At 40.2% G+C, this 113,076-nt stretch overlaps 4 protein-coding genes across 12 annotated transcripts; 3 read left to right on the top strand and 1 right to left on the bottom strand.

The window, feature by feature from the left end:
* The first annotated feature begins 20,119 nt into the window (after nucleotides 1-20,119).
* On the top strand, nucleotides 20,120-24,850 carry LOC105029467 (piggyBac transposable element-derived protein 4-like). 2 transcript variants are annotated; one of them, XM_010902840.3, is made up of 4 exons: nucleotides 20,120-20,245; nucleotides 20,452-20,520; nucleotides 21,075-21,180; nucleotides 22,578-24,850. In XM_010902840.3, exons 1-4 carry the CDS (start codon nucleotides 20,239-20,241, stop codon nucleotides 24,349-24,351), a joined length of 1,956 nt encoding a protein of 651 aa, XP_010901142.2. In that variant the 5' UTR covers nucleotides 20,120-20,238; the 3' UTR covers nucleotides 24,352-24,850. The 2 variants fall into 2 exon arrangements, with proteins under 2 accessions (XP_010901142.2, XP_019907966.2); XM_020052407.2 differs by having other exon boundaries at nucleotides 20,446-20,520.
* A 464-nt stretch (nucleotides 24,851-25,314) lies between these two features.
* On the top strand, nucleotides 25,315-34,592 carry LOC105029465 (cytochrome b ascorbate-dependent protein 3). 7 transcript variants are annotated; one of them, XM_010902836.4, is made up of 7 exons: nucleotides 25,318-25,469; nucleotides 25,841-25,978; nucleotides 26,316-26,523; nucleotides 28,075-28,283; nucleotides 32,122-32,276; nucleotides 32,593-32,758; nucleotides 34,341-34,592. In XM_010902836.4, the coding sequence occupies exons 2-7, from the start codon at nucleotides 25,841-25,843 to the stop codon at nucleotides 34,362-34,364; spliced, it is 900 nt and encodes a 299-aa protein (XP_010901138.2). In that variant the 5' UTR covers nucleotides 25,318-25,469; the 3' UTR covers nucleotides 34,365-34,592. The 7 variants fall into 7 exon arrangements, with proteins under 7 accessions (XP_010901140.2, XP_010901138.2, XP_019908349.2 ...); XM_020052790.2 differs by having other exon boundaries at nucleotides 25,318-25,478; XM_010902835.4 differs by having other exon boundaries at nucleotides 25,318-25,492.
* A 1,580-nt stretch (nucleotides 34,593-36,172) lies between these two features.
* loxl2b (lysyl oxidase-like 2b) lies at nucleotides 36,173-71,593 on the top strand. 2 transcript variants are annotated; one of them, XM_010902834.4, is made up of 14 exons: nucleotides 36,173-36,366; nucleotides 38,973-39,341; nucleotides 39,745-39,920; nucleotides 56,791-57,002; nucleotides 60,423-60,624; nucleotides 63,147-63,330; nucleotides 64,935-65,086; nucleotides 65,743-65,910; nucleotides 67,286-67,451; nucleotides 67,752-67,992; nucleotides 68,608-68,723; nucleotides 69,046-69,182; nucleotides 69,297-69,408; nucleotides 70,214-71,593. In XM_010902834.4, the coding sequence occupies exons 1-14, from the start codon at nucleotides 36,351-36,353 to the stop codon at nucleotides 70,282-70,284; spliced, it is 2,322 nt and encodes a 773-aa protein (XP_010901136.1). In that variant the 5' UTR covers nucleotides 36,173-36,350; the 3' UTR covers nucleotides 70,285-71,593. The 2 variants fall into 2 exon arrangements, with proteins under 2 accessions (XP_010901136.1, XP_010901135.1); XM_010902833.4 differs by having other exon boundaries at nucleotides 36,206-36,366; nucleotides 60,408-60,624.
* A 12,103-nt stretch (nucleotides 71,594-83,696) lies between these two features.
* LOC105029462 (golgin subfamily A member 7) lies at nucleotides 83,697-112,254 on the bottom strand. Its single transcript, XM_010902832.3, has 6 exons — nucleotides 111,989-112,254; nucleotides 102,731-102,856; nucleotides 90,991-91,143; nucleotides 89,291-89,392; nucleotides 86,942-86,999; nucleotides 83,697-85,416 (listed from the first exon to the last, which is right to left on the bottom strand). The coding sequence occupies exons 1-5, from the start codon at nucleotides 111,995-111,997 to the stop codon at nucleotides 86,958-86,960; spliced, it is 432 nt and encodes a 143-aa protein (XP_010901134.1). The 5' UTR covers nucleotides 111,998-112,254; the 3' UTR covers nucleotides 83,697-85,416; nucleotides 86,942-86,957.
* Nucleotides 112,255-113,076: the final 822 nt, after the last annotated feature.

The raw sequence follows: 113,076 nt of genomic DNA, 5'->3' as shown, positions 1-113,076 counted from the left end.
GTCGTCGGTAACAGTGTTGTACTCTCCATCAGAAAACCTTGAGTTGTTTCAGATTGAACAGACGTAGCTGGTTCACCTGTGAAAATTGTCAGCTTTTGGATGGTTGTGGAACTGGGCCTATAGTCGTCTCCTTTCTCAAGTTCATGTACCTCGGTCAATGTTGGATATCTTGTGGATAAATGTTCTGCATTTCCTGTTGTCCTTTCTGAAAATGTAGTGGAAGGTGTTGTTTTCACTGCCTCCAATTCAATTTCTTCTGTTGCCAGAGGTTTTGAAAATGGTTCTTCAACAGTTTCTGGCCTCTCAGATCCAACAGACATCCCAGTAAACTTTTCTGTAGTTGTTGGATAATTTATATTGTCCTCATCATGTTCTGTTTTAATTTCAGTTGCTTTTTCTTCTGATGTATTTGTTTCATCACATTCAGTCGTCGGTAACAGTGTTGTACTCTCCATCAGAAAACCTTGTGTTGTTTCAGATTGAAAAGAAGTAGCAGAGCCGCCAGATGAAATTGTCAGCTTTTGGATGGTTGTGGAACTGGTCGTATAGTCTTCTTCTTCTTCATAAAGTTTGTGCACCTCTGTCAATGTTGCATGTCTTGTGGATAGATGCTCTGCATTTCCTGTTGTCCTTTCTGAAAATGTAGTGGAAGATGTTGTTTCCTCTGCCTCCAATTCAATTTCTTCTGTTGCCAGAGGTTTTGAAAATGGTTCTTCAACAGTTTCTGGCCTCTCAGATCCAACAGACATCCCAGTAAACTTTTCTGTAGTTGTTGGATAATTTATATTGTCCTCATCATGTTCTGTTTTAATTTCAGTTGTTTTTTCTTCTGATGTATTTGTTTCATCACATTCAGTCGTCGGTAACATCAGAAAACCTTGAGTTGTTTCAGATTGAACAGACGTAGCTGGTTCACCTGAAAAAATTGTCAGCTTTTGGATGGTTGTGGAACTGGGCCTATAGTCGTCTCCTTTCTCAAGTTGATGTACCTCGGTCAATGTTGGATATCTTGTGGATACATGTTCTGCATTTCCTGTTGTCCTTTCTGCAAATGCAGTGGAAGGTGTTGTTTTCACTGCCTCCAATTCAATTTCTTCTGTTGCCAGAGGTTTTGAAAATGGTTCTTCAACAGTTTCTGGCCTCTCAGATCCAACAGAAATCCCAGTAAACTTTTCTGTATTTGTTGGATAATTTATATTGTCCTCATCATGTTCTGTTTTAATTTCAGTTGCTTTTTCTACTGGTGTATTTGTTTCATCACATTCAGTCGTCGGTAACAGTGTTGTACTCTCCATCAGAAAACCTTGAGTTGTTTCAGATTGAACAGACGTAGCTGGTTCACCTGTGAAAATTGTCAGCTTTTGGATGGTTGTGGAACTGGGCCTATAGTCGTCTCCTTTCTCAAGTTCATGTACCTCGGTCAATGTTGGATATCTTGTGGATAAATGTTCTGCATTTCCTGTTGTCCTTTCTGAAAATGTAGTGGAAGGTGTTGTTTTCACTGCCTCCAATTCAATTTCTTCTGTTGCCAGAGGTTTTGAAAATGGTTCTTCAACAGTTTCTGGCCTCTCAGATCCAACAGACATCCCAGTAAACTTTTCTGTAGTTGTTGGATAATTTATATTGTCCTCATCATGTTCTGTTTTAATTTCAGTTGCTTTTTCTTCTGATGTATTTGTTTCATCACATTCAGTCGTCGGTAACAGTGTTGTACTCTCCATCAGAAAACCTTGAGTTGTTTCAGATTGAACAGACGTAGCTGGTTCACCTGTGAAAATTGTCAGCTTTTGGATGGTTGTGGAACTGGGCCTATAGTCGTCTCCTTTCTCAAGTTCATGTACCTCGGTCAATGTTGGATATCTTGTGGATAAATGTTCTGCATTTCCTGTTGTCCTTTCTGCAAATGTAGTGGAAGGTGTTGTTTTCACTGCCTCCAATTCAATTTCTTCTGTTGCCAGAGGTTTTGAAAATGGTTCTTCAACAGTTTCTGGCCTCTCAGATCCAACAGACATCCCAGTAAACTTTTCTGTAGTTGTTGGATAATTTATATTGTCCTCATCATGTTCTGTTTTAATTTCAGTTGCTTTTTCTTCTGATGTATTTGTTTCATCACATTCAGTCGTCGGTAACAGTGTTGTACTCTCCATCAGAAAACCTTGTGTTGTTTCAGATTGAAAAGAAGTAGCAGAGCCGCCAGATGAAATTGTCAGCTTTTGGATGGTTGTGGAACTGGTCGTATAGTCTTCTTCTTCTTCATAAAGTTTGTGCACCTCTGTCAATGTTGCATGTCTTGTGGATAGATGCTCTGCATTTCCTGTTGTCCTTTCTGAAAATGTAGTGGAAGATGTTGTTTCCTCTGCCTCCAATTCAATTTCTTCTGTTGCCAGAGGTTTTGAAAATGGTTCTTCAACAGTTTCTGGCCTCTCAGATCCAACAGACATCCCAGTAAACTTTTCTGTAGTTGTTGGATAATTTATATTGTCCTCATCATGTTCTGTTTTAATTTCAGTTGTTTTTTCTTCTGATGTATTTGTTTCATCACATTCAGTCGTCGGTAACATCAGAAAACCTTGAGTTGTTTCAGATTGAACAGACGTAGCTGGTTCACCTGAAAAAATTGTCAGCTTTTGGATGGTTGTGGAACTGGGCCTATAGTCGTCTCCTTTCTCAAGTTGATGTACCTCGGTCAATGTTGGATATCTTGTGGATACATGTTCTGCATTTCCTGTTGTCCTTTCTGCAAATGCAGTGGAAGGTGTTGTTTTCACTGCCTCCAATTCAATTTCTTCTGTTGCCAGAGGTTTTGAAAATGGTTCTTCAACAGTTTCTGGCCTCTCAGATCCAACAGAAATCCCAGTAAACTTTTCTGTATTTGTTGGATAATTTATATTGTCCTCATCATGTTCTGTTTTAATTTCAGTTGCTTTTTCTACTGGTGTATTTGTTTCATCACATTCAGTCGTCGGTAACAGTGTTGTACTCTCCATCAGAAAACCTTGAGTTGTTTCAGATTGAACAGACGTAGCTGGTTCACCTGTGAAAATTGTCAGCTTTTGGATGGTTGTGGAACTGGGCCTATAGTCGTCTCCTTTCTCAAGTTCATGTACCTCGGTCAATGTTGGATATCTTGTGGATAAATGTTCTGCATTTCCTGTTGTCCTTTCTGAAAATGTAGTGGAAGGTGTTGTTTTCACTGCCTCCAATTCAATTTCTTCTGTTGCCAGAGGTTTTGAAAATGGTTCTTCAACAGTTTCTGGCCTCTCAGATCCAACAGACATCCCAGTAAACTTTTCTGTAGTTGTTGGATAATTTATATTGTCCTCATCATGTTCTGTTTTAATTTCAGTTGCTTTTTCTTCTGATGTATTTGTTTCATCACATTCAGTCGTCGGTAACAGTGTTGTACTCTCCATCAGAAAACCTTGTGTTGTTTCAGATTGAAAAGAAGTAGCAGAGCCGCCAGATGAAATTGTCAGCTTTTGGATGGTTGTGGAACTGGTCGTATAGTCTTCTTCTTCTTCATAAAGTTTGTGCACCTCTGTCAATGTTGCATGTCTTGTGGATAGATGCTCTGCATTTCCTGTTGTCCTTTCTGAAAATGTAGTGGAAGATGTTGTTTCCTCTGCCTCCAATTCAATTTCTTCTGTTGCCAGAGGTTTTGAAAATGGTTCTTCAACAGTTTCTGGCCTCTCAGATCCAACAGACATCCCAGTAAACTTTTCTGTAGTTGTTGGATGATCTAGATTTTCCTCATCATGTTCTGTTTTAATTTCAGTTGCTTTTTCTACTGGTGTATTTGTTTCATCACATTCAGTCGTCGGTAACATCAGAAAACCTTGAGTTGTTTCAGATTGAACAGACGTAGCTGGTTCACCTGAAAAAATTGTCAGCTTTTGGATGGTTGTGGAACTGGGCCTATAGTCGTCTCCTTTCTCAAGTTCATGTACCTCGGTCAATGTTGGATATCTTGTGGATACATGTTCTGCATTTCCTGTTGTCCTTTCTGCAAATGCAGTGGAAGGTGTTGTTTTCACTGCCTCCAATTCAATTTCTTCTGTTGCCAGAGGTTTTAAAAGTGGTTCTTCAACAGTTTCTGGCCTCTCAGATCCAACAGAAATCCCAGTAAACTTTTCTGTAGTTGTTGGATAATTTATATTGTCCTCATCATGTTCTGTTTTAATTTCAGTTGCTTTTTCTACTGGTGTATTTGTTAAATCACATTCAGTCGTCGGTAACAGTGTTGTACTCTCCATCAGAAAACCTTGAGTTGTTTCAGATTGAACAGACGTAGCTGGTTCACCTGAGAAAATTGTCAGCTTTTGGATGGTTGTGGAACTGGGCCTATAGTCGTCTCCTTTCTCAAGTTCATGTACCTCGGTCAATGTTGGATATCTTGTGGATACATGTTCTGCATTTCCTGTTGTCCTTTCTGCAAATGCAGTGGAAGGTTTTGTTTTCACTGGCTCCAATTCAATTTCTTCTGTTGCCAGAGGTTTTGAAAATGGTTCATCAACAGTTTCTGGCCTCTCAGATCCAACAGAAATCCCAGTAAACTTTTCTGTAGTTGTTGGATAATTTATATTGTCCTCATCATCTTCTGTTTTAATTTCAGTTGTTTTTTCTACTGGTGTATTTGTTTCATCACATTCAGTCGTCGGTAACAGTGTTGTACTCTCCATCAGAAAACCTTGAGTTGTTTCAGATTGAACAGACGTAGCTGGTTCACCTGAGAAAATTGTCAGCTTTTGGATGGTTGTGGAACTGGGCCTATAGTCGTCTCCTTTCTCAAGTTCATGTACCTCGGTCAATGTTGGATATCTTGTGGATACATGTTCTGCATTTCCTGTTGTCCTTTCTGCAAATGCAGTGGAAGGTGTTGTTTTCACTGCCTCCAATTCAATTTCTTCTGTTGCCAGAGGTTTTGAAAATGGTTCTTCAACAGTTTCTGGCCTCTCAGATCCAACAGAAATCCCAGTAAACTTTTCTGTAGTTGTTGGATAATTTATATTGTCCTCATCATGTTCTGTTTTAATTTCAGTTGCTTTTTCTACTGGTGTATTTGTTAAATCACATTCAGTCGTCGGTAACAGTGTTGTACTCTCCATCAGAAAACCTTGAGTTGTTTCAGATTGAACAGACGTAGCTGGTTCACCTGAGAAAATTGTCAGCTTTTGGATGGTTGTGGAACTGGGCCTATAGTCGTCTCCTTTCTCAAGTTCATGTACCTCGGTCAATGTTGGATATCTTGTGGATACATGTTCTGCATTTCCTGTTGTCCTTTCTGCAAATGCAGTGGAAGGTTTTGTTTTCACTGGCTCCAATTCAATTTCTTCTGTTGCCAGAGGTTTTGAAAATGGTTCATCAACAGTTTCTGGCCTCTCAGATCCAACAGAAATCCCAGTAAACTTTTCTGTAGTTGTTGGATAATTTATATTGTCCTCATCATGTTCTGTTTTAATTTCAGTTGTTTTTTCTACTGGTGTATTTGTTTCATCACATTCAGTCGTCGGTAACAGTGTTGTACTCTCCATCAGAAAACCTTGAGTTGTTTCAGATTGAAAAGAAGTAGCTGGTTCACCTGAGAAAATTGTCAGCTTTTGGATGGTTGTGGAACTGGGCCTATAGTCGTCTCCTTTCTCAAGTTCATGTACCTCGGTCAATGTTGGATATCTTGTGGATACATGTTCTGCATTTCCTGTTGTCCTTTCTGCAAATGTAGTGGAAGGTGTTGTTTTCACTGCCTCCAATTCAATTTCTTCTGTTGCCAGAGGTTTTGAAAATGGTTCTTCAACAGTTTCTGGCCTCTCAGATCCAACAGAAATCCCAGTAAACTTTTCTGTAGTTGTTGGATAATTTATATTGTCCTCATCATGTTCTGTTTTAATTTCAGTTGCTTTTTCTTCTGATGTATTTGTTTCATCACATTCAGTCGTCGGTAACAGTGTTGTACTCTCCATCAGAAAACCTTGTGTTGTTTCAGATTGAAAAGAAGCAGCTGAGCCGCCAGATGAAATTGTCAGCTTTTGGATGGTTGTGGAACTGGTCATATAGTCTTCTTCTTCTTTATAAAGTTTGTGCACCTCTGTCAATGTTGCATGTCTTGTGGATAGATGCTCTGCATTTCCTGTTGTCCTTTCTGAAAATGTAGTGGAAGATGTTGTTTCCTCTGCCTCCAATTCAATTTCTTCTGTTGCCAGAGGTTTTGAAAATGGTTCTTCAACAGTTTCTGGCCTCTCAGATCCAACAGACATCCCAGTAAACTTTTCTGTAGTTGTTGGATGATCTAGATTTTCCTCATCATGTTCTGTTTTAATTTCAGTTGCTTTTTCTACTGGTGTATTTGTTTCATCACATTCAGTCGTCGGTAACAGTGTTGTACTCTCCATCAGAAAACCTTGAGTTGTTTCAGATTGAACAGATGTAGCTGGTTCACCTGAGAAAATTGTCAGCTTTTGGATGGTTGTGGAACTGGGCCTATAGTCGTCTCCTTTCTCAAGTTCATGTACCTCGGTCAATGTTGGATATCTTGTGGATACATGTTCTGCATTTCCTGTTGTCCTTTCTGCAAATGCAGTGGAAGGTGTTGTTTTCACTGCCTCCAATTCAATTTCTTCTGTTGCCAGAGGTTTTGAAAATGGTTCTTCAACAGTTTCTGGCCTCTCAGATCCAACAGAAATCCCAGTAAACTTTTCTGTAGTTGTTGGATAATTTATATTGTCCTCATCTTGTTCTGTTTTAATTTCAGCTGATTTCAGTTTAATTGTCTTTTCTGCAAATGGGGTGGATGTTGTTGTTTCCTGTGCCTCCAATTTAATTTCTTGTTTTACCAGTGATTTTGAAAAAAGTTTTTGATTTGTATGTGGATTTTCAAATCCAATAGAAATCCCAATCATCTTTCCAACATGTGTTGGAAATAATGTACTTTCAGTTGCTTGTGCTACTGATGTATTTGTTTCATCACATTTAGTGGCCTGTACCAGTGTTGTACTCTCCATGTTCTGAACATCTGTTCTCTCTGATTGAACAGAAGTCACTGGTTCTCCAGAGAAAATATTCTCCTTTTGGATGGTTGTGGCACTGTTCTCATAGGCTGCTCCTTCCTCTGTCTTTCTTGATGTCTTTTCCCTAAATGTGGTAGAACTTGTTGTTACAGTCACGTCCCACGTGTTTTCAACAGTTTTGTAACGTCTTTCAAAATCATCAAGTACTTTGTTTTCCCCATTGAACATTATATGTTCATTTTTTTCTTTCATGACATTGTACTCATTCTTCTCGTCTTTAGTTTGGTGTTTTTCAGATGTTTCAGTTTTCCTTAAATCATTGTTCATTGTACAGGTGTATATCACTTCTTTTCTAATTTTGTATTTCCTGAAAGTTTTCATACATAGCTTTTTTGACAATGTGCTGATCGTAATCTCATAAGTTGTGCATATATATACCTCCTGATGTTTAATGGATTTTTTGACAGATTTTCTACTTTTATTTTTTGTCTCAGTTTCAATTTTACTTGCTTTCATTTTTTGATTGCTGTTTTTGTCAGTTGGCACTTCTGAGCAGTGAAATGTCAAATTGAAGCCGTTTTTTAACTCACTTGATTGTGTATGTTTCACACATTTGAATTTTTGAATTGTTTGTTTTTTATTACCGGAATTAGCTGTCAGAATCTTTTCTCTCTTTTTATTCTTACTGAACTTGTTTGAGATTTGTCTTGTTTTTTGATTCTCTGAAATAAATGTATTAACCAATTTCATATGTGCATCCCTTTCCGATTTAGATGTAACATATTTTGTCTCTGAATCTGTCACCCTAAAATCCAAATTTACTGCTTTCTTCTTCCTCTGTTTGACACTTTGTTCTTGTATTCTATATCCATCTTTTTGTTTTACTGAATCTTTTTCAAATTCCCCAGGACTAGAGTATTCCATTTGTAGAGGCAAATCCAACACCAAATCATGCTGCCTTGAATGGCTTACTTGCACCTTTTTTTTGTGTTTTAGTGGATTTACTAACTTTTTCTGTTGATTTTCTGCAACTTTGTTAACTTTCCTGTTGTTAATCTTTCTCTCTAAGATCACAGACAGAAGTGTATTTATTTTAGTTTTTGGTCTTGTCAAATGTTTCATATACAGTTTCTCTGCAATTTGTACATCAGTACCATTTAAAGTACTTTTCATTACTCTTCTTTGATTTTGCTTCTTTTTGTAATCTGATCCTGAGCAGTATTGCTGACTAAAGATCTTTTCAGGATTTCCAGTCATGAAGACGTCGGCAACTACCTTTTCAAGTTCATCGATGGTCATAGAAGTCCAATTTGCAGTCCAACCTTTCTTGACAATCACTCCTTGATATGTTTTGTGGGTATCATTGTAATGGTATGCATTCCACAGCACACTGAGCTCATTAGTTGTATTGTAGCTGGTCCACTCCCTTCCATCCATAGGTGTAACACCAGTCACTATGTAAATTATGGATTGTAGGTGTTTGCCAGATACTTTCCAAAGACTCCTTCTGTTTAAACTTGGATCAGTTTTATTCCTTAAGATAGTGGTCATAACCTTAAAATACATATAAATCTTGTTAGTAGTTATTTTTCAATGTAACTCTTCTGTCACAGAAAGTGCTTCTGTCACAGAAGTGTTACACTTAATGTAAGGTTTGTGCAAATAAAATATACACATTGTTCATGAAGTCATTTTCACTATAAAACCCTATATATGTAAGACTGCTAGGCTACTTATTGTTGAAGTGTTGTTATTAACATTTAAATTCAATTTAGAATGCCATTTAGAATTATTAAGTCAAAATACTAACTTACCATTGGATGAACATACAAGCTGGAAATCTTATTTTGCAAATCATTGACTGAGATGTCTTTGAACCACTCTTCTTCAATTCTGTAAGCCCAGAATATGGGGATGTTTTTATTATCAACTGCCACATAAAAGCAGATGGATTCTAAGCATTGGCAAATATATTCAATTTGAACTTGTGAATGATCAAGAAAACAAGGTTTCTGTCCATTGAAGAAAACACCACTGCAATCATCCTGATCAAATAAGCCATTTGTCCCATTTATATCCTTCCCATAGAGTTGTAATGGAATAAAGGTAGCCATACAAACCAGTAGATACTGGAGTCTCATTGCACCATAAGCAAGTATTTGACTGTGTCTGGTTAACAGACACTTATCTCCTTTCTCTGGCTCTCAATGATCCAACTCTTCTCTACTTTGAATAGAAAAATCTGATTAAGACTCATGCAGAATCATTACTATGTAAAGGAGACAAAGTGCTGCTTTACTTCTGCTTAACAAAGGTTTCTCTTGACACACTTTGTGTGGTTCTGTGTTGATACAGCCTGGTAGTGTTTGGCATAGCAAAAATACTTTTTAACTAACCAACATTTGTTGTGTATAACAAAAGGGCATGTCGCCATCTTGCCTCCTCCAAACATTCTTCATCTATTTATAATGTCATGTTGACACTAGAAATCTGTTTCAATTGCAATATGTTACTTAAGCAAAAATGTGTTTTACTTAGACCCCACAATGAGATTTCCTATGCCGGCAACAGAACAAACTTTGAAGCAGGCCAGCCCTCTCTAGAATGAGAATACCCCATTTTCTTACCCCTTGTTTTACATCATCCAGATAACTATTAATATGTGCTCAACTTAATGTTTTGATGTTCTGTGTTGAGTGCGCATGCAGTACTAGAAATACACAGCAAATTTGTTTGAGAGAGCTTGTAATTCATGGATTGAAACACTGCAACTTGGTCAGTATTTTAAACTAACGAATTTAAACAGGCTCATTTCTGTTTTGTCGGAATTCCACCAGGGCTTGGAAATACGCTGTCATTAAAGTGATTAAAACAACATTGCCTTCATGTCATTAGAATTATGTGGACAAATGGTAGTGTTGGTGAGCACTAGCGAAACTAAAGTTAGCTTGCTCAAGTCGATGGACTCCCAAGCAATCTTAACTTAGTCAACTAACATCTTATTATGATAGGTGCTTGACTAGTGAGATGCACAAATTTTTAGTAGCTAGTCTTCCTTAAATTAATTCAAGAAAGACCTGCTGGCCCAGTAGCTTGCAATAGCTCAGACTAAATTTGCTTATGTAGTTAGAAAATAGGGCATTTTTCTTTCTCGATCTGAAGTCACGGAAAGTGTTATTTCATGGAGCTCCGCCCTCTAGAGGGCTTAGTTCCTAGCCAGAAAACACACACACGTCTCACTGATGTCGCCCAATATACAGTGGATATAAAATGCCAAGTTCTTGTGATGTAAAAGTGTGGCGCAGCATGACAGGTGGGCCTCGTTTCCAGGGCAGTTCACGGAGTAGTCCCAGTAAGAGGGCTTTCTCCTGCGAGCAAACGTCCCTAAAACACAGAAAATAATACATGGACAAACATCTCATTACAGGCTGCTATTCTCCCCCCCCACCCCCCAACACCTACAGTGGATATAAAAAATATCCACTGTGAAAATGCCATGTTTTTGTGATGTAAAAGAACGAGCCAAAGATAAATCATGTCAGAACTTTTTCCACTTTTAATGTGCCCTATAATGTGAACAATTCAACTGAAAAACAAACTCTTCGAGGGGGAAAAATGAAATAACCTGGTTGTATAAGTGTGCAAACCCTTAAATTAATACTTTGTTGAAGCATCTTTTGATTTAAAAAAAGAGGTGTACAGAACAGAGGTAAAGGAAGACAGAAAGACAGATCTCTTGCTCATATGGATAGTGAGTTATTAAAAATATATTGCATAGATGGATATACATTTGTTTTTAGAGGTACATGTCATCTGGATAGGAACCTATTGTAAAACACATCTATATGTTAAGAGTTAAGAGAGTAATAAGGTAAACATTTTTACAAAAAATTAACATAAATAACTAAATTTGACTACAACACGATGTATATGGATGTCTCTTTAACAAGGACAAACTCAAATAACTTTTTGGAGACATGGCTATTCATCCTAATATCAGCATATCAGCCTATTCTGCCCTTTATGGGGAACAGGGGAAATCCAAACACTACAGATAAATGTCCACAATATCATGCATTTAGTTGCACTCCAGTTTGGATTGCTCAGTGTTTGCTCACACCTCTTCAGGTGAGCTCAGGAGGGTGGGGCTCATGGCCCACACTTGGTGTTCCAGATCTTTAGAGATGCAAATATTTCCCAGGACACTGATTGATATCACCAAGGGTTTGTTGGAGACTAGGTGGGGCCAGGTGTGACTCTTTGTCAAATACACTTCCACTCTTCCTCAACAGACATTTCTCATTACACTACAATAATCCCCAAGTCCAAGCTCAAAGCTTTTGGTGACAGGGCATCCTCAAGTGTTGCTCCTAGGCTCTGGAACTCTACCCCTAAATCCATCTGTGCCTCTGAGCCAATCCCCATCTTCCAGCAACGCTTCAAGATTCAACTGTTCAAAATCGCCTACCCCTAGCCATGCCCAATCATATTCTCTCATTTTTCTCATGGTACTTTTTTTGTTTGTTTCTGTTCCATGATCATTTTGTAAAGGGTATTTGGTTCCTTGCAAAGGGCTATATACACCAATCAGCCATAACATTATGACCACTGACAGTTGAAGAAAATAACACTGAAAATCTCGTTTTCATGGCACCTGTCAGTGGGTGGAATATATTAGGCAGCAAGTGACCATTCTGTCCTCAAAGTTGCTGTGTTAGAAGCAGGAAAAATGGGCAAGCGTGAGCGACTTTGACAAGGGCCAAATTTTGATGGCTAAACGACTGGGTCCAAGCATCTTCCAAAGTGCAGCCCTTGTGGGGTGTTCCCCGTCTGCAGTGGTCGGTACCTATCAAAAGCGGTCCAAGGAAGGAAGAGCGGTGAACCAACAACAGGGTCATGGACGGCCAAGGCTCATTGATGCACATGTGGAGCGAAGGCTTGCCCGTGTGGTCCAACAGATGAGCTACTGTAGTTTAAATTGCTGAAAAAGTGAATGCCGGTACTGATAGAAAGGTGTCAGAATACACAATGCATCGCAGTTTGTTCCATATGGGGCTGCATAGCCACAGAACAGTCAGGGTGCCCATGCTGAATCCCTGTCCACTGCCGAAAGTACCTACAATAGGCATGTGAGCAACAGAACTGGACCACAGCGCAATGGAAGAAGGTGGCCGGGTCTGATAAATCATGTTTTCTTTTGCCCGGGTGCGTGTGCATTGTTTACCTGGAGAAAACATAGCACCAGGATGCACAATGGGAAGAAGGCAAGCCGGTGGAGGCAGTGTGATGCTTTGGGCAATGTTCTGCTGGGAAACCTTGGGTCCTGCCATTCATGTGGATGTTACTTTGACACGTACCACCTACCTGAGCATTGTTGCAGAACATGTGGACCCTTTCATGGCAACGGTATTCCCTGATGGCATTGGCCTCTATCAGTAAGATAATGTGCCCTGCCCCAAAGCAAACATTGTTCAGGAATGGTTTGAGGAACACAACAACGAGTTCAAGGTGTTGACTTGGCCTCCAAATTCCCCAAATCTCAATCCAATCAAGGATCTGTGGGATGTGCCAAACTAACAGGTCCAATCCATGGAGGCCCCATCTCGCAACTTACAAGACTTAAAGGATCGGCTGCAAACGTCTTGGTGCCAGATACCACAGCACACCTTCAGAGGTCTAGTAGAGTCCATGGCTCGACGGGTCAGAGCTGTTTTGGCGGCAAAAGGGGGACCTACACAATAGTAGGCAGACGGTCATAATGTTATAGCTGATCAGTGTAAATATAACGCATTATTAGACCGAGGGAGATTGACCGTCATCACTCCAGGACCTTGAGATGCTTCTTACGGAGCCACTCCTTAGTTGCCCTGGCTGTGTGTTTCGGGTCATTGTCATGCTGGAAGACCCAGCCACGACCCATCTTCAATGCTCTTACTGAGGGAAGGAGGTTGTCTCGCGATACATGGCCCCATCCATCCCCCCCTCAATACGGTGCAGTCGTCCTGTCCACTTTGCAGAAAAGCATCCCCAAAGAATGATGTTTCCACCTCCATGCTACACGGTTGGAATGGTGTTCTAGGGGTTGTACTCATCCTTCTTCTTCCTCCAAACACGGCGAGTGGAGTTCAGAGCAAAAAGCTCTATTTTTGTCTCATCAGACCACATGACCTTCTCCCATTCCTCCTCTGGATCACCCAGATGGTCATTGGCAAACTTCAGACGGGCCTGGACATGTGCTGGCTTGAGCAGGGGGACCTTGCATGCGCTGCAGGATTTTACTCCATGACGGCGTAGTGTGTTACTAATGGTTTTCTTTGAGACTGTGGTTCCAGCTCTTTTCAGGTCATTGACCAGGTCCTGCTGTGTAGTTTTGGGCTGATCCCTCACCTTCCTCATGATCATTGATGCCCCACGAGGTGAGATCTTGCATGGAGTCCCAGACCGAGGGAGATTGACCATCATCTTGAACTACTTCCATTTTCTAATAATTGCACCAACAGTTGTTGCCTTCTCACAAAGCTGCTTGCCTATTGTCCTGTAGCCCATCCCAGCCTTGTGCAGGTCTACAATTTTATCCCTGATGTCCTTACACAGCTCTCTGGTCTTGGCCATTGTGGAGAGGTTGGAGTCTATTTGATTGAGCATGTGGACAGGTGTCTTTTATACAGGTAACAAGTTCAGACAGGTGCAGTTAATACAGGTAATGAGTGGAGAACAGGAGGGCTTCTTAAAGAAAAACTAACAGGTCTGTGAGAGCTGGAATTCTTACTTGAAATAGGAAAGGATCAGTGAGGACACTAATCTGAAATAGGAAAGGATCAGTCAGGACACTAAACTGAAATAAGAAAGGATCAGTCATGGACACTAATCTGAAATAGGAAAGGATCAGTCATGGACACTAATCTGAAATAGGAAAGGATCAGTCATGGACACTAATCTGAAATAGGAAAGGATCAGTCATGGACACTAATCTGAAATAAGAAAGGATCAGTCATGGACACTAAACTGAAATAAAAAAAGGTTTTACCTGTTGCCTTGTGGAGCAGCCACCTCATGAAGAGATGTGGAAATCTGAAACACAATATCTCTATTACATTTGAATTGTCTGACCAGCAAACACTGAAACAGCAGTTCCGTGGATAGAATTTACGTGACACAAGATTTATCAAAACAACCATTAATTAAACATTTAATCTGGCATCAATATAAAAAATCAGCCAATCTATGGACTTGAAGTGGTTTTGATTGGTAAAAATTTAATATAGGTGATGTCCATATTCCCAAACTGAGGCTTGGACTATATTTTCTGGTAGCAACAGGTGGAGATTAAGAGTACATCTTGCCTATAACGTCAGTGTATTTAGTTATTTACTTGTTGAGTCAGGGCTCTCCAACTACATTCCTAGAGAGCTACCATTCTGAAAGAAGTTAATCATAATTCAGCATACCAGATCCTACTAAATAGATGTTTGATAACATGAACCTGGTTAGTTAGAACTGGAGTTGAAGGAAAACCTAGAGGAGGGTATCTCCTCAAGAATGGGTTTGGACCGGGCTACTTACAATACTTTAGAAGCAATCAAAATACATCACATTAACTCACTGTAGTTGACATCTTTTATGAGGATCAGCCACTTACCCAAACCAGCCATCAGCAATATCAGTTCCTCAGCACCATTTGGGGTGCGGAGATCTGCTCCTGGCCTAGGCGAGGGATAAAACAAGGTTTACAGTTTTTTGGCTAATACCTTTGCATTGGCCAGCTGCAAATCTCTTTTTTCCCTGTGGTTGATCATGCCTAAAAAGTGTAAGAAATTACCTGGACATAAAGATGATTAAAAAAATTTCAATAACATGGATTAACATTCACACACAAAACATTCACATTGTAATGTCCTGCCCAGCAGTCTTTGTTAACTGGTGTTGAGGTTTGGGGATGGATTGAGGCTTGTGGATGGGTTGAGGTTTGGGGATGGGTTCAGGCTTGTGTATGGGTTGAGATTTGGGGATGGGTTCAGGCTTGGGGATGGGTTGAGGTTTGGGGATGGGTTCAGGCTTGGGGATGGGTTGAGGTTTGGGGATGGGTTCAGGCTTGGGGATGGGTTGAGGTTTGGGGATGGGTTCAGACTTGGGGATGAGTTGAGGTTTGGGGATGGGTTCAGGCTTGGGGATGGATTGAGGCTCGTGGATGGGTTGAGGTTTGGGGATGGATTGAGGCTCGTGGATGGGTTGAGGTTTGGGGATGGGTTGAGGTTTGGGGATGAGTTGAGGTTTGGGGATGGGTTCAGGCTTGGGGATGGATTGAGGCTTGTGGATGGGTCGAGGTTTGGAGATGGGTTCAGGTTTGGGGATGGGTTCAGGCTTGGGGATGGATTGAGGCTCGTGGATGGGTTGAGGTTTGGGGATGGATTGAGGTTTTGGGGATGGCTGACTGCTCCTCTCGGGTTAATAGAGAAAGGAGGTTTTGAACAGGCAGACTCAATGGCATCAAGTGCCTTAAGAAAACACATAAATTAGGATAATCAAGGAAATGAACATCTGCTGTTTCAAGAGTTGAATACATTTAGCATACTAGGAAGTTTAACATGTTAGTTTCATGTGTAACAAGATCACAGACAAAGCTATTGCCATGGGTGTAATCAAAACTCTGAACTGCTATGAACCAGGTGCCCCTAATTGAGTATTTTTAATTAGTAGTGTGATTGGCTCCCTGCCCTTTCATAATCCTTTTATCATTGGTTTCAGGTTGAGTTGAAGGTAAGATTAACAAATATTAATGTTGGAAAAATTTGCACCACAACCTTTATTATTGTTGAATCTTGTGATCTGGACCAGACAAGTGAGGCATTTTAGTATGAAATAAAATGTGCAAACTATAGTTGTATTACATCCAAATACGCTAGTAATTGTGTTAGTTAGACACAGTAGAACATTTATAATGGCAAATGTGGTTGATGTTAGCCAAATCAACTCTGAGATAAAGCTTGCAAAAATCACATCCCATTTTCAATCCACTCCATATGGTAATTGTAGTTAGGTAGTAAACTAGGCAGGGTAGAACGTTTTCTATCCAAGCCCGTGGTAATAGCTACATTTGACTTGGTGTACAGTAATCTTAGTACGGTTTTCATTCAATCCACACTGTTATTTAAATAGGGTTGGTATAATATAATCTGATTACGTGTCTAAAACAATCCATGTGGATTGCTTTTTTGGTAGTGTTGGTACTGTATTATATTTAAGTAGCCTACATTTTCGATCCACTGCATGTGATAATTGTAGTTACATTGTTAGCTAGGGTTGGTATCATAACTTTTTGTTAACTACCTCTGGCATGCAGTAACATAAAATTAGCTGGTTAGCTCATCTCAGCCTTTTTATTTATTATTTTTAATTGTTAGGCTAATAGTTGTTCATGTAGATTGGTATAGATTCCGTTAATTCTGTGACTTGGCAGAGTAGACAGACGGGCAATACACAATTTGGTAGCTGGGTAATTGAAAGTTTAAACTCATTTGACCAAGTTCACTTCATCAAAGTAAATTTTCGTCTTTATTGTTTCAAAATAAAGGTCCACACAATGCTGTGAGCTGTAGATATCAACAACATACAGGCTAAAATGCTGATTTCTAAACTGTGTAAACATAAATCATATTTATAATCCAACACTTTATTTATACAAGTAATTATGAGCTTTGTTATCTTGAAAGTACGTTTTAAACACACATGGTTTCTGAAGACTAAGTATTAACCAGAAGTAAGGAGGTCCTAGAAAACACAATACTGCGAAATACATTAGACACAGTTGCACCACTAAAAACTAAAGAAATACGCAACAAGAAACTTGCTCCCTGGTACACAGACAATACTAGAGCACTTAAGCAAGCCTCCAGAAAATTAGAGCGAAAGTGGCGCTCCACCAAGTTGGAAGTATTTAGACTAGCCTGGATAGACAGTACACTACAATACCGAAAATCACTCACGTCTGCTCGATCAGCTTATTTCTCCAACCTGATTGAGGCGAACAAAAACAATCCAAAATTTCTCTTTGATACAGTTGCAAAGTTTACAAAAAAGCAAAGCTTAGCAAGTGAACTGGGTCTTCACTTTAGTTGTAATGAATACATGAACTACTTTGATGAAAATATCGTCACCATTAGAAAACAAATAACTGACTCCTTAAATAGTTATGGTCCTCAAAATCTCAGTTGTCCAAAACATTTCCTGAACTTCTCTGACCAGGTGTCAATGGGGACACTTGAACTTTTTTGATACCGTATCGCTCGACACATTTACAAAATGTGTAATGAGTTCTAAACCCACAAACTCTCAGCAAGACCCGATTCCTACAAAATTACTTAAGGAGTTATTTCCTGTGCTAGGTCAGCCAATGCTGAACATTGCTCCCTTTCCTCCGGATGCGTACAAAACTCACACAAAATTGCGGAAATTAATCTAATCTAGATCCCGACATATTAAACAATTATAGGCCAATATCGAACCTCCCGTTCCTCTCATAAATCTTAGAAAAATGTGTTTCCCAACAACTGAATGCCTTCCTAAAGACAAAAAACATTTCTGAAATACTCCAGTCCGGTTTTAGATCCCATCATAGTACTGAGACTGCACTCGTGAAGGTAACAAATGACCTTCTAATGGCCTCAGACAAAGGTTCCGCATCCGTCCTTGCTTTTTGATCTTAGTGCTGCTTTTGACACTATTGATCACTCCCTTCTCTTAGAGAGACTGGAAACCCATATTGGGCTACGTGGACATGTTCTAGCCTGGTTTAAATCTTATTTATCTGAAAGATATCAGTTCGTTAGTGTGGATGGCATATCCTCTGACAAGTCAAAGGTATGCTTTGGAGTTCCTCAAGGCTCGGTTCTGGGTCCATTATTGTTCTCACTATATATGCTCCCTCTGGGCGATGTAATCCGAAATCACAATATTAACTTTCACTGTTATGCTGATGACACACAGTTATATGTTTCAATGAAGCATGGAGAAGCCCCTAAATTAGCTATTTTGGAAGCGTTTCAGATATTAGGAAGTGGATGACAGAGAATTTCTTGCTCTTAAACTCAAATAAAATAGAAATGCTCCTTTTAGGACCCAAAAAACAAAGAGCGTTGTTAGCAGATCTCACTGTGAACCTCGACGGCTGCATGGTCGTATCCCAAAAAACTGTAAAAAACCTTGGCGTTACCCTTGACCCTGACCTCTCCTTTGAAGAACATATAAAATATGTCTCAAGAGTTGCTTATTTTCATCTTCGAAACATTGCAAAAATTAGAAACTTTCTATCAAAAACTGATGCAAATTAATCCATGCTTTCGTTACTTCTAGATTAGATTACTGCAATGCTCTTCTCTCTGGTTATCCAGACAAATTAATAAATAAACTTCAATTAGTGCTGCACACGGCTGCTAGAATCCTAACTAGAACAAAAAAAATTTGAACACATTACCCCTGTCCTGGCGTCCTTACATTGGCTGCCTGTTAGGGTTAGGGCTGATTTTAAGGTTTTACTCTTAACCTATAAATCAATACATGGACTTGCTCCTACTTACCTTGCTGAAATGATCCAGCCATACATACCTACACGTAACTTTAGATCGCAAGATGCAGGCCTTTTAATTGTACCTAGAATTTCTAAACAAACAGTTGGCGGCAGGGCCTTTTCTCATAGAGCTCCACTCCTGTGGAATGATCTGCCAATTAAGGTTAGAAATGCAAACTCAGTGCAAACTTTCAAGTGTCTACTAAAAACTCATCTCTACAGCACGGTTTATAATTAGGTGTAGCCTGGCCCGGGGGCGTGAAGGTGACCAGTAGGCTTGATACTGTCCACCCTTGCTGTCTTGCCAGGTGGGCTCTCGTCGCCACTGGGATGCCCTCCCTCCATTGCCTTTCGGGGGAAGAGTCACTGGCTTGTTGTTGACTCTCTGTTGCGCACTTGTGCAATTGGGCTGTACGCTGCTAGCAATACTCGGCCCTCATTCAGGGGGGTTGCGGTTGGTGGGTGTCCCTTTGGTTGATGCCTGGCAATGTGGTTGGATTGATTTCCTGCCTGTTGGGCCCTGTCCGGGGCCTCCCCCGGGTAGGGCCACAGTGTCACCGGACCCCCCCGTCTCAGTTCCAAGGTGTTACGCTGCTATATTATTGTGCTGGGGGATATGAGGGATGTACTACTAACTTTTCTCAATCTCCTCCAGTTTTACATTTTAGGAGGAGATGAGGTCCTGGTCCACACCTGCGGATTATCTGGTTTGGGGGGCCCGTTGCTGTCCCTGTCCTTGTCCACCTGGTCATACTTCTGACCTAGTCTAAAATCAAATAGACTCTGGATTTAGCCCTGAGAAATGTATTTATTATTCCGAATGGACTCTTAATATCTCACCCAGCACAGCCAGAAGAGGACTGGTCACCCCTCTGAGCCTGGGTCCTCTCTAGGTTTCTTCCTAAAATTCAACCTTCTTAGGGAGTTTTTCCTAGCCACTGAAATTCAACACTACTGTTGTTTGCTCCTTGGGGTTTAAGCCGGGTGTCTCTGTAAAGCACTTTGTGACAACTGCTGTTGTAAAAAGGGCTTTATAAATAAATTTGATTGATTGATTGGTTACATTTATTTCCTAATCCTACTTAGTTTGTGTTAACAATTAATTATTTGTTTTGGGATTTTGACATTTGTTTGTGAAACTTTATGCACATATTTGTTGACTGTGATTTATATTTGACAGTTGCATTATATATTTGTGACTCGCTACTTACAAGTTTACAACATTTTGATTTACATCTCCATATTTGTTGTCCCCCAAAAAGAGGCGGGAACGTGTTGGGAACCAAAGTTTCCGGTTGAGCGGATCTGATGTATGAACAGGGGCGCCGGACGTTAGGACGATTGTAAGGACTCGTGATTCAATGGCCCTAAAAACTTAATAGAACATTAAGTTAAAAGGATCGACATTAAATAATTAACCTATCCACATATCCTAATTTCTTATTTTTTTGACAAAAAGTAAACATCCAGAGAGCCTCTGTATTACGCATTACCCCCCCCAGCCCCCCCCCCCACATGAAATGGTTTGGTCCAGTCCCTACACCTGGAGCGAACAGCACTTGCTAACAAAGAATTGCGATTGAGGGGTCCGGGCGGAATATCAAAGATGCTTCAGCTTACTAAAGAAAACGTGGTTTCCTAAAACAAAAATAAATAAAAGTTAGACTTTTCAAAATGCAAGGTGGGTGTAGTCCGTGAGTGGTGGAAATTAACTTGTTAGCGTAGTCCATAATGAAATAGGCTCCTTTTGTTTTGTTCCCATAGCATTAGTTACTTCATATCTTCACAGACAGTGTTTACATTTCAACGCAGGCGAACGTTTAGCAAACAATCTTTACTAAATCAACTGTCTCTGTTCCTTCCTGGTCCCGGACCCAACAGATGCAGCTTCTGGCTCAGCAGTCCTGCCTGCCCTTCCCCATAACCCTGGACCAGCCGTACTCCCCACTGAAGAAGGTGAGCAGCATTTTGTTAAAACATGTCAGTTGGGATAATTGCAAGGGGTCCGTGGGAATTATCTTTTTTTATAATTAAAAACATTCATTTTCAATTATAAGAATTCAAACACGAAAGGGGGCAAACTAAGACCCGCTTGCCGAATTCGGTCTGCAAATCCGGCCCACGTAAAAAAGTTTTTTGAATCTGAATTGTAATTATTTAGACGTTATAATGAACCAACCGTATTAATGTTTCAATTAGTTTAGATTTAACTTTGTCATTAAACTGTTCAATACAGTACGGGTACAGTCAGCATTTCCTTTTCTGGCCTAAACATAATTTATCAGTAACAAATGTCACCCTCTGTTTAATTTCAAAATCCTGATGTGGCCCCCGAGCAAAATGTTTGCCCTCCATTGTGAGATTTTAATGGGGTCCATAATCCTTGCCGGTGCCCCTGAGGTTGAGTTATCTAGTGTATATTGCAACAGCTATTATTATTATTATTAGTAGTAGTAGTAGTATTAGAATTAGCATTTTAGCAAAGTGGTAAAAAGTTACATTTTCTGCAGCTGACGATTTGGAGAGAACTTTGGAAAGCGACAATGAGCTATCTGGAGCAGAAAGCTTTTTAACTGAAGAGCTTGATGAGGATTGGCACGATCGATTTGAGGACTGGTATGTAACTTTAAATAACCTATTTATCATAAAATAATGCCATACAAATTTGATCAATAGTTATTGTCTGTTTTCTGAATATGTATTTCTCATGTATGTGTGATTTATTGCAGGATTTAATCTCAGACATGTCATGTATTGGATTTTTGAGTCAGAGAAAGATTGAGATTGGAATGTTTGTTCTAGTGGAGTTGGGGGGGGGGGGGGGGGGGGGGGGGGAAATAAGAGCATTTTGTAATTACTCAGTGGTCAGAAAGGGATTCTGCACCAATGCCTAATAGAGAATGACGGTAGGAGGAGGAGCAGCAGGAGGAGGAGGAAAAATAGAATTACCTGTTCCAAATAACAGCGCTAACTCAGAGTTAGACATTGGTCTTATCCTTGCTAATATTAGCCTAGGGTTCCTGGTTGCTAGTTATGGAGACCTAGTTTGTCTTTTTAGCAATTACTTTTAGCAAATACATCGTATAACTGCTGGCTCTGGACATGTTTCTATGGTGTTAGTATGCGTGAAATACCATTGCGTTTTGATCAAATGGTTTTATCAACATTGATTGTTTGCACATTCTGTGTGTACCAGTAATTGGGTATTTTCCTCAATTAACTGTCTCACCTTATACACATTGACTCAGTGAAGTGTTAGGTATAAAAAAGGCTCCGGTAAAATGCTAAACAATGATTTTTCCAAAAACAGAGCCGGAAACGGTTGTATTCAAATTACATGCATTATAATATAGCAATAGATTACTACAAAAAAATATATAGCCAACTATATACAAAAATATCAGCTAAATGTGTAACTATATACAAAAAAACATTAAAACTATTAATATTGGCTCACAGCTTGACCTATAACCTGGACATCAATGACACACAGCCCTGCTGTGCAGACCTGAGTTGTTAGTCTTATTGGTGCCGCCGACTGGGTGGAAGATTGCTCGGTCAGCCATGCAACTAGTCTGGTTAACCGTTTATTAGCAAATCCAGTTGATAAAAACGCATTAAGTGGCATTTCACGCATACTAACACCCTAGCAACATGTCCACAGACAAGTTGGATAGTACTGTGTGTATGATATTTTATGAGACACAAATATACAGAATTGCTAAAATAAACAGTAACTACAGATTTCACTTACTGTTGAGACCAAGTGCTGCCATCTTTGATTCCGAACTCTGGCCCAGTGGGGTTCTTGCGACTATTCCAAACTTGAGGGGGCGTTACAGCTGAAACTTCTGACTTGGAACTTGGAAGTACAACTGGAATGCCTCATTTGTTCTTGTGGAGTCACCTCCCCTTTCACAGTAACCTGAGTTCATAGGGGAGTTTTCTCCCTTAAAATGTGACACTGAAAGATGCTTGCAGTTTCATTGTGTAATTGCTCTCTCCTTTTACAGTTTTTTCAGTGATGATAGTGATGACAGTGATGACTCTGCCTATACACAGTGCCAGTCAAGCACATGTTCTACACCGCCAGCAGCACCTCAACTTCCACTGAGGAGAGAATCTACACCTAGGAGAACACATACCAGGGGGCGCAGACAATCTATAGGGAGCATTCAGAGCTCCCCACTGTGCCGCTCCAGATCACGCTCCCTACACCACACAACACCTGAACAGCACTGGAAAACAGAAAGTGATCCAGATGTCCCACCAGTTCTCCCCGGATTTGCCCCTGCTAGGCCCCCGGGGGTGCAACTGGATAAATCAGCCGTACACAGTCCACTTGAATTGTTCCAGCTGTTTTTCTCCACCAGTGTTGTCAGAAAACTATGTAGCAACACCAACAAGCAAGCTACAAAGAGGATAATACAGGGACTTCAGTTCAAATGGACTGATGTCACCCCCCAAGAGTTACTAAAATATATTTCACTGGTTATTTTCATGGGGCTTCTAAAGCTAGGATCGATCAAATCCTACTGGAGACAGAAAAACATTTTCTCAGTGCCGTTTCCGGGAACAGTGATGGCAAGGGACAGGTGGCTCTTGATTTCCTCAAACTTGCGCATGAGTGATCCGGCCGAGGATGCTGTAAATGACAGCAAAAAGGGCTCATCAGAATACGACCCGCTGTTCCGTCTCAAGCCTCTGATGACCAAAATCAATGCAGCGTGCAAGTCTTTTTACCAACCAAGGAAAAATCTGGCAATTGATGAGAGGATGGTGGCAACGGAGGCGAAAACAGGGATGACACAGTATATGAAACACAAACCAGCAAAGTGTAGGTTCAAACTGTTTATACTGGCTGACTCTTCCAATGGATACACATCAAACTTTATTGTGTACACAGGGAAGTCCAAATTCCACACAGGCTTTGGACGTCCTTATGATGCAGTTGTGGGCCTCCTGGACAAACTGTTTTTGGGAAATGGTTATCACATCTACTGTGATCACGTTTATACAAGCCCTCAGCTATTCAGACACCTGTCTTCTCTGCAATTTAGAGCCTGCGGTACATATCGAGCCGGGGGGATGGGAGCCCCTACATCCCAGCTGAATGCCCTGACCAAAAAGTCCCCAAGAGGCTCGATCAGGTGGATTCGAGATGGCGACCTGCTCTTTGTCAAGTGGATGGACTCAAGCGAGGTGTCCATCTACTCAACAATCCATCAAGCCTACACGTCAGATGCAGTGATGAGAAGACTTAAGACAAAAGATGGAACCTGGAAGAAAATCAGTGTTCCCATACCCACTCCAATAGTGGAGTATAACAAGCACATGGGAGGTGTGGACTTGTCGGATCATCTGATCCAATGCACCACTTCTCACCACAAAGCGACGAGGTTGTATAAGACCATGTTCTTGCACTTTTTGGACATAGCCGCATGCAACAGCTACATTCTACATAAAGAACTATGTACAGAACAAAAGACTAATCCCCTGACACACAGAGCTTTTATGGAGGAGCTCACAGCTCAACTTGCTGGGGCGACTCCGGAAGCAGAGGCTGCAGAAAGGAGGACAAACCACACACCTGTGCCCTTTGCCCCTTTCGACCCAGCAAAACCTGAAAACAGGCCTACAGATGTAAGGAAATACTGTGACCTCTGCAAGGGTAACAAAGCCTACAACAAGACCTCCTGGCAGTGTGGGGCATGCCTGGTGCCCCTCTGCAACCAACTAGATAGGACTTGCTTTACTCGCTGGCATGATGGAATGATGGATTTATGAGGGATAATGTGTGTAAAAACGTATTAGACTGCTTGCACAGAAGTTTCATTAATTCATTGTTCCATTCACATTTTAAAACGAGATTCTTCATTAGGCCGGGTTACAAGCCACCAATCTGAGAGCTATCCATTCTCTTGCTGTTTTGGACCTACTCTTTGGATTGACATACTTTTGCATTTTGAAGGGGAATTATGTTTTTGTTTTGTGTTGGAGTTTGGACTCTGGTATAAACTATTGAGTGTTTTGTTGGTTTGGGAACTGCTGTTTGGATTTAATTGAACTGAATCAACTTCGTTGTGAAGAAGGTTGACATGTTCATTTGCACATGTGTATATTTAACTATGTTGTAATGCATGAATAATGTATGTACACAGTCTGGCTGGTTATCTGTACACACAGGAACAGTCTCTTTTGAACTTGCTTTAGTTTAGCAGGTAGTGATCCAAGCCAATTGTTACGCTGCTGGGACATGGTTATTTTAAAGCTGTACAAATATTAAAGTTTATACAAATAAGCTTTTCTGTTTGTAATTTTTTAAAATGTAGAATTGAATTGATGACAGAATTTTTTTTCTTCTAATTATTTGTAAACATCCATCTTTCCTTTCAGTTATGACTCTATAACTTGTAAAAAAAACCTAAATATATATATATATCTCTCAGAACAGGGGCGCAATGACAACGGATCGACCACTGTTTTTGGGTGCTCGTCACAGAAGTTACAATTCCAGATTCCAATAGGTCATGAATAAAATGTATAGATAGTGTTTAAACCAGGCACTGTAGCGCTACAGTTATTGGCAGGTGAACAAAGACCGACGTGTGCAGCCAGATGTGAATTGACAAGTTAAAAACTGTGGGCGCCGGATGTGAATAGAGAAGTTCAAAATTGTGTGCGCAGTAATGATTTTAACTTTAGGTGTGTTTACCGGTGTTTACAGCTTTTATGCCATCAGACCGAACAGTCCACCCTTGCAGCTGACGTGAGCGGGGAACTGTCCCGTCATGCCTCGCGAAGTCAAATAAGAAACGTCATTGTAAACAACAGTGCGTTTCGAAAGTAATTTACATCTACACGCTTCCTCACTCGATATTGGCATGAGCTGATCTGAGCACATTGTAAGTTAGGTAATGTTGAATAGGTACGTTAATTAGTGGGAAACTAGTTTGTTTCAGTTAGCAGCTCCCTTCTACCAGGCATATCATTTTTGGCTAGCTAAGCTAACTTTACAACCCACCCAAGCTAACCAATTGTTTTACAATGTGAAATGTAGAGTTAAATATTTGATTGAATTAGCTTGGCAAGCTACTTATTGTTTATTAAGATAAACGCAAGATAACGTTTTCAATTTGTTCAATTTGTTGGCTATTTCCCCTTTGGCATCTTTCTTAATTATTAGTGTGCATTCTGACTTCTCCGTCTCTATGTTATGTATGTCCCTTCCTTGCATGATAAGAGTGTCTGATTTCTATTGTTAACACCTGACCAGATGCATGATTATCCCCCAACCCCCAAATGCTCTACACTGAGTGAATGCTTGCCCCTGAGCCAGTGGAATGAGACAGGGGAACTTGGAAGCGAGATGGCAGTTAACACAATGAAACAGGAACTGAAATCAAAGAGCTCTGTGAGTAGGTGGCTTGCTGAGACAAATCAGATTGGCTATTTAAATACAAAAGCTTTTTGCGAGAGACCATTTGGGGATGTTTTAGAGGCAATACAGACTGGTGGAATTGAAAAGTATAACGATAGACATCTACTGTAGTTATCTTTCATCGGTAACATCTCGTGCTGTATTGACAGCTGGTCAAAATGTAAGTTTTTATTGACAATTTCACGTGCTTCACATTTCAGTGAAGAAGTTTGTTTCTACTGGAAATTGTTTTTAATGTGTTTATTTTAATTTTGGACATAGCAATGCAGTTCCAGTAAATTACATCATATTGTTAATCTTTTCCAACTAGCTTGCAGATTGTTCCTCCAGGATGAGATCCATAGTGTCTTTCTATTTCTGCTACCTGCTGTGCCTGTGCCTTGGGATTGCCTGCATAGTGTTGGTGACTACCTGGAACTCCAAGTGGCGTGGTGGTTTTGCCTGGGATGGCTCGTCTCTTCAGTTCAACTGGCACCCTGTCCTGATGGTCACAGGTCTGGTCGTGCTGTATGGCAATGGTGAGTGGAACAAGAATTTCTTTCACTTCCAGTTTTTGGTGCAGGTGGATGTGTTTATGACATTTGTGAAAGATTACATTTTTTTATTTTTTTATTATTGTCCTCCTGTTTGTGTGGTTTTATGTCAGTTTGTGGGTAGGTGTGTTCCATGAAGCAGAATGGCTTTAGTAAATTGTCATAAAATAAGTCCCTTCTCCCCCCCCGGTTGATGCAGGTGAAATAGAAATTAATCAGGACTCCAAACTGCATATTGCAGTGAGTCACAGCTTTTGGTTTGACTAGGTTTTAAGTCCATTAGGAAATGATGTATAGATGTTTCTGCACATGGAGAGCTATGTAAAGCTACTTCAGTGTGAACCTGCTCTCATCTGTGAAGAGAACGAGGTAACAATGGCGGACTTGCCAATTCTGGTGTTCTCTAGGGAATGCCAGTCAAGCTGCACGGTGCTGGGCTGTGAGCACAGGTCCCACTAGAGGATGTTGGGGCAACCCCCTGGGAGTCTGTTTCTGACAGTTTGGTTAGAGAAATGCACACCAGTTGCCCGCTGGAGGTCATTATGTACGGCTCTGGCAGTGCTCCTCCAGTTCCTCCTCGCACAAAGGAGCAGATACCGGCCCTGCTGCTGGGTTGATGCCCTTCTATGGCCCTGTCCAGCTTTCCTCATGCTAGCAGTAGTAGCATGAGGCAGTATGCCTTTTTGTGCTGTGATTTTCCCCTTATTTTTTTTGTGCAGTGTATTTTGGAAAGGACTATTCTCCTGTAGGCTTACATCAAGAATTGTAATCTAACCCTAATTTTAGTCATTTAGTTTATGTTCTCCAGAGTGACATACTTGTGAAATTGGTGCCATTTTCTTTGCCTTAGGGATCAACAATGGATTGTTCGCCTAGCTGGATTTGGGATTTGAACAGTGACTTTTTGGTTGTTGGTCCAACTCTTTAACCATTAGGCTTTATTTGTCGCTGCTGCAACCCAAGGTCAAATTCCTTTCTTTGCCATATTGGTTGTAATTGGAAGTCCTAAGCAGGGGAAGGTTTACAGATGGATAACTCAAAATTGGTATTAAATGGCATTCCATGTGCCATTAAACATATCTTAAATGTATTAAATTCCACTTGATGGAACCTGCAGTTCTCTGTAAATAGCAAAACATTGGATTTTACCCCTATTTGAGATTGAGTTTGACCATATGGAAGTTCAAACAGAGCTGCTTCTGCTTTTTCACCATGTTTTGTGAAAATTTTGCTGTCATACAATGTATTCTTTAGAATTTAGCCATATATTTAATGAGTACCATATACCCATTATTGATTGTTTAAAAGTATATTTTTTAAAACAATTGTTGATGGTGAATGTATACAATCTATGTGAAATCTAATGCAACCCAACATCAGCAGGTAGGCTATAGCCATATAACTTGATTCTGGGACCTTTAAAAATGTTGTCTTTAAAATTACAGATTTTAGTTTCGCATGCATTTAGTGTACATAGTAAAAATTGTCTCAACATCAATCTGTTAACACGCTGATCTGTACCTGTTTAACCTCTAGGAGCAGTGCTATACCGTGTTCCCCTCACCTGGGGGCAGAATAAGCTGCCGTGGAAGCTGTTGCATGCTGGGGTCATGCTCCTGGCTCTGATCTGCTCTGTCCTAGGCCTCTGTGCTGTGTTTGATTTCCACAACGCTAACAAGACTCAGAATCTCTACTCCTTGCACAGTTGGATTGGCATTTGCACTACAGCACTCTTCACCCTCCAGGTGTAGTAAACATCACCAGTCAAACTTTTTGACATACCTACTCAATCAATGGTATTTTTTATTTTTGCCGGACTGCGTAAGCGGATCTGGCCTTGAAGAGCGAATGTCTCTAATGTGAGTGACTGAGTCCGTCCATCCCTGACTGACTGGCTGACTACCCCTTGTCAAATAGTGTAGGGGTTAGAGATGTGGGCTACGCCACAACAGGTCCCGCGTTTGACTCCCGTAACAGTTTAAACACATTATGCCTGAGGTTCAGGACAGACAAACTTGTGTAGCTACATAATAGGAAGCCTAAAATCAAACAGTTCTGGTGGATATTAGGATTTGTTCAGGATAGACAAACACTTTGCTGCCTACATGATTCTCTTGTCTTTTCACTTTACAAAAGTCAGCTGTCGTCACCTATATTGATAATGTCATTCATTAATGGCTAATTAGCTGTTGAAACAGCCAGTGGTCAAAGAGGATTTGTTCAGAATAGACAAACCTGGCTGGCTCAAACCTTCTGTAGCTACGGGAAGCATAAAATGAAATGTTTACTGTAGTGATGGCCAAACAAGGCTTCATTAGCTTTATTTTAGCAGCAGGGTATTATGCTGGAAGCACTCAGATTTTCATTATCACAATTAAAGCCCTAATTGAAATGTATAAGGCCATATAGTTGACAATCTAGTATGTAAAAAAACAACTGCCGAACGAACATCAAACATAAAATGACAGACTTGATTAACTATATCTCCTTATATAGTTCAATGATGGCTTTTATTTTGAAAAAGAAAATCTGAAGTAGCGATGCTAGCATAATATCCTGCTGCTAGAAGAACGACCATCACTAGTTTACTGTTATATTGTGACTATTTCTGGTGGATTTTCAAATTCTTAGCCTTTCTTCAGGATAGTCAAACACTTCACTGGCTACACGATTCTCGTCTTTTCACTTGACGTTAAAGTCTGTTATCGTCACATTGATACAGTAGTTATTGTATCAATGTCATTCACGATTGGCTAATAAGTAGTTAAAATGGCCAGTGGCAAAAGCCATAAAGGTAAAAGATGCTATTGGTGGTGGTGCTAAAATGAATAAGAAACATTACAAAATTTAACACAATGCCTAATGGCGTCTAGCGACATTTTACTGGCTAATAAGCTTTTAAGACGGCCAGTGGCAAGAGTCATGCAGTTCATAGATACTTTTTGTGGTGGAGGTAAACTTAATAAGAAACGTTACAAAGTTTAACAAGATGGTTAATGGTGTCTAATGAAATATTCAAACTTGACGATGTTAATGCCTGACAACATTATATAATGTCAATATGCTATACTGACACCCGGTAAATGGTCAGCTCTGTGGTGTTGTGGTTAAAGACACAGCCTTCCACGTGGGCGACCTGAGTTGGAATCTTGAGAGGGCAGCCACCATCAACACTTCCTATTTTGGGCGGCTGAACTAGGCTTGCCTGGTTTCTTATTTCTAATGACATTGTAGATGAATAATGAAGACATCGGAACTATGAAATAAGAGATACTGAATTATTTAGTCATCAAAAAAGTGTTAAACAAATCAATATATTGTTATTCTTCAAAGTAGCCATCCTTTGCCTTGATAACAGCTTTGCACACTGTTGGGATTCACATAACAGCTTCATGAGGTAGTCCCCTAAAATGCTTTTCCAACAGTCTTGAAGGAGTTCCCACATATCCAAAGCACTTGTTGGCTGCTTTTCCTTAACTCTGCGGTTTCACTTATTTCGACCCATCTCATTTGGGTTGAGGTCAGGTGATGCAGAACCATCACTCTCCTTTTTGGTCAGATAGCTTTTAAAGAACCCTGGAGGTGTGTTTTGGGTCATTTTCCTGGTGAAAAACGAATTATAGTCCCGTTAAGTGCAAACCAAATGGGATGGCCTATCGCTGCAGAATGCTGGCGTTTCTGTATTTTGAGTGTGCCTTGAATTCTAGATAAATCACAGACTTGGAATTACACATGCAGTGATCACCCATTCACCCACGCTGTCTCTCACAAAGACGTGACGATTGGAACCAAAAATCTCACATTTGGACTCTAGTCCAAAGGACACAAAATCCCACTGGTTTAATTTCCATTCCTTGATTTCTTTGGCCTGAGCGCTTCATGGTATTTGCGACTGCACTTGAAGAAACGTTCAAAGTTCTTAAAATTGTCCGGATTGACTGACCTTCATGTCTTAAAGTAATGATACTGTAGTTTTCTCTTTGCTTATTTTAGCTGTTCTTGCCATAATGTGGACTACTACAGTACAGACATGATGCTCTTTTGTATACCCAAACCACTTTGTTAACCTCTGTAAACCCCCCCCAAATGTATTAAGAAAGAAAGCAATGCCACAAATGAACTTCTAACCGCTGTTCATTGAAATTCATTCCAGGTGCAGTGGCGTCAGACTGGGGTGGGAAGGGTACTGAGTTTATAGGGCCCTAATGTGTAGAGGGGCCCTAATGTGTAGAGGGGCCCTAATGTGTAGAGGGGCCCTAATGTGTAGAGGGGCCCTAATGTGTAGAGGGGCCCTAATGTGTAGAGGGGCCCTAATGTGTAGAGGGGCCCTAATGTGTAGAGGGGCCCTAATGTGTAGAGGGGCCCTAATGTGTAGAGGGGCCCTAATGTGTAGAGGGGCCTTTGAAAATGTTTGAATCTTGAATAAAGAGGGGAGGGGCCTTCAGAGACCACCTATGTACAGGGCCCAGAATTTTGTGCTACACCCCTGTCCGGGTGACTACCTAATGAGCTGTTTGAGAGAATGCAAAGTGTGTTAAGCTGACATCAAGGGTGGCTACTTTAAAGAATATACATTATGAAATGTATTTTGATCTGTTTACCTCTTTTTGGTTACTACATTATTCCGTGTGTCATTTCATAGTTTTGACATCTTCAATATTATTATATAATGTGGAATATAGAAAAAATGAAGAAATACCCTTGAATGAGTAGGTGTGTCCTAAGGTTCCAACTCAATGCAAACATGAAAGCTGTATAATTAAAAGAAAGATATAGCCAAACACGTATTTGTTTCATTACTTCACTGCTGATACAGTCGACTGTATCAGCAATCATATTTTCAGTATATTTAACTTTTTATAATACAGAAATAATTCCACAACTGTGGACTAATGAAACAAATCTTGAAGTCCCGGCATTGGTTACCTGTTTGTTTTAGAATTGATTTGAAAATAATTTTTCAATGTACATTTGGTGATTTTTGGCCACTGGTTGTAAAAGTTGCACAGTTAAGCCAAAATGGTCCCAGAAAATGTAATTTATGTGCTGCTGTGCCCCATGTCTAAATCACGTGTTTTCAAAGTTAGAATGTAATTTTTAACTTAAGTATGGTAGTTATTATTGTGATTCTATTTTATGCACATCGAAACAACAAATTACACATCCGGACCATAATGGGACGTTTAGAATAAAGTCTCAGACTACATGTTTAAGACTGGTGAAGCACTTCACGTGGCCTTGCATAGTTGTGTTCACGCAACCTAGTAACTTAACCTATTAATTAGTGCTTACCTGGGGGCATATTAACTACTGCACATACAGACTTGAAATCGTTTCCCCACTGTAAGCCCCACCTATACCCAGTTGTGGTTTGTCCAAATCATCAGTTGACCAAAAGCATTAACTACTGCTTGTAAAAAAGCAAGGGTGCTCTTAAACATACCATGTGTTTACTATATATCTACTTAATTGTTTTATAGTTTTTGGTGCACTTTTATTTTTGTTTCAGTATTTATTTAATCACTTTGAAATGCATAACAAATGCATGCATTGGATTTGGCTGAGCCTATGTTTTATTTTCAGTGGGTGCTGGGCCTGGCTGGTTTCCTCCTGCCCTGCTCACCCATGTCATTCCGCAAGCTGCTGAAACCTGCTCATGTGTGGATGGGAGGCAGCATACTGATACTCAGCGTAGTGTCCTGCATCTCAGGGATTAATGAGAAACTCTTCTTTGCACTGTAAGAGACTCCATTAACTTTGTGGTTTTGTATACTCATAGTGTCTTAGACTGTGTTGATCTGTTATCTATGACCAAAGGTGTCAATTAATAATAATAATTCATAATAATATTTCCCAATGTTTTTTTATTTTTTTATCACAAGTTGCGTTTTATAATATCATGACCTATTTCATAATTTTATGGCATATTTTGTAATTTAATGATGTTCTTCATTTAATGCAGTGTTTCATAATTTAATGGCATATTATATTAGCCTATGTTGACTATATTCACACAAATATTTAAGGATTGTTTTATTATTATTTTCTTATCAGAAAAGGAACCACCAATGGGACACAGCCATATGCCAACCTGCCACCTGAGGCCTTGGTAGCTAACTCATTCGGAGTTTTGATCGTACTTTTTGGATTGGTGATCCTGAAGATTCTGTCGAATCCGCATTGGCAGCGACAAGAAGCTAGTGAGGACGTGAGTTACAGTGTGAGTGCAACCAATCTTCTCATGTCATAGGGTCAAGCCTGTTTTTGTGACAGAGTGCCCCACTAAATGTGATGTGTAACTGCTAGATCACATTTTACTTACACTATATGGCCAAAAGTATGTGGACACCCAACCATCACACCTACAGTATATGAGCTTGTTGGACGTCCCATTTCAAAACCATGGGCATTAATATGGAGTTGGCCCCCCCTTGGCCGCCACTCTTCTGGGATGGATTTCCACAAGTTTTTGCAGTGTCTATTCAGCCAAAAGAGCATTTGTGAGGTCAGGCACTGATGTTGGACGAGAAGGCCTGGCTCAAAATTGCTGTTCCAATTCATCCCAAAGGTGTTCAATAGGGTTGAGATCAGGGCTCTGTGCAGGCCACTCAAGTTTCTCCACACAAACCTTGTCGAACCATATCTATATGGACTCCGCTTTGGCATTGCGCATGTTGGTGTGAGGCCTGCATACAGCTGCTCGGTAGTGATGTTACAGATGAGACCATAGCTCAGAAATGTGTTTCGAGTATCTAGGGCAATTTCTGCCGAACCCTCGTGCCTAGACTTGTATCGTTTTCAGAGAATTACGTCATCGATGACAAACGAGGCCTTGGTTTCTGTAGGACCATGTGATTAGCTCGTTGCGCGTTTCGGTAGTTGATAAAAGGAAGCAAAACTTCCCTTCATGAGTTGTCGTTGTTGTGAAGTTACAGGAGCAATCTCAGTCCCCTGTTAAAGAAGCACTTTTATTCCCCATTTGAACCACACAAATGTCACACCTCTTTATTTCAATCTTCCTGTTTTCTCTCATTTCTAGACAACGCAGTTACTCAAAAATGAATAGGTTTATTCTTCTTTTTCAGCAATGCATTTAAAAAAAAAATCTCTGGAAAATATTGCAACACACTGGTCCCAATGATACCTGTAACTTTAGTTTTTGATTAAATTACATGAGAAAACCGTTGTTTCTTCACTACGTCAGGTTACACCAACTATTGTTTTGGGTGTGCAAAAATATATTTACCAGCAGGTGTCACTAGTGTGCACTGAGTTGCATGAGGCCTTGAGTAATGTGCATACATTACTTCACGCAGCCTCATCTCGCCATCACTACTGCTCGGCCATGGTAGCCCATTTCGTGAAGCTCCCTAGTAGGGCAGACATTTTACAAACTGACTTGTGGCTAAGGTGGCATCCTATGACAGTGCCATGTTGAAAGTTATTGAGCACTTCAGTATGGCCCATTGTACTGCCCATATTTGTTTATGGAGATTTCATGGCTAAGTGTTGGATTTTATGCACCTGTTAGCAATAGGTGTGGCTGAAACACCTGAACTGAATAATTAGTAGGGGTGACCACATACTTTTGGCCATTTAGTGTATGTGGGAAAATGTTTTGTAGTTTTATATTTTCAGGTTTGTGTATCATGTTTTTAGCATCCTAATTTGATCTAAAACATTATTTGAATATATTTTTTCAAGTATTGCTGTTATACATTCATACTAGGTGAACACCTTATTCACAGATTATTTGCAAGTATTTTGTTAGTTTAAACACGCTTTAATGTTTCCACATGCAGCCACTGCTTCAAGACGACAACTAATAGAAGAAAGGGAGGAGGCTTCAATCCTGCGTTCAGCCGCTAAACACTCTACAAGCTATCCATCCCTGTTAGCAGCCTTTGAGTTCAATGTTGCCTTAATCAAATGCTGAGATTGTACAAGCCACGGTTTTAAAAATCTTAAGCAATAATACAGTATATGTCTTGACAAGATGTACATATTTATTAAAGTGTAGTTTTGACATTTCTGCGTAATAAACCAAAGATTTCGGGTTATTATTTGTGAATGCCATTCCTTTGGTGCTAGTCTCAAACTTTTATAGGTACAATTTATCTTGGGAGTATTTGAATTCTTTACATTGACCATTCCATGCATAGCAATACAAAAAATGAATAAGTTGGGAAGAGAAATTTGCAGCTACAGTAGGACTACTCAGGAAGAAGGATTCTTTGACATGAGGGATACTGTAAAACATCAATTAAACGCAAGCGTCATATCGTCGCCTGTCTTTTTATTAGCTGTGAATCAGCACACATTTCAGCAAATGGACACCTGTTTTAAATAAATGCAGATCGATCTTTGGTGAGTACTGTTGAGTTTGCACAGAGGATGATCAAGGACATTAATATCAAAAACTGCTGTAAGCCCAGTGGTTGGAGAATTGGGCTGGTAACTGAAAGTTTGCCGGTTTGAATACCAAAACCAGCTTTGAGTTCTTAAAACTGATGTGTCCTTGAGCAAGGCGTTTAGCCGTAATTGCTACTTGTAAGTCGCTTTGGATAAAGGCATTATCCAAATGACGAAAATGTAAAAGATGTTTTATGAGATGTGTCATTTGATATGGTCCTCTCAATTAGGGAAGAGTTTCAAAACATTAGGTCCTTTATAGTCCAGTGAATGCAGGTGGTATTATTCTACAATAAAAATGTAAGGATGGGGCCATTGTGTGGCATGGTGATCGAAGACACTGCCTTTCAGTGCAGCTGCCCTCATTGCTTCCAGATCTTTGAATCCTTGTTGCAGCATACCAACAGTGCCAGAGTGCCTGTACAGGGTGTGGAAACTGACTAAGCACTGCCTGGAGTGGATATTGGAGAAAGCTGCCTTGTCTTGTAATACTCCAGTGAGACCTTGGGGTAGGTCTGGCTCAAACCTGGTTGTTGACCAGGGATGGTGCTCTCCAGTGTGTATGTCGTTTTGGGCAAGCAGTGTGTTAGGCAGAATATCTTGCCGAGATGTGTGGAGGACTGTTTGGAACCTACTGTTGAGTTTAATTGACGTAACATCTTTACATTCCTTCAGAATATTTCCACGGCGTTGGTGTGCTGCTAAACACAACTTTGCTTCCTCCACCATACGATTATCCCACCAGGGGTGCGAAATAGGGATCCTCTACTTCACAACATACACGACCACACTCAGTCTTGTAAGGGTTTAACCTGCAAAGGGCACAATTTGAATGGTGTTATTAGCTACATTACAGTCAGCGCAAACAAGCCTGCCTCAATAGATATGCAGTGAAGCAAATGAACGACCAGGTTATTATTTAGAAGGTTCTAATATCCTTTGCATGTGGTGGCAGAGTCAGAATAAATTGTTGTCGTACGTAATGTGTGGATATTGGACCATAACTTTCTGTTGACATACATTGATAATGATTCGTTTTTTGGGGGGCTCTAGGCGCGGAAGTGACCTATGTGGCACACAAGCAAAAGGTTCAACTGCAACCTGGCTGTTAATATCACGTTGCTGTCCTACGATGCTGTAATTTCTCCAGTGTCGCTCTGAATCCCCAGGAATCCCGTGTATTTCACTTTCAGCGCACAGGCCACGGGTGAGGTCATTTCATCAGTGGGCGGAACTGGGCAGTTCCACAACTTGGTCGGAAGCCGCAATGAAATTGCTAAGGGACTAAAACTTTAGCGGAGAAAACCATCCGAGAGGCACGTAGCCATTTTTGCGGAGGGAAAAGACAAATTTGAAACTTGTACATCATCGGGCAGTCATCTATGCATCAGTAGGATCTTATGAAGACCGTCTGTGGTGAGAGCTTTTTGTTTCATTGTTAAAGAGGTTATAACTCAAAGTGGGCTTTTGAAAGAATATTGAAGCATATCAGTGGAAAAATATTTGATATTTGTTAGTGCTCATTAAATTAAGCAAATTTGGCTACGTATAAGTATGCCACGTATAACCAAAACCACTCTGATGTTATGATGAGGATTATATATGCTTGTTTTTTGTTTAACTGACGGATTCTGTATTTTCCGAGTATTTGCACTCTAGATGGTATTGTCTGTACTGAGAATTCAGGCTGATATCGGAGTTTTGCTAGTTGTGAATTTGTGGGGTTTATAAGTTGTGGGTGCCATGTGTGCACAACATTTTCAGCTGTACGGTTATAATGCAGTTTTGAGATGAGATAAAAAAAAATCGTAATGACATGTCCCAGTGGTTTACGGGCTTGATTATAGTTCTTGTCCTGGAAAGAACAGGGATTATTTTCAAGTTGGTTTGGTAACACTTTCTATGAGCTGCCTGTATAAAATGCATTAGAGAGTCGTCTGTCACAATCCCTTCGAGAATTAGGATATTAGCTCTACAAAGACCAACTCTTTACTCGGACCTGACCTGTTGACCCTGCAACCTCCCCCTTAAGACCCTGTTGACCTGGGCCAGAATCGGTGGACATGAGATGACTAGCTTGTGGAAACGTGAAAAAACATGTGCCCCATTCCTCAATGTGTTAGTGTGTCTTTAATGGTCTTTGTTATTTCATATTTTGGACTTGTAGGGGGTTTATGGATGCTGCCCTGTTGACCTTCTTGGTCTGGATCTTGACACATTACTTTGATTGACTGGCTGTTGCTAGGAGACTTGTTTGATTCAGCCAACCATTTAAGGGAGTGGAGTCGGACCATCTTATAAGATGGTCTTTCTCATTATGACATCTTATGCAGTATTCTGTCAACTAGCTAGTTAACCCTGTCAATATCACACTTCACTTTTTGCTGTGGCTGGGAGCCCCTATTTTCCTGCATGCCCTGCCCTGATTTTTGTGCCTCACAAGAAAGTGCCTTGCCAAATTATTTACATAACAGCCTATGTTCAATGCAAAGTTATTTGACGTACAAACTCGAATAGATTAATACATTTTTCCAACTGTATATGCCACGTTACACTGAGGACAAATAGAAAGATACTGGAAAATTAAAAAAATCCGGCATTCGATGCCAGACGTAAAGTACATAACCTATGATTTTAATAGTTTGAAGAAATTGGTTTACGTAATTTGTATTATTATATAGTTCGGTCCTTGTGAAATGTTGCTGCAGTCTTGAAAATAATGATACTGCTTATATAAAATTTCAAGCGAAGGTGAATCTCTGTGAAGGCAGGTTGACTAGTTGCTAGAGCATCTTACCAGTAACCCAAAGGTTTAGAATCCCTGAGCTGGCAAAGTGAGAACTTACAAAGCCACTTAACCCCACTTCCTCTCTGGGAGCGCTCATCCAGGAATTTTCCAGCACCTATCCAATTTCCAGGGTATGGCAAATCACAGTTGTGTGCAAACTGACAATTTTTTTTTTTCTCTTTCATTAATGCAATGACACCATGACTTGATTGCAACAGGAAAAACATCATAATATTGAGAGAAAAAAAATATATATATTATATTGTACAATGTAATCTTACATCCGACCCTACCTGGAGGCTTTTTCAAGCTACTGTTCATCCCCTTCTTCTTGTTGCTTGCTCTTTGGGCTTTTAGGCTCAGTGTTTAAGCACTTTGTGACAATTGCTGATGTAAAAGGGGCTTTATACAATGCATTTTATTGATTTCACAAATGTTCATCGTGACCAGATTCTTGAGCGTTCACCAAATTTTGCATTCTTTTTTGGCGCCACCACAATAGATTTGAAATCAAACAACCGAGAAACAATTGAAGTACAGACATTCAGTTTTAATTCAAGGGGTTGAACAAAAATCGCCGTTGCAGAATATTCCACTTTTTTGCCTTAAAAACTCTGATTCTCCAAAATAATTTCACATTTTGATTTGTTAGACCAGAGTACTGTTTTCCACAGTCCCAACTTTTACAATAAATAAATCTGTTGCCAGTTGACTTAATTAGCATTACACAGCTTTTCCAGTCTTTTGTTGCCTCTGTCCTAACTTTTTTGAAATGTGTTGCTGGCATCAAATTCAAAGTGGGCAATTTTTTTTCAAGAAACAATAACATGTCTCTGTTTCAACATTTGACATGTTGTCTTTGTACTATTTTCTATTGAATATAGGGTTTAAATGATTTGCACATCATTGCATTCTGTTTTTATTTACATTTTACACAGCGTCCCAACTTTTTTTGGAAACAGGGTTGTCCAATACAAAGATTACATGGGTGATTTAAAATTGTTAGACAAAAAACACAAAAACAGATGGTCACGAAAAGGTTTTTACAGTAATGAATGCATGGGTAACATTATCTGCCCTCTGCTTTGATCCTGAAAACCAAACCCCCATTCCTTGTCTGTGTGAAAAACAATATGACAAAGTAGCCCATGGAATTTTAAATGGCTGATGTTATTTTCCTACTCCCTTTCTGCCCTGCCACAAATAACCTCTGCTGTCTTCATTGTTTTGACAGACACCACCATGCTGGCTGTCAGATTACTCCCCTGCTGTTTCACCATCCTGTTGGGCCTGTTAGAGCTCTGCAAGGCCCAGTACGAACACCAAGGCTACCCACAAGGCTATCCACAGGGCTACCCAGAGCCTGAGCAGGAGCAGTACTCTGCCCCAGTGCTGCCAGCTGACACCCCGAGGATACAGCTGCGTTTGGCGGGCGACAAGCGCAAGCACAACGAGGGTCGCGTGGAGGTTTTCTATAATGGCGAGTGGGGCACAGTCTGTGACGATGACTTCTCCATACACTCTGCCCAGGTGGTGTGCAGAGAGTTGGGCTACCTGGAGGCTGTGTCCTGGTCTCCCTCCTCAAAATATGGAAAAGGAGAGGGTGAGATTTTTGTTATTACACTCCAACACATTATGTATATGTGCATTGATAGGGAAAAGTTATTTTCCTATGAGATTGTTTTTATTAGCCGTGAAGCTTTTACAGTGCATTTGTGTGTTAGTGGATTTCTATTTATTCAGACTTGTATTTCACTAAAAGGTTGCCATTTTCATGAATAAATTACAGATTTATTGTGTTACTGTTTATTTAAACAAAATAAAAAATACATTATAGGGATAACGTAGTTTGAGTGAAATCTCCACAGGAGATTTGCTGTCAGTGTTCACTTTTCCAAAGTTGCTTAGAAGTTTGGTCTTGCTAACTATAACTGGGCAGGTGAAAGAGCTTTCCTATATCTATCTTGTTGATGTATCCACAATGTGCTGAAAATGCTGTTTTTCAGGGCGCATCTGGTTTGACAATGTCCAGTGCACTGGGAAAGAGAAGACCCTGGCACTGTGCACATCTAACGGAATCGGTGTGTCTGACTGCAAACACACGGAGGACGTGGGCGTGGTGTGCAGCGACAAAAGGATCCCAGGATTCAAATTTATCAACACCATAGCCAATAATATGGAGGTAAACACTGCTTACTTATGAATCCTATTGCAGACAGGCAATTGTGTCCAGGTAACGTCCTCAAACACACTTAGGTTTTTGTGCTTTGGGTGAAAATGCTCATTTTTTTGCTGGATTGGGCTAGAACATTTGATTCTTGACTCACTGTGAGAGAAGGCCTTCAAAGCTGATCTTTTTGTTTTTTATCTTTCCTCTGGCGAGTGCAGACTTACATTTTGACAGCAAGTTGTGCCGTAAAAAAGAGTTATAAGACAAGCCAAAACCGCAGTTTTAGCCTGATGATGATTAACTGACTAGCACAGCTGAGATTTATTTTTTTGAGAAAGTATCTCTGGTGTGTTGTAACCATAACTGTCAGTGTTATCCTGCTTGGCTTGTAGCCCTTCACACTCACAGCCTATCATCCTCATTACAGATTGGAATTAACATACTGCTCTGGAAAAAATTAAGAGACCAATGCACCTTTTTCTTTCCTTTCCAAAACAGTCGAAAAGGAAGGTTTTGTGTGAGGAACAGAAGAGTTAAAATTAAGAGACCAAATTGCAAATTGAACACTCCAATTTTCCTCACTCAAAACTTTCCTTTTCAACTTTTTTGGAAAGGAACGAAAAAGGTGCAGTGGTCTCTTAATCTTTTCCGGAGCTGTATATGGTAACTTTATAAAGGCCTGAATTGGAATGCATATGCTGGAAAGCAGGATTCAATTTAGGGTATGACGTAACAGCTCAGCCAGAAAATGAGCAAATATCCAATAGTTAACGTTTCCAGGGGGAAATGGAAATAGATGAGATCCATTTCCTGGGGACTCCGCAGAGAGTGGTTTCAACTTTCAACTGACTGCCTTCAAATGAGTGTACCACAGTCAAGAAGGTGACCCCATGTCATCAATTTCATTGTGAAATGATACCAAGAGAATGCAGAGAGGGGTCAAAATGTTCTGAAAGACAATACTTTTATTTTAATAAATACAGCTTTGATGAATGTGAACACACCCTAGCTGAACGTTCAGGAAGTACTTCGGTTAGCTTTTAAGAAAAGTGATTATACACAGTTTACTAATTTGTGTCAGAAACCAATGCTATTCAGCCCTGCAATGGGATTAAGGCAAAAACCCACCATTTCACTTCCTCTGATGTGGGGTAGAAACAAGGTACAGACTGTAATGCTCCAGAGAGCAGCTCTGTGGAAGTCTGGATGTCTGGGGTTTGCCCTCAGATGTTTTTGATGTCTCCATCTGGGATTTTCTCTGAGAGAAACTGACTCAGCTTTTCCATTCCGTAGGAGGCAAGCTCTGTAAAATACGTCCAGGCAAATGGCACCTTATTCCTTATGTAGTGCAAAACTTCTAACCAGTGCTCACAGGGATCTCATCAAGATAGTGCACTTAGTGAAGAAGGGAATATAACCGTTTAGCGGCAATGTGTGGGCATCAGAGACTTGAGAGATGACCACGACAATCCTGTCTTCCCCATTGAATGTATCCTACATTTACTTAAGTATTACTTACAAAGAAAATAAATGTTCTTAAGCGCAGTGCTATTATATCATTTCTTGAACAGTTGCTTAGATTACATTTAGATTTAGACCTAGGTCTCTTTCACAAATAAGCCCTGTATTACAACATTAAAAACACTAGACAATTGACAATAACAATCATTTATATAGATGTTAGAGCTACCGATTGCTGAATTAAGTTGGAAGTGTTTTTTGAATTCCTTTCCGCTTGCAATGCAGGTATTGTTAATGAATTTGGATAGTGCTAATAATGCTAATTACAGGCTGGGACAGAGGTGAATAATGGCTTGTTGTACCTTGACTCCATGTGCCTTCACCCTAATATGAATCTATTACAAACTATACCTTTAATGCAGTCTACATCCTTATCTGGAAATAGTCATCTGATGGTGTTGTCTCAGTGTGTCACCCAATTTACCGTGGGTCTGGTCAACCAGATAATACAACTTTGAAACGTATCCTTAAGTTTCTTATGTTAAATTTTAGGTAGAATTGTTTAGTCTAATCTTTGTAAGATTATCAGTTAACTACAAACATTTGGTATCCTTACAAGGATTTTATGTGATCTGTGTAATCTATCATAATGTGGTGCTTTTGGGGACCGATTATCACAAGTGTCTAAATATCTCTGGCCCTCTGTGTGGCCTGTTCAAACGTGAAATACAGTGCTAAAAATATTAAGGGAACATGTCATCATCACAGTATAACACCAAGTCAGTTAAACTTCAGGGATATCAATCTGTCCAGTTAGGTTGCATAAGCGATTGTGAATCAATGTCACTTGTTTTGGTGCAAATGAAAGTGACAACAGTTGCACTGGAGAGGCAACAGCAAGACAACCCCCAAAATTGGAAGGGTTTTGCAGGTGGTGGCCACATACAATTGCTCTCCTTATCCTTCCTGACTGATTCTTGTCTAGTTTTGCATTTTGCTAGTGTCCGCATTAGGCGGTACCTGCAGCCCATTCCGGTTCCACAGGTAATCCAGCTCCTTCAAGATGGCACAACCATACATGCCGTCGCAAGAAGCTTTGATGTGTCTCCCAGTACAGTCTTGAACATTGCGGAGATACCAGGAGAATGGCCGTTACATGAGGAGAGCTAGACAGGGTCATAGAAGGGCATCAACCCAGCAGCAGGGCCGGTATCTGCTCCTTTGTGTGAGGAGGAACAGGAGGAGCACTGCCAGGACCCTACAAAATGACCTCCAGCGGACTACTGGTGTCCGTGTTTCTGACCAAAGTGTCAGAAACCGATTCCATGAGGGGAGCGTGAAGGCTCGACGTCCTCTAGTGGGACCTGTGCTCCAAGCCCAACACCGTGCAGCTCGATTGGCAATCGCCAGTGAACACCAGAATTGGCAGGTCCACCATTGGTGCCCCGTTCTATTCACAGATGAGAGCAGGTTCACACAGAGCACATGTGACAGACGTGAAAGTGACGCCGTGGTGAACGTTATCCTGCCTGCAATATCATCCAGCATGAGCAGTCTGGCGGTAGGTCAGTGATGGTCTGGGGAGGCATATCTTTGGAGGGTCGCACAGACCTCCACGTTCTAGCCAACAGTACCCTGACTGCTGTTAGATGCGGGGATTAAATCCTCAGACCGTACGCTGGTGCAGTGCACCCTGGGTTCCTCCTGGTGCAGGACAATGCCCGGCATCATGTGGCCAGGGTGTGTAGACAGTTCCTGGATGACGAAGACATTGACTGGCCCTCACGTTCCCCAGACCTGAATCTAATTGAGAACCTCTGGGATGTTATGTATTGGTGCATCCAAAGCCGCCAAGTAGCGGCACAGACTGTCTAGGAGCTCGTAGCCCTGATCCAGGTCTGGGAGCAGATCCCCCAGGACACCATCCGCCATCTCATCAGGAGCATGCCCAGATGTTGTCGGGAGTGCTTACAGGCCATACACACTACAGAGTCACATTATCAGTTGCTGTGAAGATATTTACGCAAGTTAGAACAGCCTTTGATTACAATGGTTTACTTTGATTTACGGTGTGAGTTTGAATCCAGCCCTCAATCGGTTGATGATTTTGGTTTTCACTGACTGTTGTTACTTCATTTTGTTCTCAACGAATTACACAATGTACAGTAAAGATTTTGGTCTTTAATATACTTCATCGAGACCCCAATTAATTTTTGGAGCAGTGTATATGATGTCTATACAGTGTGGGAAAACATTATTTGATCCCCTGCTGATTTTGTGTGTTTGCCCACTGACAAAGAAATGATCAGTCTATAAGTTTATTTGAACAGTGAGAGACAGAATAACAAAAAAGAATCCAGAGCAACGCATGTCAAAATATGTTATACATTTATTTGCATTTTAATGAGTGAAATAAGTATTTGACCCCTCTGCAAAACATGACTTAGTACTTGGTGGCAAAACCCTTGTCGGCAATCACAGAGGTCAGACGTTTCTTGTAGTTGGCCACTAGGTTTGCACACATCTCAGGAGGGATTTTGCCCCACTCCTCTTTGCAAGTCATTAAGGTTTCAAGGCTGACATTTGGCAATGCTGAACCTTCAGCTTCCTCTTCAGAATTTCTATGGGATTAAGGTCTGGAGACTGCCTAGGTGACTCCAGGACCTTAATGTGCTTCTTCTTGAGCCACTCCTTTGTTGCCTTGGCCGTGTGTTCTGGGTCATTGTCATGCTGGAATTCCCATCCACGACCCATTTTCAGTGCCCTGGCTGAGGGGAGGAGGTTCTTACCCAAGATTTGAAGGTACATGGCCCGCATCCATTGTCCCTTTGTTTCGGTGAAGTTGTCCTGTCCCCTTAGCAGAAAAACACCCCCAAAGCATAATGTTTCCACCTCCATGTTCATGGCGAGTTGAGTTGATGCCAAAGAGCATCTGACCACAACACTTTCACTCAGTTCTCCTCTGAATCATTCAGGTGTTCATTGGCAAACTTCAGATGGGCCTGTACATGTGCTTACTTAAGCAGGGGGACCTTGCAGGATCAAATACTTATTTCACTAATTAAAATGCAAATCAATGTATACAATTTTTTCTTGTTTTTTTTTTAAAGTAAATGTTATTGTTATTGTTTGTGCTAAAACCCTCATATTACACTCATACTATATGTGACTTTCAGTAATATTGGTCAATTATTCTTGGGCTGCGCACTGATTTTAGAACTTAGAGACACTGTTGTCCTTTCATTGAAGATGCGAAGACATATGCAGTAAGAACAAAAGCTGGTTGAGTTGATGCCAAAGAGCATCTGACCACAACACTTTCACTCAGTTCTCCTCTGAATCATTCAGGAGTTCATTGGCAAACTTCAGATGGGCCTGTACATGTGCTTACTTGAGCAGGGGGACTTTGCAGGATCAAATACTTATTTCACTAATTAAAATGCAAATCAATGTATACAATTTTTTCTTGTTTTTTTTTTAAAGTAAATGTTATTGTTATTGTTTGTGCTAAAACCCTCATATTACACTCATACTATATGTGACTTTCAGTAATATTGGTCAATTATTCTTGGGCTGCGCACTGATTTTAGAACTTAGAGACACTGTTGTCCTTTCATTGAAGATGCGAAGACATATGCAGTAAGAACAAAAGCTGGCCCGTTAGCTACAAAAGCATCAACACCTTTTTTAAAGGAATTAGTTGAGAGAGATGAAACCTAAAACTTGCATGCGTGTCTCACCAAACTTTCACTTCTTATGATATTTTTTGACAGATTAATCTGTGAACACCTTTGTTTGTATCAATGTTGAAATAATAGCTTCAACATAGTAATAAGAGCTCAAAGCTCAGATTTGCAGTAAACTCTGGAAAAATACCAATAGCATGTGATGCTCAATTACTTTATTTCTCTGGGAGCATATGGGTATTTATATATCAATATATATCATATGGGTATTTATAGGTTGTTGTAATGGCATTATGACTCTCAGTCAACTGAACGATTAAAAAGAGTATAGGGAATTCAGTGCTTCTCCGAGACGTTACTGCTAGTTTTTAATTGCTGACAAGACATTTGTCAGCAATTTGTGTAAATCTTTATGAAATACTGTGTGGGAAATATTGTAAAACTTTGAAAGTGCTTTAAAACACCAAAACTTCTTCTGAACTGTCACCAATTTAATGGAGATTAAACCTTAATTTTCCTGGTGTCAATTTCTGCTCTCACAGAAACAGGGTATCCTTTATTCTGTTATATGTAACACTTTCTGTGCATCACAACACTTTGGTTTACATTTAAACACCAGATTCCAGAGTGGGTGCACGACTTTTCATGGGTTGATTTGACCAGAGGTGTCAAACCAGTTCCATGGAGGGCCGAGTGTTTGCAGGTTTTCGCCCTCAACTTGTACTTGATTGATTGATTAATTAGGTCACTAATTTGGTTCATTTCTACCCTCACCTGGTTGTTTAGGCCTGAACTGGGAACCAGTTTATAGGAAAAACGAAAAACCTGCAGACACTCGGCCCTCCGTGGAACCGGTTTGACCCCCCCTGACCTAGACAATCATTATGTTTTGAGTTCATTTATATTTATCATTTATATATTTATTTTCATAGAGGTCGTCAGGTTCTTTCCAGGAGAATCTAAGATTTTTCTGTTTTTCTTAGTCTTATTCCAGTGTTAGGAAATACTCCTGGCCCCCTCTAAACGTTTTAGGAATGTACCTCTATAGCCTTTCCGTTTTTACTGTGGAGGTGGGTGTAGATGATTTAGAGGTGAGGTTTGTTTGGATATCTGACCCGTGATCACGCACATTCTGATCCAACCAGATTCAACATTGAACATGTGTTTATGAAAAGTCATTTTTGGCTATGCACATTTCCTAGCTGGCTAACCAGCAAGCCGCATTTATCAATGCAGACCTTATGTAAACCCCAATGTGTTCAGTGGCACAACAAATTAAAACAGAAATATCTGAGATATATTTATGTCCGTCCTCTGCATCCATCGAGGAACAGATATCATACAGTGGACTTCTAGAAGAAAAACAGATTGGTCCAAGTTTATTCCTGGTTTTTTAAATGCTTGGCCTCAATTCAACATCAACACTTTAAACATCCCTGGCATCATCATTTAGGTTATTGAATGAGGCGACATTAAATAATGATAGGTGTAATGGGTGGGGGGGGGTTCAATTATTTATATAATAAAATAACTTGAACTGAACTAAACCTTTAATATACCTCCATTAGTATTTGCTTCTTGAGTTTGGAGGAATCTCGATTCATGCTGTGACATGAGCTGGAGTTGGGTAGCTGGGAGGCTAGGGGGAGACAGGGGTACTGTGCCAAACCAGTTACAATCTCATCTATGTGAGTTGAGATTTCATATTTTTTCCCCTTTTAGTTGTCTCTTTCTCTCTTCTTGTGTCTGCCCATTTTTCAGTTTTACACATACACAAACACACAAACCAGTGTGTACAAAGAAACTGTTTCTCCGAAAGCAATAGTTTAAGGCCATCTTCCTCTTAGATTCTCCCCTCAGGCTTAAGGTTAAAACCTCTGCTTTCCCCTCAGTACATCTGTCATTATTATAGGCATCTGTGAAGTGCCATGTCAAGCCTAATAGGAATGTTTGCATGAACTTGACTGATGGGTAGAAAACTTGATTTGAATTTCTGAGTGAATTTAAACAATTTAATGAACTTCTCACTTATGTAATAGTTTGTTCTCTGGCCATGTAACAGTAAAGTTCACACTCTGGGGCACTGCCATTCAACTAAATGGAATAGGCTGTTTACCCTCTTAAAATACCATTCTAAAATTTCATGGGGCAGACGTGGTTTTTACAGTTGCTGTGTGAGTTTGGGACATTGTGGTCTTTCTTTGAGCCAAAGAAGTATAACAATAGTTTTTCAGGATTTGTAATTGGGTTTTTTTAATCATCTGTTTCCACTTTTTCAACAAAGGCCCCTTTTTGGCTTCTAAGAAGCAGGAACAAGTGAAACAGACGTGATGTACATGGCATGCACAGACACACTATAAACACTGTTTCAGGAAAGAGATAATCATCCATTTGTGTTGTGGCTCTGAGAATAATAAAGTCAGCATAGCACATGATCTCGAAATATGCAGCAAACTCAGAGAGGGAGTGGTCACTCGCTGGGAAACATTTTGTCAACAAACAACTTAGCAAACCTTTGCCCAAGACGTCAATTTAGCAATATACTGTTGCAATGTTCTAAACAAATGTTTGGTTCAGTTATACACAGTATTCATATTTTATTAACAGTCACCCTCAAAATTATTGCCAACCTTGATAAAGATGAGCAGAAATGTAAGTAAACCACACTGTTAAAGAGCTATACTTTATCTTAAATAACTTCGACATGAATAAAACATTAATTCAATTGCATTTTTTTTTTTATTTGTAATATATTTTTTCTCAAGATGATAGGTGTTCAAATTATTGGCACCGGCAAGGATTCTTATAATTAAAATCTAAATTAAGTTTGGGTTAACATTCTTCTTTAAGTGCATGGTCAAGTATTATGTCCTTCCAGGTTTTCCTGTTTCTCTGGGGTATGAAAGTGAGAGAAAACACATGTGAAATCCATTTGCGATCCCTCACCATGAGAAAAAAGGTTTTTTGATTGTTGACCATCATCATTGTTGACCATAAATCAGGCAATGCGTAAAGAAACAATTTATTACTTTTGACAAGGCATACATCTCCAAGCTCCAACAGACACTATATAAAATGCACCAAGTGATGCTTGCTAGGCCAGAGGACTAGAAGCCTAGACAAATACTGTAGAATTTTTTCTAAAACTTTTCCATGAAGAGCAGAAAAGGACCAGAGAAACATTCTAATATTTAATTGTTAACAAACCACAGACCAAATCAGAAATGATAACATTAATTAGAGCTGTTTGGACCAGTCAGCATTCTCAGAGAGGGGTCACAGGCTATGTGTGAAGTTCTGTGGTGGAGCAGAACAGATGACAAAATTCCAAAGGTCATTAGAAGAAGCATTTGCCTGCTGTAGTTTAGAGTTCACAGTTACAAGTTATCGCAGGGGTCAAACCAACATGAATGCAGTAGTCTTATTTTGAAACACCAGTCATTTTGTTACTGCCACAGAGTTGACAGAAAACACACAAGTTAGGGATGGGTCTTCTCTGTCAATTTGTAACCTAGTTTCAATGGGATCTTTGGTGATTTCTGCTACAATTAAATCTGGTTTAGGGTTTCTATTGGAACCATATGTTGCAGGCTTCATTGGTGTTGTTACTGCTGGCATTAATAGTATGTTCTGGTGGAGGCTGGAGGTCACATTCTGGCCTGAGATTATGAGTTCCGTGTTCATTAAAGTCCACAAACAAATGTATACCATTTTAAAAAGCTGTAATTTCATAAAGAGTAATTTATGGAATTGGTAATTGCAGTCTGTAAATACAGAGGAGTAACAACTAATGCTTGTTACAAATGTCGAATTTTCATATTTTACTTACTTTTTCACAGATGTTTCTCCCCAAATGTGTGATATCCAGTTTGTTGAAGCACACCCTGTGTAGATGTACGCACCGTGGAGAACACATTATCTGGTCTTCTACAGGGATTTTGTTCTGTGGCACCCAAAAAAGACACAAAGAGTTGCCAGAAAATCATATTTGGGTACTAATCCCACAAACCTGGGCCGTGCTGGTCAATTTCGGCATCTATTAAATGAATGGATGCAGAGAAATGCTAAAACAACTGTCAGTTAAATGTATTAGTCTGTGGTGTGGCTAAAGGCATGGCATTTTGACAACTTTTGATCAACTAGCTTACAATAGCTGTGAAAATGTCATTTTAGATTTATTTTTTACATTATAAAAATTCAATTTCAACAACCCATTGGTTGTTTTCTCTCTTGAACAGAAGATGAGGGAGCTGTGTTACATTTTAGAAACCAGAAACTGAAGGTGCTTCTTTTCCATTTGCTAATAGAAGCTGATATCCCAGCCTCTATTGAAATAAATGACTTACTACCAGCTACATGTATCGTAGTTCTCGCAGGGTAGCTGTGTTCCTACAATAAACTGTGATATTCAGAATTCTGCATTTGTCTTCTTGGTTCCAGCTCGTTTTAATATTTATATTTCAGTTATTTCTCAAGCATTACTCCATTTGGATGGGAAATCTTTAAATGCCCTGTATAATAAACCTCACCCAAAGAAATGTGACTGTTAGCCCCTGTGGGAAAATGTTTGCTTTCCAACTGGAGCTTGGCCAGTTCTTTGTTTTGATGTGTAAGATATCTCTAAATCATTGGAGGACAAAGAAAATGAGTTGACTTATGTTAATTTGTTTACAATAATTAATATTTCGATAATTCCCAGTAATATGGAGCAATCCATAAAATGCTAAGTTAACAATGTTCACCATCAGTGTTCATTATGTATCTGGGACTGTGTGGACTAGATGTGTGTAGATGTATGTCAGTGTGTGTGCCGAGTGAGATGAGACCATGCATATCAATGATGCACGAGCAACAGTGGGTTTTGTGTGGGAATCCGTAAAGGCGCTTTATGGTGCTGATAAACAGTAAACTTATTTTGAGCCTTTTTGTCCTGGATATGATGCCCCTGAACCGTCTCTGACTGCTAGATGATTGCAGCGCTATAAGCCCCAAAAAGTGACACTCCGGTGGTGGGCTGGTTGTCTTCATCACTCTCTAAAGAGCCATATGATTACGACCGTTACAGTTGTCATACGAGGCACTGATGCGGCATATGTGTTTTTCCTCTGTAGTGTGCCTGTGGACGTTTGAGGTGGTCCTCAGGGACATGCCAGATGCTGTTATCTGCCTGATAATGTAGAGCATCTGTTAGGGGGTTTTTACCACAGTGTCGGTATGGTAGTACAATGTTAGAGCTTTGCACATTTAGAAACAATCATTTTAGCCTCTGTAGAGACCATGCTTTCTCTTTTGTCTCCTGAAGTCCATGATTCCCTCCTTTCTTTTTAATGTTGAGGGAGTTGTTTGTCATGCATCTCTGTCTATGGTTGTATGTAGTGGGCTGTGGGTTATCAGGAATGCCACGAGGGTCAGCGCATTGTAGGTGAGATTACCTTCCCTCTGCATCTGGGTCTGTCGGGAAGTCAAAGATCCAGTTGCACAGGGCTGAGTTCAGACACAGGTCTCTTAGTTCCCTTTTAAGCTGTGAATCACTATGGTTTAGATGTCATTTTCATATAAGTGTTACTGCTGTCCATGCGGGTGGGGATAGAGGGTAGGTCCAATGGGTCATTTCTGGGGTTTTTGGAGCGCTATGTGAAATGCGTTGGGTGGCTGGTGTTCTGGTGGAGGTGGTCTGGTCCGACACTAGCATCTCAAGCACTTAATGACCAGAGTGAAAATGGTCTGGGTTCTGACAATGTTGAGGTGATTTTAAAACAGGTGGGGACAACCGACAGAAGAGGTTGAATATGATTGTGAACACTACAGCCATCTGGCGATGGCCTGAGGACGTAGGTAGGAATGCCATAAGGCAGCAACTATTACGAGGGTTGACATGTTTGAAAGTCCTACTCACATTTTCCACAGATACTGTGAGCGCACTGCAGGGGCTTTAACTGGTGGCAGTGTTTGGTTTTCTTTTAAACGAGCAAAGGTGTTGAGCTAGTTTTGGTGTGATGCTTCAGTGTCCCTGATCCAGCTAGATTTCCCTTTCTATTCAGTTTTTGTCTAAAGACCCTGACACATTCCTTTCATCTCTGACCCATTAATTTATACTCACTATTTAGATTAGATTCAACTTTTTAGGTTGTTGTCAGCGCACCATGCAGCCAGGTATATTACCTTTTCCCTGTAGGCTGACTCATCATTGTCACTGATCAGGCCTACCACCGCGGTGTCGTCTGCGAACTTGAGGTGAACTTGAGGGGTCTGTTGGTTAGGAATTCCAAAATGAGAGGAACTGAGATCCCCAGGTTATGGAGTTTGTTGACCAGCTTAGAGGGGTTGTACATTTATGAATGGGCCAGAACTAGTCTTTCAAAGCACTTCATGATCGTGGGGGTGAGTGCGACAGGTCTGAAGTCATTCAGGCTAGACGCGGTCGACTGCTTCGACTCTGGCACAATGGTTGTGGTCAAGCACGTTGGGACAACCGCCTGGGCCAGTGACATGTTGAAATTGTCAGTAAAGACCTCGGCCAGCTGCCCAGCACATGCTCTGAGCACACGCCCAGGGACGCCATCAGGACCAGCAGCCTTTCGTGCATTCACCCTGTTCAGTGCAGACGACACTTCTGTGGTGGATAGTGTGGAGGGAGGACATCTGGGGGGTGCTCAGCTCTAATGGCTGGCTATTTGTTGACCCTGTCGAAGCGTGCATAGAACCTGTGAAGCAGACATTGTGCATAGAACTCATGGTGAAGGAGACGTCGTTGGCTGTGGGGGTAGGGTTCTTTGGCCGGTAGTCTGTGATGGCTCTTTGATTGCTTTGTAAAGTTCATGACTGCTTTGTTTGAGTGATTTTGTCTCCTGTTGCCTTTCAGTTTTGCAAAGATGTTGCCATTAACCTGCATTTTCTGATTTGGATACAGTCTTAGATTCGATTCGATTCAACTTTGTCATTGAACAAGTACAAGAACAGTACAATGAAATACAGTAAGCATCTAACCAGAAGTGCAAAACAGAAGAGGGCAGAACATTTACAAGTATTTACAAGTAATAAGTATGTATATATTGCAAGTGGAATGTATAGATGTGCAATGAAGGCAAATGCAGTACAAATGGCAATACTAAATGTGCAATTAAGACAAATGGTGGAGGGCCAAAAATGTGCAAGTATTAAGTATAGTCGATGTTAATAGTGGGATAATATTTGTTTGGGTACAAATGGCAATTCTAAATGGCATTCTCGATGTGCAGTCAAAGCAAATTGAAGTAAAAAGGTAGCATGTGCAACTGAGATGCAGAGACAGCAGCAATGAGATCCCGAGACAGACATGCATATATTTGTAACGGTAAAAATGCAAGTACAATGGCAGTTCTAAACAGACCTGCATATTATGATAATCACACCATGGTTTCCTTTTTTAACTTCTTATTCCTATTGCAGTATTTCTCTTCCTGTCTGCACGTTACACATAATACTAATAGAAACATACATAAAAACTAGACTGTTATGTTGGTTAGGAGCCAGAAACAGTGAGGTCATTTAAGGAGGCATCATCTTGGTTCTGAATAAATAATTGTCAGTATGGGGTCCTATGTAGCTCACTTGGTAGAACCAGTGCTTAGAGCAGTGTTTCTCAACCCTGCTCCTGGACACCCCCCTGCCCTGCATATTTTAGATCTAGCACTGCCCTAACATACCTGATGTAGCTTATGATCATTTGAATCAGGTATATCAGAGCAGGGAGAGATCTAAAGCATGTAGGGCAGGGGGGCAGGGTTGAGAAACACTGGCTTAGAGGGTTGTGGGCTCAATTGATGCTGGGGACCAGTGCAGAAATAATAGGAATATATACACTCACCTAAAGGATTATTAGGAACACCTGTTGGCAGTGGCTTCAATGCATTTAGGGGTGTGGTCCTGGTCAAGACAATCTCCTGAACACGGGCTGGTCTAAGTATTTCACAATCTGCTCAGTTACTGGGATTTTCACGCACAACCATTTCTAGGGTTGTAGCCCATCCTTGAGGCGGATGGGCTACAACAGCAGAAGACCCCACCGGGTACTACTCATCTCCACTACAAATAGGAAAAAGAGGCTACAATTTGCACGAGCTCACCAAAATTGGACAGTTGAAGACTGGAAGAATGTTGCCTGGTCTGATGAGTCTCGATTTCTGTTGAGACTTTCAGATGGTAGAGTCAAAATTTGGCGTAAACAGAATGAGAACATGGATCCATCATGCCTTGTTACCACTGTGCAGGCTGGTGGTGGTGGTGTAATGGTGTGGGGGATGTTTTCTTGGCACACTTTAGGCCCCTTAGTGCCAATTGGGCATCGTTTAAATGCCATGGCCTACCTGAGCATTGTTTCTGACCATGTCCATCCCTTTATGACCACCATGTACCCATTCTCTGATGGCTACTTCCAGCAGGATAATGGACCATGTCACAAAGCTCGAATCATTTCAAATTGGTTTCTTGAACATGACAATGAGTTCACTGTACTGAAATGGCCCCCACAGTCACCAGATCTCAACCCAATAGAGCATTTTTGGGATGTGGTGGAACAGAAGCTTCGTGCCCTGGATGTGCATCCCACAAATCTCCATCAACTGCAAGATGCTATCCTATCAATATGGGCCAACATATCTAAAGAATGCTTTCATTCTTGTTGAATCAATGCCACGTAGAATTAAGGCAGTTCTGAAGGCGAAAGGGGGTCAAACACAGTATTAGTATGGTGTTCCTAATAATCATTTAGGTGAACTAACTGCTGTAAGTCAGTCTGGATAAGAGCATCTGCTAAGTAACTTAAATGTATGCAGCCATAATCGATGACCTAATTAGGTTCATAGCAACAATGACATACTTAACAATGTTCCATTAACATAGTCTAGGAAGGTATTCGTTTACCACTAGTACCTATGACTCCTTCTGGAGTCGTCTCAGAGTGATTCAAGACTTAGTAGGGACAGACGTAGGTCTCAACTTCCTGTCCTCCGCTTCTTTCTCTAAATCCTCAGAAAGATGCATCCGACTAATGGTTTTTCCATCTGTAGCACCTTCCTGTGCAGCCAATTTTTTGGAAATCCCTTCCTCAGAGTGCAAAGAAACAAGCCACATGTTAGAAAAATGTCACTGGCTGCTGCTGTTTTCTGCTGTGCTCTCTATCACACACTGCCGCAATCTTGAGGCATTTTTCTGTTGCTAGTAGAACCAGGCACAGAGGCACGTGCAGTCCTGAAATTTAAACAGGAAATCAGTCATTTAGAGGTTTTGGATGACCTCTTACAAGGAGGCAAGTGGGCGGTTGTGAGACGTTTGAGCCAGTTTCCTCGTTTAGATCTAAACTAAATGAATGATATTTTGTTTACGAATTGCTTCTGTGTAAACTGGTAGGTTTAAGTAAAACTGAAAGACTGCTTCATACCGTATGTAAATCATGTGGGAATTGCAGGAATTTTCCTTGGTCAGTGTACTGTAAGTCTCTAGGGAAGAGAGGGGGTCTTATGTTCTTTAAAGCCCTGTCATCTGAGATTGTGACTATTATTTATCTCTGTGCTAATGTTTAGGACACAATGTTCATTTCAACAACTGTTTACTCCCAAAGTTTCTTGTGAGGTTTATAACATAGCAAGTAAGAAACGTCTCGTTATCCCTGAAGATCCTACTTTCAGTTCCTTATGTGTCTTGGTTGAAAGCAGTGCATTACATTAGAAATTGGGATGCAACCTAGGTCTTTTTTTTAAATCACTTTCTTCAAAGCTACAGTACCAGAGAACTTAAATACAGACATGGTCACTGAACCCGCAGCTATATTTTCATCCTCAATGTGATGTATTTCTTCCATCCACCTGCTGGTTAATGTGGTCATCTGTGAAATGTTTTTTCCCCCCTGGGAAGGAGTATGCTGTTAATTTATAGTTTGTCCATGGTTTGGTGGTGTCTGAACATGCCTGTGGCATGATGTGAATGACATTTCAGGAGCAATTAACTTTTTCTGATTAAAGGTTGTAACTTGGCCCTAAATGGCAGCCTATTCCCTACTGCAACACTTCTGACCACGTGGCTTTGGGTCGGAGAGCTGCCGAGGAGAGACACCCATCACACAGTTGTGCTCTCCTCTCTTTGACAAGGCCTTCACAGTCACGTAATGCTGGAATGTGGGTTGGGTTTTTGGAAGAGAGGCAGTTAATTCAAAGGCCAACAGTCATCACATATGGTCTCCATGTAGCTTTTTGAAAAAGACAGATGTGTTGGCTGATATACAGCCAGTAGCCAGTTTAGTAACCTACTGTGTTAACTAAAATGTATTGCTCCTAAAGACAGTCATGTTGCTGTGGTTTGGTGTATAAAGAGATGCCCATCTGCCTGCGTGTGACATATTGTCTGTTGGGGAGATCCATTTGGTTGAAGGTGTGGTGTATCTAGTAAACTAGCTACAGGGAGTACATTGCCTTTGATCTAATGCCCAACGCTTCCAGGAGAAGTATGTTACTCTCACCACTTCTGCCTTAAATTATATAAGTTAAATTATATTCTTATTGTATTTATTTTGATACTACAGTGTACTCAATGAATACTCTGAGTGAGAGCCACCAATGGATTTAAAACCAGTGAAAATGCTTTGTGGGGAATTTTTGCAAAATTCATGTGCCAACTGGTATAATGATCCTAAAGAGTTTATTAGGCCAGTGTTACAATACCCACACTGAGTCTGTCACCTTCTTGCATATTTCCAAAGACACTTTTAAAACGTGTTATTTTAGATGGCACTGTCACTGCTTTGAATCCTAACTTTGTTCAAAAGCCGAGAATTTGCTGCACAGCTTCTTCTGTGCTGTGATTAATGAGGTGATGGTATTGTAAAACTGTTTTGGTGAACTTCAGAGGCTTTACAAGGATGTGCAGTCGGAGCATTTTCCTGGAATTGGTACCAGGGGGGTCGTTGCTAAAAGCTTTCAGTAAAACTAGCAAGGGAAGCTACCTAATACAGATACATGAGGAGTAAATTCATTTGTATTGATCATACCTCATTATATCATATCACACATGGTATAATTTGTACCTGAAAGTTTATTTTGGTGATAAAACCCCTGAACTGCCAGTGGAGCCTATGAGATTGGATGTGTCTTATTGTAAGTGTGACTGTCAGATTCACCTTCTGGTTAGAATAATGTTATTCCTGCTCATCATGTTTAGCAGTACACTGCAATCATAAATATGGTACACTGCAATCATAAATATGCATAAATTCGTTCATAGAATGATTTGGATCATATTATCATATTGATTACATGTTGTATTAAAGTTGAAATGACTCCAACATGGCTATATACAGGAGAACATAAATATTTGTTAGCCCCAATGAAGATACAAAACTGTCATTGTTCACCCTTAACATGTGATACAAGAGAACCGATTAACAGGAAATACATTAACAAGTGGCCTAAGTGAAATGTATCTGAAAGTTATACCGTAAGTAAGCTACATTAAGACGTTTAAGGTTGCTCCAGGAATCTTGCAACTCACCAAAGGTGCAAAGATCAACCATTAATTAGCAATGGTTACTTGAGGAGTGTTCAATCTCGGCTGTTCTTTCAGAGATCGCTTTTTGGGGTTTAAGATGGAAACCTACAGGTGGAACCCTATTTTTCTAACTGTAACCAATTTTTCTCCCTGAACCTATACATTTTATTCCCTGCAGATCTCCTTTGCCTAAATAGGTGTGTTTATTTGGTTTACAGAGTTTAAACATCCAGGTGGAGGATGTGCGTATTCGGGCCATTCTGTCATCGTACCGCAAACGCATCCCTGTGACAGAGGGCTATGTGGAGGTGAAAGACGGGGGGAAGTGGAAGCAGATCTGTGACATGGAGTGGACCAAGCACAACAGCAGAGTCATCTGTGGCATGTTCGGCTTCCCCGGAGAGAGAAAGTACAACGCCAGAGTCTACAAGTGAGTGAGGGACAGGACTTGACTTGTACCTAATGAGACCTCTTTATGCCTACAATAAGCTCACTCCATTCATCTCTTTCCCTTTTGCTTTTACCTTGACCTCGTGTTTGTTTTGTCGGGGGAAAAGATGGGCCCTAGGCAGCGACAGACCCGTAACCTATCGCAGTCAAGATTTGGCTCTTAACTCACTCCATTCTGTCATGTGTTTAGGTAACATATTACCGTAGCCATTCAGTGCTTTCTAAGACTTCCAAAAGCAATTTACAATTTGGTGATACAGTGGGAGAGATTTTCTTATTGTTGCCTTTCTGTTTGTAGTATGAATCAAAGAAGAAATGTAGTAGTTGAGTACTGAAATGTTATACTACCTTTATTCAGTATACTGAACTCTATTATTTTGTACTGTGCTGTGAAGCAGAAACTTGTGAAAAATAGACAAATTATTGGTTGATTTGGTCAACCAGATTTGGCCTTCTTTGAGAGTGCAGCTCACTGAGATAATAGCCAATATGTAGAATAATGAAGAGATTGCATTCATATCTGTTGAAATGTTGCAATGTTGAGGGTTACCCATGTGACAACCAAACCCGGACTTCCTACTCTGCTAGCAGCTTTCAAGCTAGCTGGCAAAAAAATCTATAACAAGCTAGACTTTTAGCTTCATACATCCGCCTCATATATAATCATTCCTGCTGTCCTAGAACTTAAATTACCCCCTTTGTATACATATTCAGGATTAGTGAATTCCTTAAAGTAGCCGTAATGGTGAAATGACTGGGCTGGAGAATATTTGAGTCTTATTTACATGTGGAAACCTGCAGAGGAATATCCAACAGTTATTAATCACTCAAACATTAGCCCTCACCTCAACCACTGAAACTGACCTTGGATTTACTGTCAGGGAAGAGTAGGGGAAGAGTGGGAGAGAAGTTTCCTCTGGTTAGGTAACCACAGTACAGCAGCTCCCTACTTTCCATCTACGTGTCTGCCGACATGCACCCGGTTGAAACCCATGAAACGTGCAGACTGTGTTTTTATAGTCTGGAGTTCGGTCCAGGCAGCGGCAGACAGCCAAGTTCTACAGATCATAATCTTAACTTTACCTCTGTTGAAATGCCTCTGTATGCCCTCTAGTTTCACCTAGCATTTTAAGAACTATTTTGAGAGCATGGATAAAAGTAAAAATATTTAACTTTCCCAAAACAACAATGCTCTTGTTGTTTCTGTCTTATTTCATGATGTGATTTTTGTAATGATGTGGATGAACACTGGATTGCAGATGTAATCTTGACCATTGGGGGCCCTTGAAACTACTGGTCAGCTATCTTGGCACTCCATGTTGGAGTAGTCCTTCAAAGGAATTAATGGAACTCCACCGTATTTCAGTTAAAGGTTTTAAGGACAGAGTAATGTGTCTAGGATCAATATGCATTTTTCAAGAAGACCATAGACTTTCTACACGACTATGTTCACCATTTCAGTGTCTTCTTGCAGAGGCTTGATACATTGCCGTTGGGTTCCAGGCGAGGCAACATTCTTTTAACCAGATCTTGAATGGAAAACAATCTGTCTCCGTTGCTCTTTAATGTCCTTTGATGTACAACTTTTAGACATGTGATATAAAGACAGGAAGAGGACATGCTGTTCTGTTTTAAATGTCCATTTAAGACATTAGTTGGCTCACCATTAAAAAAGTGAGGGAATAGATTAAAATCTCTGCAGGCCTGGAAGATATAAATGAATCTCACGTGTTGTTCACATCCTAGACTTAACAGTAACCTCATTATTAACTAAATGAGTATTGATGCAGGATCAAGCATCTCACAGGGTTACTAAACAGGCACATCTGTCGCCTCAACTCTTTGTTGTTATAGCTGCCTTGTTATTTAACTACTACAAATGGTTTATGTTTATTGTAGTACAGTGTATATAAAAAGTCTACACACCCCTGTTAAAATGCCCCTGTGTGATGTCAAAGAATGAGACATAAATAAATCATGTCAGACCTTTTTCCACTTTTAATGTGACCTATAATGTGAAAAATTCAATTGAAAAACAGACTGAAATATTCAAGGGGTAAAAATGAAAAATAAAAACCTTACAATAAACCTTACCAGCCTCTTATAACCGGGGATGTGGCTGTGTCCAGAATTAACCAATCACATTCAAACTCATGTTAAATAGAAGTCACTAAACACCTGCCATCATTTAAAGTGACTCTGATTAATCACAAATAAAGTTCAGCTGTAGGATTTTCCTGACATTTTCTTAGTTGCATCTCAGAGCAAAAGCCATGGTCCGCAAAGAGCTTTCAAAGCATCAGAGGGATCTCATTGTTTAAAGATATCAGTCAGGAGAAGGCTACAAAAGAAGAAAACTAGTCAGGGAGGCTTCCAAGAGAGGCCTACAGTAACATTAAAATAACTGCAGAAATGTCTGGCAAGTACTGCTACATGTGACAATCTCCCATATTCTACATATGAATGGGGTAGGGTGACAAGAGGAAGCCTTTTATTGCAAAGCCCGGCTGAAATTTGCAAAAACAAACCTCAAATCCTCCAAAAGCACGTGGGAAAATGTGTTATGGTCTGATGAAACCAAGGTTGAACTTTTTGGCCATAATTCCAAAAGGCGCAAAACAACACTGCACATCACCCAAAGAACACCATACCCACAGTGAAGCATGGTGGTGGCTGCATCCTGCTTTGGGGCTGTTTTTCTTCAGCTGGAACCTGGGCCTTAGTCAGGGTGGAGGGAATTATGAGCAGTTCCAAATACCAGGCAATTTTGGCACAAAACCTTAAGGTGTCTGTTATAGAGAAGAAGATGAAGAGGAAGTTCACCTTTCAGCACAACAATGACCCAAAGCACACATCCAAATCCACAAAAGCATGGCTTCACCAGAAGAAGATTAACGTTTTGAAATGGCCCAGCCAGAGCCCAGACCTGAATCCAATTGAACATCTGTGGGGTGATCTGAAGTGGGCACAGGAGATGTCCTTGCAATCTGACAGATTTGGAGTGCTGGGCAAATATTGCCACATCAAGATGTTCCATGCTAATAGACTCCTACCCAAAAAGACTGAGTGCTGTAATAAAATCCAAAGATGCTTCAACAAAGTATTAGTTTAAGGGTATGCACACTTATGCAACCAGGTTGAGTTTTTTTTTTTTTTCTCTCAAAGTTTCAGTTTATTTTCAATTGAATTGTTCATGTTATAGGTCACATTTAAGGTGGGAAAAGTTCTGACATGATTTATCTTTGTCTCATTCTTTCACATCACAAGAACCTGGCATTTTAACAGGGTTGTGTAGACCTTTTTAATCCACTGTAGGTGTTGGGGGGGGGGGAATAGCGGCCTGTAATGAGATGTTTGTCCACGTCTTATTTTCCTGTGTTTTAAGGATGTTTGCTCGCAGGAGAAAGCCCTCTTACTGGGACTACTCTGTGAACTGCACTGGAAACGAGGCCCACCTGTCAAGCTGCAAGCTGGGCCAAACTATGGCAGTGAAGGCCAACAGCACATGTGGCGGAGGCACACCCGTGGTGGTCAGCTGTGTGCCAGGAAGAGCCTTCTCCCCAACCCCCATGACAGGCTTCAGAAAGGCCTTCAGACAAGAAGTAGGCATCGCAGAATTTTAACCACTGCACTCTTCCCATAAATACATACAGTGGGGAGAACAAGTATTTGATACACTGCCGATTTAGCACGTTTTCCCACTTACAAAGCATGTAGAAGTCTGTAATTTCTATCATAGGTACTATACAACAAAAATCCAGAAAATCTAATTGTATGATTTTCAAGTAATTAATTAGCATTTTATTGCATGACATAAGTATTTGATACATCAGAAAAGCAGAACTTAATATTTGGTACAGAAACCTTTGTTTGCAATTACAGAGATCATATGTTTCCTGTAGTTCTTGACCAGGTTTGCACACACTGCAGCAGGCATTTTGGCCCACTCCTCCATATAGACCTTCTCCAGATCCTTCAGGTTTCAGGGCTGTCGCTGGGCAATACAGACTTTCAGCTCTCTCCAAAGATTTTCTATTGGGGTCAGGTCTGGAGACTGGCTAGGCCTTGAGATGCTTCTTACAGAGCCACTCCTTAGTTGCCCTGGCTGTGTGTTTCCGGTCGTTGTCATGCTGGAAGACCCAGCTACGACCCCTTCAATGCTCTTACTGAGGGAAGAAGGTTGTTGGCCAAGATCTCGCGATACATGGCCCCATCCATCCTCCCCTCAATATGGTGCAGTTGGCCTGTCCCCTTTGCAGAAAAGCATCCCCAAAGAATGATGTTTCCAGCTCCATGCTTCACGGTTGGGATGGTGTTCTCCGGGTTTTACTCATCCTTCTTCTTCCTCCAAACACGGCGAGTGGAGTCTAGACCAAAAAGCTCTCTTTTTGTCTCATCAGACCACATTACCTTCTCTCATTCCTCCTCTGTATCATCCAGATGGTCATTGGCAAACTTCAGACGGACCTGGACATGCGCTGGCTTGTGCAGGGGGACCTTGCGTGCGCTGCAGGATTTTAATCCATGACGGCGTAGTGTGTGTCTCTTTGAGACTGTGGTCCCAGCTCTCTTCAGGTCATTGACCAGGTCCTGCTGTGTAGTTCTGGGCTGATCCCTCACCTTCCTCATGATCATTGATGCCCCACGAAGTGAGATCTTGCATGGAGCCCTGACCGAGGGAGATTGACCGTCATCTTGAACTTCTTCCATTTTCTAATAATTGCGCCAACAGTTGTTGCCTTCTCATCAAGCTGCTTGCCTATTGTCCTTTAGCCCATCCCAGCCTTGTGCAGGTCTACAATTTTATCCCTGTGTCCTTACACAGCTCTCTGGTCTTGGCCATTGTGGATAGGTTGGAATCTGTTTGATTGAGTGTGTGGACAGGTGTCCTTTATACAGGTAACAAGTTCAAACAGGTGCAGTTAATACAGGTAATGAGTGGAGAACAGGAGGGCTTCTTAAAGAAAAACAAACAGGTCTGTGAGAGCCGGAATTCTTACTGGTTGGTAGGTGATCAAATACTTATGTCATGCAATAAAATGTCAATAAATTATTTAAAAATCATACAATGTCATTTTCTGGATTTTTGTTTTAGATTCTGTCTCTCACAGTTGAAGTCTACCTATGATAAAAATTACAGACCTCTACATGTTTTGCAAGTAGGAAAACCTGCAAAATCGGCAATGTATCAAATACTTGTTCTCCCCAAGTATTTGATACACTGAAGGCCGGAGCCAGTGCCTTGAATGGGGCTTCTCTTTGTAGTGATGATATTTCAATGTCACCCTTTTTGGATGTGTACTAATTTATGCCGCGCTATTTCTGGGCAAATGATAAATCAAATGAAGTAGCTGTGGGGAGATACCTAGCTCTGCGTTTTGTTAAAGTCCATCTGTTGTGGTTCTGTATGTTTTAATTGATTAATCATCATGGACTCATGGTAATTGATGCTGTTCCAATGAAAACATATTTTGGGAGTCCACACTTACATTTCTTCTGGGAGTAATCTCCTGCCTTCTCCCTCTGCTGTCTGTCTCTGTCTCTCAGCTAGCTCTCTCATTCTCGCTTCCTCTGCTATCATTCTCTAAGCTCTGATTTGTACATCCAAGTACTACACTCCTGCCTGTTTCCTGTCATATTTTACATCTCCGTTTTTACGAGCCAGCTGGGCATATTCTGGAATATCACATTGTATGTGTCCTGAATGGCATCCATTTGCACTTACATTGTCCATGGGCCTTAATCAAAAGTAGTGGACTACAATTTGAACCGAACTAAGATCTAAATGTGTGAACTATGAAGTATAATGATCATTGAATAGTTTTGAGGCAGTAGAAGGCTTTTCTGTGATGCCAGTATATTAGAAGACTGCCCAAACGTATCTGGCACCACAGCAAAGCCTTCCTTGTAGAACGACATACAACTGTCAATCCTACTTCTAAATCACATTTTCGTCTTGCCAACAAACTACTGATTTAGAATATTCAACCATTTCAATACTGTTTTAGCATATTATGATATTTTCAAATACCTATTTAGAATCATACATACTGGGAATAAACATATAGTCATTTGGTTGTTTGAATAAATCAGCCTATGAATCTGGACTCTCTCTTTCCCCCAGCAACCACTGGTCCGTCTGCGAGGTGGGGCCATCGTAGGGGAAGGTCGTGTGGAGGTTTTGAAGAATGGCGAGTGGGGAACAATCTGTGATGATAACTGGAGCCTCCTTTCAGCCACGGTGGTGTGTCGAGAGCTGGGCTTTGGGAGTGCCAAGGAGGCCCTGTCTGGTAGTAGGCTTGGACAGGGTAAGGATTAAAAGTCTGTACTATTTACAATGACAGGGTCTTCATACTTTGTGCACCCTCCACTTACCCTTTTTGTAGAATTTTATGAGATTGGAGAACAGATTGGAAAGGAACTTAGACCGTTATAGAATATTTCCACATCGCTGAGATCCTTCGGTATGGTCTTATGGACTGTCCTCATTTTTGAACCACAAGTTTTTAATGGAATTCAAGTCTCGAGACTGAGATGGCCATTCCAAAATCCACAGTTTGTGGTCAATTAACCATTTCTTCACAGATTGCAATGGGTGCTTGCGGTGGTTGTCTTGCTAGGAGATCCAAATTAGGCCAAGTTTCAGCATTCTGCTAATATGTACCAGGGGTACTTGGTATAGTTAATGATGCCATTGACCTTAACAAGGGAACCAGGACCAGTGGAAGCAAAAACAGCTACATAAAATTAAAGATCCAGCATCATATTTTACAATCGTTCTGCATAATCATAATTTTCTTAGTTGCCAAAACCACTGCTGGTGTGCGTGGCCAGAGAACTCTATTTTTGTTTCATCTGACCAAAGCACCGGGTTCCAATCCAAGGGCCAATGCCATTTAGCATACTCAACCACTTCGATTTTTTGGTTGAGCTCAGTAAAGGCTTTTTTACTGGCAACTCTTCCAAAGAAGATATTGGTATGGAGATGGCATCTTATTATTAAAGATATTGAGTTACTTCTTTAACTTTACAATTGTGGCAATTGGATTCTTCTCTGCTCCCAAACCATCTTCCTCAAAGAAAAAAAAGTTAGATTTCTTTACGTCAGGATTCCTTTATCTATGCACGTGGTTGGAATTTAGCTCAAATATCCATGTGTCCAAATGTGTACTTCCCCTCATTAGATTTCACAGTATAGTAGTTCTAATCTAGGATTACTTTGGCTGTTTTGATCATAATAAATATGCTAAAATTAAAAAGGGGGACCTGTTCCTAGATAAGTGTTTCTACTCTGATGCTTTTTTACCTGGTCAACAACCGGGTCCGTTTGCCAAACAATGCACTTCATCAGTGTTGGAAGACTTTGTCTTTTCATCTAGGGATATTTAAGAATCTACCGTTAATTGTCCAGTTTCCCTAATTACTGTCCTCAAGGTCTATGTGTGTGTGTGACTGTGGAGTTTCCTCTCACTCACTGACTTGCCTGCAGGTATGTTGGTTACCATGGGTCTCTGTTATTTAACTTTGAGATTGACCAATAACTGAATAGCTGTTTTGTTTTTTTAATTTATTTTTTTATATAATACAGCCCTATAGAATGATTAAAAGGAATTGCACATGGCTATGTTTTTCCCATATATTTACTAGTGTCAAGGGCTAAGGAACCCCAACCAACTCAGGGTTCCAGGAATGTTAGTCACAGAAGGACATATAATAGTAAACCAGGTAGATCAGACAAAAACATTCTCTTTGACCCCTTTATTGAATGCTGCTCATATAACCGTGATGAAAAGATCCTGCAATGCAATTTATGGTCACCAATGAGGTGACACAGCAAATTACAGAGTCACCTCAGATTCGTTGAATGTCTTACCACACAGTTTTTAACCTCACTCCACTGTTCTTTTCTTAGGTATGGGCCCAGTCCATATGAATGAAGTAGAGTGCTCTGGGTTTGAGAAGTCCATCACAGAGTGCTTCTTCAACAAAGAGTCCCTGGGTTGCAGCCATGAGGAGGATGCATCAGTGAGATGTAACGTCCCAGCCATGGGCTTCCAGGAGAGGGTAAGGGTTTTTGGCTGTGAACGTCATCTCCCCACAAGTGTAGTAACCCATGGCAAGTTATGAAAAACAGGCTAAAGACGTTTTGTGGGTCCTCATTTATAAACATTTTAGGATTATATTGAGGTTTTACAATTTGAATTAAGGAAATTAGGGTAAATGTTAGTCTTTAAGGTTTAGGATTGTTTTGCAGTTAGGATTTACTTAAGATTTGAAAGTTTTTGGGGTTAAAGTTTCAGCTAGTGTTTGCGTTAACGAAAATATATATTTTTAAAGAGATATAATTGTGAGGAGTTTTTGGACTAAAATATATTAAAGTGTGTGTGTGCGCGTGTGTGTGTAGGCATATCTATGCTTGCTGGTACAAGGACAGTAATCACAAGAACAATTATTTTGGGGTGAGGGTTAGGTTTAGGATTGAAGGTAAGGGGTTAGGGTTAGTGTTAAGGTTACATATTTTTTGGGTAATAAAACAGTAAAGATAATTATCTTTAGCAGGGCATCCTCCAATAGCTTGTAAGAATTAACAGCAATGGTCTTTTCCCTTCTTTCGTAAAATCAAAAAATCATTGTAGCATGGACTATTACTGCTACCTGTGTGTTAGTAGAGTAATACAGATATGTCTCCTGTGTCTCTCTGTCTTTCTTTCTCTTTGTAGCTGCGTCTGAGTGGGGGGCGGAACCCATATGAGGGCCGTGTGGAGGTGCTGGCGGAGCGGAACGGCTCCCTGGTGTGGGGCACAGTGTGCAGTGATGGTTGGAGCACCATGGAGGCCATGGTTACTTGCAGACAGCTGGGGCTCGGCTTTGCCAGCAATGCCTTCCAGGTGAAACAAACAACAAAGTTTTTTCCACACAGAGAAGTAAATTAAGAACCGATTCCTATTTGGATGACCTGCCCAAACATGCAGCTGGGCTCTCCTATAACCATTACGATATAGTTTGACATCCATATTGGATCAGATGAAAGAGGAGGCCTACTACTTTTATTCTCTCCTACGTTTATTGGTCTACAGACACGTTTTGTAGTAGGAACAAAAAACGTTCGGGTTCTAAGGGGAAAATCTTTAATGGGATTGTCTTCCACACATAACAGAGGTGGAAATGTAATGAAAGAGTGATGTATCATGGAGTGTTGCATGCAGGCAGATAGTGGATATGACTGGTGTTTTTGCAGCAGCTGCCACGCCGGAGAAAGATTCAAGGATGTTGGTTTTGATTAAGTTCGGTTGTGTCTCTCTTGTGGTGCTGGGTATTGTCTCCTGTTATAAGGGGCATCTGCAGTGCACCTTGATGTTGTATTGACTATGCACCAACTATTCTTCACCGCTCCGGAAATGACAGATGGTGCTGTATGTTTGTTGTGTAGACCAACAATTTTATGGAGAATGATTACCGTCGCTCTTGGATTTTAACATATTTACACAACGAAATTAGGAAAGAAATCAAGTAGATTGATGGAGACAATTATACACGGTGAGATAAAGAACAGGTTGCCCCCTCTTGTGGTTGTTACAAAAACTGCTTTGCTCGTAAGTCTTGCTATCAACGTCTATAAGCCCTGGATTGCTGATTTTTTTGTATTGGCCACATGGAGGCTTTGAAACCTTGGTCAGCCATTTTGTTCTTCTAGTGGGGCAGTAATGTAAGGTCAAAGTGTATTTACAGTAAGAAATTATAATATTCTTTTTTTGTTTTAGCTAACAAAATGTCAATATGTTAATCGGTTCATCACACACAATATTGCAGAAACCACTGATCAGATTTCGACTTAACTTGGGTTAATGATGCGTTTTTTTACTATGATTGGTACAAGGAAAACTAAAATGCCCTAGTAACTGGAATTCAGCCACATATAATGTCAGACATACAATATCTAAATTGGCCCAATTAGCCTCATTCTTGGGGGCGATATGTTTGCTGTTGCCTTGTTAAAACTGCTTTAATGAGTAGGTAAACTTAACTCTGATCAAAATGAAACATTATGTTTGAAATGATTAGTAAATGTAAAAACTGAAAAATACTTTCAGGAAAAAAAAATGTTTTACCAGTAAAATCCCATGTTACGTTTACTCTCGTCTGTTCTTTTGCAAGCCCCTGTACAAAGTCACACAACAGCATACCTGAGCTTAGGGAACGCTAAAATGTGATATAAACCACTCCCTGATTGTGGTCATTTTTGGTATCTGTTCTGTCCTGTAGGAGACATGGTACTGGCCTGGGGAAGTGAGTGCTGACCCAGTGGTGATGAGTGGGGTTAGATGTTCTGGCACTGAGATATCCCTTTCTCACTGCCTGCACCACGGAGATCACCTGACCTGTCCTAAAGGAGGGGGACGCAATGCTGCTGGAGTCTCCTGCTCGGAGAGTAAGAGGACTCCCTGTCTTTCCCTCACAGACTGCATTCTGGCACGGACTCGATTTCCTGCACTGAAAGATTACGATGATGATTTGCTTGTAAAGTCTTGCATTCGTCTGTCCTGGCCTGTTATCATTTAATGACTGTTTTAAGCGTCATGCAATCTGATTGTTTAAATCCTCTGATTGCTGACCTGTAACACTGTAATTTGGGAAGCCAACAGGATTACATGTTACAGTAAAGTTTGAGGATAAGTGACGCTCTAAATGTGCCATTTCCCTACACCCTCTCTGCCTGCTGACCCCGCAGCTGCCCCTGACCTGGTGCTGAACCCCCAGATAGTGGAGCAGACCACCTATATGGAGGACAGACCCATGTTTATGCTGCAGTGTGCCTACGAGGAGAACTGCCTTTCCACCACCTCCAGTGTGACCCCTGCCAACTCTGTCCGCCGCCTGCTGCGCTTCTCCTCACAGATCCACAACAATGGACAGTCTGACTTCCGTCCCAAGGCTGGACGCCATTCCTGGGTGTGGCATGACTGCCATAGGCAAGTTGCTGCATGCATTTCCTTTCTGTAGACGATAACTTCCTGTTTTGTTTAATATGGTGATTTATTTGACCTCACAGTTGTGTGAATCACCTAGATTGGCTATTTTGGTGATGTTTGGGAGTAAATTACAAGCAAGTTTTGTAGCTTTTCATAAGATATTTTAGTTTTTTTTTGTCATTTACCATTTCAATAACTTCCCCGCCCATGGCCTGAAATGTCTCAGAGGTTTGCGGTCAAGGCATTTGATGAACTGTGCGAAGTAGGCAGCCTGACAGTCAGCAGTTCTATATACATCCAACCCTCTGTGTCCTCATGGTGGCCAAAACCTGACAGTGTGCAGTGGAGCTCTTACCAACCATCTGCCAAGAGCCCTGTGGGTTTACACATAGGACCTCTAAACATATACAATTTCAAAAGTCAATTTTTATTTTGGGTTTCCTTGGGTCCGCCTTGGGGCCGTATCTTTCAACAGTGTCTCCAGCTCTTGCATGAAAGCCTACTTGCTCCTGAGAGAACATAATAGGCACTGTAGTAGATTGGTAGGTTTACTTTTGCACCGTGATTGCAAGGCAGAAGTTGAATAAAGGTGGTCTCATGTGTCTCGGTGTCCAGACACTACCACAGCATGGAAGTGTTCACCCACTACGACCTGCTGAGCCTCAATGGCACCAAGGTGGCCGAGGGACACAAGGCCAGCTTCTGTCTTGAGGACACGGACTGTGACGAAGGTAAGAGCTTTGACCAATGGGGGAAAAAAACTCCCTTCACCGTGAACTCCCTCCTTTATACACATTATTATGTCAACCCAAACCAATGGGTGCTGGCTTAAATATTTTCTTAGCACATGGTTCTTATCAGCCATGTGACAGGAGCCTGACAGAATGCATAACCAGGCCAGTTCAGTTGGTTTGCCTGGGCTCAGTAGTGTGGGAAGCTAGTTCCTCGGTTTAGGCAGAATTGAACACAACAAATACATATTCAGCTAAAGCCCAGTTTCTACTCCCAGTGTCTGTCAAGCCAAAGGGTTTTTGCTCACTTGTCTATTGTCAGGTATTGAGAAGAAATACGAGTGTGCAAACTTTGGAGAGCAAGGAATCACTGTGGGCTGCTTTGATACGTACAGACATGATATTGACTGTCAATGGGTTGACATCACAGACGTCAAGCCCGGAGATTACATATTCCAGGTAAGGGTTTTGATTGGTAACATTAGGTAAGTTCCTCAATGGCAGCCTATCTGGTGAGCGGATACATTTTTTGTGTGTAGAATGATCACTCCAGTCATGTGGCTCTGTCCGCAGGTTGTCATTAACCCCAACTATGAAGTACCTGAGTCGGATTACTCCAATAACATCATGAAGTGCAGATGTAGATATGATGGCCACCGTATATGGATGTACAGCTGTCATAATGGTAAGACAATAGGAATGATTTATATCAGACATTCATATATAATGTACAGCTGTCATAATGGTAAGACAATGGGAATGATTTATATCAGACATCCATATATAATGTACAGCTGTCATAATGGTAAGACAATTGGAATAATTTATATCAGACATCCATATATAATGTACAGCTGTCATAATGGTAAGACAATGGGAATTATTCATATCAGACATCCATATATAATGTACAGCTGTCATAATGGTAAGACAATGGGAATTATTTTTATCAGACATCCTGTGTTACTGCATTGTTCCACCCTCTTGGACTTAAAGGGGCCTTTCACACACACATTCATTAAAGTATGTTTTCAAACCTCGAAAGTTGACTAATATTGAGATGTGACGCATCATAATTATCAACCTGTTGTTTATGGAAATGTTCCGCAACGAATGAAATGCAGACTACAAACAGACATGGTTTTCCTAACAATAATGTATCAACCCTGAGAAAATAGAGGCATTAATTATAATCCACATAACAATTCACATTTCCTGCTGCTGCAGTTGTAACAAGCTGGTACTGTATAACGATAATGGATAACGATAATGACGATAATGGATATACACCAAGATAATACACTATACACCATAGATTTGGAGTGCAAGGATATGCAGTTTGTTTATATGCCAGACTGATGCTGTAGGACATTAGACTGCATTGGATATCTGAAACCTGCTAATGAACCCTGCTTTGAAAGGGTTATATTAAACGTTTTGTGATATGTGTTGCAGTGTTAAATCAGCAAATGTTGTGATCATGCGTACAGGTGGTTCGTTAAGCACTGAGACTGAACAGTCCTTCCCTGGCCTACTGAACAACCAGGTGACCCACAGGTAAAAGGATGAATTTGAGGAAGAGAAGAACTGAGCAACCATTACCATCGCTTCCACCACAGAGAGACTACCAAAAGTCCTCAACCACTAAACTCTCCTTTTGATTAAATAGAGCGTTTGGCAATTTTACCTTTGCCAAAACATGTCAAATCAACAAACACAATGACATTTTAAACACACACATGATTCAAATGATTAACTATGTTCAAAAAGAAACACACAAAGAGCTCATCAAGTAAGGTCTTCATCTCTGCAGGCCACTCTCTCTATAAGCTCTAAATCTCCTCCTCTCCCAACCCCACATTTAAGGTTGAGGTCATCAATGCAATGATGGAGTTTCTTTCCAACAAATATCTTTCCTAACTGCTCCCCACTAGAGGAGAGAATGACACTCATCTTTTGTCCCAAATGACACCCTATTTCCTGTGTAGTGGACCCCTGGGCCCTGTACAGAAGTAGTACACTATAAGGGGAATTGGTTGGATTTTGGGATGTGTCACAGGGAGCAGTTTCTCTAAAGTACACTAATGAAAGGGAAATCATCTGCACTTTTATATATATATATGAAACATTGAGTCAAATGTTATTTTCCCAGGGATTGAATGTCTATGACAAAAAATGATCTCTGTGGAACAATGAGCATATGCATATTGGGAAAACTACAGACTTAAGCTAATAGTCTATAATGGCTTTATACAGTAAGTGCGTCATACAGGTTACTCTCAAGCAGCTTAATGAAGATGTTTATTGAGGACGCAGTATGATATAATAATACTTCCAATAAGTGTAGTACTGTTATATAGCTGCCAATAAGTGCATCGCTGTTGAGAAATGTCTTAATCCAATGGCTGTCCTGTGCCTCTTTTCTATTTTGGATTGCGCATCAAGTTGACATGTGATTTAATAATTTCACCTGTCTTCTAACAATTACCAGTCTTCTCGTCTGTGGTACAGGGTACTCCCTCAGCTGTCATCAATATGGTCAACACATTTTATTCTGTGGTGTTTTCCAATTCTGAGTGAGTCAACCTTGTACTATTTCCAAGTTCCTTTTCCATGATAAAAACCAAATGGTAGACATTAGTCTGCTCCACCACACAAATTAATGATTGTAGAATAGTAGTTAAAATGGAGGGATAAATGTGCCTTATAGTGAGAGTTAAACTAGTTTTTTCCTTCCAAACGTATGTTTTCTTTACAACATTCACAAACAATATAATCTTTTAAAGCAAACATCATATTAGTAACTTATTGTTGTAAAAGTCAGGGATTTTAATAACTTTTTTTTTTACTTTATTTCTGTGCAATAATGTGTCTATGTCTTATTTTATTGTCTTTTTTTTTTTATTTACATAATGGTGCTACCAAACTGTCATCTTCTGTTTTATGAGGGTACAAGGACAGCTGAAATGCTACAGTATGTTACTTATGCTAACTGTGTACTTGAATGGAGTGTTAAAATCCATAATGTGCTTTGTTTGTTGACTATATTAAAGCCTGGTAAGAGTTTTTGAGCAGACAAAGGTGTTGGTTTTATTGTCAGATACAGTATAATTATGCCACCATAATTACACACTTCTGTTTTTCTTTAGTCCATGGATTTGCTGCCATCTTCTGGTAGTTTAAGGGAGTGATATGACCAAAATGTGAAACTGTTGGGTGATGGTTGGTTGTTTTTGTGCTGTTAAACACAAGTGTTTAATGACAGTGTGTTTCTTGCATATCCTGACCAAATGGTCATTCTTAAAGTGTGCTTCAGACTTCTCCCACAGTCTGGGGCAGATACTGCAGTTTAGAGTCCAGAAAGAAAATTCCCATCGATGATGAGAACGTCTGTTAAAACTTTAATAACTTTAGTCAGCAGCTTTGTTCAAAAAACAAAGTGAATAATTCAGATAATTGTCACTAAAGAAATTAACCTTTGATTATCAACCAATACCTGCCATGTTGTTCTTACAATGGCAAATAGGTTGTTCACAAATGGGCGTACAAGTCCCACACAGAGTGTCCACCAAGCGTAAGATTATGGTGGCCCACGTTTTTTCTTTTCTAGCTCTGTGATCCAACTCCCTTACGACAGTAACAGAGAGTCTCATGGCCAGGGCCCCGTTAGCGATGGTTGCCGTCTTCGATGGAATAGTGACTGATTTGTATCACAACACTCCAACCTCAAAGCTCTTCCAAGGCCCAGGGATATCTAACATTTACACTCAGAAGTACTTCAACGGGATTTACTTGCTTTTAGTGCAGCGTCAGCAGTAAGCTCACAACCAATTTAATTTGTAAAGCAAATAACAAATAGGGTTTTCAAATAATATAAAAGCTGTGGTCAATCTTTAGCAAACTACTTCGAATGCCAAGCTTTGGAGTCACTAAAAATGTGAGTATGTTAAGCTATGAAATTAACAAAGCTATGAAATGACCAAAACATTTTAGAGAGAAAATCCAGGCCTCCTTGCTCTTTGTTTGGACTGTTTCCTGTGTTAATGTAATCAGCCCTGCCTTACTCAGCGGCAGGACTAATAGGGTTAATCTCCAGCTCCTCCAGGATCAGGGCTCTTGTTAAAAAAACATTGAAGCAGCTTGTCAAGTTAAGACAAATGGTCTTGAACCAAGCACAGGCCGTGGCACCCTGTTCCCTATAGAGTGCCCTATATTTGGCCAAAAGCCTTTGGGATCTGGTAGCTTAGTGCAATAAAGAGGGAAAGGGATGCCATTTGCAATTCAGAAAGCAGCCACAGCCATGCACAGCCTACTACCTTGGAAAATGTGACTTTTCCAGGACCATACATTACACACTGAAAACCCTCTCTGATATATTTTTGGTCCTTCTGATTGACACCTATTGCCTTGGTGTACTTTACTGTACTCTCTTAATTCAGGTTATTCACATGAACTTAGCATTAAAATGATGATAACCTTGAGGAAACCCATGGTTGTGGGCCTTTTTAGCTCACAGCTCCACTTCTGTGTGGTTTCAGTTCAGATGACAGGCAGTTTACCAGCAATATAATTTTTTGGAACGGATATTTCGAGTCATGATTGAGTGACTCTTTAATTTCAGTTGTTCATTTGACCTGCTGGAGGCAATCAATTCAATTAAAGGATTACCCAGCACCAGCACTACATCTGCCTCAGGCCTCAAAACACTCAGTCTGCCCCTGCCTACCAGGCCGGGTGACGGAAGCAGGAGCCATCTGATGGCCGGAAACTCAAACCAGAAGGTCCCCACATAGGAAAGACACACTACACGTACATACACCAACTGCACACACTCCTCACATGGCTGAAGGTCTGGTTTGTTTTGCTGCGAGGGAGAAAAGACCACCTACCATGCTGTGCCACCAGGAGGGGGGAATGTCATGGGTAACTTGAGACAGAGTTTAGTGGGTAACGACAGACATTCGGTTGACTAGACATGCTTACTGAGGCCAGGGAAAATCTCCTGCGCTGAGGTAACAAAGAGCTGCATTCATATGATAAAAGGTTAAAAGGAGAATCAATAATGTGAGAGGCTTTCCTCAATAGATGATTTCCCTAAAAAGGATATGGTACAGCAGCCTGGGAGAGAATAGGGCAACAGGTGAATGGGTCTCATTTCTCAAGTGTAACCGGAGAGCTCAAGGAAAAGTCCAATCTTTCTGGATGCCCCTCAAATCATCTGATTCCCTTGTTATTAATTTCGTTCAAATGCGTGCTTACTATTATAATGGCTGTAACCAGGTTGTAATACAAACAGCTAATCAACTTTAGTGGGAATGTATCATGCATAGTATGCTCTTACATAGTATCCCTACAAACTTCGGGTTAGATGGCTGTAAAATATAGTAAAAACAGATGGCTGTTTCCATATAGTTATGTTGTAGTTACTTGGAAGTACAACTGTATTGGACGACGCCATTACATGCATACCAATTTTCTTTGCAATCCTACTGTTACATGTTACCACCTTCACACTCATTAAGTATGGAGTAAGGCTGTAAATGAAAGTAGTGTCTGTTTCCATATAGATATACTATAGTTACATCTACCAATAATTGTCCTGTAGTTAGCAGGTATGTACAGTTGAAGTCAGAGGTTAACGTTAACTTAGGTCAAAGACATTAAAACTCATTTTTCAAACACTCCACAGATCTCAGGTTAAACTTTTGGCAAGTCAGTAAGGACTCATCTACTTCGTGCATGACAAGTATTTTCTAGCAATTGTTTATATTATTTCACTTAATTCACTATATCACGATCTGAAGTTGGCGCCGCAGATGGTTGCCTCGGTTGGTTGGTGCACGACATGTTGTCTTTGTGTGTTAAATCAGTGTTCTGCGACAATTCTCGGATTGTTTTCTCATGAGAGGAGATCATAAACATCAGGGAAACAACTCCTGTGGTTTTATTCCCAAATTTTGTTGTAACATCCGTTGCATTACTGGACATTCTGGTTAGAGCTACATCTGCACTCTGTCAAGAAGGGAAATACCGACGGCGAGAAAAACGAGCTGGGGTGCTTGTACGCTCAAGGCGCGATGGAATACGGACTCCGCTACCAGGAATATTCCTCATCAAACGTGCGATCACTTAGCAATAAACTGGACGAACTTCACTTGCTGTTGGGGAAAACAGATATCTCCACCTCTTCAGCCTCGTGTTTCACGGAAATGTGGCAGTGTGGCTCTGTACCGGACTCAGCGCTGCTATTGCCAGTTTATTTTTTTTCAATCTCCTGGGCGCCTCGTGACACAGAACTCTCGGGCAAAACGAAGGGAGGAGGAATATGCAGCCCGCGGGAACTCTCATCATTTATACTGGTCGGTGTTTACATTCCACCGCAAGCCAACTTGCACGAGACACAACGGCAGCTAGCGGAACAGATAGCCTACGTGGGGCGTTGCGGATATACCCGGACTCCTTAGTTATTGTTCTTGGCGACTTTAACAAAGGTAACAAAAGCCACGAACTCCCAAAATATAAACAGTTTATTAAAATCCAGACCAGAGAGGCAAACACTTTGGATCACTACTACAGTACAATCAACAATGCCTGTCAGGCTGTGCCCTGTGCTGCTCTGGGACATTCAGACAATGTCATGGTCCATCTAATACCCACATACAGGCAAAAAACTAGAACTTTCTAAACCTGTTGGCGGTTGGTCTAAGAAGTGGAGAAGTGAAGCAACAGAGGTTCAGCGAGTGTGTCTGGAATACACTGATTGGGATATTTTTAGATCACCCATATCAGTCATCCCCACCTCTACCACCACAATGGCACTTTCAAGGGGACTAATAGTCTATTCAAAAGACAGAACCCCCGGAAAGCAGCAGGGCCTGACAGTGTCTCCCCATCTACTATAAAACAGTGTGCAGATCAGCTTTCTGATCACCTCATTGGAGACATGCTGCATTCTGGCCTGCTTCAAATCCTCCACCATCATCCCAGTCCCTTGGATGTCAAGGATCACAGGACCTATTGACTACAGACCCGTCGCCCTGACCTCTGTGGTTATGAAGTCATTAGAGTGCCTTGTGCTGTCACACCTCAAGACCATCACCAACCCTCTACTAGACCCACTGCAGTTTGCCTACAAAGCAAACAGGTATGTGGACAATACAGTCAACATGGCTCTACACTTCATCCTCCAGCATCTGGACTCCCCTGGAACCTATGCCAGAATCCTGTTTGTGGACTTCAGGTGCACATTCAACACCATAATTCACGCTTTGCTACAAGACGAGCTGTCCCAACTGAGAGTACCCAAGTCCACATGCAGGTGGATCACAGCCTTCCTGTCCATCAGGAGGCAGCACGTGAGGCTGGGAAAGCACTTATCTGACCCCCTGACCATCAGTACCGGCTCTCCTCAAGTCTGCGTCCTGTCTACTACTCTTCTCCCTGTACGCTAGCAGCTACAACTCCAGTCAACACTCTGTCAAGCTTCTCCCTGAACATCGCCACTCTTACAAAGTAAGCACATCAGAGGATGTACTTCCTGCGGCAACTGAAAAAGTTCAACCTACCAAAGACTATGATGGTGCACTTCTACAGTGCCATCATAGAGTCCATCCTGACCTGCTCCGTCCCCGTCTGGTAACCTGCAGCCACTGCCAAGGACAAGGGCACACTGCAGCGCATCATCCCTCTGCAGACTATAGCCTGCTCTCCACATAAACACACAGCTAAATATTTTTAAGCACTTACATATTTTTTGTAATTTATTTTGGTATACCTCATTCTACTATTTTTATTTGTTTGGTATAATTTGTTGCACTAATGGGCAGAATAAATACCTTGTTTGTGGTGAAACTTACTTGGCAATAAAGCTCTTTCTGATTCTGACATCCCAATTCCACTGGGACAGAAGTTTACACACATTAAGTTGACTGTGCCATTAAACAGCTTTGAAAATTCCAGAACATTATGTTATGGCTTTAGAAGCTTCTGATAGGCTAATTGACATAATTTGAGTCAATTGGAGGAGTACCTGTGGATGTATTTCAAGGCCTTCAAACTCGGTACCTCTGCTTGACATAGGAAAATCAAATGCCTGAAGGTACCACGTTCATATGTACAAACAATAGTTCTGTCTCCTAGAGATTAATGTACTTTGGTGCAAAAAGTTCAAATCAATCCCACAACATCAGCCTTGTGAACGGGCCTTGTGAAGATGGAGGAAACAGGTACAAAAGGATCTACAGTGGCGAAAACATGTATTTGATACACTGCCGATTTTGCAGGTTTTCCCACTTACAAAGCATGTAGAAGTCTATAATTTTTATCATAGGTACTTTTCAACTGAGTGACGGAATCTAAAACAAAAATCCAGAAAATCACATTGAATAATTTTTAAGTAATTAATTAGCATTTTATTGCATGACGTAAGTATTTGATACATCAGAAAAGCAGAATTTAATATTTGGTACAGAAACCTTTGTTTGCAATTACAGAGATCATACGTTTCCTGTAGTTCATGATCAGGTTTGCACACACTGCAGCAGGGATTTTGGCCCACTCCACCATTCAGACCTTCTCCAGATCCTTCAGGTTTTGGGGTTGTTGCTGGGAATACAGACTTTCAGCTCCCTCCAAAGATTTTCTATTGAGTTCAGGTCTGGAGACTGGCAAGGCCACTCCAGGACCTTGAGATGCTTCTTACGGAGCCACTCCTTAGTTGCCCTGGCTGTGTGTTTCGGGTCGTTGTCATGCTGGAAGACCCAGCCACGACCCCTTCAATGCTCTTACTGAGGGAAAGAGGTTGTTGGCCAAGATCTCCCGATACATGGCCCCATCCATCCTCCCCTCAATACGGTGCAGTCATCCTGTCCCCTTTGCAGAAAAGCATCCCCAAAGAATGATGTTTCCACCTTCATGCTTCACGGTTGGGATTGTGTTTTTGGGGTTGTACTCATCCTTCTTTTTCCTCTAAACACGGCCAGTGGAGTTTAGACCAAAAGGCTCTATTTTTGCCTCATCAGACCAAATGACCTTCTCCCATTTCTCCTCTGGATCATCCAGATGGTCATTGGCATACTTCAGACGGGCCTGGACATGCGCTGGCTTGAGCAGGGGGACCTTGCGTGCGCTGCAGGATTTTAATCCATGACGGCGTATTGTGTTACTAATGGTTTTCTTTGAGACTGTGGTCCCAACTCTCTTCATGTCATTGACCAGGTCCTGCCATGTAGTTCTGGGCTGATCCCTCACCTTCCTCATTATTATTGATGCCCCATGAAGTGAGATCTTGCATGGAGCCCCAGACCGGGGGAGATTGACCATCATCTTGAACTTCTTCCATTTTCTAATAATTGCGCCAACAGTTATTGCCTTCTCACCAAGCTGCTTGCCTATTGTCCTGTAGCCCATCCCAGCCTTGTGCAGGTCTACAATTTTATCCCTGATGTCTTTACACAGCTCTCTGGTCTTGGCCATTGTGGAGAGGTTGGAGTCTGTTTGATTGAGTGTGTGGACAGGTGTCTTTTATACAGGTAACAAGTTCAAACTGGTGCAGTTAACACAGGTAATGAGTGGAGAACAGGAGGGCTTCTTAAAGAAAAACTAACAGGTCTGTGAGAGACGAAATTCTTACTGGTTGGTAGGTGATCAAATACTTATGTCATGCAATAAAATGCAAATTAATTATTTAAAAGTCATACAATGGGATTTTCTGGATTTTTGTTTTAGATTCCGTCTCTCACAGTTGAAGTGTACCTATGATAAAAATGACAGACCTCGACATGCTGTGTAAGTAGGAAAACCTGTAAAATCGTCAGTGTATCAAATACTTGTTCTCCCAACTGTATATCCACAGTAAAACAAGCCCAATATATTGACATACAGTTGTGCAAATTTTTTTGCATACCCTAAGAATTGGTAATATATATACCATTTGTAAAGAAAACATGAGTGAGCAGGCAAAACACGTCTTTTATTTCTTATGGGATTCACATTAGACTGCAGGTCATAAGAGAACGGCACAATCATAAAACAAAACATGGCAACAAAGAAAAAAAAGAACTGACCCCTGTTCAAAAGTCTGCATACCCTTAGTTCTTTATACTCTGTATTTCCCCCTTTAGCATCAATGACAGCATGCAGTCTCTTGTAATAGTTCCCGAATTCTTGCAGGTGGTGTAAGCCCATTCATCTTGATAAAATGCCTCAAGGTCTTTGGTCGTCTTGCATGAACAGCACATTTGAGATCTTCCCAGAGTGGCTTGATGATATTAAGGTCAGGAGACTGTGATGGCCACTCCAGAACCTTCACCTTTTTCTGCTGTAACCACTGGTCAACTTGGCCTGGTGCTTAGGGTCATTGTTGTGCTGGAAAGTCCAAGCACGTCCCATGTGCAGCTTTCATGCAGAAGAATCCATATTGTCTGCCAGTTTTTTCTGATAACATGCTGCATTCATTTTTCACAAGATTCCTTGTGCCTTTTGAGCTCACCCCCCCCCCCCAACACATCAGTGAGCCACCACCATGCTTCACAGTGGGGATGGTATTCTGTTCACTATAGGCCTTGTTGACCCTTCTCCAAACATAGCGCTTATCGTTGTGTCCATAAAGCTCTATTTGGTCTCGTCACTCCAAATTACAGTGTGCCAAAAGCTGTGAGGTGTGTCAAGGTGTTGTCGGGCATATTGTAACCAGGCTTTTTTGTGACATTGGTGTAGTAAAAGCTTCTTTCTGGCAACACAACCATGCAGCTCATTTTTGTTCAAGTATCGTTGTATTGTGCTCCTTGAAACAACCACAGTCTTTTTCCAGAGCATCCTGTATTTCCCCTGAGGTTACCTGTGGGTTTTTCTTTGTATCCTGAATAATTCGCCTGGCAATTTTGGCTGAAATCGTTCTTGGTTTACCTGATCTTGGCTTGGTATCAAGAGATCCTCGAATTTTCCAATTCTAAGTAAGTGATTGAACATCACTGACTGGCATTTGCAAGGTTTTGGAAATCCTTTCATTTCCTTTTCCATTTCTTAAAGTTCCATTTCCTTGTTACGCAGGTCTTTTGACAGTTCTTTTCTGCTCCCCATGGCTCAGTATCTAGCCTGCTCAGTGCGTCCATGTGAGAGCTAACAAACCTATTGACTATTTATACACAGCCACTAATTGCAATTTAAAAAGCCACAGGTGTGGGAAATTCAACTTTAACTGCCATTTTCTGCTGTGTGTGTCACCTTGTGTGTCTGTAACAAGGCCAAACATTCAAGGGTATGTAAACTTTTGATCAGGGCCATTTGGGTGATTTCTGTTATCATTATGATTTAAAAAGGAGCCAAACAACTATGTGATAATAAATGGCTTCATATGATCACTATCCTTAAATAAAATACATATTTTCAAAATCAATGTCAAAATTTCTGCCAGGGTATGCAAACTTATGAGCTCAACTATAATCTAAAAGGCCGGTCAGCATGGAAGAAACCACTGCTCCAAAATTGTCTTTAAAAAGCCTGACTTTGTCCCCATAGTCTACTGGTTTAAACAATCTCAGCGACTTTGTTCTCGTCCATGTAAAAAAAATCTGGTGACAGAACACACTGTTTTGAGACTATAGCTTGATATCTGAGGAGACAGTATGATACATGTTGACCAGCAGAACTACCTGTTTTCTCTGTGACAATATCTGGTTCATGGGGGGAATAAATCTTCTGTTTCAATCCTTGCACATGGGAAAAAGATCATACTTTTTGGAAAAATGTATTCTGGTCTGATGAAACAAAAATGTAACTGCCCATAATGACCATAATTATGTTTGGAGGAAAAGGGGGAGGCTTGCAAGCCGAAGAACACCATCCCAACCCTAAGGCACGGGGGTGGCAGCATCATGTTGTGGGAGTGCTTTGCTGGAGGAGGGACTGGAGCACTTCACAAAATATATGGTGTCATGAGGAAAGAAACCTATGTGTATATATTGAAGTAACATCTCCAGACATCACTGAAGAAGTTAAAACTTGGTAGCAAATGGGTCTTCCAAATGAACAATGACCCCAGGCATACTTCCAAAATTGTGACAAAATGGCTTAAGAACATCAAAGCCAAGGTATTGGAGTGGCCATCACAAAGCCCTGACCTGAATCTTGTAGAAAGTTTGTGGGCAGAACTGAAAAAAGCGTATGCGAGCAAGGAGGCCTACAAACCTGACTCACTTACACCAGTTCTATTGAGAAGAATGGGCCACAATTCACCAAACTCAGTGAGAGAAGCTAGTGGAAGGCTACCCGAAACGTTTGATCCAAGTTAAACAATTTAAAGGCAATGCTACCAAATACTAATTGAGTGTATATAAGCTTTGGACACACTGGGGAGGTGCTGAAAGAAAATAAGCTGAAATCAATAATTTATATTTTTTTTAAATAAAGTGTTGATCCTAACTGACATAAGACATGCACTTTTTCTAGGATTACGTGTCAGGAATTGTGAACAACTGAGTTTAAATGTATTTGGCTAAGGTGTATGTAAACTTCTGACTTCAACTGTATGCCGTATGTTAAATTAAGCAGAGTCTGTTTTACTGTTTTAACGACGACTTGGCCAAAAGCATACATTTACAAGGGGACAAGACAACACACAGATCATACCACATACCGCAATATAAGGATAGGTTTGTCAAATTCAGCAGGTGCATTGATCTGACAGCAGCTTTGGAATGTTTCTTTTTGTTTAAAGTTAAATGTTTTTTGCAATTTGTTTCATTTATTTGGTGGAAGTTAACTGAGTAACGGCCAGAGGATGTCTATGTTTTGGAAGTGACAAATATTAGATGTCTACCAAAGCTCTGGTTACCATTGGATGTTATGTAGTGAGATGAGGTTAAAGGGGCATTTGTATATAAGTTGGTATCATTTCGACATTATATCAGAGTGTAAATGTCAAAGTGATAAGTGTGGAAGCACATGGCAAGCAATTGGCATGTTGGTAAATTACATAACATTTATTTAGCTTTTCAGCGACAATCCTATGTTATGCATGAGATCGCCACAGTCAAGGATTGGCAGGATATTTACAAGGCTACACTCAGAAGTGTGAAGGATGTCTTGTTGAACCAAAAAATCTATTCAGGGTTTAACTTTAGACTGGTGAAGTCAAAGACAATTAGCAGTCAAACCATATACTAAGGTACTTATTTGAATGTGTCCACAGGCTCTGATTTCATTTTGGGGGTACTAAGAAGTAGGTAGGGGTCAAAGATGGCATTTTTTATGTTATAGAAGCTATGTTGAAGGGTTCACAGTAGTCAGTAAGAGAACAGTTTTCAACATGATAATGTTGTCAACAAAAAGATGGATGAAGGATTTACTTCAACACCCAGGGTCTAGCTTGTAACTCTTTTTGAAATTAGGAATGACGGCAGCAGCTAAATGTTTATAATAAGCGGTTTAACAGGCAGGTCATAAGGGCTGAGATAATAGCCTGAAAGCCTCACTAAAGAAAAGGCCCAGCTGACTTGTAATTGTCCAGCTTATGCAACTCCTTCAGCACATCATTCCCCAGTACTGACTGAAAGGAGAAACAAGGACTGCTCTGACAGATAATTATACAGAGGGCAGGTCCAACAGTGCTGGCAGCAAGGGTGGACTTTGCTATTCAAATGAATAGCCATTCCGAACAGAGTGACTGTTGAACCTCTCAACAAATCTATTTTTTTCAGTTGTGACTGTATTCTCATATTTAAATGCAGTAAGCAGCTGGGATTATACTTTTTTTAATGGATTTTACGGTGTTCCAGATGTTTTTTTGGGTCAGACCCTCTGGGAGTAAATTGGCATTTGTAAAATCATGCCTTTGCTTTCATAACTGCCTGAGTCTACCGTTTCCTTTCTGCTTGATTAATTGCCTATTAGAAGGTTTTTCGAGGCCAAAGCTATACACCAGGGCAGGTATTTACATTGGATGAGTTCAAACTATTCAGGACTAAACAGGGGTTGTAGTAGTTTTGATAAAGACTTTCTTGAGTGTGGCATGTTTATTAGGAATTGTAAGTAGATTTTGTTTTGAGTAGGACCAGGCATCCTCAAAGGAGTTGATAAGTAAATTCTAGACCAGCGTACAAATGCCAGGTCATGTAAGAAGACCTGCATGTTAATGCAGTGCTGTCTATAACTATTTGGACAGTGACACAGGTTTTCTTGTTTTGGGTCAGTACTCCATTACTTTCAGATGCTGCTGTCTGACATTATGAGGAACAAAAATATGACAATGCAACACAATCGTGCCATTATCATACAGAATACATTTACCAGAATAAATTGATCCAAGCCATAACTAAATTATTAGGAATGCCAATATCAACGTATTAAAAGTGTACCAAAATATGAAGTAATTGGGACCATTTTTACACACTTAAGTATACATATTATTATTTAAATAGAACATATATACTGTTTTAATAATTATTATTATACTAAAGTACAACTTAAATGTTTTTAAAAAATACAGTTAAGTATACTTTTTTGAGTAGGCTAACCAGTTATGTTTTTCCCCTATGAATCTATAACTTAAGCACAAAGTAACTGCTTTTATCTCTAATACAAATCATTATAGTATAGAGGCAAAATAATAGACAGAAATAGCTAAGACTAAGTTGTTCTTATGATAACACCAAGTAATAACAAACAGCAGAGAAGGAAAAAGTCTTGAAATTTTGTCTTGACATAACCTACAGTACATGTTATTATAGAAGGGTAATTTGCTGGCCAATGTTGGTTAAACCACTAAACCGACAATAGTCTTGTGGCCAATCTCTGATACAATAGGGCCATCATTTTATATCATGGATGGCAAATCCTTGCATCCATAGCTACTGTATATCTATACATTTGAGATTTATTTAGCCTAATCATTCAGCTTTTCTTAAAACACAGGTCCGAATAATGCATTATTGTTTCAATAAAAAAATCAGCATCATCCAGAAGTAAAGACAATTTATATGTTTGATTTATTATGAATTCACATGTTAAGTAACAGTTTGCAATACAACTTAAAAAGAACACGAAAGGTCCATCAGTTTTCTCATCATCTGTTATGAACAAAATACAATGACATTATATTTACAGAATGATTTGGATTGAGGGTAAATTACTTATTTTCTTGCATTTTAACATGCCCTCAAATTGTTTCATTTAAAATCTATAGATAGCAATTTCTGTAGTGTTAGATCATCTGAAACTTAGCACTAACATGGAGACAAAATCAATTCTACAATGTAACATTCAGAACTAAATAATTCATAATGAAATGCATGTAGATCCACTGAGCAACATTTTAATGTATGTAGATCAACTGAGTAATATTTAACCGTCCTTAATATTCAATATCATCTAAATAAATGTAATCACTCCAATGGTCTTCATTCATAAAACTGACGAGAACAGACAGACTGGTTGTTAAGGAATCATCTTAGGATATTCACTTTCTAACTGCCCAGCTTTTAGAGTTAAGTGAGCACAAGTTAGGATAAGCTACATAAAATGGTTGCTAAGATAGTATTCTGAGATACACCTGACATGAACCCACTGAACTGAATGAGGCAATCTTCAAGGCAACTACAGGCACTGGAGACAAACAAGCGCACTTCTCAGCCTAACTCTTCACTTGAAAACAATCAAATGTGCTTACATAGCTAGACACAGTTTACTCACACACATACACACAAGTCAATCAATGCATGGCTAAATGAACAGTAGTCACCAAACAAACATTTTGCATGGCACTGTTACATTTTAACAAAATAACTATCTGAACACTGAATCAACATGCAAGAATGCAAGCTTAATTGGGCCATTTGGTTTGGTAAAAGCAAACAATCTCTGTACAGGGAAAAAGAGAGAGACTTTGTATAAATACATGACCAAAAATATATTTTAAACAATTAGAAGTCAGGGGATGTATTAAAGTCAGGTGTTATGAATCCTATGTAATCATATTTCACTTGAGATCAACATGTATGACTGTTCGGTATTACAGCACATGCATCATACACATTCATTTGTTTATTGCAAGAACCTTTCTGCACAGTGGGAAATACATAGGTATGTATTGAAAGTATTCCAGAGTTGTAATTTACATAACTACAACAAATAACTAGTCAACTTTCATTGGATGTTGTAACATTTCTCCTGGAAAATGCGAAATTATAGCCATGGTATGAAAAGGACAATGATTTTGGGGCAATGTGTTCTTGGTAAACATAATGCAGCTGTGTAGCAGGATAATACACTGCGCTAGCACAACATGTTACACACCCTCCACATCGCACTCTGTTCAAGAGAAAGCAGAGCGCCGGTTGTCAGTTACCCACATTTTCACATTTTCTGTGCAGGATTAGTTCTCTCCAGTCAGAAGTTGGGTCAAATTAGGATTTGACGTCTGTAATACTGTGTATGAGAGTAAACAATTTAAACATGCCTTAGAGTAGTGGAGTACAGAGCAGTTAAAGGGAGTAGAGCACAGGACAGATTGTAGCAACGCAGTACTCAGAATGTAGATTCCTGGATGGGAGACAAGAGAGCTGGTATGTTGTTTGGACAGTTAGAGGTTCAGGTGGTCCTCAGTCTGGTGTTTTGGAGGACCTTCTCACGCAGGAACAGATGATGCGGAACCAAGCAGAGATCCAGATAGAACCAGCCCAACAAAGCTCCAACCCATCTGACAAAACGAAAATAAAGTTAGTGAGACAAAAAGCCCACTAAAAAGCAGATTCAGTGAAGAGAAATTGGCCAGCATGTTGCAGATAAACTTCAGTTAAGGTTTTTCCTTTTTTGGGGATATGACCAAACTAATGTCACAGTTACTGTAGCTTACTACTCTAATCTCTGTGTTTCTAAACACATGCTAGACTACACCATCGCACAACCACATCTCACAATGCACAACCATGTGCACTATTTATTACATCAACTTTAGTTGGATCACAGCTGTATGTTTTTCATAGTTGTTCTTCATCTTGTGTTCAGACAATCACAAGTGAAAGCATTTCCAATTTCCAAATACTTTTTTTCAGGTCAATACATTCCAGGTGCCTGCTCTTTAAAGCGATGTGTTGGCAGATTGGCAGGAGGAAAAGCCAGGACAACATGCAGGGGCAAAGGGTCTGCTCCCTAAGCGTATGCACTGTGGTGGAGAACAAGCAGCAGGGGGAGATGGACTTGGCGCAGTCGTCTGTTAATGACTCATTTTGAAGCCATTAACAGCTAAAAGTCTGTTTTTCTACACCACGCTCTGGAGAAATTACACCGGAAGATCATTCATCACACACTTCATCCCACACGGTGAAATTCCCTGGCAGGTCCACTGAGGTTCGCCATCAGGGCCTTCTGCTATAGAAGCAACACAGAGCATGCAGCAAAACCTTGGGCCTTTCCAGTGGGCTTGCTGCCTGGACTGGAGGACCAAATGCCTAAATGACTGGATGACTGCTGCATGCAAGAGTGGGTTATCTTTTTTTCTGACTATGGCAACAGTCCAACAGACTCCTCTCTCAGCAGCTATGTGTTAAAGAGCAGTTCACATTCCTCATACATACATGTATACAATATGTGCAGAAGTGCCAGGCAGAGAAGAATAACCCCTGTATGCACATTGTTCCACTAGACCAGGCTGAAACAACAATGAACAAATAGGGCCAAATTCCCCAGCTGATCCATTAAGAACGGTCACTCTTTATACACGCAGAACATTCCCAGAGACAGTTTATTTGAAGTGTTTGTTGAAAAATATCAAGTTGAGACATTGTTAAGAGTTAGTGAACAGTTTTGCAGTGTGACACTTGTTGAAAATGGTTGAGATTGGAATAGGGAAATTATGTTCTTTGTCATGCAATAACTTACACAAGAAAGACGTACAGTATGTGCTGGAGTGAGGCTAATAGATTCAAGACAGGATATATAGTGCTCTGGAAATTCTTTGGGATAAAAACCTTGTGCTGTCTGCCAGTATTTCTTTTTTTAACTTTGCAATGTTTAAAACTTAAAAAAAAAATTGCAGTGATACTTAACAGGAAATCATATGTTTTTCAGTCTTTATACTTTTAGATTTCAACTGTTGAGCTGGTTTTTATGGTACAGTATTTTGTCTACCTCAGATGTATTTTGTCTACCTCAGATGCTACATAGTAGTTAATACTTGAAAAAATAAACACCAGTGAATATATGGTGTGTTACATGAAACTCACCATAATATTGCTGATTTTATCTTCCCAGGCTTCGGTCTTCAAAGATGGTTATTTCAACCTAGATGATGTTTAGTTAAAGAAGTGTGTTTGGAGGACAATGCAAACTCCCTCTAAAGACACTAAATGCTATTTGGGCAGCAATAGTCAAGACAACATTTGGGCAGCAATAGTCAAGACAACAAATGAGACCTCGAAAACTTTGTTTGGGTGCGTTGAAAGGACAAGGAGGGAAAACAGAGCAGGTGTGACATTCCTGTCAATCTCCACCCTGCTATCCCAGATGCAACCAGGCCAAAATCAGCAGCTCCCGACTGCTGGAGAAATAATCCAGGTCACCATAAAGACAAGGTCCGATTTCCAAATGGCACACTATTCTCTGTATAGTGCACTACCTCTGACCAGAGAGACATAGGGATACAGTAGGAGAGCCTTAGCTGCAAGCAATTTCAGTCATGTTTCACTGCCTGCCACAGTACAATTCATTTAAATGTTGAGAAGGTCCTTCAGCCTTGAAACCACACACTTTTGCACCCTCGTTGTTTTTGCAGATGCAGTTATCTTATCTGGTCTTATTTAAGGGTGACACATTAATTGTAATTCTGGAAACATTTTAGAAAAATTGCCAGTTTTTTGACAAATACAATGCAGAATAGTGCCCATTAACGACTAAAGGCTTGATGCTGCCAAGATTATAGATGCATGGTCCGTTCAAATCAAACGATCCAAGAGAATGGTGAGTTCTTGTTTAGTACTAAACGTCATCCACCTTACAATCTCGTCAACCACCTTAAAAAAATAAGAAAGATAAAAAGGCAAACCTGAGTGAACAAATCACAAAATGTGTATGCTTATCCCCCTCACCCACAAACACACACACACAAAAGAAGGCACAACTCTTCTCAAAGCCAAAACAAATGCTGCCAAAACCCATTCTTCTTATCAAAGATAATGTTGAGAAACCGGTAAATAACCATATTTATATGAACATCGTGAAGCGAAATGAGGCTGCGACACTAGCCATAATGCTAAATCTTCTCTAATACCACTGACTTTTGTTTAGCAAGTATGTAACTTCATTCATCATTAATGAGAGAACCCTAAATTGATAAAATTGCAACATATACAAGATGTACAACAATATGTCTATTTCTGTATGCAAAGTGATAAAATCATGTCAGACTTTTCTTTCTGGTATGACATCCCTTAAACAGCCTTTTCAGGGCTATTGTTAAAACCCGGATGCCCAGTAATTCTTTGCAAATTTCTCAGGACTACTTTTTTGTGATTCTCAGGAAAATATGAAATCCTGGCCAACAACCATATTGTGCACGAACGCGTCCAATCTACCACAAGGAGTCGCTAATGTCCTGTCCAACATCCACCAGTCCACCCAGGTGGTGCTAAGCCAATTTGTGCTGGAACGAGGACTTAAACAACTGGCCACAGTAATGCAGCTGTACTGCAAGGCAGGGACTAACAACACTGTTCCACACGGGGGCCCTCTATTTTGGGGGCCCTCACATATTTAAAATACAGGGTCTTTAGAAAATAGTCAGACCGAATTCTATTTGATAAGACTTAATCCATCAATCTACACACAAAACAGCATAAAAAGAAAGCAAAAACCTGTTTTAAGAAATGTGTGCCAATTACTGTTAATACCTAACTGAAATAAGTGTATCAGTTTCAAATAGCAACAACGGCAATTCTTGAGCTGTACAGTTTACTAGAATTTTTGTTATATACAGCTCCGGAAAAAATTAAGAGACCACTGCACCTTTTTCTTTCCTTTCCAGAAACGTCAAAAAGTTTTGAGTGAGGAACAGAAGGGTCTCTTTATTTTTTCCGGTAAAAGCAGGTTTACCATTATGCAGAAAAGTTAAAATCTGGGGCATGGATCACTTTATTAAGCTTTTCTAATCATCTCTATATGTTTGTTAAGGTATGCTGGACTAGTTTATTTGAAGTGAGTTAAGAGTGTCTATGTTGGATTCGGCTGAAATAAATTCTCTCTAAACTTTCTTCTTGTCTTAATTATTTGAAAAGGAAATAAACCTGTTCAAGTGCCCTTGTATGGAACATTTAGATACAGGTATTGAAAAAAGGCAGAATACATTCCTGATGTTGTAATACTAAATAAACATATGCCTACCAGAATCCAAGACTGTTTAGCTTCACAGCACATACTGATGCTGCTTCTGAATTAGCATGCTACATCCTGTATAGTGCATATCTTTAGAAGGTAGTGGCCTTTATACTGAACCATTAGACATGTAGATAGAGCATTAGGCTCTTTTTAGAAATGCACACATTGCTTTAATGGCTATTCAACGTCTTTGTGAAGGATACAACTCTGAGGCCTCTCTCAATAGGGTCAGTGAGAAGAAGACCTCGTGGCGCGTAGATCTTGTCGTTCTGCTCCTGGATGAATTTAGCGATCTTCTTCAAAACCTGTAAAGAGATCATTCTCTTAATTGTCTTCCAATTTGACATTACAGTATTCCCCCAGCAATCCACAGTTCCACATTCGTGAACTCAAGTATCCGCAAACGTTTTTCAGGAAGTCCGAAATTCTGAAACGCGCTAATTGCAGCCATCCAAGTGTCGATCTGGTTAATTGCATGAAGTCTTTCTATTAAAAAAAACATAAAAACACAATCTGTCGCCGTTTATAGTGACATGTTGAAAGACATAAAGAAACAGCGATCTCAGTGGCCAATCACAATGTTTTTACAATATTATCGTACAATAAGACCATGGAAAGGGTAATGGGGCATTTTGTGTAGGGTAACTGGTGTAATGGGGAATTGTGTGTAGGGTAACTGGGGTAATGGGGCATGTTGTGTAGGGTAACTGGGGTAATGGGGCATGTTGTGTAGGGTAACTGGGGCATGTTGTGTAGGGTAACTGGGGTAATGGGGAATTTTGTGTAGGGTAACTGGGGTAATGGGGCATGTTGTGTAGGGTAATTGGGGTAATGGGGCATGTTGTGTAGGGTAACTGGGTGTTAGGGAATGATTTTTAAGGGTGCGTCACTTATCCGCGATTTTCCACATCCACGAGGATTGGCAGAACCGATCCCTCACGGATACGGGGGATGTACTGTACTTTATAATTTTTTAAGTACCAGACACCTACTAAGTCAAGGGTATTCAGTTTAAACATTTTCCACATTGTAGAATAAAAGTCAAACTATGAAATAACACGGAATCATGTAGCAACTAAAAGTGTTATACACCTTAAATTTCATATTTCATATTGTAGATTCTTAGAAGTAGCCGCCCTTTGCTTTGATGACATCTTTGCATGCTCTTTACATTCTCTCAACCAGCTTTATGAGGTAGGCCCTTTCAGGAACTCTCAATTTGGTTAGCATCGTTATCTGGAACATCATAATTGTTGATTAGCAAAATCAAGAACATTTTACAAAATCTATGACCATTGACCAGTTTGATTGTTTGCTTTTTGCTTGGTGACATAGCAAATATAATTTTGGGGGACATCTGACTATGTTTGTAATCCAGTTTTGTGGTTCTAATCAATGAAAATGCAAATTCCTGCAAAATAAGTGAAAAGTAGACAACCCAGGTAGGCGCCTCAATGTTAAAAGATCCGGGCCTGAATTAGGAACCACACCATTTTAATTGTCAATGTTGCATAGGTATGATTGGTAATACAATAAACCAATACGTTGTCTTGGTAGTACATATTTGTTTCAAATACAGTTTGAAATATACATACTTAATAAATAGCATCGCTATATGCTCACTTGTTGTAAAATGAAAACATACATCATACTTCAGAAGGAAATGAACATATATGATTTAAATATGATTTAATGGGACAAAAGCTGGGTCATTTCGTCGTTAAGTTATTTGTGGGGTTAAAAAAAATCTTCTATGTTCCCCGGCTTTCCAGAAATCCTGGTTGGAGGATTTCCTTCAGACTCCAGCAATCTTTTGACCAACTTTTTCGGAAAACCTAGAAATATGAGGAAAATAACCAGAATTTTGAAACTGTGGTTTTGTGGATAAATGAAGCTCTCTCACCTTCTCGTAGTGTGTCTCCATACAAAGGAAGATTGTATACGCAGTGAGGCAGGCCAGACAACCCTCCAAATAAGATGAGCCTCCCAGCTTCTCTGCTTCAGCATACAGGTTGTTCAACGTCCTCACAGTCTCCTCAAACTGCTGCTTATCAATCTGTAACACAAACAGGACAAATCAAATTGTCTCAAATGGCACCCTATTCTCTGTATTGGGCACAACTTTTGACCAGTGCTCCGGACACTGGAAGAACTACATCATGGGCCACTGTGTAAACTAGGCCCCCTAGCCAGTCTATGATGTAGTAAACTTTAAGGTACCCGACCCAATGTTTCACATTGTGGAGCAGGGGGCAAAATGCATACAATGGAGCAATGTGTACAGTTGTAGACAAGACTGGTGTACAATGGCATGGAATCCTGCCTGCAAAAAATGTAGGGAGCCTAGCATGCATGACTCCAATTCCCTGTCTGTAAATATCTAAGCATACAGGGTCTTTATGTAGGGGGGCCATGCAAATCTTGACTTAGTCCATATGAGCCCCAGTGCAATTGAAGTGCTTGCACTGCACGACCTTACACCCTGGCTAAAAAAGTAAACCGCATGCTTCTTTGTTTTGTTTGCTAATGGTTTTGCTAGTGGTTTTGAACATGTGAAAACGAGGGCGTTTGCTCTTATAATGCTTCAAACAACATTCTTTCGAAAACTACAACCCAGGGACATTAACGGGCAATGAGCTTATAGTAGCCATATATGGCTTTACCGAGAGGAAGAAACTCACGTCACTGCCGTCTCTGCCGCAGTTCATCAATCACGATAAACAGGCTGACTTCGGGTCCTAGACATTGAGTTGCCTCAACGAAATATGTTGTGTGCCTGAACACCCGGAAAGAAGACTGAAATGACCCCATTCACCACAAACTGTCCTCATAATACACAGAACACAGCATTTCAAATGGGAAGCATGCTGTCAAAACGACAAACCATACAAAAACCCTAAGGCTCTGGTCAAATGTTTTACACTATAAATTGGGAATAGTGTGGGTGACATTTGGAAAGCAGCCAGAGAGAACACAAATAAAAACAACAAATTTGTTCTTTAAAGATAATACACAAAGCAAGATCTACGTGAATGCATTAAATCAATGTAGTAACCAGGAGACATTCTATTTTATGTCTTGACATAATGTTAGATGCTTTGGCTAAGTGTTCACTGCAAGGTTTCACTTTATACCCAAGTAGGATACACCAAAACCACTAGCGAGGAATCTCTCCTTATTGACGGCCAGAAACGACCCTGCTGTGTGTATATATAAACGTTCTCAAGGTTTCCATCAAACGTGTGATGATAGGTTTAGTGTTGCTGACAGAGAGATGCAATGTGGCTCTGACAGTGTTGAAGCAATTATACTCCCTAATTACGAACAGAGTGGAACTAGGCCTGGCTAGCATTAACATTCAGTCATCACATCAGGTCAGGCCAGCTCCGGGGAAGGGAGGCCAAGGGGTGTTAGACCACTTTTAGTAGTGAAGAGTTTTAGCTGAGTGTCGGCACAAGTCTCCACTCGTCTTCCAAGCAGGCCCATTTGATAGTGAGGCTGCATCCCAAAAGGAACCCTATGCTTTATAGAGTGGACTACATTTGACCCGGGCCTATAAAGATTGGGCCCTAGTGTAAAGCTGTGCACTTCATAGGGAAAAGGTTGGCACTTGGGAGACAGCCGGAGAGTGGACTGGAGATTGGCCTGCCGACCAGACCAGACGAGGCAAGCAGCCAGGCCTCCTGGGCCTCTGAACAACCTCCAAAGTTATGCTCCCATGTGCCCAAGGAATGTAACAACAGGCTCCAGCAGATCAGTGGTCTTAGGCATGCTTGGTGCCCGCCGTGAGAAGTCTTTGTTCTCCCTTTAATTTCCCATCTAATGGCTGGGATTCAAACCACATTTCTACTTGATCTGAACATCTTTCCATTACGTTAGATCAAGTAATTTAAACAATTGAAAAATATGGATGTGCACTGCAGACAGACTTCAGGAGATGTGTGCTGCGTGAGTAGTGTCTGAGCATAGATACCATCTTAAACAACGTCTTTACCCTACTGTGTGTCAAGCGATCTACTGAAGCTCTGGGAATGTGAAGAAAGAAAACAGGGAAAGGTCAACATGTGTAAATGGGATGTGGAGAAAGTTTGACAGCATTAACAATATATTTCATTGTCCCTGGATGGTCTGGCTAGTTATCTGCCAAATATACTAAAAGCTTAGAGATTTTCCAGACATTTGCTAAGACTTCCAACAGAAAATAACATGTATTATTGAAAAACAATAACTCACTATTCTTAAAGGGTTAGGTCAACCAAATTGCAAAATAAGACACATGCCTTCCTAACCCATTAAGCCATCAATGGACTAGGTAAAACAGCAATCTATAACTGCCAGGAAATTCACTGATGTGTCACCTGAAGTATAACCTGCCAGGTCATTCTGTTGTTAACACAATGCCAATGTAAACTGTCCTTAAATTGGACACACAGGAGGATAAGAACCTAGTTAGCAAATCTTGCGGCTGCACTGTGAAACAGTACCTTAGGTAAATATCTCAAATTGAGGCTAAGCTCAAAGTCACATAAAGATTATTTAAACCTAATGCACAAAACTAAATATCGGTTTCATGACTCGGTTCCATGACCATGGGATAGTCCACCAAAAGAAAAGCCACAAATGCATTTAAAAAACAGTGGTAACCAAGTTGTCTGTTGACGTAAACACTGAGATCATGACGAATAATGTAAATCCTTTTTCAATTTACATACGATCTACAAACCAACAATAATAAACCGAGAAACCAATGGATAACATTTTTAAAAAGCTGTCAATGCCTTGCTCCAAAAACCCTTTATAACATGGCCGTTGTAGCAGTGTTCAGATTAAACCAATCCCATTCAAAATCATGCACTATGTTAATGTCCTGACATTAACTGGAGTGATTCTTTTGAGCCTTAAATATAATCAGCTGTCCATGTTGGATTTCTCTGAAGGTTTCATGGTTGAATACTGCAGATAGCCATGGTCCACAAGGATATACAGGATCTTATTGTTGAATGGTACAGATCAGGAGAGGGATAATAAAATAATTTTGAAGGCAATACAGGTATAACTGAACACTATGAAGACCCTCATTAACAAGAGGAGGTAAGATGACACCAGTAGGACATTGAAAAGTTCATGGAATCCCTCCAAAATGTATTTAAAGCTCATCAGAGGCTAAGAGGCCACCAACAACCTTAAAGGAGCTACAGGACTTTCTAGCAGGAACTGGGCGCTCACTGCATATTAAAACTACTCAAGTATTCTCCACAAGTCTGAACTGTGGGTAGGGTGGCAAGATGGAAGCAATGTTTTACATAAAAAACCATAAAAGCCAGTATAACTTTTCCAAGAAGACATTCAATCTCCAAAATCCATGTGGGAAAATGTGTTTTTGGCCTTAATTCAAAAAGATGTTTGGTGCAAAGCCAACATGACAACACTCAAAGTACACAGTACCTACAGTCAAGGCGTATCATGCTATGGGGCTGCTTCTCTTCAGCGGGAGCAGGGGCTCTGGTCAGGGTTCAGGGGATAATGAATAGCTCAAAATATCATGATATTTTGGCAGGAACCCTGCTACCCTCTGCCAGAAAGCTCAAGTTGAAGAATTTAATCTTTTAACATGACAACTAACTGAACTAAACCCAAAATCAACTAAGGAATGGCTTGCAAAAAGGCCAGACCTCAATCTTATGAAAAATCTGGTGATCTATAAAAGACTGCACAGGAGATTTTACTGAGCTTGAACACTTCTACAAGAGTGGGAAAATATTTCAAATTCCAGGTGTGTTATCTTTAACATTTTATTAAAAGTGTAAAACAATCTGTCTAGATCAGTCTTGATTTCAGACCTTTCATCAACAAAAGCTGCATTTTCAATAAGGTTGTTTAGTCTTTTATATCTACTGTAGGGAAAATAAAATACATGTACTGTAGTCAAATATTGTCCATTGACTGGGTACAGGGTAAGGAAAACAATATATACATTTAGAAAGTTGAGTTAACTATCCCTTTAAAGAGATGGAAATTATCAACAGACCCTGATCTGGTCCAGATAGAAAAGAGCATGAATCCAAAGTTGAATAAAACTGGAATTGATAAATTATGTCTCTTGAGATAAAATAAATATAGTCTTGACAAGTTGAAATAAATGACTGTATAAAAAAAAAAAAACAGAAGCTCACTTGCCTATGATATACAGATATAGCAATGGGAGAAATGTTGGAAAGAACATTTTAGAAATGTTTTATTATGAGGCACTGTAGCTGTGGATGGGCTCCCTGCGGAGTAACACACTATATTTCTTTAGCAGTGGTATGTGTAGTGCATCCTACAGGAAAACAAGTGTGTTAAAGAGAGACCACCCAATCAAGAGGGAAGTTCCATTAAACCACAAAGCTGTGTTGTAAAGCTACTCGTTTCATGTGGCACATGCATGGCAACCAAAACAAAAACGTTTTGTCCTGTGAACTCTGCTCTAACCATTTAGCTAGCTGCACATTCTTTAATGTGGGCATGGAGAAGGAGTCGTCTGTTTATCCTCATGGACCTGCTTCACTCCATTCCCTGGATCATTACCAAATCCTGTTTTTCAAACCAGTTTCTGCTCTCAAGCGTGACAGTTCAAATGAGGATAAAGGCCAGATCAGTGAAGAGTACACTGGATTCGTCAGTCAGCTGTACTTGAGGTGTACTGCTCCTAGCTTTTGACTAAACCCAAAAGGCTCTCAGTAATAACAGAAGAAATATCTGGACACAGGACAGAAACAGGGTAAACAACTTAAAATCGAATCTACAATACTGTACGTTTTGAAGATCACAGGCCGTATTAGGGAACTGGCTAATGGATACAATGTTAAAAAAAAAAACAGTAAAGCCGATAAAATAAGAAACTTCTAAATTTAAATTCAATTTAAAATGCAGCAACTCAACAACATGTAGGTGTACACCTATAGGCAGGGGTGTAGGTTTGATTTCAAAGGGGGGACAAACACTGGTGTAGCGTGGTGATGCCGTCCTGCAAGCTGTCCTTACATGGATATGTGATATGTGATCCACATGTACATTTTGTCTGCACTGTACTTGAATTTCACAACTTCACCTCCCAAACTCCACCACAACCCTCCGGCGTGACTACACTGATTGACTCAACATCCTTCTGGTTCTGCTAACAAATATGAACATTAAGATATGGGCTACACATAACTAATTTTATTTAAGTTATTAACCTTTAAAGACAACATTTCACCTCAGCTCCACGGTTGACCTTTTCTCCCTGGCTGTCTGATCCTGCTATGACAAGGACCTTCTCACGGTCACCATCTGATCCTGCTAAAATGCAGGACTTAATATGACATGAACAACTTGAGCTACATTGACGCCTGCAGAACCAGAAGGCAATGTTTGATCTATAAGACCCACATTAGGTTGAAATGTCAAATGCAGCTACTAATGCTGGGAATTACAACGACGACGACACAAAATGCCATTTTCAAAAAGTGTGGGAGACTTCTCCCACTCATCTATAATGAAACCTACGCCCCTGGCTATAGGCTGGCTAGGTTAAACTCGAACTGGTCCCAGATGGTTACCATTAATTGCGATTGTTGCTGAGGAGAGAGAAAATATAATCCATAGATGGTAGTTTCCATTCAAGTCTATTCAGCCACTATTTCATAGCCATTGTTATTGTGACCATGAGTTTAACAATTAAATTGGTTCCAAAATACTTCAAAACGTTTCCAAAACCCTTCAAGGATGTTTCAAAGGCCTTATATGGATTATATGTTTACGGCCACAACTCAAAAGCTGTTCTATATTTACAGTGGCTCTCAAAAGTATTCACCCCCTGGACTTGAAAAATGTCTCTGTCCAGATGTGCAAAGCTGGTAGAGACTAACCCAAATAAACGTATCGTTGTAATTGCTATTGCACATACCAAACACTGACTAAAGTGGAGGAATACTCATGCAATCAATTATTTTATATACTTGCAGTAAAATTTGTAAGTATTGAAATTCATAATTTTGAAAAACTATTTCTCTACAAAATATTCTGTAATGGAATTACCAGTGAAAAATAAAACAAATATACTTTCATTAAATAAGTATTTGAATCCATACAGTACCTATAATAATTTGCATGAATTCATACAGCACCTTTGGGGGATGATTATATCTGTGACGCTTCTTGGGTAAGTCTCTAAAAACCTTGCACACCTGAATTGTGCAATTATTTCTCCATTATTCTTTCCAAAAATCTTCACACTCCATAATAATGTTTGGGATTTTGGCTAGAAAGCATTGGGCTTACTGCACTGAAATTTCATTCTAGCTTACAGATGTTAATATTATTTCACAAAAGGTCTGTTCATTTTGACAAATCTGACTTCTTAACTGATTTAGACTTCAATAAAAAAAAAAAAACAGGTAGTGTGGGTTCAGTAACCCAAAGAAAAATCTCTTTGTGCCTGACATTAACTTAGCTGCTGCCTGCCGCTTCATTAACCCTGTAGCCTTATAGACCTAACGGAGTAAACACATATTATACACAAATAAGCTGTTTAATACACACCACTTTAGCAATAGTTTATAAACTTCAGCTTAATGTGAACTGAAACAGCAGTTACTGTTCATATGCCATATTTCACATATGAACCTATGTGCTGTCCAATTTAGTTGCCTGGATGTGCTTAAGCTAACCACAGCCAAACACAACCAATTCAAATTGTCTACATGGTCCAAAAACCTGTCATGTTTTAATACTAAACTGCATAAACATGCTGTTTTTACTTGCTTATTTTACATTTCTGGTTTTGAGCTAGGCTGCATTCTTGAAAGATGTTTTTAATTAAAATTATGTTTTGTTTGGTAGCCATTTCTGAAAAAAAGTAAACAAAAACATCCTTAAAATTAAATAGTTGCAAAATCTAGAAACACCCAGGACGCCGCTGAAGGAAAGCCAACGGCAAGTTGTTAGAGCTATGCAAACTGTGTTAGCAATGTATCCAGACATCCAGGTCCTTCCATTCATGCAAAATATTTGACAGATATTTTAAAATACTACCTTGACATATTTATGTCCAAAGTCAATGGCAATACCTGTCAAATGAGTTTGGAGAGCTGCATGATCTCTTTCACTGTCCAGATTATTCTACACTGTATAACACCAGCCAAGAAAAGACTAACTAACTAGCTTAATAGTTGATCTCTTAAAAAGCTGGCTAATGTTGTAATTCCCAGCATTAGTAGCTGCATTTGACATTTCAACCTAATGTGGGTCTTATAGATCAAACATTGCCTTCTGGTTCTGCAGGCGTCAATGTAGCTCAAGTTGTTCATGTTATATTAAGTCCTGCATTTTAGCAGGATCAGATGGTGACCGTGAGAAGGTCCTTGTCATAGCAGGATCAGACAGCCAGGGAGAAAAGGTCAACCGTGGAGCTGAGGTGAAATGTTGTCTTTAAAGGTGAATAACTTAGTTATGTGTAGCCCATATCTTAATGTTCATATTTGTTAGCAGAACCAGAAGGATGTTGAGTCAATCAGTGTAGTCACGCCGGAGGGTTGTGGTGGAGTTTGGGAGGAGAAGTTGTGAAATTCAAGTACAGTGCAGACAAAATGTACATGTGGATCACATATATCACATATCCATGTAAGGACAGCTTGCAGGACGGCATCACCACGCTACACCAGTGTTTGTCCCCCTCACATTTGAAATCAAACCTATGCCCCTGCCTATAGCTGTACACCTACATGTTGTTGATTTGCTGCATTTTAAATTGAATTTAATTTTAGAAATGTCTTATTTTAAAAAGTGTATAATTTCACTGTCCAGATCATTCTACACTTACAACCAATCCAGTAGATATGTATGTTCGACTACCTCCAGAATATCTCATTAACATGTGTATTTAAATCGTATTATGTTAAAAAAAAAACATGATCACAATATTTTAGAAGACGCTGTGCATGCACATAGGCATTTTGTAGTACAACCTTGTTTCCAAAAAAGTTGCAAATAAAAAAAGAATGCAATGATGTGCAAATAATGTAATCCCTATATTGAATAGACAATAGTACAAAGACAACATATCAAATGTTGAAACAGAATTTTTCTTTTTTTTGGGAAAAATACATGCCCATTTTGAATTTGATACCAGTAACACATTTAAAAAAAATTGGGACAGGGGCATGTTTACAAATGTGTTGCATCATCTCTCCTTTTAACTACATTTAGCATTTGGGAACTGAGGAGACCAATTGCTGTAGTTTTGAATGTGAAATGTTTTCCCATTATTGCTTGATATAAGATTTGATATGAGCTGCTCAAATGTCCAGGGTCTCCTTAGTCTTATTTTTCATTTCATAATGCGCCAAAAGCTTTCAATGGGTGACAGGTCTGGACTGCAGGCAGGCCAGTTTAGCACACACACTCTTTTACTACAGAGCCATGCTGTTGTAATACGTACAGAAAGTGGTTTGGCACAGTCTTGCTGAAATTAAGCAAGGCCATCCCTAGAAAATAGATTGTCTGGATGGTAGCATATGTTGCTCCTAATATGTACAAACCTGTATATATTGTTCAGCATTAACGGTGCCATCACACCCATGCCATGTGCACTAATGCACCCCCACACCATTACAGATGCTGGATTTTGCACCGTCTGCTGATGAAAACCGGAAGGTTCTTCTCCTCTTTGGCCCGGAGGACGCGGCGTCCATGATTCCCAAAAACAATCTCGCAACATCAGACCAAGACAGTTTTCCACTTCACCTCAGTCCATCCAAAATGATTTCAGGCCCAGTGCAGGCGGCGGTGGTTCTGGATCTTGTTTATATACAGTTTCTTCTTTGCATGGCAGAGTTTTAACTTGCATTTGTGGATGCTGCGGAGTACTGTGTTCACAGAAAATGGTTTTCGGAAGTGTTCCTGAGCCCATGCAGTGATTTCCACTACAGAATCGGGTATGTTTTTAATGCATTGTCACCTTAGAGAGCTAAGAACACATCCATCCAATACTGACTTTCGTCCTTGTCCCTTGCGTACAGAGATGCCTCCAGATTCTCTGAATCTTGTAATGATATTGTGTGCCGTGTACAGAGATCCCCAAACTCTTTGCAATTTTACAGTGTGATACATTATTCTTGAATTGTTGCACTATTTGCCCAAACAGTCTTCTACAGAGTGATGAACCCCTCCCCGTCCTAACCCCCCCCGACAGACCAATCCTCACTGGAATTATGTTATAATACCCAATCATGTTACTGACCTGTTGCCAATTAACCTGATGTTCCAACAGGTTTTTTTTTAGCAATACATAAAAAATTTTAAATGTCTCAGTTTCAACATTTGATATGTTGTCTTTGTATTATTCTCTATTGAATATAGGATTTAAACGATTTGCACATCTTTTCATTCTGTTTTTATTTCTATTTTACACAGCATCCCAACTTTTTGGAAACTAGTTTGTATAATAAGACCTTAAGGCTGTATGTCAATTGTGTCACAATGGTTAATGTCAAAACACTATTAAATGCAAAAGTATATATTTTATTGAACCTACTCAATTGATGCAAGAACATCCCAGAAAGCGTAGAAAAAAGTATAGCTAAAAGTTATTACATTAACTGGTAAGTAATAACTTTTTCAGAAACTGCATAACCTTAATCAATCTACTACCAGATCAAAATCAATGATTTTCTTCCCTCAATTCAGTGCACATAACATACCACTGACTGCGGAGTCAGACAATGTTTTTACTAATAAAGCTGATCGTTATTCTTTTTCCTGATGAGTAGCAAACTAGTCAAACTATGAAGCAGAGAGTCTAACTGCATACTGACAACATCATAACCATGTCATAACAAGTAATAACAGCTGACATGCAGTCACGTCACAAGGTCGTGATACCACTATAATGAAATATTCATCTTTCATTTAATACCTTGGATGGCATAAGTATCATAACACAGAGAATGCACAAAAAGTAAACCTGTTTATTATTCCATACTTGCAAATTATATGTTTATGCAGAAATTGTAATAGTGTTTTCATTGTAATTGAGTACTCATTGTCAGACCCATACCTACCTCACTGCACAGTTGACCATGAATGTAGGTGTAGATTTCAATAGCAGGACATGACACTCTATACATTATATTTAACAAAATGACAATGTACACTTGAATGATTACACATTACAAGTCTGTATACATGTATCAGACAAATAAAATGGTCTTTTATTTATTTTTAAACCCATTTTTAAACTTGTTTAAACCTGTTTACGAGTCATGGCAATTAATGTTATCGTGTATGTCAAAACAATTATGATCAATATGTTCACTTTAAAACTTCATGACAATGTCAAGCAGCATTTCTTGAAGCGGAAACAATTCTGTTCAAGTGGAATTATTTTCCACCTCACTGGGAATAGCTTAATACACCTTATAAACAAAGATGGTGTCTTATCCTGCTCCTGAAATCTGCACCTGCAGTCATCAGCAACAGAGCATTGTTGTAGATCCAAATCTGACATCAATGCGTGCAATAACAATTCTGTGAATATTATATTTCACAAGTGGAGCTAAATATGGTCTATTCCATTATTTACTTACACGCAATAGGCCAGCTCCTTCATGTTCAAAAACATACAGTATGTGGTTAGACAATTAACCTAATGCAAGAGAGCAAGAGAAGTGAGCTGTAAGCAGTGCAAAAAGTCTAATTGGGTATATGTTGTTTTACTGTTTTGAGAAGAGTAATGACTTAGAAAAGCTAAATAAATGCAAGATAGACTAATTACATAGAGAGGTTATAGTTGCAATGTTAGCATGACATGTTAAACTTATAGGCCATTTATAAATGAGCTTTTAGCAATTTTGTTAAACTGTTTATTAACTTTCGTAAATGGAGTAGGTGCATGCTTGAGGCTATACATTGTTGGACGGTGGAATAAATCTTATATTTTAGATAATGATTTTGTAAGAACAAGCTCTGAAAGCATACGAATCATTAAAATCAGTTATACTGTTCAATAACATACAGATTCAGATTTTTCTTTTTATTCACAAATGATATTTACATATACCTTCAATTTCATTTTGTGGAATGGCCAATAAAGATGAAAACAGCATACAAACACAAAATACAATAATTAACAAATTCACTATATATTTAAAAGAAATAACATAATACCTGCAAATTCATGCATTCACTAATGAAAATTAAAAAGCACAAACTATAAAGATTCATTCAGGCCCCCCCCCCCCCAAACACTGTGTGATTGTGTCTTTCTATTAGTATTGGAAATACATATGATAAGCATCCATTTGGGTTGTAGATGGTGGTGGGTGGTGGTATGTGCATCCAATTTAAGAAAATGTACATTAAAACTTTACGCATGGTATTTGCTTAATGTAATAATATATTGAGTTTACAGTTCAACATTTTATTACATTGACCAGTGTTAATACATTTAGCATTGCTACAAAGCAGCTCAGATTAGGAGTGCTGCTACAGGAACAGGCCCTACCTATCAATAAAATAATATCCATTATAGTTTAAAGGCCACATTAATCCTGAATCAGCACTCCTACTCAAGACACTATGCATGTAGGCTCAGAACAAAATGCTATCAGAATGCTTTAGCATACCCTGTTCTCAAGTTCAGAGGGGAACTTGGTCTGGAATTGGCAGACAGTGCCGTTGGTGTAGTCTCTCTGAATGAAAACTTTGGCAGAGATGGCTGCCTGCTGCCTTATATCCTGCAAGCTGTGATTCTGGTAGGGATAGAAAAAGGGGAAAACATCTTTAGTTGAAGAGCTATGTGAGGATTTAACACAAAACAAGTCCATGTTTAGGTCTAGATCCCACATATAGCCAAGAGAAACAAAAGGTGCACAACATTACCTCGAGTTCTATCATACACAAATAATTCAGCTAGCTTAGTCAAATTTTTTCAAAAGCTCTTGGCATGGTGTGCTGTAGCTGTAACAAATGAATATATCCACAAATAGAACTTCGAATGGTGAATTAAGTTGTGTTTAGTACAATAGGAGAGCGATACATAATGTGATTTGTCACTAAGCTAACATTAATGCCATGGAATTCATAAAAGCTATTGGGAATGAGCACCGAGCTGCTTCGGTGCTTAACTTCATTGAGTGCTGCAGCTGTATTATCATATCGTCAGCAGCTAATGTGGCCAACGGTTTTTAATCCGATACTTAGCTTATTTCGACAAGTGGAAGCCTAGTGGGAAAATTACATATCTATAATACTACTGGTAGTAACCACCTGGATGTCAGTGATCCATGGGATTATAAAATGGATGGTTCGATTGCTGAATGCTGATTGCCTAATAGCCATATTTCCAATGGCACAGTGTGGTATGTTCATTCGCACACAACACATTAATTTCTCATTACGATGTTCAGGCTCTAAATGCAAAGAGCACCTTTCAAACTAATCTATTTCAGTAGACTTTTTTGAAGTATAATCTGTGATATAACTCATGGCCAACAAGTTTAAATTAGTCTTTAATTGGGCTAGCTATTAAAAATGTCCACCAGTTTTCAGTGCAGAATTCTAATACTGTGAAAATGTATAATTTTCTGTATTATTTAACAGAAAGGGTGCACAGTCCTGTTTCATTTAAGCTTTTGGTGAGGCAATAAAAAAAAAATACATTCACTTCACTTTCACTTCGCTTTAGGCATTTATTTTCAGATCTTACTTTGTCTTTGAAAAAGCCACCTGTTAGACTCTGATTTCACCTAACAAGGGAAAACCCCAGGGGTTCCTTTGACCAAATATCTTCACACCACCAAGGAAGGTAGTGCCCTGAGAGTGGGTCAAGCAGACAATTTAAGCAAGATCAAACACAACTAAAACCTCTAAAGTCTTGAGTATTTAATCCAATATACAAAATGGATCATAGTGCAAAAAGGACCCAATAGTTCATGAATTACATGACTACAGACTATGCTTAAACATCAGTAAACATAAGGAAACCAACGAACACTGTTCAATTAACAGACCTAATAAGTGAAGAAAAAATATTAGGATCTCTAACATTAACCATTCATAATCCTGTCATGTTTTGTAATGAATACCGCAACCACACTGGGAGACCATCAAGTTCAGGAATCTCCAGCAGAGTGGGAGGACTGACTGTTTTTAGATTGCATTGCAAATTCCTTCTCTATAGTGCACAATTTCACCAGAACCATATATGCCCTGGTAAAAGTAGTACACCACATAGGCAACAGGGTGGCATTCAGGAGAATTATTAACTGCCTCGGATTAAAGACTGCACTGTGTTAAGAAAACCATGAATGGTTCTTCATAAATCACACTAGCAACAAGTCAGTGTCTTAGACAACCTTAGAATAAATCATAATAACAGCATAGTCCAGGTAATGTAGGCCTAACCCACCAAACTCAACTTTATTTTGTTATGCATGATATTTTTACATCAACTCATTTTTATATGTTTAAGACTTTTATCATTGCTTGGTCAATTATATATACACAACTTTCCAAAAAAGGTAGCAACTGAAGTAGCCTAGAACTTCGCTTGCCAGCGGTGGGCAACAGCCAATCTGAAAAGGCAAGTCTGGTACACTTTTCTGCTGGTTCCCTTAAACCAGGGGTTCTCAACCTTTTGCAAGCTGGGCCCCCCCAAAGCTGGTTCATTGCAATTGGGGCCCCCCTTCCCGGCGTCACCCCCAGTACACCACCTTGCATAGATAGATAGATAGATAGATAGCCCCCTAGGCTATTATTTTTAGGCCCACACATTATTATTTATTAGGGGGCCAAGCAACGAAGTTGCTGGAACCCTTTTATGTTTGTACGTTTTATTATTATTATTATTATTACTCTCCAGGGCCATTTTCAGAGGTCCATAGCTTGGTCCCCTCTGGCTCAAAACACTCCAAACTTTGCCTGATTGTAGACAGCCAAGGTCTGAAGGACTCCTCATGGTGGCACTGTAGCACTCAGTCGAAAATGGAAAAAATGAAGCTCAGATCTCATGAACCGAATGTCGTAGAGACATGCAACCAAGTTCCAGATATACCCCTTCTCATGCTGACCAAAAAAGTATCTGGGGTCTTTCAAATTCGCCCCTTGGATTTTCCTCCATTTCGAATTTGGTGAAAAACACGTTAACGACATCTCCTCTGAGACCGCTGAACGGATTTGCATGCCTTTGGTGTGAAGGACCTTTGAACTATTATCTTTAAAAGTTATATAAGGGAAGTTGATCTCAAATAGTACGTCCAAAATCAGCGAATCAAATTTAGCTGGGCGGGTCTGTGACTTTACGCGTTCATTAATCCCAAATGGAACATCCAACAGCTATGAAATGAAACATACTAGTACATATGTCTCTCAAGAATGGACAGAAAAAGTCCCATACAGAAATACCTCTTGGGGGCGCTATAAACATCACTGATGTTTCTCACGATTTTGCCGTTAATAAAAACACACTTAAACGACATCTCCTCCGAAACCACTCAACAGATTTGGTTGACAATTGGTATAAAGAACCACTGGACCATTGTCTTTAAAATCTCAAATAATATGGCCTCCATTTTGACTTCTGTGAAAAACTCATAACAACATCTCTGAAACAGCTGAATGGATTTGGATGACAATTGGTGTAAAGGACGACTGGACCATTGTCTTTAAAAGTTATATTATTGTAAATGTTTCTGGTAGATTTTCAAAATATGCATCTATGTGTGCTATTTCGGTTATTATAGATCACAACCCGGTGAGACTATTCAGCCTGTCAGACAGCCCTGTGGTGTAGTGGGAACATCCCGGTAATATTGTGACCCCAGTTCGATTCCCTTCTCAGACATTCCAAATTCTATTTCTCATAAATGATTTTCCACTAGGTGGAAAAGCCTTCACACAACAATACATATGTGAAATACCATGATCTTCATGTAGTGGGGACATCCCTGTTCTTCAATATTCTGACCCTGGTTCAATTCCCCTCTGAGATGTTCCAAATATTGTATTTCAGAAATGTATATCCACTTGGTACTTTTCACTCTTCACACAACAATATATATCCCCTCTGTAATACCATGATGCTCATATGTTTAGGAGAAGATTTGTTTTACGTGACCCTCATAAGCCATGAAGTGATTGGAGTCACTGTTTACGTTATAAGTAGGATGTATAGCTATTAGCTATATAGTCTTTGTGCAAGACTACTCTTTAGTTCCGTTAATAAATGTTATTTTGTCCACGTTGTTTCAACAAAAAATGTATGGCTTAGGTAAAAGTTGCATTCTGCTGTTTAAATAGCGTAATGATTAAAGACAGTCTGCCACATAGAAAACCAGGGATTGAAACCTGCCAGCAACAACAATATTCATCCTTCATAATCGCCTGAACTAGGATTGCCTGGTTCCTTTTCTGGTTTCAAGGTCTTTTTGTTTTGTTTTGATTTCCTCTCCTTCGACACTGGACATCCTGACTACTAGCGGCATTGGGCATTTTTAAATTGCAAAACATTTCTCTAGTGAGAGTATGCAGTGAGATGCTTCCTATGCCCCGCTTGGCCCCCTGAAACGCTGCTCGCAGCTTTAATTATCATCATCATCAGTAGCGGTAGGTAGGCCTATTATCATTACTATTGTTATAATTGCCACTTAGCACCAGACTTCTAATGTGAGCTTGCAGGCATTATTATTATTATTATTATTATTATGAGTAGTAGTAGGCCTTTTATCATTACTAGGCTATTGCTATATAATTATGAGGTTACATGCTTTATTGTTGGTATTATTATTAGTATTATTATTATCATCATCATCATCATCATCATCATCATCAGTAGGCCTATTATGATTACTAGGCTATTGCTATAATTGGGAATTGGCACCAGACCTCTGATATGAATGTATGTTCTATTATTGTTATTATTACTAGGAATATTATCTGCATTTTTTACAGAAGCTTGCAGGTAGGCGATGTTAATGTGAGATCTGAGCCTGCTTTGCGTTGCAAAGATCCTCAATTCTTGGCGCAATGTCTGATAAACATAGCCTCAAATCATCCTCGATTTGTGCCCGATTGCGGTATTTCGTTTTGAGTGCAGTCACTTTCGAGAATCCTGCCTCACACAAATATCTCGACACGAAAGGGAGAATAATCTTCAAGGCGACGTCACAGAGTTGAGGGTATTCCTGCATCAATGCTGCCCAGAATGACGAAAGAGGGCAGGAGGTAAAGAGTTCCTTCAGCCTACTGTCACTCTTCAGCTCAATAAGCTCTTCCTGCATATCAATTGACAGCTCGTTTGCTGTGCACACAAATGGATCTCGAACACACGCAAAAGAGCGATAATCCTCTTTAAAGTATGTCGCAAATTGTTCTCTCATTGCTGACAGGTGCTCAGACGCTGACTGAAATAGAGAGGAGAAATCGTGTGACGTGCCTGCATCAGTGATAAAGTCTGCAAGGCTGGGGAACATGTCGCAGTTCCCTCGACTGATGTGGCCATGCCAGAGGTCAAGTTTTTGTGTGAAGGCGTCCACTCTGTCTGCAAGTTTCGCGGCCTTGCAAAGACAGGTTGAGGCCATTCAAGCGGTCAAATATATCGGCCAAATAAAACAGAGACGCCACATAGTGTCATCCAGATGCTTCGCCAGATCTGATTTGATTTATGTCAAAAAACACTTCACCTCCTCTCGCAGCTCATACAACCGCTGTAACACCCGCCCCTTGGAGAGCCAGCGAACTTCAGTGTGCAGAAGCTGCTGTTCGTGCCCTGACCCCATCTCCTGGCAGAGGACACCAAACAAGCGAAAGTTTAGCGGCCGTGACTTGAGATTTATCATTTTCATGGATTGGTTCAGCACGGAGTCAAAGAAAAAAAACTGGAATTTTTTTAGCAGCTAGTGCTTTGCGATGGACCATGCAATGTGTCCATTTCACAAGTGGAGCTACTTGCTGAACACGAGCAGCTAGGCCATCTGTGCATAAGCCAACTCATCGGTCCCAAGTCAAACCATTTTCACAGAGAAAAACATCAAGGACATTGAATATGGCTTCTCCTGTAGTGTGCGACTGAAGAGGCCGGCCAAACAGGACATCCTCCTCAATCGCCTTGTCCAGCAGATACCTGACATAGGTGAGGAGCTGTGCCTGCACAGCAATATCAGTGGATTCGTCCAGCAGCAGCACGAAGTAAGGACTCTTTTTTATGAACTCTATCAGTTGATCTCTGATATCATTAGACATGTCTGAAATTCTCCTAGCGACTGTGTCATTGGACAGTGGTACTGCACCAAGCCTGGCTGCTCCACTCTCCTATCATTATTCTGCATGTCTTGCGCAGCTGGCAAAATGAGAGTCTCTGCAATTGTATGCGGTTTACCCAGTTTAGCTATTCTTTGGCCACTACACACGATGCCTCCAAACACTGTTTAGACACAGTGCTGTGAACTGAAATTGTTGCCTGTTGCTGATGGGGGACATCAAGCTTTCTTTTAAGATATTCAGCCGGTTTATCCTTAATGCCAGCATGCTTTGTTTCGAGGTGCCTTTTCAGTTTGCAAGGCTTCATGCTGTCGTTTGCCAGCACCTCGGCACACACGACACACTGAGGTCTCAGATCAGCCTTGACTGTAAACCCAAACTGCAGGTATGCTTCAGCGTACCTTCGAAGCTTTTTTGCAGCTGGCGGTGCGTCGATTGCCTTGTTGGTCCTCACTAGAAATCTCTCAATTTTTGTTATAAAGCCACGTCGTCATTAAATACACAAACATTAGCTACATAGCCAGCTCCTACGACACAATAGTAGCTACTAGTGTTGTATCTCCTATAGAGCAATTCCAATTTTCATTAACCTAATTATCGGGTATCCTACCTGTGTGGATTGTCATCATACTACTACTATGTATCTGTACTTGCCAGCTAGCTGGCTACAGGAGCTAGTAAACGTTAATTTGAGGCATTGATAAACACAACAATGTGCACATGCCCACAAGTGGCTAGCAATGATCAAATCAAGTGAAAGGCCAAAAAGCAGATGGACATCCTGAGTTAGACTAGCTCTACAGTATATAGGTAGAAACCAGGAACCATATGCTAACGTTACCAAGGCTAGGAATAATGACAAACTCTGAGTAAGCGCATTTTTGGAAAAGGTAATTCTATTCTTCATATTATTGTTTGGAACGTCATTCTCTATTGGTCATTGGTGCAGTACCGCTTTTCTGACCGGTGAGTAATTGCAAAATGCTGTAATAGTTGTAATATAACACCTAGTGCATGCATCAATTACAGTGGCAATGGGCAAAATGTATAACTTCGTAACAAATATTTTATAAGACATATTTTTTTGCATGTCTTTTTACACTGTACCAAAATCGTACCGAACCATGACTTACATTTTTCGGTAGGTACCGAACCGTGACCTCTGCTACCATAACACCCCCAATGACTGAATTTAAAGATCATTCTAGAGGGGATGTGTCTGTCAAAAGTGGGGATGGGGAGGGGTTCACCACTCTGAAAGACTGCGCGAGAAACTAATGCAACCATTGAAGAATAACGTTTCTCAATGTTCAACTCCAAAGAGATTGTGGAAGTCATCATCTACAGTACATAATAGCATTAAAGGATTCAGAGAATCTGGAGAAATGTTTGGATGCAAGGGACAAGGCAGAAAAACAATATTGGATGGCCCTCCATTAAAAACAGACAATTCTGTAGTGGAAATCACTGCATTGGCACAGGAACACTTCCAAAAACCATTGCCTGTGAACACAGTACGTTGCTGCACTCTCAAATGCAAGTTAAAACCACCACGCAAAGAAAAAACCATATACAGTTGTGCTCAAAAGTCTGCATATCCTTGGAGAATTGGTAATGTATGTACCATTTGTAAAGAAAACATGAGTGAGCAGGCAAAACACGTCTTATTTCTTATGGGATTCATTCAACTGTAGGTAATCACAGAATGGCACAATCATAAACCAAAACATGGCAACAAAGAAAAATAATTAACTGCCCCTGTTCAAAAGTCTGCATACCCGTAGTTATTAATGCTGTGTATTGCCCCCTTTAGCATCAATGACAGCGTGCAGTCTTTTGTAATAGTTGTCTTTGAGGCCCCAAATTCTCGCAGGTGTTATAGCTGCCCATTCATCTTGGCAAAATGCCTCCAGGTCAATGCAAAGTCTTTGGTCGTGTTGCATGAACCACAGGTTTGAGATCTCCCCAGAGTGGCTGGATGATATTAAGGTCAGGAGACTGTGATGGCCACTCCAGACTCCATGCAGCTCATTTTTGTTCAAGTATTGGTGTGTTGTGCTCCTTGAAACAACCACACAATCTTTTTCCAGAGCAGCCTGTATTTCTCCTCAGGTTACCTGTGTGTTTTTCTCTGTATCCTGAACAGATCTTCAGGCAGTTTTGGCTGAAATCTTTCTTAGTCTACCTGACTATGGCTTGGTATCAATAAATCCCTGAATTATCCACTTCTTAATAAGTGATTGAACAGTACAGACTGGCATTTGCAAGGCTTTGGATATCTTTTTATATCCTTTTCCATCTTTATAAAGTTCCATTACCTTGTTACGCAGGTCTTTTGACAGTTCTTTTTCTCCTCCCCATGGCTCAGTATCTAGCCTTCTCAATGTATCCACGTGAGAGGTAACAAACTCATTGACTATTTATATACAGCCACTAACTGAAATTTAAAAAGCACAGGTGTGGGAAATTCACCTAAGTTAACTTAAGTTTGCATATGTTTATGTTTGCATAAGTTTTCAGCTGGAAAGGCATCTCAGATAGATGAAAAAGTAAGTATTAGTGGAAAAGTAGTATTAGTGCATTTTTAAAATGACTAATACTACAAGGATGTTGGTAACATCTCAGTCAGGCATGTTAGTCCAGCTTTACGTTTTTCAATCTGCTCGTATAGACTGCCTTGAATTACTACTTTTTACAATCTTACATGCTGGTTTGTGGCCTCTCTCTCCCTCGCTCAGCCTACCTTTCTGATCCATGCAATTGTTATTACTGCCTATCTCCTGAATGAAGTAAACACATACAGTACAATCCTAAATTCAGCTGCTGTCCTACTATCAGAGATCCTATTCAATGACAAATCAAAAGTCTATCTTGGCATGGCATTTATCAATAATGTACCTGTTGGTTTGTTGCCTCTTTCTCTCTCTCTCCTTGCCTGTTTGTTCATGTCTATCACTTTCCTGCCATGATCATACATAGCATAAACCAGATACTTAAAATATTGAACACACTTTAGCTATATCTATTTCGTATGGTTTTTCCAGGTAGTAAGATAATACTATTACTGGTTTGTATGCTATTAAAACGGCCAGTGGCAAAAGCCATGTAGTTCATATGCTATTTCTAGTGGAAGTAAACTATTCATAAAAACGTACTACATACCCTAAATAAGTTGTTGTGATGTTAATGCGCGACAAAATGATCTAATTAGACGCTATTTGGTTTGACTTGGGAGACTACGACTTTCCAAATTGTGTTTTTCAGCTATCTTTATCCACTCTGTTCTTTTATTTGCTGTTGCCCAACTATATGTAGCCACATTGTCATACCATGAATATCAAAATATACTTAAACTATATCGTGTGAACTCAAGCTATACTAGCCCAAGGCCTTAGCCTAGATACAGTAGTAAGCTAACAATGTACATTAGTACTACACAGCAGCAGGTACGCCGGAGCAAAGAACCTAATAATAGCTAACCAGTTCGCTTATTAACGCAGATCTTCGGTACGCATAATTAGCAATACTCAAATTTTTACTGCATGCGTATAGTACTGTACTTGTGCAATTATAAACAGCTAGAAAGTTTATGTATTTATTACTCAAACAATAAAAACATCCCTTACCTCAGCCATGTTGATAGTTCTGTGTAAGTGATTACCAGATGGGGCGGATATATGATGTCGCACTCAAGTTGTTAACCATTGATCATAAATGGTCTGCTTAAGAGAGTGGCTATGCCATAGACACCAAATCATTAGCGGCACAATTAGCCGATTGTTATGGTTTGAACTACTGAGGTTTAAAAACACGAAGGAAAACAAAAATAGCGAGGAGATGCCTTACTTCCTCTTCCGTCTCTGTATTTACCTTCCGCTGAGCATCACCACAAATATGTTCGGAAAAAGTTGTCCAATTCACTAGGTTCCGGGACTTAATTCTCTCATTCGCGGAAGCTAATACAATATCATTTCCGATCAAACTTATAGAACACATTAATTAAACACTTTGAAGTTCATCATACCACATTTTAACTGTAAGTCAATAAAACTGCACGCGTTCCTGAGTCGTAGGGGGCGATTGCATTATTCCAAGTTTATTTTGAAATGAGGGCTATTATATAAATATTTGCATTTTCCATCACTTTTCTCTTTAATACATTTTTCAGACATAGAATAATCCCACTACGCGTCTCAAGTCTCAAGTCCGTCTCAATGTCTGTCAACATTTATAAAATTGTAAAAAGATATCACTTTTTATGTCACAATTCATTTGCATGCAAAGATTGGGTGGAAACATGATTAATGATGAGAAAATAGAGCTCTCACTTTAGTCATTAACAAGTTCATTTGATCTCTTAGAGGCATGAAACATTTTCATGGTGGATTACTGTACTGCAGACTAACGTTTTATTTGTGCCAAATGACCATGTGAAAGTGTAAAAAAGACCTACTACCACCAACATGACACATTTTATTGCACCCTTTACCAGGCTGTGAGCCCTCTGTCTAGGCCTAACTCAACTTTCATTATCCATCACAAAAATTAACAGAAAAGGCAAAATGTACAAGTAAATTCTAATTCTAGAAGGGACTTTTACTGAGCAATCAAGCTGCAGTTAACCCATATAATCCCCTAACGCCAGCCATGGAATGGTCAGTCTGTTTGTGTGAAAAGGACATATAGGCTTTCCATTAGAGCTTCACTTCAGCAT

The sequence above is a fragment of the Esox lucius genome, chromosome 13 (assembly GCF_011004845.1).
Source record: "Esox lucius isolate fEsoLuc1 chromosome 13, fEsoLuc1.pri, whole genome shotgun sequence".
Lineage (NCBI taxonomy): Eukaryota > Metazoa > Chordata > Actinopteri > Esociformes > Esocidae > Esox > Esox lucius.
This window is presented reverse-complemented; position numbering and strand designations above follow the sequence as displayed.

Bases quoted from the DNA above. Each gene is read 5' to 3' on its own strand.
- LOC105029467 (XM_020052407.2), top strand. The intron at 20,521-21,074 runs GTGAGCAGCATT...CATTTTCTGCAG, and splicing joins CGTACTCCCCACTGAAGAAG to CTGACGATTTGGAGAGAACT. The intron at 21,181-22,577 runs GTATGTAACTTT...CTCCTTTTACAG, and splicing joins CACGATCGATTTGAGGACTG to TTTTTTCAGTGATGATAGTG.
- LOC105029465 (XM_010902836.4), top strand. From the start codon at position 25,841: ATGCATGATTATCCCCCAACCCCCAAATGCTCTACACTGAGTGAATGC. The intron at 28,284-32,121 runs GTGTAGTAAACA...TTTTATTTTCAG, and splicing joins CAGCACTCTTCACCCTCCAG to TGGGTGCTGGGCCTGGCTGG. The intron at 32,759-34,340 runs GTGAGTGCAACC...TTCCACATGCAG, and splicing joins GTGAGGACGTGAGTTACAGT to CCACTGCTTCAAGACGACAA.
- loxl2b (XM_010902833.4), top strand. The intron at 57,003-60,407 runs GTGAGTGAGGGA...CTGTGTTTTAAG, and splicing joins TACAACGCCAGAGTCTACAA to GATGTTTGCTCGCAGGAGAA. The intron at 69,183-69,296 runs GTAAGGGTTTTG...CTCTGTCCGCAG, and splicing joins CCGGAGATTACATATTCCAG to GTTGTCATTAACCCCAACTA.
- LOC105029462 (XM_010902832.3), bottom strand. The intron at 89,393-90,990 runs GTGAGAGAGCTT...ATCTCTTTACAG, and splicing joins TGGAGACACACTACGAGAAG to GTTTTGAAGAAGATCGCTAA. The intron at 87,000-89,290 runs GTATCCTTCACA...AACATCATCTAG, and splicing joins TTGAGAGAGGCCTCAGAGTT to GTTGAAATAACCATCTTTGA.